At 38.6% G+C, this 127836-nt stretch overlaps 6 protein-coding genes across 13 annotated transcripts; 3 read left to right on the top strand and 3 right to left on the bottom strand.

The window, feature by feature from the left end:
* Positions 1-2253: 2253 nt before the first annotated feature.
* Positions 2254-2788, top strand: LOC123879530. Its single transcript, XM_045927297.1, has one exon. It carries the CDS (start codon positions 2279-2281, stop codon positions 2759-2761), a length of 483 nt encoding a protein of 160 aa, XP_045783253.1. The 5' UTR covers positions 2254-2278; the 3' UTR covers positions 2762-2788.
* Positions 2789-14083: 11295 nt separating this feature from the next.
* LOC123879473 (intersectin-2) lies at positions 14084-47540 on the top strand. Of its 7 annotated transcripts, XM_045927178.1 has the most exons (30): positions 14084-14208; positions 15328-15451; positions 16554-16652; positions 17256-17334; positions 18420-19286; positions 19724-19817; positions 20706-20857; positions 21748-21850; positions 22386-22515; positions 23140-23148; positions 24315-24425; positions 26045-26109; positions 26637-26819; positions 29115-29304; positions 29686-29881; positions 30591-30674; positions 31544-31659; positions 32693-32756; positions 32929-33030; positions 33510-33572; positions 34464-34596; positions 35010-35214; positions 36440-36514; positions 36773-36847; positions 37074-37148; positions 43806-43984; positions 44638-44773; positions 45669-45758; positions 46551-46659; positions 47329-47540. In XM_045927178.1, exons 2-30 carry the CDS (start codon positions 15332-15334, stop codon positions 47388-47390), a joined length of 3966 nt encoding a protein of 1321 aa, XP_045783134.1. In that variant the 5' UTR covers positions 14084-14208; positions 15328-15331; the 3' UTR covers positions 47391-47540. The 7 variants fall into 7 exon arrangements, with proteins under 7 accessions (XP_045783134.1, XP_045783135.1, XP_045783136.1 ...); XM_045927179.1 differs by lacking the exon at positions 23140-23148; XM_045927180.1 differs by lacking the exon at positions 36440-36514.
* A 6514-nt stretch (positions 47541-54054) lies between these two features.
* Positions 54055-57535, bottom strand: LOC123879528 (protein LSM12 homolog). Its single transcript, XM_045927295.1, has 3 exons — positions 57118-57535; positions 55551-55688; positions 54055-54420 (listed from the first exon to the last, which is right to left on the bottom strand). The coding sequence occupies exons 1-3, from the start codon at positions 57415-57417 to the stop codon at positions 54301-54303; spliced, it is 558 nt and encodes a 185-aa protein (XP_045783251.1). The 5' UTR covers positions 57418-57535; the 3' UTR covers positions 54055-54300.
* A 5104-nt stretch (positions 57536-62639) lies between these two features.
* On the bottom strand, positions 62640-106175 carry LOC123879527 (BCL2/adenovirus E1B 19 kDa protein-interacting protein 3). 2 transcript variants are annotated; one of them, XM_045927294.1, is made up of 7 exons: positions 105941-106175; positions 72601-72736; positions 66896-66977; positions 66302-66360; positions 65390-65486; positions 63995-64098; positions 62640-62977 (listed from the first exon to the last, which is right to left on the bottom strand). In XM_045927294.1, exons 1-7 carry the CDS (start codon positions 105978-105980, stop codon positions 62923-62925), a joined length of 573 nt encoding a protein of 190 aa, XP_045783250.1. In that variant the 5' UTR covers positions 105981-106175; the 3' UTR covers positions 62640-62922. The 2 variants fall into 2 exon arrangements, with proteins under 2 accessions (XP_045783250.1, XP_045783249.1); XM_045927293.1 differs by lacking the exon at positions 105941-106175 and adding an exon at positions 78169-78438.
* On the bottom strand, positions 93589-95519 carry LOC123879524. The gene is made up of 2 exons (XM_045927286.1): positions 95024-95519; positions 93589-94461 (listed from the first exon to the last, which is right to left on the bottom strand). The coding sequence occupies exons 1-2, from the start codon at positions 95210-95212 to the stop codon at positions 93997-93999; spliced, it is 654 nt and encodes a 217-aa protein (XP_045783242.1). The 5' UTR covers positions 95213-95519; the 3' UTR covers positions 93589-93996.
* A 1101-nt stretch (positions 106176-107276) lies between the features above and the next one.
* Positions 107277-125364, top strand: LOC123879496 (S-phase kinase-associated protein 2-like). The gene is made up of 13 exons (XM_045927232.1): positions 107277-107459; positions 107617-107686; positions 111827-111907; positions 112619-112784; positions 113591-113755; positions 115367-115541; positions 116361-116490; positions 116841-117015; positions 118545-118635; positions 119826-119950; positions 120888-121047; positions 122793-122912; positions 125233-125364. Exons 1-13 carry the CDS (start codon positions 107392-107394, stop codon positions 125297-125299), a joined length of 1593 nt encoding a protein of 530 aa, XP_045783188.1. The 5' UTR covers positions 107277-107391; the 3' UTR covers positions 125300-125364.
* Positions 125365-127836: the final 2472 nt, after the last annotated feature.

The following is a 127836-nucleotide window of genomic DNA, read 5'->3' as shown; positions in this document are numbered from 1 at the left end:
GACGCTACAGAGCGTGTGAGCGAGAACGCTGTCATTCCTACGTGTTAGAAATGGAAAACATCTGATTCAACATGAAGATCACCCACCGAGACTCTAGCTAGATGACTCTTCATACTACTCATACATACAGTCATACTAATCTTTTCACATTTATTTGAATACTAGCCGATGCCCGCGACTTCGCCCGCGTGGATTTAGGTTTTTCGAAATCCCGTGGAAATTCTTTGATTTTCCGGGATAAAAAGTAGCCTATGTGCTAATCCAGGATATTATCTATCTCCATTCTGAATTTCAGCCAAATCCGTCCGGTGGTTTTTGCGTGAAGGAGTAACAAACACACACACACACACACACACACACACACATACAAACTTTCTCCTTTATAATATTACTAGCCGATGCCCGCGACTTCGCCCGCGTAGATTTAGGTTTTTCGAAATCCCGTGGGAACTCTTTGATTTTCCGGGATAAAAAGTAGCCTATGTGCTAATCCAGGATATTATCTATCTCCATTCCGAATTTCAGCCAAATCTGTCCAGTAGTTTTTGCGTGAAGGAGTAACAAACATACACACACACACACACACACACACATACAAACTTTCGCCTTTATAATATTAGTGTGATAGTGTGAAAATGTCTATCTATTTCTACTTAAATTAATGCAGCAAGCTATTTTAAGTGCGAAAATTCATTTGCTGTGAAAATTCCACCTATAAAATATGAGCGCTGTTAAACTTAATCAAAATTCCTTGTTAAATTAATGTAGGAAACGATTGTTAGTGCGAAAATTGAAAAATCATTTCTCGTGAAAAATATCATCAAATGAAAATGATTTAAAAGTAGCAATAATACTCATTTCTAAGAATCAGGTAGGTCTGATTAGAGTTAAAATATCTTTGGATTTTATGGCATTAACTTGCAAGTTGCTGAGCGATACACAAAATTTTGTTTACGCGGCAAACCAATATTTATGCGTGGTGTTTTGAATGTAAGTAACCTACTTAGTTTGAAAAAGACCACCAAGTACGGGTCAGACTCGCGCACCGATTTTTCCTTACTCGGGTATATATTTTTTTCGACATTTTGCACGATAAATAATAAAATAAATAAAAATCTGCATTAGAATGTACAATAAGTAAAGCCCTTTCATATGAAAAACCACTTGGTATTAGTTATCTTACTTTGAAAATTGAAAATACTAATTATTGGTTCTTGAAAATTAATGTTTAATTCTTTTTTAATGATGTAACCACAAATTCACAGTTTTCGGATTTTTTTCCTTCATTTGTGCTATAATACCTACCTACTTGCCAAATTTCATGATTCTAGGTCAACGGGAAGTACCCTATAGGTTTTCTTGACAGACACGACAGACGGACAGACAGACAGACAACGAATTGTTCCTAAAAGGGTTCCTTTGTCCTTTTGAGGTACGGAACCCTAAAAAAACAGTTATGGCCTTGTGGTTAGATGTCGGTCTATTCGGTCAGGAAGGCGGTAGTTTGATTCTAGGCAAGTTTTTCTAACTTTTACTGATTTATTTGCTAACTAGATGATGCCCGCAGCTTCGCCGGCGTGGATTGGTCAGGTCCCCTGCAGCATCAATTCCAGGAGGAGTTGGAATCCAAATTTTTTATGGAAAAATGTCGCAAAGTTCCTCTATCGATTAAAAAAAAATTACGCAAATCGGTTCAGAAATCTCGGAGATATCAGTGTACATAGGTAGAAAACACAACTCTATTTTTTAAATTCGGTTAAAAAAGTAGCCTATGTTACTCCTTGTTTAATCTTCTATGTGAAAGTCCCGTCAAAATAGGTTCAGCCATTCCGAAGATTAGCCCGTTCAAATAAACAGACATTTCAATTTTATTCATTAGTATAGATTTCGGCCGTAAAAGCCCACATTATTTAAATAGCTTCTCTACTTTTTAGTTAAATCTCTGACTCGGCAGGCGAAACGAGATATTTTTACTGTATATATTTAAATAATAATAATACTAACTGTTGCCCGCGACTTCTTTCCCGTGGATATAGCTTTTTAAAAATGCCGTAGAAACTCATTGATTTTCCGGGATGAAAAGTAGCCTATGTGTTAATCCAGGGTATAATCTATCTCTACTCCAACTTTCAGCCAAATCCGTCCGAGTAGTTCTTGGTTGAAAGAGTAACAAACATCCATCCATACATACATACATACATACAAACTTTCGCGTTTATAATATTACTAGAGGATACTAGACAGACGGGTTCGCATTGAAATTGCTCGCACATCTTTTATGAAGATGAAGAAAGTTCTTTGTGGTCGTCAACTTTCTCTAAAACTCCGTATCAGACTCCTACAATGCTACATTTGGCCCGTAGTTTTATACGGTTGTGAGGCATGGACCCTAGTGGAGGACTTGAGGAAAAAGATCGACGCCTTTGAAATGTGGACGTATCGCAGGATGCTTCACATAAGCTGGACGGCTAAGGTGTCTAACGCTGAGGTTCTTGCCAGGATGCAGAAGAAGACCGAGTTAGTTAAAACCATCAAGCAGCGAAAGATCTCGTACCTGGGCCATATTTTGCGACACGATAGGTACCGCCTGCTGCAGATAATTATGGTGGGAAAAATTGCTGGAAAAAGAGTGGTGGGAAGAAGGAAGAAGTCATGGCTACGTAACATAAGGGAGTGGACTGGCATAAAAACAGTAGGAGAACTATTCCGGCTAGCCATGGACAAGGAGAAGTTTAAAAAACTGACTGCTGACCTTCAGTAATGGAGAGGCACATAAAGAAGAAGAAGAGGATCCCGTGGGAACTGTTTGATTATCCGGGATAAAAAGATGCCTATTTCGATTACAGGGACGCAAGCTACCTCGGTACCAAATTACATACAAATCGGTTAAGTGGATGGGTCTTTAGGAATCCCGTGGGAACTCTTTGATTTTCCGGGATAAAAAGTAGCCTATGTCCGTCCCCGGGATATAAGCCAGCCCTGTACCTTTTGTCAGAATCGGTTACACTGTTGGGCCGTGAAAAGGTAGCAGACAGACAGATAGACAGACAGACAGACAGACACACTTTCGCATTTATAATAATAGTATGGATAATAAGATTAACATAATAAAATTAATAAATAATTATTATTATTGCAAGTTACAATGTCTACAATCCTTTCAATTGTATCTCATACTACCTTATATACTCGCCACTTCATTCGCGTGGACTATACAAATTTTACATCCCTATTTTACTCCCTTGGAGTCTTAGGGGTGGAATTTTCAAAAAACCGGCCAAGTGCGAGTCAGACTCGCGCTCTGGGGGAACAAGGAAGTAAGCCAAAAATTAGTGCACTTGCGCAGTCTTGAATAGTTGAGGATAAAAACTTCCAGAACTTAGAGATAATAGCGGTAGGTGCTCAAATATCATCACATATTATAACTAAGAGCACAGGAGCTTTATTTAGAGCTTTTTCAGTACAAACAATTTTTCATTAGCTATTTTGTTTCGTATACAAAAATACTTTCATAATAATTTCCAAATAGCTTTAGAACTAAAAAAAAGAACTGTATAGCGGTTATTTTTACAGAATTACAGAAATTTTAGAGGCTCTATTCGAGTACAATGAGTGGGGGAACAAAAACACACGTTTTGCACTTCTATCTAACAACTTGGTGAGATAATTTTACATGATGAAAATTAGGATTAACAAATGGATTATGGTAGTCTTTTTCAGTAGATTTGGCAATTAGACTTTGGTAAATATAACAAAAACAATTAGTTTTCCTAGCTAATTATTATTTTCAGTTGGAAGGGAATTCCGAACGAGTGACGACTTCGATTCAACTTCGATTCGATACATTTGACAACTCAAAAGCACTTTTAAAAGTTTATTTCAATATCGATTTTATCTTTTTCTTTAATCTTAAAATAAATTAATCTTTTTTTTTGTCAGCCCTAGCACAGACTACGGTCTATTTGGGCTGCAAATCTTCAAACACCAGTCTCAGTTTTTATCTAGTGCTTTGGTCTACAACAATTGGTGTAAAATGTTCTTTTTTTAATTAAGTCTTTAATTAAATAAATAAAAAAATACAAAGTCATTTCGGGTTCCGTACTCGAGTATTTTTTCCAACATTTTGCACGATAAATCAAAAACTATTATACACAAAAATAAATAAAAATCTGTTTTAGAATGTACAAGTAAAGCTCTTTCATATGATACCCCACTTGATATAGTTATCTTACTTTGAAAATTGAAACACATTTTTTTTATAAATGATGTAACCATAAATTCGCGGTTTCCTGTATCTGTACTATAAGACCTACGGTCTACCTGTCAAATTTCATGATTCTAGGTCAACGGGAAATACCTTATAGGTTTTCTTGACAGACACGACGGACGGACGGACGGACGGACGGTCGGACGGAAAGACGGACAGACAGACAGACAACAAAGTGATCCTATAAGGGTTCCGTTTTTCCTTTTGAGGTACGGAACCCTAAAAATAAATAAAATGGACGTCACATTTGGAACGCTTAGTAATTAAAACAGGAACCAAAAAGCGGCCTTGGTTCAGAAGTTTTTTATTTACATTAAATACTAATAAAATAAATAGAATAAAAACGTAATCAATCACGCTTAATAGGAATGTTTGCACTGCCCAATAATAAACTCTGATGTCTATTTTTATTATTTACTAGCTGAAGCCCGCGACTTCGTTCGCGTGGATATAGGTTTTTTAAAATTCCCGTGGGAACTCTTTGATTTTCCGGGATAAAAAGTAGCGTATGTGCTAATCCAGGATATTATCTATATCTTATTCCAAATTTCAGCCAAATCCGTCCAGTAGTTTTTGCGTGAAGGAGTAACAAACATACACACACAAACATACACAAACTTTTGCCTTTATAATATTACTAGAGGATGCCCGCGGCTTCGCCCGCGTGGAGTTCGGTTTTTTGAAATCCCGTAGGAACTCTTTGATTTTCCGGGATAAAAAGTAGCCTATGTCCTTCCCCGGGATGTATGCCAAGTCTGTACCAAATTTCATTAAAATCGGTTCAGCGGTTGGGCCGTGAAAACGTAGCGGACAGACAGACAGACAGACAGACAGACACACTTTCGCATTTATAATATTAGTATGGATATGGATAGTGTGAATACTAATAAAATAAATAGAATAAAAACATAATCAGTCACGCTTAATAGGAATGTTTGCACAGCCCAATAATAAACTCTGATGTCTATTTTTATTTATTGTATTTTTGTTTAGTAAGTACTAGAGGATGCCCGCGACTTCGTCCGCGTGAATTTAGGTTTTTAAAGATCCCGTGGGAACTGTTTGATTTTGTCAATTACAGGAACGTACCTAAGCTACCTCGGTACCAAATTTCATACAAATCGGTTAAACGGATGGGTTTTTAGGAATCCCGTGGGAACTCTTTGATTTTCCGGGATAAAAAGTAGCCTATGTCCGTCCCCGGGATATAAGCTGACACTTTACCAAATTTCGTCAGAATCGGTTAAACTGTTAGGCCGTTAGACAGACAGACAGACACACTTTCGCATTTATAATATTATAAGTAAAATAAGTAAATAAGTATGGAAGTATGGATAGCAGTTATTAATTTAAATATTTTTTTTTTAATTACTGTACCTACTGTTTTTAGGGTTCCGTACCTCAAAAGGAAAAACGGAACCCTTATAGGATCACTTTGTTGTCTGTCTGTCCGTCCGTCTATCAAGAAAACCTATAGGGTACTTCCCGTAGACCTAGAAACATGAATTTGGCAGGTACGTAGCTTTTATAGCGCAAGTAAAGGAAAAAAATCCGAAAACCGTAAATATTTGGTTACATCACAAAAAACCAAATCACATATGGCGATAGCTTTCGAATCCGACTAGCACTTGGCCGGTTTTTCAATATTTTATTACGTAACCCTTTTTTTTTTCTTGTTGACGCTGGGGAATGCATTTACGCATCCCCTCCGGAAGCTAGCCAGCCAGCCGTGAGGCAGCCAGCCAGCTGAGGGAGGGTATGTGGGACTCGCCGGCCGAGAGGCGACCGGAATACCCACTAAACCCCAGCGGCGCTACTGCGCGTCGCCTGGCGACTGGGTCACGGGAACGCCAAAGCAAACAACCGCGACGCAGCCAGCGACGTCTGCCGAGGCAGACCCTCCACCGGGGACCTGCTCGGTCCCCACCACCGCACCTCCGGGACGCACCAACGAAGTGCGTCCCCCGACCCCGGGACGCACACGTCGCCCGCATCCCATCCTTCGCTTCGTCCACTGTGCCCTCTGCAACCCTAAAAAGAACTAAATTTGAATACAACATACGAGTCTACACACATACAAGCAAACTGGCAAACTAATAATTATGAGTAATAACTCAAAACAATGAATAATAGGAAAATTAATACTAATATCTTAATGAATTATAATATGCTAAGTACATACCCAGAGATAAGGATTATGTCACTTACCATCAAGTCATATTATCATGATCACATTGGAACATGTTTTGCACATTGGAACATGTTTTTCCTATAAGTGTCCGTTCACACAGACCGGCTCGGACAGAATCGGATGGTGCTCTTTTTTTTTTTTTATTAACTATCAAATATAAAATGTTTACAAATTGCTTTTAACACAACAAAAAAACCACTAAGGTTTACTGTTGTTGTGAATCATTCCGTCTCAATCGCTTTAGGGTATAGTGCTTCCATAAATAATATATACATTATATATAGAAGCACTAGGGAACGTTACAAGATAATCATTTGTTAAATTTAATTTTCCAAAAATGGGAATTTTTAAGATTTGTTGTTAAAGTATGTTTTTAACTTGTGTTTAAAGTTTCACATAGACCGGCCGGAAGAACACTGTATACGCAAACGGAGCTGTTCGGCTGCGCGAGAGCGGAAGAGCGCGTCATCAGAAATCATACATAGCCGATCGGCTCCTTTTATTTTTTCACACTAACCGCGTAAGGTTTGCTCTCCGGCATTCTCAATAACAAAAGAGGTGGTATGTAAAAATTAACCTTATTTCAACTATCCAACACTCTATTTTAATCGCTATCATAATCTGCTCTCCGGTCCGAGCCGGTCTGTGTGAACGGACGCTAAAAGCGACATACTAGGTACGAGTTAAACATAGATCTACATATCATCTACAATCTACATACTAATATTTAAATGCGAAAGTGTGTCTGCCTGTCTGTCTGTTACCTATCACGTGTATGGAGCATTATTGTAAATTGAAGAATCGAAAAGAGCAACCGCCGAGTTTCTTGCTGGTTCTTTTCGGTAGGAACGGCATTCCGAACCAGAGGTAAATTATTTTGACGATTCAAAAGCACTTGTAAAAGTCTACTTGAATAAAAATGTATTCTATTCTACTCTACTAGTCAAAGCTTGTAGAAGCAGGCGTTATTTTGCGGAAGTCCATGATATACGAGGAACCAAAAGCTTAATTTCACGGCTTGGCTGGCTTTTCCTGCAAGTTTATCAGTGGAAGGGCGCGCGGTGCATGTCGCATGCTGCATGTTGCATCATACAGATTTCTTTGGTTTGGCGGATCATAGCAAATTAACAGGGCTCTCTCCGTCACTCGCTTCATACAATCGTAGTTCCAATTTCATTTGAATATTAAGCAACCAAAGTCCATGAAATTTTGCAGACATATTCTAGAAACTAATATCTGTGTCTGTGGTGTTTTAGATTTTTCTAAAAATATGTAGTTTTAAAATTACAGGGGCTCAAAGATTTGTATGTAAATTTTTAAGACCGCGTAACTTTGGAACCGAATATTTTAACAGAAATCTGGAAAACCACAGACATAGATATTAATGTTATATTATATTAGTTATTATATTATTATATTATATTAGTAGTTCCTGGGAACAGAAAGAGGTCGGGGAAATCCCTAAGGAAACATAAGCCAAACCAAGAAGAAGAACACTCGAGTGAAGCCGGGTGAATCAGCCACTATACCTACTAATAATAACAAGTGTAAATTAAAAATTTATAACACCCCCGACAAGTGAAGGTTACAGTAACTAGAAAAGAGCTGATAACTTTCAAACGGCTGAACCGATTTTCTTGGATTATAGCTAAGAACACTCTCGATCAAGCCACCTTTCAAATAAAAAAACTAAATTTAAATCGGTTCATTAGTTTAGGCGCTACGGTGCCACAGACAGATACACAGATACACAGACACACGGATACACAGATACACACGTCAAACTTATAACACCCCTCTTTTTGGGTCGGTGGTTAAAAACAAATGAACCTAATGAATCATGATGATCGAGGAAACATTTCTTGTGGAATTTTTTATTTTGGCGTCAAAAGAGCCCTCAGAACGAGTTTTTGATTTATTGCACAGTACAGACGCTAAAATAAAGGTTCATTTACGCCAGAACAATATAGTGCGTCCCAGACCCCAGTTGAAAAAAACACTGCATAAATAAATATAAATATAAATTAGTATTATCAATAGGATAAGTCTTTTTAACTATAATGTTAAATAAATAAGATGTAAAATTAATAATTGTAAAAAAATTTAATAATTGCATGGAAATTCAGTAAATAAAGGCTATAAAAGGCGGTAAATAAGGATGCCCGCGACTTCATTCGCGTGGATGTAGTTTTTTAAAAATCCCGTGGGAACTCTTTGATTTTCCGGGATAAAAAGTAGCCTATGTGCTAATCCAGAGTATAATCTATCTCCATTTTAAATTTCAGCCCAATCCGTCCTGTAGTTTTTGCGTGAAGGAGTAACAAACATTCACACACACACACACACACACACACACACACACACACACACACACACACACATACAAACTTTCGCCTTGATAATATTAGTGTGATATATATAATATAAGCTGAGGTGTTAAATTCCTCTCTCGAGTATCGTGGTCGGTTCAAATAAATACCCCGTCTCGCAATAGACAGGAAAAAAGGTATTTAATATTAAAATTATAAAACCTACGCTACTATTACCTACTACAATTTTTTATATATTATATACTAAAGGATGCCCGCGAATTCGTCCGCGTGGATTTAGGTTTTTAAAGATCCCGTGGGAACTGTTTGATATTCCGGGATAAAAAGTCCTTATGTCAATTACAAGGACGCAAGCTACCTCGGTACCAAATGTCATACAAATCGGTTAAGCGGATGGGTTTTTTTTTAGGAACCCCGTGGGAACTCTTTGATTTTCCGGGATAAAAGTAGCCTATGTCCGTCCCTGGGTTATGAGCTAACCCTGTCCGTGAAAAGGTAGCAGACAGACAGACAAACACACTTTCGCATTTATAATATTAGTATGGAAGCATGGATTTATTGAGGTGTTTTCCTCTCTCGACTATCGTGGTCGGTTCAAATAAAACCCCCGTCGCGCCACACACAGGAAAAAAGGTATTTATGTCCCCATATTAAAATTATAAAACCTATCTGTCTGTCTGCTACCTTTTCACGGCCCAACAGTTAAACCGATTCTGACGAAATTTGGTACAGGGTCAGCTTATATCCCGGGGATGGACATAGGCTACTTTTCATCCCGGAAAATCAAAGAGTTCCCACGGGATTCCTAAAAACCCATCCACTTAACCGATTTGTATGAAATTTGGTAGCTTACGTCCCTGTAATTGACATAGGCAACTTTTTATCCCGGAAAACCAAACAGTTCCCACGGGATCTTTAAAAACCTTAATCCACGCGGACGAAGTCGCGGGTATCCTTTAGTTCATAATATGAGTATGCAGCCATATGGCATACCTCAACCTTAATGCACTGAGATAGATATATATTATTACTAGCCGATGCCCGCGACTTCGCCCGCGTGGATTTAAGTTTTTCGAAATCCTGTGGGAACTCTTTGATTTTCCGGGATAAAAAGTAGCCTATGTGCTAATCCAAGATATTATCTATCTCCATTCCAAATTTCAGCCAAATCCGTCCAGTAGTTTTTGCGTGAAGGAGTAACAAACATACACACACACACACACACATACAAACTTTCGCCTTTATAATATTAGTGTGATTGGTTAAATGCCTTAATGTAGCATTGTCTTGCTTTAGCGTAAAGCAGCCTTAAGAACGCGGGAGGTGTCCAATGATTTATTTTGTTTTTAAAAGATTTAATAATACTGACATTATTACCATAACTAGTTATTATTTCGTCGGTCCTTATATTATGTACTGTCTCCTAAGTGATTTGTATTTTTTGTGACCTTCAGGCCAATCTATAAAAAGGACTATCGTTAAAGTTTGCCAAAAATAATTCAATGCTGGCAAATTGAATTTTAAACTCCAAACACGCAATTTCCCATGTGAAAAACCGGCCAAGTGCGAGTCAGACTCGCGCACTGAGGGTTCCGTACTCGGGTATTTTTTTCCAACATTTTGCACGATAAATCAAAAACTATTGTACATATAAACATAAATGTAAATCTGTTTTAGGATGTACAGGTAAAACCCTTTCATATTATGATACCCCACTTGTTATAGTTATCTTACTTTGAACATTGAAACCCATTTTTTTATTAAATGATGTGACACATCCACAACTTCGCGGTTTTCAGATTTATTCCTATACTTGTGCTTATAAGACTTACCTACCTATCAAATTTCATGATTCTAGGTCAACGGGAATTGTACCCTATAGGTTTCTTGACAGACACGACGGACAGACAGACAGACAGACAAGTTCTTAAAATAATAATTAACCAAGTGATTCTATACGGGGTTTGAACCCTAAAAAGTGTTTTTTATGAACAATCTTGCGCATAGCTCAAAATTTAAAAACCCCGGACACAAAAATCTCTACAAGAAAACTAGAAAAGAGCTGATAACTTTCAAACGGCTGAACCGATTTTCTTCAATTATAGCTAAGAACACTCTCGATCAAGCCACCTTTCTAATAAAAAACTAAATTAAAATCGGTTCATTCGTTTAGGAGCTACAATGCCACAGACAGATACACAGACACACACATGCGCAGATACACACGTTAAACTTATAACACCCCTCTTTTTGGGTCGGGGGTTAAAAAGCTCACTTTGATCTTCAAAATCTCACTCATTTTCGAATGATATTCCAGGAATCAGAAAATGTAATCAGTGGTATATACCTACCTATACTTCCCTACTTTAAATTTAATTAATTCTTAATAAAATTACTGGCTGTACAATATATTATAATATTGCAAATACATAATTTAATTCAAATGTTAACAAAAAATTAAGCGACGTTGTATAAACCTTTTTTGTATTCACAAATTACAATTCAAACATGCGAATCGATAATTTATAATATTGTTTTATTTTTAACAGGGCTCTCTCCGTCACTCGTTTCATACAATCGTAGTTCCAATTTCATTTGAATATTAAGCAACCAAAGTCCATGAAATTTTGCAGACATATTCTAGAAACTAATATCTGTGTCTGTGGTGTTTTAGATTTTTCTAAAAATATGTAGTTTTAAAATTACAGGGGCTCAAAGATTTGTATGTAAATTTTTAAGACCGCGTAACTTTGAAACCGAATATTTTAACAGAAATCTGGAAAACCGAACTGGACTGGAAAAGAAATAGATATTAGTTTCTAGAATATGTCTGCTTTCATGGACTTTGGTTTGATTCAAATGAAATTGGAACTACGTTTGTATGAAGCGAGTGACGGAGAGACCCCTCTTAAACCCGACCACTTGATTTATTACATAGGTGCCTAATAATGGCCGGAGTTTTTTATCTAAACCAGAAAGGGAGAGATCTGCAGAGTGAAAAATTGAATATGTTGTTTTTAGGGTTAAGTACCTCAAAAGGAAAAACGGAACCCTTATAAGATCACTTTGTTGTCTCTCTGTTTGTCTGTCCGTCCGTCGTCGTGTCTGCCAAGAAAACCTATAGGGTACTTCCCGTTGACCTAGAATCATGAAATTTGGCAGGTAGGTAAAAGTCTTATAGCACAAGTAATCACACTTCACACTAATATTATAAAGGTGAAAGTTTGTATGTGTGTATGTGTGTGTGTGTGTGTGTGTATGTTTGTTACTCCTTCACGCGAAAACCACTGGACGGATTTGGCTGAAATTTAGAATAGAGATAGATAATATCCTGGATTAGCACATAGGCTACTTTTTATCCCGGAAAATCAAAGAGTTCCCACGGGATTTCAAAAAACTTAAATCCACGCGGACGAAGTCGCGGGCATCATCTAGTAAAGGAATAAATTCGAAAATCGTAAATTTGTGGTTAAAACATCACGGAAAAAAAATTAGAATGTGTTTATTTTTCAAAGTAAGATAACTATATCCAGTGGGGTATCATATGAAAGGGCTTTACTTGTACATTCTAAAACAGATTTTTATTTATTTTTATGCATGTCTTTGATTTATCGTGCAAAATGACGAAAAAATATCCGAGTAACGAACCCTCAGTGCGCGAGTCTGACTTGCACTTGGCCGGTTTTTTGGTCAATAAATAAATATTCACACTCGCATACGCAAATAATAAGCACTCGATAAGTACGATAGCAAAAAACTTTTTTTTTTAAATTCACTATAGGCAAGCGCTTGACAATCACACCTGATGGAAAGTGATGATGTGGTCTAAGATGGGACGCGTTTACCTAGAAGGTGCCTATGATTGAAGATGATGATGATGATGAAGGTACCTGATTTTTTCGGCCTCCCTGGAGCAGTGGTAAACGCTGTGGTCTTATTGGTGGGAGGTCCCGGGTTCCATTCCCGGCAGGGGTTTGAAATTTTATAATTTCTGGTCTTATCTGGTGGGAGGCTTCGGTCGTGGCTTGTTACCACCCTACCGACAAAGTCGTGCCGCCAAGCGATTTAGCGTTCCGGCACGATGCCGCGTAGAAACCAAAGGAGTATACGTTTAATGAAAACTGCCATACCTCTTCCAGGTTAGCCCGCTTCCATCTTAGACCACCACTTACCACCAGGTGAGATTGCAGTCAAGGGCTAATTTGTACGTATCTGAATAAATAAGAAAATATTAGTACAGAAGTATGAATATGGATTAGTATGGAGTTATGGATTATAATAATAGTTTATGACCTTATGGGCAGTATTTTATGTTTTCTTGTATTTATTTGCAACTGGTTCTTATGCACGTGTATTGGTGCAGACGTAAGCTAATAATTATCTTTTTAATCCCCGACTCAAAAAGAGGGGTGTTATAAGTTTGACGTGTATGTAGCTGTGTACCTGTCTGTGGCATCGTAGCTCCGAAACGAATGAACCGATTTTCAGTTTTTTTTTAGTTTGACAGGTGGCTTGATCGAGAGTGTTCTTAGCTATAATTGAAGAAAATCGGTTCAGCCGTTTGAAAGTTATTAGCTCTTTTCTAGTTTTCTTATAGAGGTTTTTGTGCTGGGGGTTTTTTTAAAATTTAAGTTAACTATATTATTTTATGAACTCAGAATTTTTTCTCTTTCATTTGATATCCTACTAGTGACTTGTGTTAGTGTTTCTGTCTGTCTGTCTGTCCGCCCGTCCGTCCGTCCGTTCGTCCGTCCGTCCTTCCTATTAAAGACATCTGGCTCTCGGCCGCTAGACGAGATCCCCTCATCTTTCAGAAAAAAGGAAAAATTAGAAAGAAACTGTTGAAATGGGTGTCAGAACAGGTAGAGCTGTTCACAGAGGCCAGAGCTTAGTTTATTACTAATCATAATGAAGTCCTTTTAGTCTACTGCATGCATGCAATGCAAGGTGCATTGCATGCATGCAGTGGCATCAGGTGGCAATTTTTCATCTTTGGACTGTGGCGGATTAAAGGCCCTTTCACACCAAGCACGTACACGTGACACGTGCGTAGTGACGCGCGTAAACCCCTAACACACCGGGTTACGCATACGTCCACGCTTAACGCAAGCGGTGTGCCATGTTTAATATGGTTCCATACATTACAACGCAATGGTACGCGCTATCTCTACGCTTACGCAGCCTGTGTGAATGAGCTATAAACATTCTAATCGATTTCTGAACGTGAACGCAACGTGAACGTAAACGTGTTTCCGAACAAAGCTGCTTTCATTGTCAGTTCTGCCATCTGTCAAATCGAGTTTGACATTTCATCGGATCAATAACATCGAAGTTTCCTGTTGTGATTTTTTCTAAAAATCTACATTTATTTGTGTGTTAGACGGGCGTTGGTATCTCTAATTGATAAAGAAACAGTTCATGTAAGTATTTCATCAATACTTCAATTCCTTTTATTGCTTTGAACGTGTTTTAAATATCGATTAAGTGAGCGAAGGTTTTGACCTATAATTCAAATTTTTAACACCCCTTTTTACTACTTTAGGGCTAAAATTTTGGAGAATACTTTAAAACATATTGCATTTTTAGTATTGTAGAGTACTAAAGCTTAATTTCACAATAACCCGAGTTCAAAAAGTCTATGTAAGATGTACTATATAATTTCACGTCTTTTTACTCATCCTACGGTTGCCTTTCGCTATACCTACTGATTTTGTAAGGTGCAAAGCCAGAAGCCGGTAGCTAGTCTTATCACGTAGCAATTAATTAAATTATTTAATTAGAGAGTCAGTTGCATAATACATACATAAAGGTTAAAGATCATCTTAAATTCAAATTCAAAATATTTTTATTCATTTAGACTTTTACAAGTACTTTGGAATCGTCAAAAGCATCTACCACTGGTTCGCAATGCCGTTCCTACCGAGAAGAACCAGCAAGAAACTCGGCGGTTGCTCTTTTCAATTGTTCAATTTACAATTATATTCCATACTATACAAGCATATTAAACGTAAACTTATGGAAAAATCCTATTCCAATAAAGGTGGACTATGGCAAAATCTCTATCATTCTGAGAGGAGACCCATTTTCTAGCAAGGGTCTGTGATGGGTTGTAATAGTGAAGGGTCTATTGCATATCAAGATATCAAAGTAGGGTTCAGTGATCACAAAATTACCCTTTGGGTATGGGACCCTAAAAACAATGTCAATTGCACAATAAATTATTTGTACCTATATAATAATATTAGCGGTATTTTTTTTTTACATTGAACCCCATGTTGTGATCTAGTGTAGCTTATTATAAACTAGCCGATGCCCGCGACTTCGCCCGCGTGGACTTAGGTTTGAAATCCCGTGGAAACTCTTTGATTTTCCGGGATAAAAAGTAACCTATGTGCTAATCCAAGATATTATCTATCTCCATTCCAAATTTCAGCCAAATCCGTCAAGTAGTTTTTGCGTGAAGGAGTAACAAACATACACACCACACACATACAAACTTTCGCCTTTATAATATAAGTGTGATCTTATTTTCACCACAGAAGCATGGGAGACCCGTGGGTAATCCAGCCCCATGAGCATGCAAAGTTCGCGGAGCACTTCCGCAACCTCGGACCCATCAACGGTCACCTCACGGGAGAGCAAGCCAAGAGATTCATGTTACAGGTATCATCATCATAGCAAAAAAAAGACAGAAATAATCATACTTATAATTTATTTATTGCAAATACACATTTTACAATAGGTGGTACAAAAGTATAGTATACTAGAGGATGCCCGCGACTTCGTCCGCGTGGATTTAGGTTTTTATAGATCCCGTGGGAACTGTTTGATTTTCCGGGGTAAAAAGTTGCCTATGTCAATTACAGGTACGCAACCTACCTCGGTGCCAAATTTCATACAAATTGGTTAAGCTGATGGGTTTTTGGAAATCCCGTGGGAACTGTTGGTTTTCCGGGATAAAATGTAGCCTATGTCCTTCCCCGGAATGTATCCTAAGTCTGTACAAATTTTCATTAAAATCGGTTCAGCGGTCGGGCCGTGAAAACGTAGCAGACAGACAGACACACTTTCGCATTTATAATATTATAGTATGGATATAAAGGTGGTACAAAAGTATACCTCAAAATACCTCAAATACCTCATTCCATACCTCAAAACAGAAAAACAAAACCTTAGGGCGCGTTCAAATTTATATATAGCCTCGATAGCTCAATAGTTAAAGGAGCGGACTGAATTCCGAAAGGTTGGCGGTTCAAACCCCACCCGTTGCACTATTGACGTACCCACTCCTAGCACAAGTTTTACGCTTAGTTGGAGGGGAAAGGGGAATATTACTCAGCATAATAAATTTGGCTAATATTCTTTAAAAAAAAAATTGAAGCAAAGTGCCGCCAGAAGGCAGCGCTACACCCACGCTGCAGCCGCGCGTCATTTCATCGAAAAACACTGGGAACTCTTTACTTCTTTGGAATGAACAGTTGCCTATGTCAATTTCTGAGATGCAAGCTACCTCGGTACCAAACATGTGAATCTGTTAAACGGATGAGCCTATAAGAATCCCACGGGAACTCTTTAATTGTCGGGATAAAAAAATAGCCTATGTCCATTCCCGGGATGTAAGCTAACTCTATACCAAATTTCATCAAAATCAGTTAAACTGTTGGGCCGTGAAAAGCTAGCAGACAGACGAACAGACGCCCTATAGTAATATTAGTATGGATACCACTTTGGCCACTTGTAAGATAAATAATTATTATTGTTCCAGTCCCAGCTACCGCCGCCAGTGCTTGGTCAAATCTGGACGCTTGCAGACACCAATGCAGATGGAAAACTCGACTTGAAAGAATTCTCTATTGCTTGCAAGGTAATTGTTAGGGTTCTGTACTTCAAAAGGAAAAACGAAACCCTTAAAGGGTACCTTTGTTGTCTCTCTGTCTGTCCGTCTGTCCGTATCTGTCAAGAAAATCTATGGGTACTTTCCGTTGACCTAGAATCATAAAATTTGGCAAGTAAGTAGGTCTTATAGCACAAGTAAAGGAAAACTAATTCACTAAATCACATCTAGATGGCGCAGACCGTTATTAACTTGCAGAGTTCTAAATAAAGGTGTTAGATATATCTTGTATGGAACCTTCGTGTGCGAGTCTGACTTGCACTTGTCCGGCTTTTAATTATTATCTAAGCTTTAGTTTCTAGTTTCAAACTCAAATATCTCAGGAGGAAGTATATCACTTACCACATTTCATCACTGAATGCTTTTTGATTTTAATCACTTACTCCATAGATTAACACATAGTTTATCTCTGGCAACTGAAATGATGTTTTTTTTTAAATGGCGGACTTGTAGGAAGATATGTCAGGTTCCATACAAACCCTTTTTCAAACCCGTTCCAAAAACAAATATCTATAACGCAACAACTTTATGATTGAACTCATCATTCAGTATTAACAACTTTTTTTTTTACAGATAATAAACCTAAAACTGCATGGTATAGAAATACCTAAAGCATTACCACCATCTCTACTCGCTTCTTTGAGTCCAACAGGTAACTTCACTCTCGTCTCGCTCTTTCTATACCTAGCCACGGAAAGTAGTTAGTATAGCGCTCTCTCTGTTACGTAATCCCATACAAATGATGAATTAAAAATTGAACAAGTGAAGGTTTGCTTGGGACTACGGTTGTATGGAGTAAGGGACGGAGAGAGCCCTGAAAACATCGTAAGGAAACCTGTATGCCTTACAGTTCTCCATAATATTCTCAAAAGTGTGAAGTAGACAAGTGTAAATTAAAAATTTATAACACCCCCAACAAGTAAAAGTTACAGTAACTAGAAAAGCGCTGATAACTTTCAAACGGCTGAACCGATTTTCTTGGATTATAGCTAAGAACACTCTTGAGCAAGCCACCTTTCAAACAAAAAAAAAAAAAAACAAAAAAAAAATCGGTTCATTAGTTTAGGAGCTACGATGCCACAGACAGATACATACGTCAAACTTATAACACCCCTCTTTTTGGGTCGCGGGTTAAAAAAAATTATGTTAACCATTTTGATTCATCAACCAATCAAATCCCGGATACCCTAACTGGGAGGCCGCAGTCGTCTTACTTTAATAAAACAAGTGTAAATTAAAAATTTATAACACCCCCGACGATCCAAAGTATTTGAGTTTTCCAAAACATCATTTTCAAATAAATAATTATGTATTTAGGCAACGTCCATCTTGACAGCTTGACATTTGCCAATTGACATAATATTATGAACCTAACGGTTATCTAACCTTCTTTTCTACAAGAAAACTAGAAAAGAGCTGATAACTCTTAAACGGCTGAACCAATTTTTTTAGATTATAGCTAAGAACACTCTCGATCAAGCCACCTTTCAAACAAAAAAAACTAAATTAAAATCGGTTCATTCGTTTAGGCGCTACGATGCCACAGACAGATACACAGATACACAGATACACAGATACACAGATACACAGATACACAGACACACAGATACACAGACACACAGATACACAGATACACACGTCAAACTTATAACACCCCTCTTTTTGGGTCGGGGGTTAATAAAATAAAATAAATAATCTTTTATTTCAGATTAAGGTTAACACTACTTTTTTTTTCAGGGTCCAAACAACAGTTCCCACCCCCAAAACCCCCAATACCACCAATGCCCAACCTCAACCAACCCCTTATATCCAGTTTACCCCAAACACCCCAACTACCACCCCAAATACCACCCCAACCCACCCAAAACCTATTGGGAGATTTCAACGCTCCCTCTATTCCAGCAAAACCTGTACCAGACTTAATATCTGGTGTAAAACCGGTTATGCCAACCCAACCTATGTTACCAACCAATCAACTGATCAACCAATCAATGCCTCAACCGATAACATCTCAACCATTGATGAATCAACCACTAGTCTCAAACATAAATCAACCAATGATGAATACACCAAACTTAATCAATACATCTATAATGTCTCAAAACCAATCATTAATCAACACATCAACTTTGATCAACACAACTACTCAACCCACGAATCAGTTGATTAACACATCTCAACCGAATCAATTGATAAACTCAACTCAAACATTGATCAACTCAACTCAACCGTTGGTCAACTCATCTCAACCATTGATCAACTCGTCCCAATCGTTGATGAACTCATCCCAACCGTTGAGCAACTCGTCCCAATCGTTGATGAACTCATCCCAACCGCTGATCAACTCATCCCAACCGTTGATCAACTCATCCCAACCGTTGATCAACTCAACTCCATTAGTTGGTCTAAATCAACCACCAGCAAGTGCTCCCTTAGGACCCAACTCTCCCCCACAAATCCCTGCCTTACCATCAGGTACAACTGTAAGTTCAGTGGTTAGTCCTCCAAAACCAGGAGTGACGAGTGTAGCAGGTTCGATTCCAAGTCAACCAATTACTTCAACACCTATTACTGCAGTCAAGAGTGATTCATTTTCAAAACCGGGTAAGTTTTTTTAGTTCTCTCAATTTTCCCTCTTTTAATATGTGTACCTTCAAGTCAAGAGCGAATAGTCATCTTCTAGGCAAGCGTGCTCTATCTTAGGCTGCATGACCACTTGCCAGCAGATCTGATTGCAGCCAAGCACTAGTAAAATATAAATTAAAAAAAGTCTAAATACTAAAATCATGTTTTGAAATATTATTATTGTATAAAGTCACCGTACCTTTAAAAATTATGTTTTATCTATATTTATATTTAGAATTATTCTCATATAAGTGAACATTGTTCTTCTGAGAAATAAACTCTTTAAACCTAAACCTAATCTATATCTGTCTTTACGTTACCTGTACGTTCGCGCATCTTTCATCCGGTTGATTTGAAACTTTGTACAGTTGTTGTCCCCCTATAACACTTATAATGATTTTTTTTTTAATATTTAGGGTCATTAGTAACCAGTCCCACAGATGTGCCAATGGGAGTGGTCAGTCCACCGCCAGCCGTCGAATGGGGTATCCCCCAGCCACAGAAACTCAAGTAAGTTCACTCTAGTCAAGAACAAGATAAAGTTAAACAGCACTAAAACCCGACTACTACCCGCGAACTGCCGATAGATATAGTGAAATTGTTTTCACCTCACTAGCTCAAAAAGGGCGCCTTTGCTATCTAAAACCAGTGAGCAAAAGTCGTTTTTGCTACTCAGTGAGAAAAAGTGTTGTCTCAAGAAAAATTCAACACTTTTTCTCACTGAGTGCAAAGTTTTTGTTTCTTGTGCCTTTGAATCCCTCACTACACTCAGGATTCTAACTAAGGATCGAATTGAATCGAAAGCAATCCTTCCTTCGAGATTCAAACTAGGCAGTCACAAGAAAAATGAACTTTGCTATTTTTTGTTTTTTTTGTTGAACAAATAACTATTTTCTGTAGTGTATTTAACATTGCACTATATTTTATATATTTTATGAACTCAGTTTTTTCCTCTTTCATTTGATATCCCACTCGATACAATAGCAAAAAAAAAACTTTTTTGAGACCTCCACTTTTTTGGATGTAACATCCGTCAGGTTAATTTTTTTCGTATAAAATGTAGCCTATGTCACCCGGACCATAATAACGAATCGATTGACACATCACTCATCAAAATCGGCTCAGTAGTTTAGGCGCTACGGTGGAACACACATAAATACAAACCTACATACATACAAACTTCTCTCTCTGGGCTGGTTTCCGCACTTAAACGTTTCCGTCTGTTGTGCGTATACATACATACATATACTGTTAAAATCATAACCCTTTCTTTGGGCTTTGTAGTCGCGTAAAAAAGTGTATAAGGAACTTGGTCAGTTGCGCCATCTCCCTTCTCATTCTACGAAGATACCCGTACTCAGTAGTGCGCCGGCGATGAGATGATGATGGCTGTTGTAGGTACACTCAGCTGTTCAACGCAACAGACCGCTCGAAGTCTGGCTCAGTGTCAGGAGCTCAGGCACGATCCATCATGCTGCAGTCTCGCTTACCGCAGCAGACTTTGGCCCAAATTTGGGCCCTGGCTGACCTAGACTCGGATGGGAAACTTGGTGAGTTAAACTTATAATAAACCACAATTTAATACTTCTATGCTAAGCTGTGATAGCCTAGTGGTTAGAACGTCCGCCTCTTAATCGGAGGAGGATCCCGGGTACGCACCACTAACTTTTCAGTTATGTGCGTTTTAAGCAATTAAATATCACTTGCTTTAACGGTGAAGGAAAACATCGTGAGGAAACCTGCATGCCTGAGAGTTCTCCATGTTCTCAAAGGTGTGTGAAGTCTGCCAATCCGCATTGGGCCAGCGTGGCGGACTATGGCCTAAACCCTTCTCATTCTGAGAGGAAACCCGTACTCAGTAGTGGGGCGGAAATGGGTTGATCATGATGAATACTTCTATGCTAATAAATCTTCGCATTATTGCCTTTCTAATGAAACCGGTTTGGGGCACATCGGTTGGATATTATGTAAATGACAAAAGAGCGTGGATAAAACCGGCCAAGTGCGAGTCAGACTTGCGCACTAGGGTTCCGTATTCGGGTATTTTTTCCAACATTCTGCACGATAAATCAAAAACTATTATACATAAACATAAATAAAAATCTGTTTTAGGATGTACAGGCAAAGCCCTTTCATATGATACCCCACTTGGTATTATCTTACTTTGAAAATTGAAACGCATTTTTTTTTTTAAATGATGTAATCACAAATTCGCGGTTTTCAGATTTATTCCTGTACGTGTGCTATAAGACCTACCTACCTGCCAAATTTCATGATTCTAGGTCAACGGGAAGTACCCTAAACGTTTTCTTGACGGACACGACGGACAGACGGACAGACAGACAACAAAGTGATCCTATAAGGGTTCCGTTTTTCCTTTTGAGGTACGGAACCCTAAAAAACTTCAAATATCACCCTGTATCATAAACTATATCTACAGGATGCGAGGAATTCGTGCTGGCAATGTATCTATGTGAAAGAGCAACGCAAGGGGAGACCGTGCCTGCGAAACTACCGGTCGAATTGATTCCTCCCACTTTTAGGTGAGTTTGTTATGTTTTTTTTTAAAAAAAAAAGAATATTAGGCATGTTAAATGACTAATATTCCCCTCTTTCCTCTCCAACTAAGCGTCAGGCTTGTGCTAGGAGTAGGTACGACAATAGTGCAACGGGCGGGGTTTGAACCGTCGACCTTTCGGTTTTCAGTCCACTCCTTTACCGGTTGAGCTATTGAGGCTCATTGTTTGTATTATGTACTAGATGATGCCCGCAGCTTCGCCCGCGTGTATTGGTCAGATCCCCTGCAGCATCAGGATTGAGGAGTTGGAATCCAATTTTGTATGGAACAATGTCGCAAAGTTCCCTTAACGATTAAAAAAAAATTACGCAAATCGGTTCAGAAATCTCGGAGATATATGTACATATTGGAAAAATAAAACTCCATTTTTCAAAGTCGGTTAAAAAAGTAGCCCATGTTACTCCTTGGTTAATCCTCTACTTGTCTGTGAAAGTCCCGTCAAAATAGGTTTAGCCATTCCGAAGATGAATTCATGATACTGTTTTTCTATCTCCTTCTAGACGTGATTCAGTATCAAGCATCAGCAGTAACAAGTCATACGAAGAGAGAAGGAGAGAGAATTTGGCGCGCGGACAAGCAGAGTTAGAGAGGAGAAGATCGCAGCTCGCTGACGCACAAATGAAGGAGAAGGTGAGATTTTTAATTATTCTACTGACTCTTTTTGTCTCTTTCGGTTTCTAATCTTCATCTTTTCTCGCTCTCTTAAAGTATCATGCTCAGTTACATACTTGTACTCGATCTTTTTCTCACTCTCTTATATATCTCGGTCTCACTCTGTGTCATTATCTTGTTCTCACTTTCTCGCTCTATGTATCATGCTCTGTCTCCCTCACTTGTATTCGATGTTTTTCTCAGTCATTTAATGTCTCATTCTCACTCTATCACTTTCTTTTACTCGATCATTTCTGCATTCCTTTTCTCTCTATTTCACTCTGTGTTTCTTAAAATCTCACTCTCACTATTTTTACTGACTTTTTCAATTCTATTTAAATATCCTATCTTTCTATCACCTATGTCTTAATATCTCATTCTCATTTTTCCACTCAATTTCTCTATCTCTCTTATTCATTCAGATGGTTGGTTGCTTCAAGCGGCTTACTTAATATTATGTGTTTAATTTTTATATTTTGCAATCGATTTTACGATTGATGTTTTTTTTTGACATTATTGTACATATTATATTTATATTGCATTCAATGTGTTATTATTTTGCAATAATTATCGTTTTTATGTGCTTTAACACGCTATCACCAGGAAGAAGAGGTAAAAATATATATTCCATATTAATAATAAATATATTAATATATTATCACATCACACTAATATTATAAAGGCGAAAGTTTGTATGTGTGTGTGTGTGTGTGTGTGTGTGTGTGTGTATGTTTGTTACTCCTTCACGCAAAAACTACTGGACGGATTTGGCTGAAATTTGGAATGAAGATAGATAATATCCTGGATTAGCACATAGGCTACTTTTTATCCCGGAAAATCAAAGAGTTCCCACGGGATTTCAAAAAACCTAAATCCACGCGGGCGAAGTCGCGGGCATCGGCTAGTATTTAATATATGACTGAACTATCAATGCACAGCTCAAACTACTGGACGGATCGGGCTGAATGCAGATAGCTATTTCGACGAAGACGTCCGCCAAGAAAGGATTTTTTCAATCCCTAAGGGGTAAAATAGGGGTTTGAAGTTTGTGTAATTCACGCGAACGACGTCGCGGGCATAAAATAGTATTATAAATGCGAAAATGTGTCTATCTCACCTTTTCAGTCTTTTAACTTCACCATGGGATTGAGATAGCTTGCATCCTGGCAACGGACATTGGCTACTTTTTATCCTGAACAATCAAAGAGTTCCCACGAGATTTTCAAAAACTTTAATCCATGCGGACGAAGTTGCGATTTAGTGCCTCCTAAGTTTGAATGTTGAATGTATGAAGTTTTTTGGGGTTCCTTACCTCAAAAAGAAAATAGAAATCCTTATGGGATCACTTTGCTGTCGTGTCTGTCAAGAAACCTATAGGGTACTTCCCGTTGACCTAGAATCATGAAATTTGGCAGGTAGGTAGGTCTTATAGCACAAGTAAAAATATAGTCCAAAACCCATGAATTTGTGGTTCTATCACAAAAAAAAATTAATGATTTGTGTTTTCAAAATAATCAGTTTACTTAATTACATCAAGATGGCGGTGTACAGCATTGCTATACTGGTGAGATTTCTTGTACTACTTTGCGGAACCCTACTTGTGTGAATCCGACTCGCACTTGACCGATATTTTTTTCAGTGATGATGTAATAATAGAAAAGTAGAGATTTATTTATATCTAATTATATATTTGAAAGTTTTCGCTATTTAGAAAATTCAACAGTACTAGTTTATCTATAAAAATCTTCTATTGTTTTAAAATGTATTTACTGTCACAGGCGGAAAGAGAAAGAAAAGAAAGAGAAGAAGCAGAGAAAAAAGAGAAGTTGCGCCTCGAAGCTCAGAAGAAGGAGCAAGAAGAGTTGCTTCGGAAGCAGAAAGAAGAACAGGTGAGTTTGTATCATCATCGGTAACCCATCGTCACTACTGAGCACGGATCTCCTTTCAAATTCAAATTCAAAATATTTTTAGACTTTTACAAGTTCTTTTGAATCGTCAAAAGCATCTACCACTGGTTTGGAATGCCTTTCCTACCGAGAATGAAATTATGCTCCTGAGAAAAGCATATTATACAATCGAAGATTATGTAAATGATAAAAGAGCGTGGATTTGACCTGCAGCTCGCCCCAGCAATGCGCGGGAACTCAATTGTTTTCATACATGGCATACTATATTGTATATCAAATCTTTGAAAAGAGCAACCACCGCGTTTCTTGCTGGTTCTTTTCGGTAGGAACGGCATTCCGAACCAGTGGTACATTATTTTGACGATTCAAAAGCACTTGTAAAAAGTTTGTTTGAATAAAAATCGATTCTATTCTAACGACATCAAACGAGTCTACGGGAGTCGCTGAAAGGGATTTGCGGAGCAATGTGCGTTTTAATTCAATTCAAAATGTTTTTATTCAATTAAACTTTTACAAGTGCTTTTGAATCGTCAAAATAATCTACCACTGGTTCGTAATGCCGTTCCTACCGAGAAGAACCAGCAAGAAACTCGGCGGTTGCTCTTTTCAAGTGTTCAATTTACAATATACTACTACTATAACCAAGCTGTACCATATAGGGTTCAGAACCGGGAAATCCCGGTCTCGAAAGTACCGGGAATTCCCGGTTCTTTTGTCGGTAAAAAAGAACCGGGAAATCAATTTGATTTCCCGGTTCTTTCGGTACTTTCGGGAATTTTATCTTAATACTAATTTGTACTAATGTAAGGATTGAAATGGTTTGCTATGCAACAAAATAAGATATCGTTGGAGTGATAAAAGTTTAGATGCGCTTTTGTTTTTAAGGTCCTATTATAGAGAGAGAGCAGAAAGCTCTTAAAAAGCTATACCTACTTGCTATATTGGTTATAAGTTTTAGCCACATTTTATGAATACTTAGAAGGAAATATATTATGGTCATTTATATTTTGTTAAAAATGTTTTATTTTATTTGAAATTGTTTTATTTACAATTGTTTTATTTATTTGAAAATGTTATATTTTATTACTTAATTACTTAACCAGAAGACTGATTTATTTTTGACTGATTTATAATTATTATTAATACTAAGTACGTATTTATGTATGACAATAGAAAATAGAAGCAAAATATGAAAGACTTAGTGATTGATTCTACTTTTATTTTATTTTTAAACTCACACAATATTAGTTCCAAGAAAAAATACTTTTAAAGCGTATTGTGGTTTACTTTTATGAGTTCTAAAGCGTAAAACTTGTTTTATATAAAAAAAACTACGAAGAAACCGAAAATACCGAAAGAACCGGGAAATCCCGGTTCCTTTGGGTAAAAGTACCGAAATTCCCGGTTCTCAAAAAAGGACCGGTTCCGTAAACACTAGTACCATACGAGTATATCACCTTGGGACATATGTTTTAGTTTTTTCAAAATGTGGATTTAACAGTGAAATATGAATTAAACTGTCAAGTTTTTTTAACTGCCAAAAAGTGTTTCTGTTTACATATATTTTTGAACAGTATATTTACAACTTTTTGTTTAAATAGGAGAAACGCGAGGCAGCACGAAAAGAGATGGAGAGACAATGCCAACTAGAGTGGGAGAAGAAGAGGTGGGTAACATTAGTTTGTCAATCAACAGTTTAATTAACCTTCAATTAATTTAATAAACCTAGGTAATGACGAGACGAGAGATAAATCGATATAATATTAAGTTTTGAGCGTATAATCCATACTTAATATTATAAATCCGGAAGTGTGTCTGTCTGTCTGTCTGCTACCTTTTCACGGCCCAACAGCTTAACCGATTCTGACGAAATTTGGTACAGGGTTAGCTTATGTCCCGAGGACGGACATAGGCTATTTTTTATCCCGAAAAATCAAAGAGTTCCCACGAGACTCCTAAAAACCCTTCCGTTTAACCGATTTGTATGAAATTTGGTACCGAGGTAACTTGCGTCCCTGTAATTGACATAGGCAACTTTTATCACGGAAAATCAAACAGTTCCCACGGGATCTCTAAAATCCACGCGGACGAAGTCGCGGGCATCCTCTAGTATCAAACAATGTAGTAATGTCCTACGTTTGTATGAAGAAAGTCAGTGCTTGAAAACTCTTTAAAAAAAATCTACTCATCCAGGACTCGGGAGTTAGAAGCCCTACGTACGGAGGAGCAGACCAAGGTCCTTAGCCTGAAGTCCCGCAGCCAAGCCCTATCAGCAGAACTGAGTTCGGTGACTCTTCGCGCGGGCAACTTGGCCAAACAGATCCGCGACACCAGGACTTCTGTGGCGGCCGCCAAGTGCACCATTGACTCCATGCGGTGAGTAGCTCTTACACTATAAGACCCGGGAGTTAGAAGCCCTACGTACTGAGGAGCAGACCAAGGTCCTAAGCCTGAAGTCCCGCAGCCAAGCCCTATCAGCAGAACTGAGTTCGGTGACTCTTCGCGCGGGCAACTTGGCCAAACAAATTCGTGACACCAGGACTTCTGTGGCGGCCGCCAAGTGCACTATTGACTCCATGCGGTGAGTAGCTCTTACACTATAAGACCCGGGAGTTAGAAGCCCTACGTACTGAGGAGCAGACCAAGGTCCTAAGCCTGAAGTCCCGCAGCCAAGCCCTATGAGCAGAACTGAGTTCGGTGACTCTTCGCGCGGGCAACTTGGCCAAACAGATCCGTGACACCAGGACTTCTGTGGCGGCCGCCAAGTGCACTATTGACTCCATGCGGTGAGTAGCTCTTACACTATAAGACCCGGGAGTTAGAAGCCCTACGTACTGAGGAGCAGACCAAGGTCCTAAGCCTGAAGTCCCGCAGCCAAGCCCTATCAGCAGAACTGAGTTCGGTGACTCTTCGCGCGGGCAACTTGGCCAAACAGATCCGCGACACCAGGACTTCTGTGGCGGCCGCCAAGTGCACCATTGACTCCATGCGGTGAGTAGCTCTTACACTATAAGACCCGGGAGTTAGAAGCCCTACGTACTGAGGAGCAGACCAAGGTCCTAAGCCTGAAGTCCCGCAGCCAAGCCCTATCAGCAGAACTGAGTTCGGTGACTCTTCGCGCGGGCAACTTGGCCAAACAAATTCGTGACACCAGGACTTCTGTGGCGGCCGCCAAGTGCACTATTGACTCCATGCGGTGAGTAGCTCTTACACTATAAGACCCGGGAGTTAGAAGCCCTACGTACTGAGGAGCAGACCAAGGTCCTAAGCCTGAAGTCCCGCAGCCAAGCCCTATCAGCAGAACTGAGTTCGGTGACTCTTCGCGCGGGCAACTTGGCCAAACAGATCCGTGACACCAGGACTTCTGTGGCGGCCGCCAAGTGCACTATTGACTCCATGCGGTGAGTAGCTCTTACACTATAAGACCCGGGAGTTAGAAGCCCTACGTACTGAGGAGCAGACCAAGGTCCTAAGCCTGAAGTCCCGCAGCCAAGCCCTATCAGCAGAACTGAGTTCGGTGACTCTTCGCGCGGGCAACTTGGCCAAACAGATCCGTGACACCAGGACTTCTGTGGCGGCCGCCAAGTGCACTATTGACTCCATGCGGTGAGTAGCTCTTACACTATAAGACCCGGGAGTTAGAAGCCCTACGTACTGAGGAGCAGACCAAGGTCCTAAGCCTGAAGTCCCGCAGCCAAGCCCTATCAGCAGAACTGAGTTCGGTGACTCTTCGCGCGGGCAACTTGGCCAAACAGATCCGCGACACCAGGACTTCTGTGGCGGCCGCCAAGTGCACTATTGACTCCATGCGGTGAGTAGCTCTTACACTATCCGTGCTAACATGCTTTTGGACTATGAGTATTCAAATGTCATCAAAACTTTAATCACTGGCTCTTAGACTATGAATATTTAAATGTCATCAAAATTTTAGTCACTGGCTCTTAAACTATGAGTGTTTAAATGCCACCAAAATGTTGGTCATCGGGCTCTTATACTATGAGAGTTTGAGTGTCGTCAAAATATTGGCTATGGGCTCTAATACTTTGAGTTTTTAAATATTATCAAAATAAAAAAAATTGGCTCCTACACTATGAATGTTTATTGAACGACCATTTTAGTCATCAGTTCCTACACTATAAAGATTAAATGTCATCAAAATTTTAGTCACTGGCTCTCCTTACCATAAGAGGGAAAAAATGAGTGCAGTATTAATATGGATATACTCGTAAATAAAAGAATGAACCGTCTGTCTGTGGTAGTATTTTTAAGTTGAGTTACAGATTTAGAACCTCTTTTTTTTAACCCCCGACCCAAAAAGATGGGTCTTATAAGTTTGACGTGTGTATCTGTGTATCTGTCTGTGGCATCGTAGCTCCAAAACTAATGAACCGATTTTAAATTAGTTTTTTTTTTTTTTTTGAAAGGTGGCTTGATCGAGAGTTATCTAAGCTATAGTCCAAGAAAATCGGTTCAGCCGTTTGAAAGTTATCAGCTCTTTTTTAATTACTGTAACCTTCACTTGTCGGGGGTGTTATAAATTACACTTGTTGATGTAAGCAAACGAAAAAATAAGCGCAATATTAGTATGGATGTAAATAAAAATATGAACCGTTCGTCTGTGGTGGTATTTTTTTTTTCTTGGACTATAAAAAACCCCTTTTTTATTACAAGGTCTGATCGCGATACAAGCATGTCAGAGATGCAACAACTCAAAGCGCGAGTCAAAGAGCTAAACGCGAAGCAAATCGCTCTTAACAAAGAGAAGGCTGAGCTGGATGCCAAGGCCAAGGCGTCAGAGGGCGCGGGCGAAGATGGGAAGCTGAGCATGATGGAGGTCACCCTCAAACAGCTGCGGGACAAGGTGAGTAAACCGGGTCATTGACTACAATATTCACTGGCTCTTGGAGTATTTGTGTCGGAAATTTTGTTTTAGTCATTTACTCATAGACCAGTATTGTTCTCTGACTTGTTGACCAGTATTGGTCTCTGACTGATAGACCAGTTTTGGTCACTGGCTATTAGGTCAGTTTTGGTCACTGACTGATAGACTAGTTTTGGTCACTAGCTCATAGACTAGTTTTGGTCACAGATCCTAGACAAGTTTGGTCACTAGCTGTTAGACCAGTTTTGGTCACTGATTCATACACAAGTTTTGGTCACTAGCTGTTAGGCTAGTTTTGGTTACGGACTATTAGAAGCGGTCGATCTTAACTCCTTCAAGCCGGCAATGTATTTTTTTTAGGTGGACGCAGCCAAAGCGGTAGTAGAAAGCAAGAAGACCGACCTAGAAACCAACAAGTCGCAACTGACTGAGCTCTGCGACACAGTCAGTCAGTTGAGCGAGAAGTGCGAGACAGTGTGGAAACTGTACGAGCAGAGGCGCGACGAGTACGCCAGGAACAGATCCACTGCACCAGCTGACTCCGCCTGGCAAGCTGGTGAGTAGCTCTTGTGTAACTATGCTCGCCTGGTACTTTCCATGCCCCTTAGAGAATGGGTGACGTCAGCCACGAGTCTTCGATGCGTCTGATCCAGCTGACTCGTGCTGCAGGTGACTTCTTTCCATCCTCTTCTCTCCCCCTGTCCACTTTTCCTCTTCCCGTAGTACGTCACACGTAGCAAGGGTTCCGTACATTAATTATGAACATCATATTTTGAGCGTATGAAATAATTATTTCTTTTCCGGACTAGAACATCGCAGTAATCCGTGAAAGAAAAACCCTACTGAACCCTAAAAAGATATATGACGTCATCTGCCATCCTTCTACTCGTTCTGCTAAAGTACACCACTTCTCCTGCAGATGATTTCCCTTTTTCCCTTGAAAAGTATCTTCTGTGTAACTATGCTCGCCTGGTACTTGTCTTTCCCATTATATACCTACGTCATCCGCGTACCTTCGATACGTCTGATACAGCCGACTCGTAGATGATTCCTTTCCCTCCCCCATTTCTCTTTCCCCATAGTACATAACACGTAGTACAAAGAGTATAAATCCGCCCAGCAACCCGGTAAGTTAATCTCCTATGTACTATATACTCGCCTGGTACTTTTCATTCCCGTTATATACTGATGTCATCCGCAAATCTTAGACGCGTCTGATGAAGACGTCTCTTGTTGCACTCGTTTGACTAGTATTTTATTTACAGATGCAGACTGGGGCACGTCTGACGAGGCGTGGTCGGAACCACCCGCCACCGAAGCTGCTTGGGGTGACGCGCCTGCTACCAACGGTAAGAACCACTTACCTAGTTGCCTGGCAGAGATCGCTTCGAAGCGATAAGGCCGCCAAATTGTACTACTCACTATTTTTGTTGTGTAATGTTTTATTATTGTGTTTCTTCGTATGATGGTGTACAATAACGCATATTTCTACTCATGCCAATCAACAAACGAATTGAAAATGGTGAGAAAAATTTAATCATTCCTTCTCACTCATGTAACAAGATATACACAGTATGTCTATTATCGTTACACTTCACTTGTGTAATGGGAGGCTTCGGCCGTGGCTAGTTACCATCCAACCGGCAAGGCTGTGCCGCCAAGCGATTTAGCGTTCCGGTACGATGCCGTGTAGAAACCGATCAGGGGTAACAGTTTTAATGAAACTGTCATAGCCTTCTAAGTTAGCCCGTTTCTATTTTAGGCTGCATTTTAATCTGATGTTAAGTGATTACCGCCGCCCATGAACATTTGCAGCACCAGAGGTACCGCCGATGCGTTGTCGGTCTTTCAGGAATTTGTTGGTCCGCCCCTTGAATAACCCCATGTTGTAATCTAGTGGGAACACCGCCGATGGGAGTTGATTCCACAGTTTGTATGTGTGTGGAAAAAAGAATCTGTAAGAAGACAGAGTATCACACTAATATTATAAAGGTGAAAGTTTGTGTGTGTGTGTGTGTATGTTTGTTACTCCTTCACGCAAAAACTACTGGACGGATTTGGCTGAAATTTGGAATGGAGATAGATAATATCCTGGATTAGCACATAGGCTACTTTTTATCCCGGAAAATCGAAGAGTTCCCACGGGATTTAGAAAAACCTGAATCCACGCGGGCGAAGTCGCGGGCAACGGCTAGTGACTTTATAATTTCCTTTTCAGCCACCGAAGTGGTGTCGGCCACCCCCGCGGCAGCAACTTCCACACCAAAATGGCGTTGCGTGTACGAATTCACCGCCAGAACCGTTGATGAGTTGAGCCTACAACCTGGTGACTTGGTAAGTTGCATCATCATTATAACCCATCGCTGGCGCACTACTGAGCACGAGTCTCCTCTCACACGCTGGCCACTTGGCAGACTTCAAATACCTTTGAGAATATTATAGTGTAATCAGAACGCCTAACAAAAACGGAGACAGGTGATAGTACTGATGATTTCTGATTAGATACCATAAAAAAACTACGCTTTTTTTAAATCCTATATTTTTTAAAGTTTACAATGTATAAGCAAATAAAACATCTGACTGACGCTAGAGGTCAGCGAACGTTCCGTAAATAGGCTACTCGAAGTCAAATGTTTAGAACCGTGGATGAGTTGAGCCTGCAACCTGGTGACTTGGTAAGTTACATCATCGCTAACCGGTCCACTACTGAGCACGGGTCTCTTCACAAAATGAGAAAGGTTTAGTTTACGATGCTGGCCAAGTAAGGGAATATTCCTTTCCAAATTCGAATTGTCCTTCTGAGCTGTTCGTATGTGTTCAAGATCTTTCTGACAGATGTGTTGTCTTGTTCTAACATTAGGGGGTCATTATTTCCTTCTCTATTGTCAAAGTGGAGATCCTGGTGTAGAGTAATGGAAACCTGGTGCTCGATTGCGGTACAATGACAGCTACAATGTCACGATCGCAATCAGCTCTGATTGGTTGACGCTCGCTCGCTATTGGCTATAATGCATTGTTGCAACAAGAATAGCATCAATTCAGCCAATCACAATAATTGCGATTGTAACAACGATTGATGCTGGTTATAGAATCGACTTGCTTTTATCAATAAATTGTCAAATTTCAACATTAAGCTAGGTGCACACGAATGATTTCTAGATCGTTTTCTAGTACATTAAGCCGAGTTTAGATAACGAATTTAGTGGCATGTAATAATTTCATGAGATTAATTTCATAAGCATTTTCGCGTGTAAACGTCTAATTTCGTACGTAATGAAATTAGTTGCGTGACATTAATCTCAACATACACAAAAGTCGTAATGTGAATTCCGCTTTATATACATTACTCGTTTTTGTTTGTGCACAGGTAAGCGAGGCGACCGCACCTCGAGGCGACGCCGAGCCGGGCTGGAAATGGGGCACTGCTAGAGGTATGATGATTTAAAAAACCAGTCAGGTGCGAGTCAGACTCGCGCATTGAGGGTTCCGTACTCGTGTATTTTTTCCAACATTTTGTCTATTGAGGTACGGAACCCTAAAGGAATCATAAAAAATAAATTTTGACTCAGTGATATGTACAGTATTTTATGTTAAAATCGTCAGGTCAGTCAGGCTGGTTCCCGGAGTCGTATGTTGAGGACATCAACGCAATCCAAGCTTACGCCGAGGTCATCGAACCTTTAGAGACCAAGACGCAACTTGAAGGTAAGTGATCATTTACCCGACAGCCCAAGGTAATAGTATGTTGGCAATGGCTGTTTCTGTTATACATTGTCACTAAATAGATAGAGCCTCGATAGCTCAACGGTTGAGGAGCGGACTGAATTCTGAAAGGTCGGCGGTTCAAACCCCACCCGTTGCACTATTGTCGTACCCACTCCTGGCACGAGCTTTACGCTTAATTGGGGGGGAAAGGGGAGTATTAGTTATGATTAGCATGGCTAATATTCTTTATTAAAAAAAAAAAAAACAGATTTATCATAGCAGTCTGTCTATCTATTTGAACGGGCTAATCTTCGGAACCGCTGAACCTATTTTGACGGGACTTGCACAGACAAGTAGAGGATTAACCAAGGAGTAACATATGCTACTTTTTTAACCGACTTTAAAAAAAGGAGTTGTGTTTTTCTATTTCTCTCTCATTGAGCAAATGTTTTTCTAAAACTTTGCTATCTTTTGTATAGGCATAGCTGAGGTACCGGAAGCGGAGATAACTAATGACTTGGGCGGCGCCATGCCTGCTGTTGGTAAGTAATATTTCTGAAAGTACATAGTTTCTTGTTTATAGTCGTACTAGAGGATGCCCGCGACTTCGTCCGCGTGGATTTAGGTTTTTAAAGATCTCGTGGGAACTGTTTGATTTTGCCTATGTCGATTACAGGGACGCAAGCTACCTCGGTACCAAATTTCATACAAATCGGTTAAGCGGATGGGTTTTTGGGAATCCCGTGGGAATGCTTTGATTTTCCGGGATAAAAGTAGCCTATGTCCGTCCCCGAGATATAAGCTAACCCCGTGCAAATTTCGTCAGACAGACAGACACACTTTCGGATTTATAATATTAGTATAGATTCCTCCTTGTTGAGGGTCGTGACTCCTTTCCATTACTCACCTAATGGCCGGAATTCTCTTAAGATAATAATACGATACAAGATATACATAACACTTTTATGTAGAACACTGCAAGTTAATGACGGCCTGCGCCATCTATCTTTCTTTCTTCTCTCTATGCGTTGCGCCTTTTATAACTGATCCGCCTTTTATAAAACAGACAAACAGACAGACAACAAAGTGACCCAATAAGGGTTCCGTTTTTCCTTTTGAGGTACGGAACAATAAAAAAGTGATTTAGCAAATTATTTTTTTCGTGAACACATTTTTTTTTCTGTGATGTAACATTTGTAACCACAAATTCACGGTTTTGGGATTTTTTTCCTTTACTTGTGCTATAAGACCTACCTACCTGCCTTTCATATTTCACGGTCAACGGGTCAACCCTATAGGTTTTCTTGACAGACGGATAGACAGACAGACAACGAAGTGATCCTATAAGGGTTCCTTTTTTCCTTTTGAGGTATGAAACACGGTTTAGTCCACTTATAAAGATATTTGGTCACCCATCTATTTCTTGTCCGCAGAGGGCGGCGATTTCTACATAGCGGCGTACCCCTACGTGTCCTCAGAACCGGGTGACCTGACCTTTGAGGCTGGTGAGAGGATCGAGGTCATGAGACGCGATGGCGACTGGTGGACCGGCAGGATTGGCATACGGTACGTACCACGCCGTACTTCTGTGTGACCTTGACCTGACCTGACTTGACCTTGCGACTAGAACTTGAGGTCATCAGATGTGATGGCGAATGGGTGGCTGGCAGGATTGACATACGATAAGTACCGACGATCACACTGTACCGCGGTCTGGCGACCTGACCTTTAAAGCGTGAGGTCGAGGTCATAAGACTTCATGGCGACTCTTACTATCTCGCCCACTATTCGTGCGTTTAAAACATGGCGCGTAGGCAACAACCAATAGCGGACGGACGCGCGCTATGATTGGCTAAGATATTTTCGTGCCATTCAAAAATAAGATTTCTGCGCAGGTACATCGGTGTAACTTATTAAAGTGGTAGTACTGTAACTAGTTTTATGAACTTAACAAGTTATATGAAATCTTTTTCTTCCAGCACGGGTATATTCCCCTCAAACTACGTAACTAAAGACACCACCACAACAAGCGGCGACGTCATGTCAAGCATACCCGAAGCGCGTGAACCACAAGACGCTGCGTATCCGCAACCGCAACCGCAGGAAGCTGCGTATACGCAGCCGCAACCACAGGAAGCTGCGTACACGCAACCGCAGCCAGAACCACAACTAGAACCTGTGCAGGTGAGCAATTTTGACTTTTACCAGACTTATTCAATTTTCATTTCTAAGCATGAGTAAGTATGATTTAAAATTAAGTAAATTTGCAATAAAACTATGTTTTCTATTGTACGATTTTGAATATTTTACAAATAACCCTAAAAATACTATGTTCCTTTCATTGTTTCACAAAACCGTTCGACCATTTTTATGACGTCATTTTCCGCTATTTCCTGCAATGTGCTTTACGGCTATAGAGCCTCAATAGCTCAACCGGTAAAGGAGTGGACTGAAAACCGAAAGGTCGACGGTTCAAACCCCGCCCGTTGCACTATTGTCGTACCTACTCCTAGCACAAGCCTGACGCTTAGTTGGAGAGGAAAGGAGAATATTAGTCATTTAACATGGCTAATATTCTTTAAAAAAAAATGATTTTGCAATTTTACCAAAGCTACAGGGTGTGACCAGAACGACTAGCAGAAACTCAGCGTTGTTATTATACTACCTTAACACAATCCAATGCCAATAACCGTTTGCCTTATCTTGTAGTTTTAGTGATTTAGTATTTTTCAAACCCGCAATGTATAGCGTGCAAAACTCGGGTCAATGCCCTACCTACGACGCGGCATTGACTTCGAGTAACCTATTTACGGAACATTCCTTGACCTATAGCGTCAGTCAGATGTTTTATTTGCAATATATTCTGAACTTTTTTCTGTAACTGTAATTTTTTCATAGTTTGTTTATGGTATCATGTCAGTACTATCACCTGTCTATGTTTTTGCTCACTTTCTGGTTACACTATGTATAATACTCCATATTATAGACAAAGCTCATACAATTGTATTTGAAAGAGTGAAGATAAATTCATATGCTTGTGTGTGTGATGACATATTCAAATTCAAATTTAAAATATTTTTAATCAATTAGACTTTTACAAGTTCTTTTGAATCGTTAGAAGCATCTACCACTGGTTCGGAATGCCTTTCCTACCGAGAAGAACCAGCAAGAAACTGGGCGGTTGCTCTTTTCTAAGATTTGATATACAATATTATGCCATGTATAAAAGTATCCGTAGGTATAAAGAGGTCCCGCACATTCCTGGGCATATAGTAACACACTACATAGCTCACTAGTGCTGCGCTAGGTATCTCATAAAAACCTTTGCGGGTTATTTGTAAAATGCAGTCATTTAACTTACCTGTGAATAATTGGCACAAATATGACTCATGTAATCATGTATCACAAGATGCAACAAGCCACACCGAGTGTAGCGCCGGAGCAGCCCTGCGTGTCGCCGCCCTACCACGCAGAGCTTGTGCAGGTAAGTCACTCAATTACACAGGTAATATCTGTAATTGTAGTCGTTTACACAGGTAAAATCTGTAAGCATACTCGTTTACACAGGTAAAATCTGTAATTATTCTTATTTACACAGGTAAATTGAGTAATTTTACTCATTTACACAGGTAAATTCTATAACTATACTCATTTACACAGGCAAATTCCACAAGTATACTCATTAAACTTACCTGTGAATAATTGGCACTATGACTCATATAATTCGATTACCTATCACAAGATGCAACAAGACACACCGAGTGTAGCGCCAGAGCAGCCCTGTGCCTCGCCGCCCTACCGCGCAGAGTTTGTGCAGGTAAATCACTCATTTACACAAGTAAAATCCATAATTATACTCATTACACAGGTAAATTCTGTAATTATACTATTTACACAGGTAAATTTCATAATTATACTCATTTACACAGGTAAAATCTATAACTATACTCATTTACACAAGTAAATATTTTCATAAGTACACTCATTTAACTTATCGAATAATTGGCACTATGACTCATGTAACTCGACTTACGTATCACAAGATGCAACAAGAAACACCGAATGTGGCAACGGAGCACCCCTGCGTCTCGCCGCCCTACCACGCAGAGCTTGTGCAGGTAAGTCACCCATTTACACAGGTAAAATCTGTAATTATACTCATTTACACAAGTAAAATCTATGAATTATGATCATTTACACAGGTAAAATAGAAACGTTTTTCCCCCGAAGGGTAAAAAACGTATATTTAGGTTTCAGCCGAAAGGCTTGACCCACTTGAGATAACCCTTTAGAACATCAGCGCCATCTAGTAGTTCGTAACGACACAACCCGAGCATTGATCCGTATCGGCTCGGTGATTTGTGGAGGGGAGTCAGCGCACAGGCAGGTGGTGTCGGCCATTTTAATTTCAGTACCGATTTCAGGAATCGAAGCGAGGTGAAGCCGGTAAGGTATTTAATGGTGGGTCAAGCCTTTCGGCTGAAACCTAAATATACGTTTTTTACCCTTCGGGGGAAAAACGTTTCTATTTAGGTGTTCGAGCCTTTAGGCTTGACCCACTTGAGATGTTTAATATCTGCCGGCGCTGACTTAGCGTACTGTGACTATGTATGGAGTATGATTCACTTAAAGATTATGTTCCATTTAGGAATGAGAAAATCAGATATTATTTTCTTAGTGGTTAATATAATTCTTTCATCGTAATCACTAACATAATGTTAATGTCATAAGTTTTAATTTGTACTCGTTTACACAATCACAGATATAATAATTCTAAATTGTGAAAAAAAAACTATTAATCACACATTGTTAAATTTACAATAACATTTCTTGTTCTAACCTCTACTTCCTTAAATAAGTGTTTCAAGAAAGTTGAGTTTCTACGCCAATTACCTTTGCGTAGTGCCTCATCAATATCAAGGTTCTTGTTGACCCAGTTGTCTGTAGCAACAGCTGACCTAAAACTGCCGAGAGAGGCTTTTTTGTCAGCCTTTAGCATCTTTCAGAATTAGCCTTAACCAGCCTGCTATTACAGATCTAGATGCTGCTTTGACTCTGTTCCGCGTAGTGATGAATACGTTTGTTAAAATTGGGTCTGCTTTCCTCTGTTGTTCTGATTTGTTTATCAGTTTTGGTATCCAATAGCAGAGGTCAAAAATAATCTTATCGCTCCTCGACAGGTACCAATCCGATTGCTGGTAATTCGCATTATCCGTTTTTTGACCCAAAAGAGGGCCAGAATACGATTTGCTCTCTTGTAATTTGACCGTGGGCCGCGTCTATGTGGAGCAAAGTTAAATCATGAATGCGACGACCTGCAGCGAGGAGTAGCAAAGTTGCCACGTGTTGAGAAATTTTAAATAAACTGGAAACCTCGATTTTCCTCTGCCAATCCGATTTACAAGATCCAGTCCAAAATGTAAGGACATCGTATAGGAGAATTCTTTGATAAAATTGCTTTAATGGTTTTCTTCACTAATGGATGGTCACTTAGGGGAGACGTGTTACAAGGCTTTGTGAAGGTAGAGATTTCTGACTTATGGACCAGTACAATTCTTGAGGCTAACTTTTTAGCTTCGTAAAGATGAATTGAGTATCTGGCTGAGTTGCCAGGATTTGGCGTCTTTGGAGATACGTTGTTGTCTAATGTCCATTGTAACCATGCTCTCCAAGAGATCTGTTGGTTCTAAACATGGAGTGTCTCCAGGCTGACTGTAATATAGTGCGTTTCAATTCGCTCCAATTTGTTATCTCATGGGACCAGCCCGTACTTTCCATACCTCCAAAAACAAATTCCGACTTCTGAATGTTCCAAGATTGTAGGTTTGTTTGTAAGTCCAGAAAGTGGTCATTTAGATTTTGAATTCTGTAGGAAGCCTGTGCCCTCTTCTTCACTTCGGTCCCCCAAAAAGCTTACTTCCACTTCGGTATCACTAAGAGGTAGTGTCCCTGGGAATCATTCAGGTATTGCAGCACACGTGGAATTAGCGCTGGTGGTGGGAAGCTCCAAGCCACTTTGTAATTCCATTGCCTGCTGAAAGCATCCGGGTAATTGCTTGTAGCTCCTTGTGGTCTTCGCTCACATACCTCGGGACTACTGCAGAGGATTTGCTCGCAAAGAGGTCGATTTCTGGTGTGTCCATCTTTTGAAAAATTCTCTTCTGTATCGTTAGATGGAGGTGCCATTCTTGATGACCTTTTAGTCGCGATAGGCAGTCAGCTATTCCGTTGTATCTGTCTGGCAGGTATTTCGGAATGATAGTGATTTTGAGTTGCTGTGCTAAAATCAGGATTTTTGGGGCAATCTTAAGGAGTTTTTGTGATTTCGTCCCACCCTGTTTCCTCATGTAGGAGGCCGCTGTTCTGCTGTCTGTTCGAAAGAAGATTGTTCTCCCCGAGACCTTTTCTAAGTTCATTCGGATCACTTCGAATAAGGTTCATAATTTATTTTGCTTGCAATGCCAGTGATTTTGATAGATACTCCAGTGACGGGACTGTTCCATGCCGTTTATTATAGTACTCCATCCGATGTCTGAGGCGTCGGTGGCTATGAAGATTGATGCTGGGGCGACTTGAATATTCGATGCTTCCGTAATACATATTTTGGAGCCACCAGATCTTCCTTTATTTGATCCGGCAACGGGAACCTTTTGTATCTCCGTATGTCCGAGAGTGATTTTGCTGCAATCTGAATGCGTCTGTAATACAGAAAGCCTAGTGGGATTACATTGGCCGCAAAGTTTAATTTGCCTAATAACCGCTTAGCGTCCACCCAACACCATTTGCCTTTGGAGAGAGTATTAAGGATTTCAGAGCGGCCACCCGCATGTCAAACTACCTCTCGCTCTGGTCACCGAGGTAGGTTCCCGGATTTTTATCGACCCTAAAGGTCTCCGGGGGGGCTGATGTGGCGACCGACTACTGTAGGATGGTTAGACCGCGTTAGGTCGTCGCGCAACTGTTTGTTGTTAGACGATGATGATTCACAGCAAGCCAATTCCAAGAATTGCACCTGCAAATAACACCTGCGAATAACACCTGCGAACAACACCTGCGAAGTGCACCTGCGTGCCTATTCTTGGGCGCTTGCCACCGGTATGAACCGGTATTTACTGGGTTTAGCGTAATGGAGTACGATGGATTGGGAAAGGCTATAAAAGGGCTTTTCCCACATCCCCCCGTGTTCGGTTCGTTCTATTCGCCTGCTTGGGCGGTCGTTGCGTCCACCTTTTGGACGACTCGCGATAGTAAATAGGACACTTCTGTTCCGTGTAAATAACATTCTGTAAATACAAACTCTTAGTGTAACTTGTTTTTTTTTTTTTTTTTTTCATTATGTACAAAAAAAAAAAACAAGTTGGATATATAAAAATAGTGTACATAACTTGGGTGTATCTTTTACGATCTAACGGAGTCCACATATACCCATACGGTACCCCACAAGTATTTGCACCAATATTTAGTAGTAGATTTTTCCTTTGTTTATACATGTCCTCTGAGGTTTTGGGTTCATACGATTCGATATTACAGTTAGAAAACCTTCTATTGGGTGGTTTTTTATTAAAGGGTATACAGTAACCTCTTATAACATTTGAGATTGTCTCTGATGCTCCTAAAGATTCCCATAGGTCAAACCTTAAGCCAAGCTGACCAGGTATGAATACCTGCGAATTAGGGCTTTTTTTGTAGTGGTTTGAGGGGTCCTGGCTTTATTAGTGCCGGTCGTGCCACTATCTTGTTTTGAGCGAGAGTCACGAAAATTTCGCTGTTATTTTTGTGGCTTATATTCTTTAAAGTTTTTGGATCCTTTTGAGGCTGTTCTTCTTCCCAGTTTTATTATTGGGACTAGTTTTCTTCGAAAAGATCTTATGTGCCCCCCCCCCCCCTGATCCTTTATCACTTCGGATAATTTTCCTTCAGAAAAGAGATGAGTATCAGAGGGTGGTATGTCATGAAGAGTATTGCTCAGTACTTTGTTCGCTGGCTTACAGGACTCTCTTCAGGCTTGGATTCTTTCGTCTCTTCTGCCAGAAGAGTATTGCAGTAGCCCGTCAGAAATTTTCCTAAAAGAGCTGTATGCGCCAAGCATATTATGATCTTGGATCTGGATCTATTGAACGTGTTAGGATCCATTTTTTGGTGAGCTTTTTGGAAAGCTTTTCTTTGCGGCAGCAACCCATATATGTTTTAGCACCCAGGGTCATATCTGTTTTCTCTAGTTGTGCTGTTAAATTCCAGTTAGGTGTTATTGCTGCCAAATGACTGTTGACAGTAAGTGCCAAAAATACTGGAGTGGCGTGGAATGATTTTTGAACATCGGCGTATCTTATGTTCTTCCAGCCATCTTCATTCAGTCGTTGACACTTCCGATCTTGATCGACGAGGTTTGGATCTGCTTTGGCTAGCTTGGTTTCAGCTTCAGTGGTGCAAGGTGAAAAGTCACACTGCGGAATATTGCCGGTTGCGTTAATAGAGGCCAGTTTTCGCTGAGCCTCGGCGATTTGCGCCACTAATGTAGCTTCTTCGGAATCGGCATTCATTGGGGTACTTAATAATGAGGTGTTTTCCTGAGGCAGAACATTCAGAGAGGGACCTCTAAATTCATCCTTGGGTTCAGTACTGTCTGGTGCTGATTCGAAGGGCTCGTCTAGTTCAGAAATGCCTTGATCACTCTTAGAAGCGAGGATTGAAAACCCAGCTTGCAACGCTTTCGATCGCTTAGGTTTGTTTTGTAAGGCGATCCATCATTTTCACCATGAATGAATCTGTTACGGGAGCCATGTATGGATCTAACGATTCATAGTGTGATGTTTTGCTGTCGCGCAAGCTGATAGGGGATGTGGGACCCCGTTTTCTCAGTGTGCTTTCGCTAGACGAGGTTTCATCCCTTGACATCAGCCGCGGTTTCAGTAGTTTGATTGTCTTAATGAAGTCCTCGTAGGATTTATCATGAATCTTCTCCATAATGCTATGCGGGGAGTATAATAACGCCCTCCCTAGAGGCCATTCTAGCAATTTCCTTTTTATCACCGATATTTCTTTTCCCATAGAGATCATTTGGGTAATATGCTGTAGCCATCTTGGCCGTCGGTATTGCGACTCTTAATTTTGCCTCTATCTTATCCCCAAACAAGTAATTGTTTAGTGAGCTAGAGTCGTGAGTAAGATAGATCTTGGATCTCTCACGACCTCTAGTCGTCGGGGTAGGTATATTCAATAATTTGAACTATTCTGGAGAAGGAACCTTCTTGTTCTAGTGAGACTGGTCTGAGACCTAGTTCTCCCATAGTTGTAGATGCCATGATCTGGGAAGGTAGCGAAAACGTCATATGAGATGAGTTTTGCTAATTACCACTTTTTGGTTAGTTGATGTGGCGACGTATCAATTGATACGACCGGGCGTCTCAATTGAGACGACCGGGCGCCTGGGTCGTTAGATTGAGTCTTATCGATGCGACTGGACGTCTCAATCGATTCGACCCAACGTCTCAGTTGATACGACTGACACTGGAATTCTTTCCAGCCTATCATGGTGCTATTCTGCCATCACCTACGAAAGGTTTTCCGGCAGTTTGTCGTTCATTGTGAGACGACAAGAATTTCATAATAACATTATGAAATAGTTCGTAGCGTAACTACGAAAAGTTATAATATGTGCCGGAGCAACATATTTTAGCACCAGCTTACATGAGTGATTTCCGTATCAAACTACGGACACCGATGTAAGACTATTATTAACGATTTGTTAGTTCTTAATGTAAATGCTTACATTTGAATAATATTTAATTTTAATTCAATGTTTGAAAAATTTGAATTAATTTCAAATTAATTCTGCGGAATTAATTTCTTACTGACGACGCTGAGATTCAAAAGCGTACTGGAATTAAAATGGCCGACACCACCTGCCTGTGCGCTGACTCCCCTCCACAAATCACCGAGCCGATACGGATCAATGCTCGGGTTGTGTCGTTACGAACTACTAGATGGCGCTGATGTTCTAAAGGGTTATCTCAAGTGGGTCAAGCCTAAAGGCTCGAACACCTAAATCTGTAATTATACTCGTTTACACAGGTAAAATCTGTAATTATACTCGTTTACACAGGTAAAATCTGTAATTATACTCATTTACACAAGTAAAATCTATGAATTATGATCATTTACACAGGTAAAATCTGTAATTATACTCGTTTACACAGGTAAAATCTGTAATTATACTCGTTTACACAGGTAAAATCTGTAATTATACTCATTTACACAAGTAAAATCTATGAATTATGATCATTTACACAGGTAAAATCTGTAATTATACTCGTTTACACAGGTAAAATCTGTAATTATACTCATTTACACAAGTAAAATCTATGAATTATGATCATTTACACAGGTAAAATCTATAACTATACACATTTACACAGATAAATTTAACAACTGTAAGTGTTAATTTAAATAACTCAAAATTTAAAAAACCCCCGACACAAAAACCTCTATAAGAAAACTAGAAAAGAGCTGATAACTTTCAAACGGCTGAACCGATTTTCTTGGATTATAGCTAAGAACACTCTCTATCAAGCCACCTTTCAAATAAAAAAACTAGATTGAAATCGGTTCATTCGTTTAGCAGCTACGATGCCACAGACAGATACACAGATACACACGTCAAACTTATAACACCCCTCTTTTTGGGTCGGGGGTTAAAAAAGGTGGTGCTCACTGTCGGATGGTGCGGAACCCTTGACCGATTTTTCGATTACGTCAGCCCCTATCATCTGTTACAGGAGCAAAAGTCTTCAACACCCATATCATCAGAAGTAGCCGCTATAACGGAGTCCGCTAGTGCTCCCGGAGGGCCTCGGCCGGCCTCCTCGGCCCGCAGGGACTCGGGCAGGGACTCCGCCACGTCCTCCCGACGCAAGCATGAGGTGGCGCAGGCGTTGGCTAACTATACAGCTACTAGGTGAGAAAAATTTCGCGCTCACTGCGCTTCTACTTTTATTCAAATTCAAATTATTTTTATTCAATTAAACTTTTACAAGTGCTTTTGAATCGTCAAAATAATCTACCACTGGTTCGGAATGCTGTTCCTACCGAGAAGAACCAGCAAGAAACTCGGCGGTTGCTCTTTTCAAATGTACAATATACAATAATATGCCATACTGTATACAAGAAATGTGACACTGGTTATTAGGGTTCCGTACCTCAAAAGGAAAAACGGAACCCTTATAGGATCGCTTTGTTGTCTGTCTGTCCGTCGTGTCTGTCAAGAAACCTATAGGGTACTTCCCGTTGACCTAGAATCATGAAAGGTAGGTAGGTAGGTCTTATAGCACAGATACAGGAATAAATCTGAAAACCGCGAATTTGTGGTCACATCATTAAAAAAAATTAAAATACGTTTCAATTTTCAAAGTAAGATAACTATACCAAGTGGTGTATCATATGAAAGGGCTTTACCTGTTCATTCTAAAACAGACTTTTATTTATTTTTATGTATAACAGTTTTTGATTTATCGTACAAAATGTTGGAAAAAATACCTGAGTACGGAACCCTCAGTGCGCGAGTCTGACTCGCACTTGGCTGGTTTTTACTTTTTTACCTTTTTTTTTCAGTGCGGAGCAACTGTCGTTAGTGAAAGGGCAGTTGTTGATAGTTAGGAAGAAAGCAGACAGCGGCTGGTGGGAGGGCGAGCTACAAGCTAAGGGTCGGAACAGACAGAGCGGGTGGTTCCCCGCGAGCTATGTTAAGGTGAATGAATTAATTAATATGCTATTAAAAATTAACTAAGCTATGGAGAGGGCTATGTTAGGAGTTTCCCTGAGGGATAAGATCCGAAATGAGGAGATCCGCAGGAGAACCAAGGTCACTGACATAGCCCAAACTGTTAGCAAGCTGAAGTGGCAGTGGGCAGGTAATGCCTGTCGTAGAGGCGATGGCCGTTGGAGCCGGAAAGTCCTTGAGTGGAGACCGCGTTTAAGCAAGCGTAGTGTGGGACGCCCTCCAGCACGATGGAGCGACGATATAAAGCGGCTGGCGGGAAGTGGCTGGACGAGGAAGGCTGAGGCCCGGGTGTGGTGGCGCTCTATAGGGAAGGCCTATGTCCAACAGTGGACATCCACAGGCTGATGATGATGATGATTAGCTTTAAAAATATACAGGATGCGTATAGGGTAACGTAAATCAAGCAACAGTTATCAATACCATGTATTTTGTATAGAATAAGTTGTTTAACTTTTGTAAAATTTTGGTTATAATAAACAATTCTTTTTATTAACTAGATGAGGCGCGTGGCTTTGTCCGCGTGGATTTAGGTTTTTTATAAACACCCTGAGAACTCTTTGATTTTCCGGAATAAAAAGTTGTCTATGCAAATTTCCGGGATGCAAGCTACCTCTGTACCAAATTTTATATAAATCGGTTAAACGGATGGGCCTTTAAGAATCCCGTGGGTACTCTTTGGATTTTCCGGGATAAAAAATAGCCTATGTCCGTTCCCGTGATGTAAGCTAACTCTGCACGCATTAAAATCGATTAAACTGTTAGGCCGTGAAAAGTTAGCAGACAAACAGATAGACACTTTCGCATTTATAATATTAGAATGGATTTATGAATTGAAAAATCATTTCACAATTCAATTTGACAGGTTTTACAGTCCTCTGGTCGTACGTCCGGTCGAACGACCCCCGTCATGTCGAAAATGGACACCGTGCCCACTGAAACTGTCATCGATAAGGTACAGTACAGGATAACATACAGTCTGTTCGCTATGTCTTACAGTCTATGCTATATTTATGCCAAATTCCCCTGCCGTGTACGGTACACGCCGGCAGGGGAATTTGGCATCTACCTACTCATACTTTTCATAAAAATTCTCTTTGCTTCTTAACTTGCGTTTATTAATTGCTAGATGATACCCGCGTCTTCATCCGCGTGGATATAGGTTTTCATCCCGCGGGAACTCTTTGACTTTCCGGGATAAAAAGTAGATGTGCTAATCCAGGATAAAATCTACCTCCATTCCAAATTTCAGACAGATCCGTTCCGTAGTTTTTGCGTGAAAGAGTAACAAACATACACACAAACTTTCGCCTTTATAATATTAGTGTTTTTTAATTCAGATACAAGTTAGCCCTTGACTGCAATCTCACTTGGTGGTAAGTGATGATGCAGTCTAAGATGGAAGCGGGCTAACCTGGAAGGGATATGGCAGTTTTCACTAACCCCTTACCCCTTTGGTTTCTATACGGCATCGTACCGAAACGCTAAATCGCTTGGCGGCACGGCTTTGCCGGTAGGGTGGTAACTAGCCACGGCCGAAGCGCTTACCACTACACCAAGGCGGCTGTCTCTAGAACTACTGAGTACTGAACCGATTTTGAAAATTCTATCACCAGTAGATATACATTATTCCTCAGTAACATAGGCTATATTTTACTATCAAAAAAATTAGAGATCCTCAGGAAAATTGTAATAATGTAAATCCAATGTCGCTAACTAGTAATAATAATGTATGTTTGTCTGTCAGGTGATAGCTCTATACCCCTACACTGCTCAGAACGCGGACGAGCTGAGCTTCGAGAAAGATGACATCATCGCCGTAACCGACCGCTCGCAAGACCCCGCCTGGTGGCAAGGTATGTCTTGTTTTTAGGGATCCGTACCTCAAAAGGAAATACGGAATCCTTATAGGATCACTTTGTTGTTTGTCTGTCTGTCTGTCCGTCCGTCCGCCGTCCGTCTGTCCGTCCTGTTGTGTCTGTCAAGAAAACCTATAGGGTACTTCCCGTTGACCTAGAATCATGAAAAATTGAATCAAATCATAATTAATGATAGAATCATAGGTCTTATAGCACAAATACAGGAATGAATCTGGAAACCATGAATTTGTGGTTACATAATTAAAAAAAAATTAAAATGTGTTTAAGTTTTCAAAGTGAGATAACTATACCAAGTGGGGTATCATATGAAAGGGCTTTACCTACACATTCTAAAACAGATTTTTGTTTATTTTTACCTATGTATAATAGTTTTTGATTTATCGTGCAAAATGTTGAAAAAAAAACACCTGAGTACGGAACCCTCGGTGCCCAAGTCCGGCTCGCACTTGGCCGGTTTTTTTGTTAAAAGTGGTCGGTTTTTGTGTTTTACTGGTTTTTTTGGTGGTGGAACTGACTGGGAAGAGCTCTAAAGGGGCGCCGCGCGTGTGTCGGCGGGCGCCGGCACAGACGGAGTCCTATACTTTTATAGTTTCCCTAACTTGTAAATCACTACAAACTTGACTATAATGTATTTTTTGTTTCCAGGCGAACTTCGAGGGATGACTGGCCTTTTTCCGAGCAACTATGTCACTAAATTAGTTAACTAATTCCTATAATTAGTTTCACTAAATTAGTATTTTAGTGCTTATGAAAACTATGATTATTCTATTGCAAGTAGAATTCACTCATACAAAACCATTGTAGTAGTTAGTAGTTCATGAAATACCAAAAAAATATTTAAAGAATAAATAAATAATTTAAAAAAAAACTGTTTGCCTATGTAACTCATGTTTTGAAAATAATTATAATCTGTCGCAAGAATAAAATAATAATGTATCCTAGAACACATTTTGTTTATGGTAATTTGTCGGCTTAAAATTTAAAAAAAATTATTGTCTATGGCATTGCAAACTATTTTTTTTTGTTTCGTAAAAAAATATGCTTTTTCCCTTTGGATTTCAAATATACAGCCTGTAATAGATTTCTTTGTATTCTTTGGATTAAGAGAAAAACTGACTTTAAAAAAGGTGTGAGGTTTTTAATTGAATGCGTATTTTTTTTATAAGTTCAAATTGTATCATTATTAATTAATCAAAATAGTATTATCGTAATACTCGCTATCATTTTTGGTATTTTATTTCAATATTAGTCTAATTTTTATTAAAACCTTGCTTTAAAAAAAATTTAATAATCGACATTCCATTTTGTTTTAGTAAATATTTATGTAATTTGATAAGAAATTAAAAAGAAAATTGCACCATCTACGCTTTGTAATTTTTACCTACCTATTTTTTTTACCTGGCTTCTTGTTTTGGATATTAGCCATTTTGAGCCTTATTTATTTTATTATACAGTACAAAATGTTGCCAGAATATTTTAGATAGGTACATAATATTGTCAGCTTTATTGTTTTAGGTTTAAAATGTATCGTATTTGATTGTAATACTTAATCGCGTATTATGTAGTTTTAGAAATAAATGTTATCAAATCATTATATTGATTTTTCTTTCGCTGCTTACTCCCTAGTTTCTAAAAATATATTTTTTAACCCCCGACCCAAAAAGAGGGATGCTATAAGTTTGACGTGTGTATCTGTGTGTCTGTGTATCTGTCTGTGGCATCGTAGCTCCTAAACTAATGAACCGATTTTAATTTAGTTTTTTTTTATTTGAAAGGTGGATTGATCGAGAGTGTTCTTAGCTATAATCCAAGAAAATCGGTTCAGCCGTTTAAAGTTATCAGCTCTTTTCTAGTTACTGTAACCTTCACTCGTCGGGGGTGTTATAAATTTTTAATTTACACTTGTATTGCAAGATTCTTGCGTTTGACGACAATCAAAACAACGAGTTTGACTTGAGTTACTCACAAATTAGTCGATACTATGACACTTTCAAGTAAAGAGTTTTATATAAACCTGTGGAGGTTAGACTTATGTTAGGTGCATGAGACGGGCCTGCCCGCGAAATTCAAATTTAATTTGGTTTTTCGCGATTTGTAAACTAATACGACAACGTAGGCTTATGGCATTTTAATTGCGACAATGGCAGTATCATCCTCACAGGTTTATATAAAAATCTTTACTTGAAAAGGTCCAGTTTAAGAAATTAGCTTTACTAGTCTCACAAATAAGTCAATACTAGAATTAATTTCTTAAACTGAACTCTTTCAAGTAAAGATTTTTATATAAACCTGTGAGGATGATACTGCCATTGGCGCAATTAGCATAAGCCTACGTTGTCGTATTAGTTTACAAATTGCGAAAAACCAAATTAAATTTGAATTTCGCGGGCAGGCCCGTCGTATCTACTTTAATAAGAGACAAAGTCTCGTTTTAACGGTGTTTTAAATCCGAGCAAAGTCAAAGTGGGCTCAGTTTATCAAGAAACTAGCTGATGCCCGCGACTTCGTCCGCGTGGATTTAGGTTTTCCGAAATCCCGTGGGAACTCTTTGATTTTCCGGCATAAAAAGTAGTATATGTGCTAATCCAGGATAATACCTACCTCCATTCCAAATTTCAGCCAAATCCGTTTAGCAGTTTTTGCGTGAAGGAGTAACAAACACACACACACACACATATATAATACACTTATACAAAATAAATAAAATATATATAGCTGACGCCCGCGACTTCGTCCGCGTGGATTTAGGTTTTCCGAAATCCCGTGGGAACTCTTTGATTTTCCGAGATAAAAAGTAGTATATGTGCTAATCTAGGATAATACCTACCTCCATTCCAAATTTCAGCCAAATCCGTTTAGTAGTTTTTGCGTGAAGGAGTAACAAACATACACACAAACTTTCGGCTTTATAATATTAGTGTGATGCGCCGTGATTCGGCCGGCGCCACTCCAATCTGCCGGTGTGCTTTGCGCATAGGAAACTTGGGTAGTAAAATAAAACAATAAACTTTGCATTTTTTTTATATTTTCTTCATTAATTTATCCAACATCATATAAATAGGAGGTACTCTGGATTATTGCGATCAAAGTTGCCATCTTAAAAAAATATATAGTACACTTAATTTTAATTTTTTTAACGTAGCAACATCGTATCGCAATAATACGGAGTTGCCAACAACTAAAAACAATTTCAATGAAGACTTTCCAGCGCCAGTTCCTAAAAGCCTCATAGATGGATACACATAATTATAGATGCGAAGTGTTTATTGGTTTGTCATGCAATAACGCCGCAACAGATAGACTTGATTTTTAACCTGGATATAATTGAAGACCTGGAGAGTGACATACACTAAGTAGCCTATGTCACTCTCCAGGTCTTCATATCGAAATATCAAAGGATTTCCAGGGGATTTTTGAAAATCTAGTCACAGGCATCAGCTAATTCTTTATAAACTTTGGTAGGCTTTCAATGAACTGACCCTGGAAAAGTCCTCATACACAAGGATTTCTTTTTATTGATTTAAAATCAAAATTATACATATTCTGGACAAAATGATAATTAAAACAGTTAAAATTGTGAATTAGGGTACGCGTGACTTAAATAGTTCGTTCAGGCTACAGGCCTGGAGTCATCAGTCCAACAGACTAGACTGTTGTACTGATGACTCCACCAGTACAACTTTGATAGCTTATTATAACTCGGAAACATGATACTTTGGAAGATTTTATCTCATACAATACTTGTTTGTATTGACGCCAGCTATTAATTAATACAGGTATTATGTGTGACCGTTATTTTAAAAAAAAAGTTAAATGGCGGGTTACTAGGCAGGCCAAAATCTTCAAAGCCTTTTCAAAATGGCCACCATGTAAATTAAATAAGATAAAGTTGAAAACTAAAACCCGACTGCGATCGTCTTAATAAACGCTGAAATATTATAGTAACATTGTTTTTCTGTCGCTTGGTATATTTTAATGTTGTAGTACATTCATATTTATGAACTCAGAATTTTATCCTTTCATTTGACACCCCACTCTATACAATAGCAAAAAAAAAATGGAGACTCCCACTTTTTTCATGTTATATCCGTTAGGTCAATTTTTTTCGTATAAAATGTAGCCTACTTCACCCGGACCTTTACGACGAATCGATTGACACCTCATTCATCAAAATCAGCCCAGTAGTTTAGGCGCTACGGTGGAACACACAGAATCTGGATACAAACATACACACATACATAGACTGCTAAAATTATAACCCTTCCTTTTGGCTTTGCCGCAGTCGGGTAGAAAAACGAAGCGTCTCTCGATTCCCTAGCTGCAAAATGTATATACCGCCAAAAATGTCTTACATGGTGTTACTTATGTAACTTAAGTGATGATATTACTTTATAGCTCATGTGACCAGCCTAGCGCGTATACGTGACTTAATACCGTGCAATAATATAGGTATTGACGGCGTGACTTAGCGCTCCAGCATAGGACGTGCAATAATACAATTTAGTACGATATAAAATGTACTACTTAAGAGGGGTCTCTCCATCACTTGCTCCATACAAACGTAGTTCGTCTCTCATTTGAATACTAACCAATCATACTCAATGGAATTTTGTAGAAACGTTCCGGGAACTAATATCTATGCCTGTGGTGTTCCAGATTTCCGTTAAAATATTCGGTTTCAAAGTTACACGGTCTTAAAAATTCACATACAAATCTTTGAGCCCCATTAATTTTAAAACTACATATTTTTAGAAAAATCTAAAACACCACAGGCACAGATATTAGTTTCTAGAATATGTCTGCAAAATTTCATGGACTTTGGTTGCTTAATATTCAAATGAAATTGGGACTACGATTGTATGGAGTAAGTGACGGAGAGAGCCCTGTTAAGTCACGCATAAGCGGACTTGTGTCACGTAGTTTTATAAAATTCATTTAATTCTAGGACTACTAATGTCTTTTAGTTTTTATTCGAAATTATAACAAAAATTTTACATGATTGCTTGGTTTAAGTATAATGTATTTGTTTTAAAAGCAATTTTATGATAAAAAAAGAACAAAATTAAGAAGTAAAATTTAACATGCCAACCATGCCAATTAAAACAAGTATCTCTGTGTTTTTGACGTGACAACGTCTTATAATTCGATAGAGCCGGCTGCACGCACGAAAAAACATGACTCATGCGGCGTTACCTCGCTCTGAGGCGTTCCATGAAGTGCAAGCGAGAGCGCGGAACGAGCGACAAAGAAGCACAATCGGCCTTTGTTGTCACGTTCAACTATCGTCAGTAAACCGACTTTACAGACAACCAATTTTTTTATCGAAATCGGTTCAGCAGTTTTATCGTGAAAAAGTATCAAACAGATGGTATATTCTTGTTCATTATAAACACAATATAAAGCAGTTAAAAAATAAAACACTTGGTTTTAAACATTTGTTTAAAACAATGCCAACCCTGACTGGTAATTAATTTGTTTACAATAATACAATTTTGATTTGATTGTGGTTGAAAATTAAAACATTAAGAAAAGACGGCCATGTTTAAACCATGAATGTATATTAAAGGTGGATCAAGCAATCATAATACCTACTCAAAGCATGGTACGTATCGCTATCTCACTTTCGACTAAGGAATTAGAGTGAGAGGTCAGACTTTAGTGTTGTCCAACCTCTCGCTCTCGCTCAGCAGTAGAGGTGAGATAGCGATAAGTAGTCGCTACGCATGCAAAATACGTTATGTGGTTTTTAGGGTTCCGTACCTCAAAAGGAAAAACGGAACCCGTATAGGATCACTTTGTTGTCTGTCTGTTTGTCCGTCTATCAAGAAACCTATAGGGTACTTCCCGTTGACCTAGAATCATAAAATTTAGTATGTAGGTAGGTCTTATAGCACAAGTACAGGAGTAAATCTGAAAACCGCGAATTTGTGGTTACATCATTTAAAAAAAAAATTGTGTTTCAATTTTCAAATTAAGATAATTATACCAAGTGGGGTATCATATGAAAGGGCTTTACCTGTACATTCTAAAACAGATATTTATTTATTTTTATGTATAATAGTTTTTGATTTATCGTGCAAAATGTTGGAAAAAATACCCGAGTACGGAACCCTCAGTGCGCAAGTTTGACTCGCACTTGTCCGGTTTTTCCACATAGCGCAATTTGCATGCGTAGCGACGCGGACGGTATTTGATTTAAATAGCCATTAACAGTGCCGTATCCATAGGTATGTATAGATTCATGGTTTAAACAAATCCTACATGCATTTGACCGTTTTTCAATAACTATCTTCCAAAGCCTAGAATATAATGCGTAAACTTTGAAAACGGACCCGCCATATTTGCCCTGTGTCAGTGTCATGTCAAAAGTACGGTTTACCCTTAGATCAGTCAGAGTGAACTAGAGTGAGGCAGCTCTCGGTTTATATTGAGCCTCGATAGCTCAACGGTTGAGGAGCGGACTGAATTCCGAAAGGTCGACGGTTCAAACCCCACCCGTTGCACTATTGTCGTACCCACAGTGGCACAAGCTTTACGCTTAATTGGAGGGGAAAGGGGAGTATTAGTCATGATTAGCATGGCTAATATTCTTTAAAAAAAATCCTGAATAAATAATATTTTATTTCTGAGTATGCAGGTTAGAATGTTGTTCAGTTTGAGCCTTATTACATTCTACCAATAAATTAATGGTGTATGAATATTTGATATTCATCTAAAATGGAATGGACGATATGTCAAATATTAGGTTATGGGTGATGTGAAATCAAGAAATATAGGCGATTCCTAGGCTACCTAGCGTCAAATATAGGAACATTTGACGCCGGCCAGTGACTTCGAAGTCTCGACGATAGTTTTTTAGGATATATATAGCCCAACTAACGTATGGACTAACAACACCAATAAGTAAATCTTAAACATCCTATTGTTTTAATATTGCTTAGCTAGTTACTTAACCTACGTAATTTTGCATCACCTTTCTTCTAATTCAATATGTAAGCAACCTTCATATTACAGCCTGTGCCGTAAAGTATAAAACCCGTATTTTTGATGCTGGTAACCTTTTTATCAAGAAGTGGCCAGTGGCAACCCTAATTTTACTCTGCTTAGATTAAAAATTAAAATCATACTTTTGACATGACAGTTGATACATCAAGAAAATAATTTGAGCCTTTTTTCAAAATTCATGCATTATAGTCAAGTCATTATGAATGTGCAAACTCAGTCATAAATCATTAGTTTCATAGGGTTGTTCAATTCAAATTTTCAATTCAATTCAATTCAAAAATTCATAAAATTTTCAAAGTAAGATAACTATACCAAGCGGAGTATCATATGAAAGGGCTTTGTCTGTACATTCTAAAACAGATTCTCGTTTATTTTTATGCGTAATAGTTTTTGATTTATCGTGCAAAACGTCGGAAAAAATGCCCGAGTACGGAACCCTCGGTGCGCGAGTCTGACTCGCACTTGGCCGGTTTTTTTGCTGTTACACACAACACCAGAGGATGTTTGAGGAAGTTCGAGTTTCATAAGGCCTGTAAGTGCAAGCGAGAGGTCCGATAAAAATGATTTATGACTCAGTTGGCACTTTCGCAATGTCTCAACTATATAGTGTATTTATTGATGCCTTGAGGAGTTAGCCGCACTGTCTCTGCTGTGGTCTCTCCAATGCCTTTCCACGAATTTCCTTATGTAATTGTAGGGTTTTGACTCCTGCTCGCCTATTACGTTTTCCACCTGAAAACAGAAAAGAAATGGTCAAGCGCGAGTTGGGCCTCGCTCTTTTAGGGTTCTGTACATAATTTTTTTTTCTCTCGTCTGGCTTTACACTGATTAGCCAATGTCAATGTCAAGTTTGTAGTTATTTACAAGTTAGGGAAACTATATGTATGGACTTGGACTTCGTCTGTGTTGGTGTTAGCTGGCAGGCGTGCTCTGCCTTTTTGGAGGGTTTTCTTTTGTTAAAACTGACTGGAAAGCGCTCTAAGGGGGTGCCGTGCGTGTGTCGGCGAGCGCCGGCACAGACGGGGTCCATACTTGTATAGTTTAACTAACTTGTTACAAATAACTACAAACTTGACATTAACTGATCTTTGTAAAGCCAGACGAGAAAGAAAAAGAAAACATTCTCTACATGGCCATAACAATATTACTTGCTTAAACTGTGAAGACTTCATGAGGAAACCTGCATGCTGGAGAGTTCTCCATAATACTCTCAAAGGTGTGTGAAGTCTACCAATATGTACTTGGCCAATGTGGTGGGTTATAGTCTAACTTTTCTCATTCTGAGAGGAGACCCATGCTCTGTAATGAGATGGTGATGGGATGATGATAGATGGATGGATTACCTTGTAGTCCATCCATCCACCTATCCATCTATCCATCCATCCATCCATGTTGTTGATTGTCACATCGTCTATGACGCGAGCAATCGCCAGGAACAGTCTCTCGCCTTCAGGGTCTAAAGTCTATCAGAGTCTATGTACCAGGATCACAGACGATCCAAGCAGATGTCGGTTACCTTGTAGGGAGGAGTAATGGTGACTTCATTGTACACTCGGATGCTCTGCCCGGTCCAGGACACGTCGTCTATGACGCGAGCAATCGCCAGGAACAGTCTCTCGCCTTCAGGGTCTAAAGTCTATCAGAGTCTATGTACCAGGATCACAGACGATCCAAGCAGATGTCGGTTACCTTGTAGGGAGGAGTAATGGTGACTTCATTGTACACTCGGATGCTCTGCCCGGTCCAGGACACGTCGTCTATGACGCGAGCAATCGCCAGGAACAGTCTCTCGCCTTCAGGGTCTAAAGTCTATCAGAGTCTATGTACCAGGATCACAGACGATCCAAGCAGATGTCGGTTACCTTGTAGGGAGGAGTAATGGTGACTTCATTGTACACTCGGATGCTCTGCCCGGTCCAGGACACGTCGTCTATGACGCGGGCAATCGCCAGGAACAGTCTCTGACCTTCAGGGTCTAAGCATGCTGACAGTGCTGATACCTGAAAGTATTAACTAACCTTCAGAGTACGATATGGCTAAATATTTACCTGACGTAACGTGAGCCGGACTAGCACAGTAAGGGTTCTGTACCATTGTACAAGAAATAACACTTTTGGCAGCCATTTTGAAATTTTTATTATTTGTTGTTATAGCAGCAATAGAAATACACATTATGTAAAAATTTCAACTCCTGTACCTATTACAGTTCATGAGATACAGCATGCTAACAGATGGACAGACAGCACAGGCTTAGTAGCAAAGTCCTATTGGCATCCTTTGGGTATGGGACCCTAAAAAGGCATTTTTAACCGACTTCAAAGAGGAGGAGGTTCTCAATTTGTCGGAATCTTTTTTTTAGTTAGTAAACTTAGTATTACTAACCAATCTAAATATCCATATGTGTAAATTAAAAATTTATAACACCCCTGACAAGTGAAGGTTACAGTAACTAGAAAAGAGCTGATAACTTTCAAACGGCTGAACAGATTTTTTTGAATTATAGCTAAGAACACTCTCGATCAAGCCACCTTTCACACAACAAAAAACTAAATTTTAATCGGTTCATTAGTTTAGGAACTACAATGCCAGACAGATACACACGTCAAACTTATAACACCCCTCTTTTTGGGTCGGGGGTTAAAAAGGTTAGATTTTTTTTAAGATCCTTTTTTAAGGACTTGTCATCCCGTCTTGTGGAGTCCATGGGTGACCGGAGGTCTGGCAGTTACCTTGGTCAGCATATTAGTCTGGCCATTCAACGAGGTAACGCAGCCAGTGTTCTGGGCACCCTGCCTCGTTACAGTGATTTGGATGATATTTTTGTTTTATAAATTTTATATTTAAGTATTTTTAACATTTGTAAAAATCTGTATTATTACTTTCTCAATAAAAAATCTGACCTAACTCACCAATTTGATTTTCCGGGATAAAAAGTTACTTACGTCAATTACAGGGACGCAAGCTACTTTGATACCAAATTTCATACAAATCGGGAACTGTTTGTTATTCCGGGATAAATAGTAGCCTATGTCCTTCCCCGGAATGTATCCTAAGTCTGTACAAAGTTTCGTTAAAATCGGTTCAGCGGTTGAGCCGTGAAAGCGTAGCAGACAGACAGACAGACACACTTTTGCATTTATAATATTATTATAAGTATGGATTAAGTTTCTAACCTGTGTATTCAATCTATGAAGATTCAAGGAAGGAGGTTCTGATACCTAGCATATAGTTCTATCACTATAAAGCTATAAAGGTAGGCAAGATAATAGACTTACCTACTTAATTAAATCTACCTAACCTATCAATAGTTATGTTGACCTTACACCTGTGAATAGAATTTTGGATTTTGTGTTTAATCAATGCAGATAAGACATTCAGTAGATGTTTTAGCACGTTTTAAAGACAAACATAAGGCTACTTAGTACTCACCAATCTACGCTTATTTTCTATTGAGTTTCTAACCCGTGTATTCAATCTGTGAAGATTCAACGACGGAGGAGGCTCTGGTACCGTTGTAACCTCTTTCTTTATCTGTACGTCGCTTACGAGCGATAGATTTATTATATTCACATCGTGGCGCTTAGGAATACCGCTGGAAGATGGGCATTTGAGGATCAGCATTTTTGTTTGCGGGTCGAATGCCAGCACTTCGCCTTCGATGTCTTCGTTATAACATGTCCTTGTGGCGACTATACTGCCGATGGAGAAACAGTCCGAGACTGTAGACATCGTTGTTTTGTTATAAATTTATAAAATAATCACGTTTTGGTGGTTAAAAATTCGCCACAGTTGTTTTGTTAGAAAACGGAAAGTGACAAGTCCGCCATGAAATTGTGACAGCGCGAATCGCGATTTTTTTTTCTCTCTCGTCTGGCTTTACAAAGATTAGCCAATGTCAAGTTTGTAGATATTTACAAACAAGTTTGGGATACTAGTTATTTAAGTATGGACTTGTGCCGGCGCTCGCCGACACACGCGCGGCACCCCTTTCCAGCGCTTTCCAGTCAGTTCCTCCACCAAAAACACCAGTAAAACACAAAACCCGGCCACTTTTAACAAAAAAAAAAAAACACTCCAAAAAGGCAGAGCACGCGCGCCAGCAAACACCAACACAGACGAAGTCCCGAATCGCGATTATTATGACCACAGATTATGACCAGACATTGGATGATTGTTTTTTTTTATTAACTGGTTTTACGGCTCTGGGTTCTAACTTTTTAAACCGGGTAGTTTTATAATTACCTATATCATGAATTCAATGCTGCTTCAATGCTGGAATGAATATTTCACTATATTCATTCCATTCAAACCAATTCAATTCAAATAAAAGCACATCAGAAATAAAAGCATATAACGGACGGAAGAATTTTTCATTATTCTAGCTAATAAACTTTGAAGAGTATCAGGAACTGTACCGTCATGAGACGTATCTGCCCGCGAAATTCAAATTTAATTTGGTTTTTCGCAATTTGTAAACTAATACGACAACGTAGGTTTATTTATGGCATTTTAATTGCGACAATGGCAGTATCATCCTCACAGGTTTATATTAAAATCTTTACTTGAAAAGAACTTTACTTGTCCAGTTAAAGAAATTACTATTCTCACAAATTAGTCGATACTAGAGCTAATTTCTTAAACTGGACCCTTTCAAGTAAAGATTTTTATATAAACCTGTGAGGATGATACTGCCATTGTCGCAATTGAAAATGCCATAAGCCTACGTTGTCGTATTAGTTTAAAAAATGCGAAAAACCAAATTAAATTTGAATTTCGCGGGCAGGCCCGTCGCTTCTACCTTAATGTCGTTCTGCAAGTATTCCTTAGAAGGTACAATTAGTGTAAATTAAAAATTTATAACACCCCCGACAAGTGAAGGTTACAGTAACTAGAAAAGAGCTGATAACTTTCAAACGGCTGAACCGATTTTCTTGGATTATAGCTAAGAACACTCTCGATCAAGCCAAGGTGGCTTGATCGAGAGAGATCAAGCAAAAAAAAAACTTAATTAAAATCGGTCCATTAATTTAGAAGCTACGATGCTAGAGACAAGACACAGATACACACGTCAAACACTGTCACTTATAACACCCTTCTTTTTGGGTTGGGGGTTAATAAAACAATTCATTACATGTGTACTCATTTATTCATAAAGCACTTATCACTAAACTAACTGATTATTATGAACATAATATGAACGAACCTTTGAATAGGTACCTAGTTACATAAAAAAAAATAATGACAATATTTTATTAATAAATTAAAGTTAAGGTAGGCGTACACTGCAGACTTACATATTAGCCACTATGTATTAGAATTATTTTTCCAAAATATTACCTATCAGGATTCTTTACTGAAACACTATTTATTCAGTGCTTACCTGCTAGCGATTTTTTTGCCATATGTAAAATCATGTCAAACAAAACTTGATAAAATTGAAAAAAAAAAAAAGTTACTGGGTTATATTAACTGTCAAAATCAGATCACCGACAAAAATACACCGACAAAATTTTTAATCCACAGTGCACGCACTAAATAGCTTTATCTGGCGGAATCGCTTTTAACATATATTTTACATTTTCAATAATTAAAGTAATATATCTATGATGTTATATTACGTAATATAATTATTTATTATACGTATTTTACTTTACACCGCGTTAAGACTGGTTCTTACACAAAGATATGGATTTTATTTCAAACTAGCTATTGCCCGCGATTTCGTCCGTATCCCGCGGGAACTGTTTTTTCACCGAGAATTTTCCAAAAATATTCTTTCATATAAACCTTGTCCTAACAATTACAGACAGCAAAAAAAAAGAAATATCCAATTTGGTCCAGTCGTTCTCAAGTTATGGCGTGACCAAGGGAAATAGGGACTCATTTAAAAGATCAGTTTTCGAAGCATTTCATCCTCCAGTCTGCACGCGGCTTTACAATAAATAAATAAAATTCAATATTATACGATCCATATGATTTTTATACTATATTTTAGATTTTTTTACTCTTAAAGTCTGCTTAAACTTAATAAAGATATATATTATACTATATTACAGTTTTAGAGGAAAACATACAACCAGATTTTTTTGTAGAAAACAGCAAATAATAAGGAATAATAAGAAAAAATAAAAAGGAAATTTTATTTTTATTTTAAAAAGTCAGAAAAATTATAATCTGTAAAAACCATGTTATATATTTTCTTCTAAGACTTTGAAATATTAAAAAACATGAACTTAACTGTATTTTCGAATTACTTAAGACTAGGAGTTTTAAAAAAAACTTAATTCTTTATAATCATTTTTGAAAAAAACCAATATAGAAAAAATATTCATGTGAGCATATGTTTATATTTATTTTAAAAGTTTGACAAGATAAATAAAAATATATTTCCATTTAAATTTTTTGTAAGCATATCGGTTTTGTTAATATTTTTTCAATTGATCAAAAAGCATCAACAAATGAATTAATTAAAAAAATTAAAAATAGCATGAAAGTATTTTTATAGTAAGAAAATACAAAATATCACTAATTAGGTAGGTAGTTAAACATACATATTTTTTTTTTCTATTTTTTCCCTTTACTAATGTTAAAAACTTTACGAAACGTACCAAATAACAGTCTGAATTTCAGAAATAAGGCTTGGAAAGACAACGCGCGACGAAAACTTTTTTTAATCCTAATTTATCTTTTTTTTTTCCTATCTCGTCACTAGCCAGTGTCAAGTTTGTAGTCATTTACAAGTTAGGGAAACTATCAGTGACGGATTAACCCTTAATCAAATTAAGCAATTGCCTAGGGCATCACGTCTGAGGGGGCACTAGAAGCACAAAAAAAATCCATCCCTAGGGCATCACGTCTCACTCTCACGTCACCAAAAAAAGTTTCTAAGACTAATTTGAAAATTCGCGCGTTTTAAGTTGACATAGAGTCCGACCTAGAGTCATAACCCCACTCCCGCTTGCCCACTCGCTGCCCGCTTGTGCATTCGAAATTCGAATGCCTCCGAAAGCCGCAAGGCGCATTTCAATAAATAAATAAATTATGCTTTGGTTTTTATTGTTGTCGCACCTACTCCACTTCTAAAGTTCGTTACATCTCATCATCTTATTTTACAAAAAACTAATGTTTTTAGGTGGTAAAGGTTCAAAGACCGATTCTAGTTGACATACAGATAGGGGGGCCCACAGGCATGGATTGCTTAGGGCATCATGTAGTCTTAATCCGTCACTGGAAACTATATGTATAAGTATGGACTTCGTCTCTGCTGGCGCCCGCCGACATACACGCGCGGCGCCCCTCTAGAGCGCTTCCCAGTCAGTTCCACCACCAATAAACACCAGCAGAACACAAAAACCGGCCACTTCTAACAAAAAAACACTCCAGAAAGGCACAACACGCGCGCCAGCAAACGCCACCACAGACGAAGTCCATCCTAATTTATATAGGTCTTTTGTCAGATGACGGAATTTAGTGCCACCAACTTATCTCCAGCCCACTACTGAGTACGGGTGGTCACAGAATGAAATGGGTTTAGGTCATAGTCCACCATCCACAGTACATGGTTTCATATTTATTCTTTGCATTACAAATCGTACCAACGTTCAGTGTAACGTAATCCCGTCGCGTCTTGTCTAACCAGGCCTTTAAAATTTAATTTCTACCAAAAAATAAATAAACCTACGTCCTTACCATGGGTTTCATATGCGAAGACTATGGTCATCTACATATTTACAAAATAAAGTTGAAAACTAAAACCCGACTGCGATTGTCTTAAAACACTGATATATTAGACTAAAATCGTTTGTCTGTCGTTTGGTGTATTTTAATATTGTTGTACATTTATACCCATTAATTCAGAATTTTTTCCTCTTTCATTTGACACCCCACTCGATACAATAGCAAAAAAAATTTTGGAGACCCCCACTTTTTTCATGTAACATCTTATCAGGTCAATTTTTTTCGTATAAAGTGTAGCCTATGTCACCCGGACTTTTACGACGAATCGATTGACACCTCATTTATCAAAATCGGCCCAGTAGCTTAGGCGCTACGGTGGAACACACAGAATCTGGATACAAACATACATACATAGAGTGCTAAAATCATAACCCTTCCTCTTGGCTTTGACGTAGTTGGTTGAAAAAAAAAAAAACAGAAAAATAATATAAACCATGTGAAATAATATTTGTTGCCTTACTAAATAAACACCTTTGAACATATTGGTCTTCTATGAAACGCATAGTAAGTTTTCATTTATAAATAATTCTACGACAAAACTACCAAATTCTACTAAAATGCCCGTAATACTACAAATTTTTTGGTAGAAATCAAATTTACAATCCTTACCACACTTAATACAAAACTCCGATCGTAAATAAAATATGGCTTAGTGGAATTTTTCTAGTCTGAATCATTTCCAATATTAAAAAAAAACTCAAATTCGAGTTTTAACAAAAAAAAAAACAATATTCATTGTTTTTATTTAAAAAAAATCCCCATACTTTATAAACTCGACTCGATACATACTACATAATCAGTCACCTTTATTTGCCATAGAGTTAGATATCCAATAAGACTTACCATATGAAATATTTATTTTGGCTTCTTTTTCACTTTTTTTCGTAGCTACAATTTATCCCATAATAAAACATTTTTTAGGAATGTTAAAAAAATATTCATTTGATATTATAGCTTATTCGCACAAATCTCCAAACTAAGTTGACAGATCCCAATCTAATGCCATCCTTTTCCCCAAGAAATATGATGAAAGGGACAACAATAGAGAATAAATCTGTCATTTTAGTTTAGTTTAGAGATAGTGTACAAAAAATGTATAGATTTATTTAACATTGTGACAAACAATTTTTTTTAAATTAAAAATAGCGTGCAAACGAGCAGGCGGATCACCTGATGTTAAGTGATTACCGCCGCCCAGGAACATTTGCGGCACCAGAGGTACCGCCGATGCGTTACCGGTCTTTCAGGAGTTTGTTGGTCCGCCCCTTGAATAACCCCATGTTGTAATCTAGTGGGAACACCGCCGATGGGGGTTGATTCCACAGTTTGCAGACTATTGTTGCAATGTTAAATAAATCCTTTAAAAACTGCTGTTAACCGCGACTTCATCCGATATGGATTATTAATATTGAATAATGCCAGTACTAATGCATCGTTGACTCTATGCGCATCATAAAGGTCACCGCCCACTACCCTAGCTCCATATCAGTCTTAACTTTAGTTGAGGATGATGAGTCTGGGCGGAAGCATGCCTTTCTTACTGAGCCATACCCTGGAAAACAAAGAAAAACATTAAAATCAAACATATCCATATAGAATCCATACTAATATACTAATAATACTAATATACTAATATACTAATAATATTATAAATGGGAAAGTGTGTCTGTCTGTCTATCTGTCTGTCTGCTACTTTTTCACGACCCAACAGTTTAACCACCGATTCTGACGTTTGGTACAGGGTTAGCTTATATCCCGGGGACGGACATAGGCGACTTTTTATCCCGGAAAATCAAAGAGTCCCCACGGGATTCCTAAAAACCCATCCGCTTAACCGATTTGTATGAAATTTGGTACCGAGGTAGCTTGCGTTCCTGTAATTGACATAGGCAACTTTTTGTCCCGGAAAATCAAACGATTCCCACGGGATCTTAAAAACCTAATTCCACGCGAACGAAGTCGCGGCCATCCTCTAGTAGAATAGAATAGAATAGATTTTTATTCAAATAAACTTTTAGAAGTGCTTTTGAATCGTCAAAATAATTTGTTTAAAAGTTTAAATAACCACTGGTTCGGAATGCCGTTCCTACCGAGAAAAACCAGCAAGAAACTCGGCAGTTGCTTTTTCGATCGTTCAATTTACAATAATATGCCATACAAACAAGCAATTGCAGCCCCGGGCATTGCTAGAGCGAGTCAAATCCATGCTTTTATTTATCATTTACATAATCTTCGTTGGATTGTTAAGCAACGTTGATTCCAGTCGGTAACTGGATGGGTGACCGACTTTGGGTTCCAAATTTGACGTTTTTGTTTCCTCCGTGCCTTGAAGAGCAAGTTAAGCCTTTCGGTCTTGGTTATTATCACTAACATTTGATAATAACTAAAACCAAAGAATCGAAATCGCGTTAGTTATTGAGTTTGTATGCGGAAGGATTTGGGAACCCAACCCATTGTTATCCCAAGAGAACTCCTGCCGTCATGTAGTTAATGGAAAGGGGTCACGACCTTCATATTTCACTTCTTCAAAAGACCAAGCGAAGCGAGCGCAAAATTTTTCTTAACTCACCCGATGCCAGCTCCGAGCAGCAGGGAAACGATATTGGTGACCAGAACCGCTGCGATGGCGCCCCGACTGAACAGGCACGTGCGACGGACGGACAAACAGTGGCTCTGAAAATATATAAAATACTAGCTGATACCCGCGACTTTGTTCGCGTGGATGTAGGTTTTTAAAATTCCCGTGGGAACTCTGATTTTCCGGGAAAAAAGGAGCCTATGTGCTAATCCAGGGTATAATCTATTACCATTCTAAATTTCAGCCCAATCCGTCCAGTAGTTTTTGCGTGAAGGAGTAACAAACATACACACACACACACACATACAAACTTACTCCTTTATATATAACTAGCTGATACCCGCGACTTCGTTCGCGTGGATGTAGGTTTTTAAAATTCCCGTGGGAACTCTGATTTTCCGGAAAAAAAGGAGCCTATGTGCTAATCCAGGGTATAATCTATTACCATTCTAAATTTCAGCCCAATCCGTCCAGTAGTTTTTGCGTGAAGGAGTAACAAACATACACACACACATACAAACTTTCTCCTTTATAATATTAATGTGAAATGTGCTAAACATCCGTAGGAGAACCAGAGTGACCGACATAGCTCAACGGATTAGCCAGCTGATGTGGCAGTGGGTACGCCACGTCTGCCGCAGAACTGATGGCCGCTGGGGCAGACGTGTTCTGGAGTGGAGACCGCGTACCAGCAAGCACAGTGTGGGACGACCTCCGACCTGGACTGACCTTAAGAGGATAGCGGGAAGTGGGTGAATGAGGAAGGCGGAGGATCGTGTGTGGTGGCGCGCTCTTGGGAAGGCCTATGTCCAGCAGTGGACGCAAACAGGCTGATTGATTGATTACATATACATATTTACACCTTTAGTAGGACCTACCTACCTGCCAAATTTCACGATTCTAGGTCAACGGGAAGTACCCTATAGGTTTTCTTGACAGACACGATGGACGGACGGACAGACAGACAGACAGCAAAGTGATCCTATAAGGTTTCCGTTTTTCCTTTTAAGGTTACCCTAAAAAGGTTGTACTTTTCTGCGCAAACGAATTCTGCCGTTGACTTTGGCTATGATGGTTTTGACGGGCTATGTCAGCCCAAACTATTAGCAAGCTGAAGTGGCAGTGGGCAGGCCATGCCTGTCGTAGAGGCGATGGCCGTTGGAGCCGGAAAGTCCTTGAGTGGAGACCGCGTTTAAGCAAGCGTAGTGTGGGACGCCCTCCAGCACGATGGACCGACGATATAAAGCGGCTGGCGGGAAGTGGCTGGATGAGGAAGGCTGAGGACCGGGTGTGGTGGCGCTCTTTAGGGAAGGCCTATGTCCAACAGTGGACGTCCACAGGCTGATGATGATGATGATGATGATGGTTTTAGCTTGTATGTGTTACCTGCTGCATGGTTGGTGCCAGCTGCTCCAGCACCTCGATGGAGGAGGTGGCTGAAGGAGGTCCTCGAGCGCTCTGCGGATGCTTGAAACGCCAGTCCCTACAAATAATACAGGTCGGTTAACAAGAGGGTAGGTTAACCCATGCTGAGTAATGGGCCAACGAGGCGGTGAAATGATGATGATATCCATACTTAATATTATAAATGCGAAAGTGTGTCTGTCTGTCTGTCTGCTACCTTTTCACGGCCCAATAGTTTAACCGATTCTGACGAAATTTGGTACAGAGTTAGCTTACATCCCGGAGACGGACATAGGCTACTTTTTATCCCGAAAAATCAAACAGTTCCCGCGGGATTCCTAAAGACCCATCCGCTTAACCGATTTGTATGAAAGGTACCGAGGTAGCTTGCGTCCCTGTAATTGACATAGACAACTTTATAGCCCGGAAAATCAAACAGTTCCCACGGGATCGTTAAAACCTAAATCCACGCGGACGAAGTCGCGGGCATCTAGTTAGCTTATAAAATAATGCCTGGAGGACCGCAGAGATGTTAGCTCTCTTTGCGTGTTTTATCGCCTTTACAATGGAGAGTGCTCTGAAGAGTTGTTTAACCTCATTCCACCCTCCTTCTTCTACAACCGCACCGCACGCCACCGCAAGCAATTTCACCCTCACCATCTGGGTGCCTGGGGCACATCGACCGCACATGCAAACTGTGGGATCAACTCCCATCGGCGGTGTTCCCACTAGATTACAACATGGGGTTATTCAAGGGGCGGACCAACAAATTCCTGGAAGGCCGGCAACGCATCGGCGGTGCTTCTGGTGCTGCAAATGTTCATGGGCGGCGGTAATCACTTAACACCTAGTGTGATTTTTTTGTGAAGGTAACTTAACCAAGTTTTAACTTACTTAGGAGGCAGCTGGTCGGGCCGACTACTCCATTCCCACACCCAGTCGTTTGAATCATCCTGGAAACAAACAAATAAGTATTGATACTTGATATAACGATTATCTACTAGATTTACAAAAGTAATTTTTGGCAATAAATTTGTGGCATTATTTGTAAAAGATTTGCAAAATATTAAAGATTTATTTAATAAGTATTATACATATTCCACAATAGCTGATGCCCGCGACTTCGTCCGCGTGGATGTACGTTTTTAAAAATCCCGTGGGAACTTTATAATTTTCCGGGATGAAAAGTATGTGCTAATCCAGGGTATAATCTATCTCCATTCTAAATTTCAGGCAAATCCGTCTAGTAGTTTTTGCGTGAAGGAGTAACAAATATACACATATACACACACACACACACATACACACAAACTTTCGCCTTTATAATATTAGTGTGAAGTGTAAAGTGTGATAGTGTGATAGTGTGAAGTGTGATTAGTGTGAAGTGTGATTAGTGTGAAGTGTGAGTGTGAAGTGTGATTAGTGTGAAGTGAGTGTGAAGTGTGATTAGTTTGAAGTGTGATAGTGTGAAGTGTGATTAGTATTTACCCTCCAGCAGTTGATGTAGACACCCTTTAGCTCATCTTCCGTGGATGGTTCCAAGTTTGGACTGTTTGGAGGTGATTTGGGGCTGGAAAAAAAAGAAAAAGACTGTTTAAATGGCAAAATGTCATGGTATTCTTTATTCTCGTTTTCAGGGTTCCGTACGCGAAGGGGACAAAATTATTTAGCCTCCGCCGTCCGTCTGTCTGTTAACAGGGCTCTCTCCGTCACTCGCTTCATACAATCGTAGTTCCAATTTCATTTGAATATTAAGCAACCAAAGCCCTTGAAATTTTGCAGACATATTCTAGAAACTAATATCTGTGTCTGTGGTGTTTTAGATTTTTCTAAAAATATGTAGTTTTAAAATTACAGGGGCTCAAAGATTTGTACGTGAATTTTTAAGACCGCGTAACTTTGAAACCGAATATTTTAACAGAAATCTGGAAAACCACAGACATAGATATCAGTTTCTAGAATATGTCTGCAAAATTTCATGGACTTTGGTTGCTTAGTATTCAAATGAAATTGGAACTACGTTTGTATGAAGCGAGTGACGGAGAGACCTCTCTTAACGGGTTGTATCTCGTGAACCGTAATAGGTAGAGAGTTTTCACAGAATAAATACACAATACAAATATAAAAATTCATAATAGCCGCCAATAAAAATGAAAACAATTAATAAGTGTCATTTCTCATACGATGATACGGAACCTTCCATGTGAGTCCGGCTCGCACTTGACCAGATTTTTTTAATATGCCGTATGACATCCGTGCGTCCATCCGTCTGTTTGTCTGGCTGTATCATAAAACGTAATAATAACGGAGTTGAAATTTTCACACAATATATGTATAACAACAAAAAATAAAAAAAAATAAAAATTCAAAATGGCCGCCATGAAAATTAAAAAAGTGTTATTTTTTTTAAATATTCAGATACAAGTTAGCCGTTGACTGCAATCTCACCTGGTGGTAAGTGATGATGCAGTCTAAGATGGAAGCGGGCTAACCTGGAAGGGGTATGGCAGTTTTCGTTAAACCCATACTCCTTTGGTTTCTACACATTATCGTACCAGAACGCTAAATCGCTTGGCGGCACGGCTTTACCGGTAGGATGGTAACAGAACCCTTCGCGTGCAAGTCAGACTCACACTTATCCAAATCATTTTAAATGTATTTCAAAGCTGATTTATTAAAAAAAACCGAAGAAGCCACGCTTCGGCTCTGCCGGTGTGCGTTGCGCCTAAGAAAAAACCTGACCATTCTACATTCCTATGTTATCCTAGTACCTCTAACCGGTTGCAACTAGACGAGATATCTAAAATCTAGACATTCTAAGACTTGTTTGTCTTAATTAATAAATAGCTAGGTTGAAGTCTAGGTAAATTGTAAACAGACTAGGCTATTCTGGTATGCAATGACTAATCGAGTTGATTGAAAAATCTAGGCAGGTATGACGGCTGTTGTGTATACCTAGCATAATTAATTGGAGAAAAATTTCACAGTTTTGTCTGTCATTTTTAAAGTGGGATGTATGCATATTATATGTCGCAGTGAAATGGCATAAACAGGGAGTTGGCCATATCCCTTAGGGATATGCCTAACTCCCGCGAGATGTCAAAACGACAACTCAATGCACCGCCCGCCCTCCCACTGATAAACATGCAGGAAAAGCCAGCCACCAAGCAAGCCACACGCACCACCACTCGACGCATGTTTGGGACTTGTGTGGTGCTGCGTGTGACTTGCTTGGTGGCTGGCTTTTCCTGCATGTTTATCAGTGGGAGGGCGGGCGGTGCATGTCGCATGCTGCGTGTTGCACCATACAGATTTCTTTGGTTTGGCGGATTATAGCAAATTAAGCTTTTGGTTCCTTGTATGTCATGGACTTCCGCAAAATAACGCCTGCTTCTATAATACATTTGACCGTTTTTTTAGGGTTCCGTACCTCAAAAGGAAAAACGGAACCCTTATAGGATCACTTTGTTGCCTGTCTGTCTGTTCTGTCCGTCAAGAAACCTATAGGGTACTTCCCGTTGTCCTAGAATCATGAAATTTGGCAGGTGGGTAGGCCTTATAGCACAAGTAAAGGAATAAATTTGAAAACCGCGAATTTGTGGTAACATTCATAAAAAAAAAATTAAAATGTGTTCCAATTTTCGAAGTAAGATAACTATACCAAGTGGGGTATCATATGAAAGGGCTTTACCTGTACATTCTAAAACAGATTTTTATTTATTTTTATGTATAATAGTTTTTGATTTATCGACCAAAATGTTGGAATAATTACCCGAGTGCGGAACCCTCAGTGCGCGAGTCTGACTCGCACTTGGCGGGTTTTTTTATTATTTCGCACGTGTAATAAATTGGCATAGGCACAAGTATGTAATATAAGTTGGTGTTGTACAGACTAAGGTCACTGTGACCAGCAACCTCAAGCCTTGCTTGCTGTATAGAATTACTACTACAATGTATTGGCTCCTTGGACGAATAAATTGGCTCAGAATAAATAAATTTCCGTGATAAGGTTTGTCTACGTGATCAAATCAGAAATGAAGAGATCCGTAGGAGTACCATATATTTTTAGGGTTCCGTACCTCAAAAGGAAAAACGGAACAAATAGGATCACTTTGTTGTCTGTCTGCCTGTCTGTCGTCTCAAGAAACCTATAGGGTACTTCCCGTTGTCCTAGAATCATGAAATTTGGCAGGTAGGTAGGTCTTATAGCAATAGGTACAGGAATAAATCTGCAAACCGCGAATTTGTGGTTACATTATTAAAAAAAAAATTAAAACGTGTTTCAATTTTTAAAGTAAGATATAACTATATCAAGTGGGGTATCATATGAAAGGGCTTTACCTGTATATCCTAAAACAGATTTTGATTTATTTTTATGTAAAACAGTTTTCGATTTATCGTGCAAATACCCGAGTACGAAACCCTCAGTGCGCGAGTCTGACTTGCACTTGGCCAGTTTTTTTTACATAACAGCATTTTTTACTAGAATCAAACCTGTTACTAATAAGGACAAAATTTGATCCAATGCAAAATTTGAGCCAATAGCCTATACCAAACATTTAAATCCGATCAGTAGTTTTCGCGTGATGCGCGTACAGACAGACAGACAGACAAATATTTAAAAAAAATGTTTTGGGTTCTATATCGATAATAATGTTTACTCCGATTAAAATTTTCAAAATATATTAAATGTACAAAAATCGTCCAGTTATAGTTTTATTATAAGTAACTAGAGGATGCCCGCGACTTCATCCGCATGGATTTAGTTTTTTTTAGATCCCGTGGGAACTCTTTGATTTTCTGGGATAAAAAGTAGCCTCTGTCCGTCCCCGGGATATAAGCTAACCCTGTACCAAATTTCGTTAGTATCGGTTACGCTGTTGGGCCGTGAAAAGGTAGCAGACAGACAGACAGACACACTTTCGCATTTATAATATTAGTATGGATAAGCATAGATTGATTTTCGGACTGCGGGGGATTGCTAACCAAATAAAAATCCTTTGTAGGTATAGTATGACGAATACCCTTGACCTTGACTATTATATATTGTTACTTCTCATATAATATCGATTTCACCGGCTTTCATTTATATTTTTTATCGCAATGCTTATCTTATGTATAATGTTAACAAACTAATATACTTAGTAAAACCATGGTAAAACCGTTCGTGTTTGTCGTCATACCAACTTGTATTTACTATGAATAATCCACTTGACTTTGACTTTGACTAAATTGTAGTTACAGTACCTACTACTACTTATATGAGTCGCTACGACGAAATTCATTTGCGCAGAAAAGCACAACCTGAGGCCGACTAAAACCGAATGGACACCAATGAAATACAGACCTTATTGATTTTAAACACCAGAACAACAGAGACTCATGCTATTTCAATCATAGTTCCAAAAAAATAGAACTAAACAAGTGTAAATTAAAAATTTATAACACCCCCGACAAGTGAAGGTTACAGTAATAAGTTTCAAACGGCTGAACCGATTTTCTTGAATTATAGCTAAGAACACTCTCGATCAAGTCACCTTTCAAGCAAAAAAAAAACTAAATTAAAATCGGTTCATTAGTTTAGGAGCTACGATGCCACAGACAGATACACACGTCAAACTTATAACACCCTCTTTTTTGGTCGGGGGTTAAAAAGACTAGAGGATGCCCGCGACTTCGTCCGCGTAGACTTAGGTTTATAAAGATCCCGTGGGAACTGTTTGATTTTCCGGGAAAAAAGTTGCCTATGCCAATAACAGGGACACGGTAATGGTATCTACAGTATTCCAACTTCATAGAAACGGACGAAACGCAAGCTATACCTACGCACCTCGATGTCGGCAGGCGCTCGACATGCAGACAGTCGCGACTGTGCCGCAGTGACGAACGGGCGGTGTTTTGTTTTTCTAACAATAACCGCGCGATTTTTTTCGTTGTATGTGAAACCCGATCAAAGAAGCCACAATTTCAGCTCAGAATGTCGGTATTTAAGGTACCGGGACTACAATAAGATTAATTCGCAAACTTTTTTGATTGTACCCAGCGATGATATTGTGGAATACATACAAAAAATGGAGAAAATGTTCCGAACTTCATTTAAAACCAAATATATAAATTGTAAAGTAGCTGCAGGTGTCTATAACCAAGTAAAAGATATTTATTCCTTTTTCTCTATCTTGCCCATGTTCCCCAAAACAATTTTTGATTAAAAGCTATAGGGATGCGGATTTTTTAAACTTTAAAATTTAATAATTCGTAACATTCGTTTAATTTCCTACGTCTCAGTCGAGGCGCAAATATTTTTCGGTCTCAAATTATAAGACCGATTTGTTATTCAATCACAAACATGGTTTTTTAATTAAATCTACCAATCAAAAAACAACACGCATTTTTATTGAACATTTCCTATGCAATTCACAAAGTATTATTATAGTAGTAGTAGTATTATTTGTTTATATAAAAAAAGTATATTTACAATCACAAAACTAGATGGAAACACAAAGTAGGCAAATGTAATTAAACTGCTGGACGCGGGCAGCCCTACCGCATGTTTACGTACCGCGCATCTGTAGGTATTTATTTCAAAGAAACGGCCGAGTTAGAATACTGTATAGATAATATTACCGTGACAGGGACGCAAGCTACCTCGCAAAAAATTTCAACAAATCGCTAAGCGGATGGGTCTTTCGGAATCCCGTGGGAACTCTTTGATTTTCCGGCATAAAAAGTAGCCTATGTCCGTCCCCGGGATATAAGCTAATCCTGTACCTTTGTCAGAATCGGTCAAACTGTTAGGCCGTGAAAAAGTAGCAGACAGACAGACACACTTTCGCATTTATAATATTAGTATAGATAGTTTTTGATTTATATTTATATTTTATTTGTACCAGAAAGTTGTAACAATATAAATAAAAAGAAAGAAAAAGTGGACAGGGAAGCACTTATCTCTATAAGAGATCTCTACCAGTGACCCTTGCCAGTGCGAGAGGTTAAGGGAGTAGAATAGGTACAGCAAAGATAGACAGTAATTATGAAAAAAAAAAATATTTTAAAAATTTTATCGTGCAAAATGTCGGAAAAATTACGCGAGTAGGTACAGAACCCTCGGTGCGCGAGTCTGACTCGCACTTGGCCGGGTTTTTTTAGCGGATTATAGCAAATTAAGCTTTTGATTCCCAGGATATCTTTCTCACCTGCCCTTGATGCTGGAGGCTCGGGAGTGCCTGACGGAGGAGTCGCGGCTCTCTCGCTGGGCTTCCCTCAGCAATCGGATGTATTCGTTCTCTGCGCCACTGAGCACTCCGCCAGAGTTCAATTCCACCCAGGATTCTGAAAAGATTCAAAAAAAATCATGCTACCTAATATGTTTTTACGAATTTAACATTTTGGGATTCAAAATTTTGGGAATTCAAATTCAACATTTTGCGAATTCAACATTTTGGGATTAAACATTTTGGGAATTGAAATTCAACATTTTGCGAATTCAACATTTTGGGATTAAACATTTTGGGAATTGAAATTCAACATTTTGCGAAATCAACATTTTGGGATTAAACATTTTGGGAATTAAAATTCAACATTTTGCAAAATCAACATTTTGGGATTCAACATTATGCAACTCCACAATTCAACATTTTGTAAATTCAACATCATGAGAATTCAACATTTTGAGTATGAAGGTTCGAAATAAAGATACTCGTAGGTTACCTTACCTATTCAATTCCTCTTTACCAAGGAAAAAGTATAGTTAAAATTATAACATCTATCGAAAAAAAAACCCCTTCCAAGTGCGAGTCAGACTCGCGCACTGAGTATTCCGTACTCGGGTATTTTTTTCGACATTTTGCACGAGAAATAAAAAACTATTAGGTATGTAACAAAAAAAAACTATTTTTGAATGTACAGGTAAAACCCTTTCATATAAATACCCCACTCGGTATAGTTATTATTATTTGTTCATAAACACATTTTAATTTTTTTTTGATGTAATCACAAATTCACGGTTTTTGGATTTATTCCTTAACTTGTGCTAGGTGCAAAACCTACCTACCTGCCAAACAGGATTCTAGGTCAACGGGAAGTACCCTATAAGTTTTCTTGACAGACACGACGGACGGACGGACAGACAGACAGACAGACAATAAAGTGATCCTATAAAGGTTCCGTTTTTCCTTTTGAGGTACGGAACTCTAATTAACAACTCAATAAAAAGTAGGTGGGTGTAAAAATATAGCGTCAACAGTTTCACACGTGCGTAGGTATACATTTCCGGTATGATTTCAATCTCTAATACTTGTATACATGTACAATGTACATATTATAGCTATTTATTATACATAATTGCTGTAACGCCCGCGCCGGCAAACATGGCCGAGAGCGTCCGGTTTATCACACGCGATCGAGATTTCATCGCTCCTAACGTTATTTTCCACGCAAAAATGTCAGTTCTAAGCTTCAAAGTTTGGAAAGTTGCCTGTCTATCCCGATGGCGCCGACCCAAAAAGAGGGGTGTTATAAGTTTGACGTGTGTATCTGTGTATCTGTCTGTGGCATCGTAGCTCCTAAACTAATGAACCGATACTTGCCTTCACACTTGTAAACTTATGTAAGGGCAAGTCCAAAATTGACTGCTGGATTTTGTTATGAAAGATTATACTCATTCCCTCAAATGACTTTTGGACCTTCCGAGGCGGAGCGTAGGAGCACAGAGGTAGATATTATCTACTTGTATGGTAGGAGTCGCAAGCCTATAACGGATCAAATATTCATAGAAAAATTCCAAGCCTTAGCCATGCGTATGAGGAATGATGACGCATCAATCAACGCCACAGCTTGAACTACTGGACGGATCAGGCTATTTGGCATGCAGATAGCTATTATGACTTAGACATCCGCTAAGAAAGGATTTTTGAAAACTCAACCCCTAAGAGAATAAAATAGGGGTTTGAAAATTTAGTCTATCTATACTTTTTTAATAAATAAAACTGAAGTGTCTGTCTGTAATTTCGAAATAACTACCTCATATGAAGCTCATATGGTTATTTGAACGGTACCATAATTGAATCACACGTTTTAAAAAATTTGGTCTGTCTATCTGTCTGTTTGAATAGGCTAATCTTCGGAATGGCTAAACCTATTTTTACGGGACTTTCATAGACAAGTAGAGGATTAACCAAGGAGTAACATAGGCTACTTTTCTAACCGACTTTGAAAAATGGAGGAGTTGTGTTTTTCTACCTATGTACACTGATATCTCCGAGATTGACCGATTTGCGTAATTTTTTTTAAATCGTTAAGGGAACTTTGCGACATTGTTCCATAAAAAATTTGGATTCCAACTCCTCAATCCTGATGCTGCAGGGGATCTGACTAATCCACGCGGACGAAGCTGCGGGCATCAGCTAGCAAGCTAATAAGATTGCTAGAAACTCAAACAAAATAAATAGATATACTTATGTTTATTTATAAAACAGAGTTGTTTTCGCAATTAAATGTTTCTAGTTAGGTATTCGATACCTATTGGATAATGAAGGTAGAGGTCGCCTGACAATTACGAGCGTATTTACCTACCTGTGTGTTTTGACTGCCAGCCACATGATATGATATCTAGGGTTGTCACTTGCCACACATTCCGACATTTTTTTTTAGATAGACAAGCGATCATACCTGCTGGCAAATGATGTTGCAGTCTAAGATGGAGCGCGCTTGCCTAGAAGATGCCTCTTCTTTCTTTACATGAAGGTACTTATGTTAACAAGTGTAAATTAAAACACCCCCGACAAGTGAAGGTTACAGTAACTAGAAAAGAGCTGATAACTTTCAAACAGCTGAACCGATTTTCTTGGATTATAGCAAAGAACACTCTCGGTCAAGCCACCTTTCAAACAAAAAAAAAACTAAATTATAATCGGTTCATTAGTTTAGTAGCTACGATGCCACAGACAGATACACAGATACACACGTCAAACTTATAACACCCCTCTTTTTGGGTCGGGGGTTAAAAATGGAGAAATTAACTGCGTTCCATATTCTAGCCGCTCTAGCAGTTTAAATAAGAATTAGAAACGAGGAAGCAAATCACGAGATACAGCCGGCTGACAGACAGGTACGGAACCCAAAAAAAAGAGGGAGGAACGTCAAAAAAATAGGTCCGACTTTAAGGGCAAAATGTCCGGTAGCATTTTAGAACCTTGCAAGTGGCAACCCTAAGCGTATCATAAATTCAGACATAATAGTATAAAAATCATAATAATTTATGCTTATTACTTTTTACTATGAGTACGTGTCTGTTTTGCCTATTCTCCTAATAAATAATATCCAAATACCAGATAAAGCCCGCGACTTCTTCCGCGTGGACTACATTAACTTTAAACCCCTATTTTTCAAAATTGCGTTCCTTACGGATGTCTACGTTATATTAGCCATTTTGAGTCACCAACCAATCACAAACGAAACTATGTTTTTTGGAAAAAAAACCGGCCAAGTGCGAGTCAGACTCGCGCACCGAGAGTTCCGTACTCGGGTATTTTTCCCGATATTTTGCACGATAAATCAAAAACTATTAGACCTACATAAAAATGAAAACCTGTTTTAGAATGTACAGATAAAGCCCTTTCATATGATACCCCACTTGGTATAGTTATCTTACTTTGAAAATTGAAACACATTTAATTTTTTTTTAATGATGTAACCGCAAATTCAGTTTCCGGACTTATTCATTTACTTGTACTATAAGACCTACCTGCCTTTCATGATTCTAAGTCAACGGGAAGTACCCTATAGGTTTTCTTGACAGACACGACAGTCGCACAGACAGACAGACAACAAAGTGATCCTATAAAGGTTCCCTTTTTCCTTTTGAGGTACGGAACCCTAAAAAAAACAAATTGAATTTCGAATGAGTTTTGAAAACATGATTATGATTGGTTGGCCATTTAAAATAGTAAACGCTCACTGAGTGTCATTTGTATGGGATTTCGTAACAGAGAGAGCCCTATACTAACTTCTCTCCGTGGATAAAATAAAGAAGATAATAATTTTGTCTGTATGTCCAAAAAATATTCCATGTAGCGTGAAGTTCCATTCATTAATTATACATTAGCTCGACCCATTTTGATAAGATCGTAATTAAATAAGTCACGGCCAAGTGCGTCTCGTGCCACGCATAGAGAAGGGTTCCGTAGTCACAATTTGCACTTTGCGAGAGGTTGACTTGGCAATCGGGTGATTCGGGTATTTTTTCGAAATTTTTGCACGATAAATCAAAAACTATTATGCACAAAAATAAATAAAAATCTGTTTTAGAATGTACAGGTAAAACCCTTTCATATGATAGCCCACTTGATATAGTTATCTTACTTTGAAAATACTATACTGGTTCATGGTACACATTTTAATTTTTATTGTGATTTAACTAAAAATTCACGGTTTTCAGATGTTTTTCTTTACTTGTGTTATAAGACCTACCTATCTGCCAAATTTCATGATTCTAGGTCAACGGGAAGTACCCTATAGGTTACCTTGACAGACACGACAGACGAACAGTCGGTCAGACGGACAGACATACAGACAGATGATAAAATGATCCTACAAGGGTTCCATTCTTCCTTTTGAGGTACGGAACCCTAAAAAATAACGCAACTCTTAGTAAAAGAGTCAGACTTTAAGTAGTTTGAAACTACAATAATATTATCTAGAAATACCTACACTATAATTAAACAAACTGGTTTTATTAAATGTCAACTAAGTGTACATCAGCACTTATGTGTAGTGTAGCCAGGCAGTAAGAATTTTATAGGATTAGTCCTAGTTTTCATTTAAAAAAAGATTATAAAAAAGAGAGAAAAAAAAACTGAATTTCTTGTTTTAAATGAAATATTAATTTATTTACACTAAATAAATGTTGACTACTTAGGGTCAACAATATTTTAACCGCCAAATATTTTGAAAGTTTTGAAATCTGTAAAAGATTACATTCATTTGTCAGTTTATTCGGCGAACTAAAAACTAAGCCCTTAAATACATAATACATAACATAAATGTATTAAATAAATAATAATTTTCAACTTTGGATCGATATAATTAATCGATTGTCCAGTATTTTACGCAGCCCTAATAATTCGTAAGAGTCTTAATTAGTCTTATTAAATGTCTAAGTCAAATGACCTATCTCCGTAGTCCATAATAAGGTCCCATTATCTGACCTTTAACAAGTGATGACTCAAAGAAATTCTTAAGCCATAATTGATAACCTCAAAGGCTAAGTTAGACCCGTAAACGTCCTATGAACGGCCCGGGCATGGTAAAAAAATTAATTGTATAAACTAACTAGATGATTTTTTGAGATAAAAAGTAGACATGTCTCCGGGATGCAAGCTGTCTCGTCTAAAATTTCGTCAAAATCGGTTATGCGGTTGGGATTTTAAAAATCCTGTGGAACGTTTGATTTTCCGGGATAGAAAGTGAACTAAATCCGTCTCCGGGATGCAAGCTACATTTGTACCGAATTTCATCGTAATCGGTTAAGCGGATGGACCGTGAAAATGTAACAGACGGATAACCTTTCGCATTTATAATATTAAGGATGGATTATGTAGATTGTACTCATGCTAGACCGTGTTTCATGTGTGCCTGCTCGTATGGAAATCTATTCAGTACAACCCAGGACTATTAATGCAAAGTGCGAATCATCCCTAAGCAGTGTGTGTTTAAAATAAACATAAATCACCACCGTAAACAAAAAATCAAAACAAATCCAGTACCGAGTTCGTCCACCGCCGACGCGTTCAGTGGCTCTATCATGTTTACAATCTCTGGCACTGTTCACGTTTTGCACAACACAAAAACACAACAATGCTCACACCTTTATTTAGTATATAAATAAATTAATTAATCACTTAAAGTTCACTACTGCGTAGAAATCGATTACACGTGAACAAATATTTTTGATCGATTAAAGTTAACGAGCAGAGGCACACGCGTCTGCATGCGCCGAGCGCTCAAACTAGACTGGCGTGACCGGTGTTTATTTTCAAATTTCGAACGTAAACAAAGCGAATGCGTAGGCGCAGATTCCTGACGATATCTGCGTAGATGCTACTCGTTGGTTTACTTTGTAACTACTATGCATTTGCAACGGAATGGTTTTATTGGGATAATCATTTCCTCGGCGTTATTCGTGACCCGTTTTTAGACGTGACTTCAGTCGCGTGCGTTTATAAACCTGACGCGATAGAAATTATATTATAAGTACTAAAGTATAACCGGTATAACTAGAGATGACTAAGTTGCAAATTAATTCAATACGATATTAATAGTGGATAACAAGATTTTCCATTGGAAAGTACTAAACTTTACACAACATTTTCGCCTCTTTGGGACTGCTTTTCAATATTACACTAATAAAGTGCTTTCTATACATACTTATTAATAAAAATCAAGTGCAAGTCGGGCTCGCACACTAAGGGTTCCGTACCATCCATACCATCCGTACCATTTTCATACAAATGTTTGAGCCCCTATAATTTTAAAACTACATATTTTTAGAAAAATCTAAAACACCACAGACACAGATATTAGTTTCTAGAATATGTCTGCAAAATTTCATGGACTTTGGTTGCTTGATATTCAAATGAAATTGGAACTACGATTGTATGAAACGAGTGACGGAGAGAGCCCTGTTAAGAAAAATTATTGAAATAGCAACATTGTCTGTCAGGAAACGTTTTGGTGGTGGTTCAGTGAGAAAATTGGTTTTGAAGCAATTTGGCAAAGATTCGCAAAGATATTTTCGGTGTAAGGTCAAGACTCGAGATGATAACGTTTTCCTGTTTCTGTGTGTATAAGTAATGCCTGTTTCTGTACATGTATTTTACAATACACACTTCCATAATATTAAAAATGCGAAAGTGTGTCTGTCTGTCTGCTAGCTTTTCACGGTCCAACAGTTTAACCGATTTTGATGTAATTTGGTACAGATTTTTTAAAAACCTAAATCAATCCGGTAGAGAGACAAAAAAGTTTTCATCCGACCTGGAGAATTTTTATCCCAGAAAATCAAAAAGGCCTCAGGGAATTCTCAAATAACCTAAATGCCTGCAGAATTTTATAAAAAAAACGTGGGAAATCATTGCTTTTCCGGGATAAAAAGATGCCTATATCAATTTCCGGGATGCAAGCCACCTCTGTACTAATTTCATACAAATCGGTTAAACGGATGGGTCTTTAAAAATCCCGTGGGAACTATTTGGTTTTCCAGGATTAAAAGTATATGTCCTTCCCCGGGATGCAAGCTAACTTTCGTAAGTAGGTACTTCGTAAGTTTCGTTAAAATCGGTTAAACGGATGGACCGTAAAAAGGTAACAGACACACACACTTTGGCGTTTATAATATTACTAGAGGATGCCCGCGACTTTGTCCGCGTGGATGTAGGTTTTTCGAAATCCCGTGGGTACTCTTTGATTTTACGGGATAAAAGTAGCCTATGTGCTAATCCAGGATATTATCTATCTTCATTCCAAATTTCAGCCCAATCCGTCTAGTAGTTTTTGCGTGAAGGAGTAACAAACATACACTCTCAGACACACACACACACACACACATACACACAAGCTTTTGCCTTTATAATATTAGTATGATATATGTATGTATATAAGTATGAATTATTATTCGTTTAAATTAGCAGTTAACACATCCTGTTTCTGGTGGTTTGACCTTTATGGCGAAATGGTTTGCATACAAATTTTTCAAGGTCCCGGATACAAATCCCATCTTAAACGAAAGCTACAAAGGGTCCAATGGCGCTCTGCTAGGTGATTCAAACTCACTGTCTAATACTTCTGATAGCCACCAAGGTTGGTTGGTTCAACATTGCTGCTTCACTGGGTGATATTAAAATATTGTTCCGTAGAAAACCTTCAATGGATTGACAAGATAAAGTTTAACAGCACTAAAACCCGACTACTACCCGCGAACTGCCGAAAGGTAGAGAGCGATAGATCACACTATCACACTAATATTATAAATGCGAAAGTTTGTTTGTATGTGTCTGTATGTTTGTTACTCCTTCACGCAAAAACTAGTGGACGGATTTGGCGGGTAATGGAGATAGATAATATCCTGGATTAGCACATAGGCTACTTTTTATTCCGAAAAATCAAAGAGTTCCGCGGGATTTCGAAAAACCTAAATCCACGCGGGCGAAGTCGCGGCCACCGGCTAGTATAGTATAAAATTGTTTTCCTTACCATCGGTGTATTTTAACATTGTACTTACTATGTTTATATTTATTCGCTTTCATTTGATATCCCACTCTCTACAATAGTAAAAAAATAATTCTGGAGACCCCCACTTTTTTGGATAAAACATCGGCTAGGTCTATTTTTTTCGTATAAAATGTAGCCTATGTCACCCGGACCATAATAACGAATCGATTGACACCTCATTCATCAAAATCGGCTCAGTAGTTTAGGCGCTACCGTGGAACACAGAAATACAAACCTACGTACATACTTACATAGACTGCTAATAATCATAACCTTTCCTTTTGGCTTTGCCGTAGTCGGGTAAAAACTGAGTAATTTCTCCTATAGGCTCCCTAAAGTCTATTAAAATAATATACAAGTGTAAATTAAAAATTTGTAACACCCCTGACAAGTCAAGGTTACAGTAACTAGAAAAGAGCTGATAACTTTCAAACGGCTGAACCGATTTTCTTGGATTATAGCTAAGAACACTCTCGATCAAGCCACCTTTCAAACAAAAAAAACTAAATTAAAATCGGTCCATTAGTTTAGGAGCTACGATGCCACAGACAGATACACAGATACACACGTCAAGCTTATAACACCCCTCTTTATGGGTCGGGGGTTATATAGTGATACTCAGTTTTAACAGTGCCCTTATGCCTCTATGACCTACACGCCACTGCGTACTCAGTAGTGTGCAAGCGCCTGTCCGACGTCACGTAGACGTCACGTTCCTCGGACGTCAACGTCGTATATGCCTCGAGGCACGTTTCAGTTTATGACTAACCCAGCCTTGCGAATTAAGATATAATGGTTTGTTATCGAATTGCGTTCTACCACATGTTATATACGTTGTTTTATTATCTTATCTATGCACTTAGGAGCTTATGACGACTCTACTTCCTTTTTTTCAGATACAAGTTGGCCCTTGACTGCAATCTCACGTGATGATGCGGTCTAAGATGGAAGCGGGCTAACCTGGAAGGGGTATGGTAGTTTTTATTAAATCCTCATACACCCTACACATACTTTACCCAAACCATTTGGTTTCTACACGGCATCGTACCGGAAAGCTAAATCGCTTGGCGGCACGGATTTGCCAGTAGGGTAGTAACTAGCCACGGCCGAAGTTTCTCACCAGAGAAACACAGTTTTTAGAAACACCATTATTTTTATGTCCTTCACGCAAAAACTACTGGACCGATTGGGCTGAAATTTAGAATGGAGATAGATTATACCCTGGATAAGCACATAGGCTACTTTTATCCCGGAAAATCAAAGAGTTCCCACGGGAATTTTAAAAACCTACATCCACGCGAACGAAGTCGCGGGTATCAGCTAGTGTCATAATAATCGAGCCTCTAGACTCTAGAGGCTCATGTGCTCTAGGGATCTCATTGTTAGAACAATGATGAAACCATGGATTGTAACATTATCTAGGGCAACTTTACTGTGTGCTGACAAGTGTAGATTAAAAATTTATAACACCCCCGACAAGTGAAGGTTACAGTAACTAGAAAAGTCCGAAAAGACCTGGTAACTTTCAAACGGCTGAACCGATTTTCTTGGACTATTCCGCGCCTACGATCCAAAGTATCTGAGTTTTCCAAAACATCATTTTCAAATAAATAATTATGTATCTAGGCAACGTCCATTTTGACAGCCTGACATTTGTCAATTGACATAATACTATGAACCTAACGGTTATCTAACCTTCTTTTCTGCAAGAAAACTAGAAAAGAGCTGATAACTCTTAAACGGCTGAACCAATTTTTTTGGATTATAGCTAAGAACACTCTGGATCAAGCCACCTTTCAAACAAAAAAAAGTAAATTAAAATCGGTTCATTCGTTTAGGCGCTACGATGCCACAGATACACAGACACACAGATACACACGTCAAACTTATAACACCCCTCTTTTTGGGTCGGGGGTTAAAAAATGCACCATTCAAACGAAAGGGCAGGTACGAACCAAAGCGGTCTCTGATTCGATTCCCGACTACATATTCTAAGTGAATTATCGGCAATTATTTTTCGGTCGTATGAATCATATCGATGAATGAGTATGATAACAATGATAATCGGTATTCAAACATGAAGTGACCCTGAATATTAAGTACCAGGAACACAGGAGTACACAGATATGATAACATGCTAACAACCAGTAAGTAACCTTTCAAAGTAAACGACTTGCACTTGACTCAGATTATGAAACACTCATTGTTTGCCTCCCCTCCCCTTTTACCCCTCTAAGAGAACGTATGAAGAGTGCACATGTACAGTGAATCATGTATATAATATATGCATAGCTAGAGGATGCCCGCGACTTCGTCCGCGTGGGTTTAGGTTTTTAAAGATCCCGTGGGAACTGTTTGATTTTCCGGGATAAAATGCCTATGTCAATTACAGGGACGCAAGCTACCTCGGTACCAAACATACGAATCCCGTGGGAACTCTTTGAGTTTCTGGGATAAAAAGTAGCCTATGTCTGTCCCCGGAATATAATCTAACCCTGTACCGAATTTCGTCAGAATCGGCTAAGCTGTTGGGCCGTGCAAAGGTAGCAGACAGACAGACAGACAGATAGACACATTTTAGCATTTATCATATTAAGTATGGATATTATACCCTTTGCCTCACGAGCCAGTCTGTCAGCAGGTTTTTATATTCATTATAGGCAAGCGCTTGACCACAATCACACCTGATGGAAAGTGATGATGGGGCCTAAGATGGGACGCGTTTACCTAGAAGATGACTATTCCCTCTTGTTTTAAAGATAAGTACCTGGATTGTAATTGATTGCAGCCAAGCACTGAAAAACCGGTTAGGGATTAAAAACAGATATTTGAATAAGTCGTCAGTTCGAATCCGGTGGAGCTATTGTTTCTTTGTATTCGTTGGTTAGTTGGAGGGGAAAGGGGAGAATATAAATCATATTGAGACATGAAAACAATGTTTGATTGTCAAGTACCAGGACGCTAACAACTAACCAGCAATTAGTCTTCCAAAGTGAACGACTGCACTTGACTCAGATATGAAACACTCGTTGTTTATGGACAGCCCCCCCCCACCCCCCAGTCTTCACCCCTCTGACAAGAGAACAGACAAAGAGTGCGCGCACGCAGTGAATCACGTACGCCCTTCACCTCACGAGTCAAAGAGGTTACAACTTACAGCCATATGTACATTACTCCCATTATTTAAAACTAGCGACCCGCCCCGGCTTCGCACGGGTGGACATTTATTTTTTCTATTTTCCGGGATAAAATATAGCCTATACGAATTCGGAAGAATCCCTCTAAGTAATGGTAAAAGAAATTTTGAAATCGGTCCAGTAGTTTTTGAGCCTATTCAATACAAACATACAAAAATACAAAGGTTTCCTCTTTATAATATTAGTATAGACTATAGAGTATAGATTGGCAAACCAATTTGGCCTGTAAAGCCTAGGCCTGCACAGCGACTTTTATTCGCGCGATTTATTTTCCGCGTACGGAATTTCACCTGGACACATCCTCTCCTCCCGCATCGCATCCCGCGTTCATGAAGCGCAGGTGTGGCTGTAGCTTTAAGATTTTGAACTCGTAATGCCGGTAATCTATACTAATAAATAAAGTGTCTGTCTGTAATTTCGAAATAACTACCACATATTAAGGTCATATGGTTATTTGAACGATACCATAACTGAATCACACGTTTTTAAAATTTTTGTCTGTCTGTCTGTTTGAAAAGGCTAATCTTCTGAACGGCTGAACCGATTTTGACGGGATTTTCACAGACAAGTAGAAGATTGACCAGGGAGTAACATAGGCTACTTTTTTAACCGACTTTCAAAAAGGGAGTTGTGTTTTTCTACCTATGTACACCGAAATCTCCGAGATATCTGAACCGATTTGCGTCATTTCTTTTTTAATCGATAGAGGAACTTTGCGACATTGTTTCATAAAAAATTTGGAGTCCAACTCCTCAATCCTGATGCTGCAGGGGATCTGACCAATCCACGCGGGCGAAGCTGCGGGCATCAGCTAGTACTTACTAAGTATGTACTTGGATGTATCATGTAACCCACTGACTCTTAGAGTGCAAAGAATAACTTTCAACTCATAATAGAACCACACTTTTCGTACTTCGTTACGTACTTCAAAAGGAAAAACGGAACCCTTATAGGATCACTTTGTTGTCTGTCTGTCTGTCTATCCGTCGTGTCTGTCAAGAAACCTATAGGATACTTCCTGTTGACCTAGAATCATGAAGTTTGGTGGTTACGCGAGTCTGACTCGCACTTGACCGGTTTTTTAGAATTTCGTACACGAAATGCCCAATCGTGACTGAAACACATTTTCGGCCATATCGGACCTTAGACCGTCAAGAAAACGCTATAGGAATGGATGACTTAATTTAGGGCATGAGAGGTAGGCTATTTGACGTCAAACAGTAGGTATCTAAATTAACCGATGATGAATCGAAAGTACCGGGATAACACGAGTACTGAAGAGATTTCATGTTTTGGCATCCTCCCAATACAACTCAAAGTATATTGAACCATAAAGCAAATCACTTCTTGAAATGAAGTCTTTTGTTTCCGACTAGCGACCCGCCTCGGCTTCTTGTGACACTATTTACGTAAGGATCTCTAATTTTTTTGAAAATAAAATATAGCCTGTGTCGGTCAGGAATAATGTAGCTTTCTATTGGTGAAAGAATTTTCAAAATCGGTTCAGTAGTTCCAGAGACTTCTTAAAGACAAACTTACAAACTGTACCTCTTTATAATATTAGTACAGATTGAGAAAATTAAAATGGCACTACTTTTTAATGGGATTAATTTCCAGAGCGTTGATAATTAATTTTTAACCCCCAAAAAGAGGGTGTTATAAGTTTGACGCGTGTATCTGTCTGTGGCATCGTAGCTCCTAAACTAATGAACCGATTTTAATTTAGTTTTTTTGTTTGAAAGGTGGCTTGATAGAGAGTGTTCTTAGCTATAATCCAAGAAAATCGGTTCAGCCGTTGGAAAGTTATCAGCTCTTTTCTAGTTACTGTAACCTTCACTTGTCGGGGGTGTTGTAAATTTTTAATTTACACTTGTATTTTATTGTCATAACTCAAAATTTAAAAAACCCCGATACGATAACCTCTAGGTATAAGAAAACTAGGTAAAGAAATCGAGAGTGTTCTTAGCTTTATAGCTACCAAAGCCACCTTTCAAACAAAACGAACTAAATTAAAATCGGTTCATTCGTTTAGGAACAACGATGCCACAGATACATACACAGATATACACGTCAAACTTATAACACCCGCCTTTTTGGGTCGGGGGTTAAAAATCAAAGAGTTCCTACGGGATTTTGAAAAACCTAAATGCACGCAGACGAAGTCGCGGGCATCAGCTAGTTAAACATACTCGTAACACAATGATTAATTTTATTTGTATTCAATTTGTTCTAAATATTACGTTTACCTAACCTTTTTGTAATTATACTAAGTATAACTAATTAGTATATACCTAATATTTCAGCAAATAACATTACAATTGTAATATTTTCCACGTGTTTCCTAGCAAATAATAAGATAATAACCTACTGTTTATTCACCGTCTTGTTATATCAGTCAATAAACACAATATGCATCTGCAACCTACAATACGGCAACGTTTCTCAATGTGTGAACAAAATGACGATGACACAATATTTCAAACACAATGGTATTTATGTATTTATTAATCCTGATGGCAACTACTACCTACTCGGTTAAAGGTGCCCACGCACTCGAACTGAACTGCAGCTGAACTGCGCGTCGCGTCAGCGCCCCGCACGATATTCTCTCCAGCCGCGACGCGCGTACGTCACTGCCGCGCGTCAGTTCAGTTCGAGTGCGTGGGCACCTTAAGAGGGGTCTCTCCGTCTCTCGCTCCATACCAACGTAGTTCGTCTCTCATTGGAATGCTAACCAATCATACCCAATGGAATTTTGGAGAAACGTTCCGGGAATAATGCATATTGTAAAGTCGAAATCTCCTGAGGATGCTCCGGTGTCGGGGCGAAACGTGCGTCGAGAGTAGTGGAAAAGTCTTGTGTGGTGTTGCATGTGAGTGGTGGTGGCAGTGCTTGCTTGGGAACTTGGCTTTATTGCTTGGTTGGGGAGGTAAGCGGTGCTTAGCTTGTAACTGCATGTTTGACCATACAGATTTTTTCTGTTGGCGGATTATAGCAAAATAATTTTTAACTGTTTCTTGCTAATACGGGGTAAATAAAGCTCGCGTATTTTTAACTCCCGACCCAAAAAGAGGGGTGTTATAAGTTTGGCGTGTGTATCTGTGTATCTGTCTGTGGCATTGTAGCTCCTAAACTAATGAACCGATTTTAATTTAGTTTTTTTTGTTTGAAAGGTGGCTTGGTCGAGAGTGTTCTTAGCTATAATCCAAGAAAATCGGTTCAGCCGTTTGAAAGTTATCAGCTCTTTTCTAGTTACTGTAACCCTCACTTGTCGGGGGTGTTATAAATTTTTAATTTACACTTGTTTAACCAATTATCATTAATCAATCAGGTCTCTGACAATAATCACGTCCTCACTCGACCAAGGTCACATAAAGTGTGAGGCACGTACGTTGACCGAGGTGGAGTGAATTCGAATTTCGAATGCGTGTTGCATTTTTTAAATACCGCCAATAATTAACAACGTGAAACCGTTAACAGGGCTGCCAAAATCTCAAACGTCGATGGCTTACTTTGATATAGTCCGTTCAAAATGACTTCTCACACGACATTTTAACTCTATGGGTCAACTTTCATGTCAAACTACGGTTCACCTTTTAAATGAGGGCTAAAATCGTACATTCACTGCAATCTCACCTGGTGGTAAGTGATGATGCACTCTAAGATAGAAGCGGGCTAACCTGGAAGGGGTTTGGGAGTTTTATTAAACCCATACCCCTTTAGTTTCTACACGGCATTACACCAGAACGCTAAATTGCTTGGCGGCAGGGCTTTGCCTATAGGGTGGTAACTAGCCACGGCCGAAGCCTCCCACCAGACCGAAATGCTATCTTATTTCTTTTGAAATATAACAAAATTAACAACCCGCCCTGGCTTCGCACGGGTACATTACAATTTTCGTAGAGATCCCTATTTTTTTTGGAAAATAAAATCTGTTATTGGCCTATGTTACACAGGAATAATGTAGCTTTCAACTGGTGAAAGAATTTTCAAAATCGGTTCACTAGTTCCAGAGATTACCCCCTACAAACAAACAAACTTTACCTCTTTTAGTATTAGTATAGATGTATAGATTAGACTGACTGACTGACACCACATTTAGTATCTGCATCGCATCCGTGCGAAGCCGGCTCGGTCGCTAGTATGGATGTATCATTAGGTCAATAGTCTTGTATCAAAACACATGTCTGTCATCTTTATCACTTCTTATCAGTAACATTGTAGAGTAGCTACGAAATTATAGTTTCATGATGATAAATGCAATCAAATTATTTTATAGTCCACGCAAAACAAATAGTCCATACTGAGCACGAGGCTATGACTACAAAAAGATCTTATTAAAATAAATAAAAAAAAAAAAAAAAAAATATTTTATTTCAGACAGTATAAATTGTCCATAATTTTATACAAATTAAATTAAATTACGTAAATTAAAATTAAAATAAAATAAAATAATGTAAAATTAAAATAATTGAAGTAATTAAAATAATAATATTATAGTCAAAGTTTTGTATATTGTGTATTGTGCCAAAAAAATAAAATAAAATGAAACAAAATAAAATTAATAAAATAAAATAAAAACATCAGACGTGGAAAAATTTTGGTTCATTATGATGATAATACTTCAGAGTTCCTAATATTATGTTTTGACTGTAATTCAGTCGGGATAAGAACCTTGCCCTGGCCTTACGCATTATAGCGTAGAAATCGTCAACCCTGTGCATCGCAAACATACCTGACGCGCTACACCTCCATGGGAGCCCCAGCAGAGCTCGGAATGCATTATTGTATTGCACTCGAAGTGCGTCAAAAGTTGCTTTGGAGTAAGTGTACCAGAGCTGGGAGGTGTAGAGCGCCTGGCAGTAGGCTTTGAACAGGGTGACTTTTACCTGTCGGGAACAGCGGGTGAAACGTCTAGCCAGCATATTGCTTTTTGCCGCCAGAGACCGTCTTTGTCTCTCTAGATCCTCATTGTCTTTCATCGTGTCACTTAATACATGTCCTAGATATTTAAATTTAGTAACATATCGCAGTTCGGAGCCGCATAGTTTTATTGGCAGTACATTTTCTGGGCCTTTCTTGTATTTAAATATCATCACTTCAGTTTTTGCCACATTATATAATAAACCGTGATTTTCTGCATATTTTTCACAGATGTTAATTAGGCTACGCAGGCCGCAGACCGAGGGACTGAGCAGGGCCATGTCGTCGGCGTAGCTAAGATTGTTTACGCTGACGCCTCCAATCTGGCAGCCTACCCTAGCACTGCTCAGTTCCTCGATCAGTTCGTTTACATAGAGGTTGAACAGAATTGGTGACGTCAGACCACCCTGCCTAACACCGCAGTTCAGCCGGTAGGTATCGGAAAAGTCATTTTGCCATTTTACTTGGTTAATTTGGTTTGTATACCAAAACTGTAGCAAATCCACTATCTTACTAGGTACTTTTGTAGCTCGTAGCTTATTCCACAAAATATTGTAATTAATGGTGTCGAATGCTTTGCTCAGATCCAGGAAACATCCATATACGGATGTTTCCCGGGCGAGATAATAGTTTACAGTACTTTTTAAGGCAAAAATAGCTAAGTCTGTTGATAAACCGCTACGAAAGCCAAATTGACCGCAGTGTAATTCGATATTGCAATTTAAGTGAGATATTAACAATCTCTCAAAAATTTTTGAGAATATTGTTGCAAGAGAAATAGGGCGGTAGTTTTTAGGGTCGGAGACGTCACCAGCTCTGTTTTTAACGATCGGTATTACATTTGTTTTCGTCATATTTACAGGAAGATAGCTATGATCGATACATGTATTGTATAATGTAGCCATTATTTGGAAGAGCCTAGGGCCCCCATATAGCACATGCTCCACGCTGAGGTGGTCGTGGCCCGGGGACTTGCCGCGCTGCATGTCGCGCACGCACCGCGCCAGCTCGTCGGCCGACACATGCAGCGCGCGCGAGTCTCCCGCGCTCGCGCCGCCACCGGAGAGTGACTCAGCGCTAGGGCACGCGCCGACTATCGGGCAGTCTACGCGGAATTTATTTACAAATAAGTTTGCTATATCTTTATGGTTGTGTAAACCACCCACCGACACAGGAGTACTGCATTTAGGCTGTAGTTTGTTCGTTTCCTTCCAAAATTTTCCAAAGTCATTATTTCGTCTATAGGTTGCGATTATGTCCATTTTAATTTTGTCCTGATTAGATTGGCACCATTTTAATTTTTGTTTAAAAGTTTTTCTTGAATTAGTCATTTCCTCGTAAATATCGCCATGAGATTTAGGGTTTTATTATTAGGGTTCTGTATCTCAAAAGGTAAAAAGGAACCCTTATATTTAAAAAAAAAAAAAGAATATTAGCCATGTTAAATGACTAATATTCCCCTCTTTCCTCTCCAACTAAGCGTCAGGCTTGTGCTAGGAGTAGGTACGACAATAGTGCAACGGGCGGGGTTTGAACCGTCGACCTTTCGGTTTTCAGTCCACTCCTTTACCGGTTGAGCTATTGAGGCTATATGATCACTTTGTTGTCTGTTTGTCTGTCCGTCTGTCGTGTCTGTCAAGTAAACCTATAGGATACTTCCCGTTAACCTAGAATCATGAAAGGCAGGTAGGTAGGTCTTATAGCACAAGTACAGGAATAAATCTGAAAACCGCGAATTTGTGGTTACATCATAAAAAATCAAAATGTGCTTTCAAAGTAAGACAACTATACCAAGTGGGGTATCGTATGAAAGGGTTTTACGTATACATTCTAAAACAGATTTTTATATTTTTGTGCATAATAAGTAGTTATTGATTTATCGTGCAATAACCTGAAAAATACCCTAGTACCGAACCCACGGTGCGCGAGTCTGACTCGCACTTGACCTTTCTATTATTGTTATTATCACTTCTTATCGGTAACATTATAGCAACGAAATTAAACGTTCTCCTAAATTGGCTCCTGACCCCAGTCTGGCAATCCCAGAAATAGACTGAGAATCATTTTTAACCGACTTCCAAGAAAGGAGGAGGTTCTCAATTCGTCGGAATATTTTTTAATCACATTTTCTTTTTACAAATTCAAACATTTTACAATAGCTAAGTTATAACTCACACCAAACAGTGTTTCCGCAATTTCGTTGAAGGTTAAAATTTTTTGGGTTCCGCACGTTCGAATGAAAAAACCGAACCCTTGTAGGTATCACACTAATATTATAAAGGCGAAAGTTTGTATGTGTGTGTGTGTGTGTATGTTTGTTACTCCTTCACGCAATATTACTGCACGGATTTGGCTGAAATTCGGAATGGAGGTAGATAATATCCTGGATTAGCACATAGGCTACTTTTTATCGCGGAAAACCAAAGAGTTCCCACGGGATTTCGAAAAACCTAAATCCACGCGGACGAAGTCGCGGGCGTCAGCTAGTCACTTATAAGTCTGCCAGTACATTAATCTTGATGACACAAACACGGACGTGTAACGCTAATAAATGAATTTCGAAAAAATAGATTAAAATTGATTGTATTCCCCCCTCCCCCTCCCAAAACTATTGAGCCCAAAAATTCGAATAAAAAAACAGCTTTCTTTTCTTCACTCATGGATTACAACAAAACCTACATAAGTATATAAATATATACGGAACCCTTTCCACGCGATTTCAACCCGCATTTGTCGGATTGTTTATTACTGAACTATCTTTTTTTATTGATTTCAGGAATACATTTAAATACCTTCTTTCCGCAAACCTATTTCAAGGGCATTCCCAACCCGTCAGAATATTCACTTTGTAAAAGTTTATTTCAATAAAAAAAAATCTATTTTACGAAGTAATTTATTAAGAAGTATTTTTATTTATGCTATAATTTTGATCTAAAATCTTACTAGGTCCGTCCGTCCGTCGTGTCTGTCAAGAAACCTATAGGGTACTGCCCGTTGACCTAGAATCATGAAATTCAACAGGTAGGTAGCACAAGTACAGAAATAAATCTGAAAACCGCGAATTTGTGGTTACATCATTAAAAAAAAATTAAAATGTGTTTCAATTTTCAAAGTAAGATAACTATACCAAGTGGGGTATCATATAAAAGGGCTTTACTTGTACATCCTAAAACAGATTTTTATTCATTTTATGTATGTGTAACAGTTTTCGATTTATCGTCAAAAATGTTGGAAAAAATACCCGAGTACGGAACCCTCAGTGCGCGAGTCTGACTCCCACTTGGCCGGGGGTTTTTTTTTAAATTTTAACTATAAAAAAACAACACAAAGAAAGCACCAGGGCAATATAACACACAAACAAGTGTATTGATCGGAGGTTGGTACATAAAACTAAATGTACAACGTGTAGGAAGGTCAAAGGCACCTAGACGTCTCGTCGGGTCAACGGCCTCATAGAGGATAAACTCTTATACTGATATGGGTGCCTAGTACATTGAAATCTTGTGCGATGAGAGTGTTGACTTAACAGGGCTCTCTCCGTCACTTGCTTCCACTTGCTTCATACAATCGTAGTTCCAATTTCATTTGAATATTAAGCAACCAAAGTCCATTAAATGCAGACATATTCTAGAAACTAATATCTGTGTCTGTGGTGTTTTAGATTTTCCAAAAATATGTAGTTTTAAAATTACAGGGGCTCAAAGATTTGTATGTAAATTCTTAAGACCGCGTAACTTTGAAACCGAATATTTTAACAGAAATCTGGAAAACCACAGACATAGATATTAGTTTCTAGAATATGTCTGCAAAATTTCATGGACTTTGGTTGCTTATAATATTCAAATGAAATTGGAACTACGATTGTATGAAGCGAGTAGAAGCGAGTGACGGAGAGAGCCCTCTTAAGGGGCAAGCGACGGGTCTGCCCGCGAAATTTAAATTTAATTTGGTTTTTCGCAATTTGTAAGCTAATAAGACAAAATAGGCTTATGGTATTTTAATTGCGACAATGGCAGTATCATCCTCACAGGTTTATGTAAAAATCTTTACTTGAAAGGGTCCAGTTTAAGAAATTAATTCTAGTATCGACTATTCAATTAGTCGATAATAGAATTAATTTCTTAAACTGGTCGCATACTATAAAGGTTCATTCACAATGTTTCCCCATAAAGTAAGATCATAATATTTTTGCTTAAAATGCACATAGCTCCAAAAAAACTTGATCGAATCGAACCCCCGACCTTCCGCATCATCATCATCATCATCACACTAATATTATAAAGGCGAAAGTTTGTGTGTATGTATGTGTGTGTACGTTTGTTACACCTTCACTCAAAAACTACAAGACAGATTTGGCTGAAATTTGGAATGGAGTTAGATAATACCCTGGATTAGCACATAGGCTACTTTTTATCCCGGAAAATCAAAGAGTTCCTACGGGATTTTAAAAACCGAAATCCACGCGGGCGAAGCCGCGGGCATCTTCTAGTCTAACTACTTTGAAAATTGAAAATACTAAATAATTTGTTCATGAACACATCTTAATTTTTTTTTATGTGATGTAACCACAAATTCACGGTTTTCGGATTTTCCCCGTTACCTGTGCTATAAGACCTACCTACCTGCCAAATTTCATGATTCTAGGTCAACGGGAAGTACCCTATAGGTTTTCTTGACAGACCCGACGGACGGACGGCCGGAGGGACGGACAGACAGACAGACAACAAAGGATCCTGTAAGGGTCCCTTTTTTCCTTTTAAGGTATGCAACCCTAAAAAATAAATAAAACCATATTAAGAAAGTTCAATTTTTATTGGCAAGTAGGAATAATCACAGAATTATTTTACACTATCTTATTCAAGCTTAATCATTATTGTATATCAATCAAATCTTGGAAAAGAGCAACCGCCGAGTTTCTTGCTATTTCTTCTTCAGTAGGAAAGGCATTCCGAACCAGTGGTAGATGCTTTTGACGATTCAAAAGTACTTTTAAAAGTTTAATTGAATAAAAATATTTAGATTTTTTAAATATTAAACTCTTGATTTTGCCAATGCGCCCAAAGAAGTATTCACTTTAATGAGAATCTGACCCAAGTTTCTGAGGGCCTAAAGCATGCTGCAACTCTATTTTGTGCAACTCCCTCTGGTGCTCCAATTTCTCTACTTACATTATCTCTTTGGTTCTATTAATCTCTATTAAACTTCTCAACTTTTCTGCAGCTGAGAATCTGACCCAAGTTTCTGAGGAGGGCCTAAAGCATGCTGCAACTCTATTTTGTGCAACTCCCTCTGGTGCTCCAATTTCTCTACTTCCATCAACTCTTTGGTCCTATTAATCTCTATTAAACTTCTCAACTTTTCTGCAGCTATCTCTTTTTCTATCATCAGAATGGAACGGCGAATGAGGAAGAGTTGTTTCTGTTCCTCTCGTCCTTGTAAAATGTTGCTTTGCCTTGTGGTGATGAGGTCTGTGGCCATGGTTGTTGCTGATAAGGCAGGGTCACAGTCTACTGTATGTGGTACCACCTCATATTCTCCTGGTACGTAATCTTCACTGGGAGGCGGGCTGCCATTGCTAGATGACAGTCCACATTTTATTTCTTGGGATTGGGCCTCCTTTATTGCCCTTTTTAGTTTCTCCCAGCATCTTTTCAATTGTATGATTTCCCTCTGTAGAATCAGACTAATATTATATAGGCGAAAGTCTGTGTGTCTGTGTATATGTTTGTTACACCTTCACTCAAAAACTACAAGACAGATTTGGCTGAAATTTGGAATGGAGATACCCAGGAAATCAAAGAGTTCCCACAGGATTTCGAGAAACCTAAATCCACCCAGATGCAGTCGCAGGCATCAGCTAGTGAGATATTGACATTTGGTACAGAGATAGCCTTGCATCCCAGAAATGGACATGGATACATTTTATCCTGGAAAACCTAAGAATTTATTAAAAAAACGATAATATTATGATAGTATACAAGTGTAAATTAAAATTTATAACACCCCCGACAAGTGAAGGTTACAGTAACTAGAAAAGAGCTGATAACTTTCAAACGGCTGAACCGATTTTCTTGCATTATAGCTAAGAACACTCGATCAGGCCCCTTTCAAACAAAAAAAAACTAAATTAAAATCGGTTCATCAGTTTAGGAGCTACGATGCCACAGACAGATACACACGTCAAACTTATAACACCCTTCTTTTTGGGTCGGGGGTTAAAAATATCGCTTACCTTACTAACAAAATCGTGGCTATTATATTTCTTTTGTATCCTCTCCCAGGCGTCAGCCTTCAATTTATTGGTGACTCTGTTCGTCCGCTTGTCTTCTATAACTTTTTCTCGTTTTACAAGGGAAACTAATAAATCTTTCTCGTCGGCAGAAAAAGTAATTTTTGCCGCCACCGAATCCACCGATGCCATTGTTTTGTTATAAACTTATAAAAAACTTCCAAAAATTAAGAAGGAGGTACTCAATTCGGCATGTTTTTACTAATTAGTATATACCTATTAATATGTTTTTGCATTAATTAATACATATTACTTTAATAGTAATAGTAATGTTTACAAATAGCGTTTCCAACAGTGACACAAAAGCATAAAAAAAGCGACGCGCGCGAAACACAGACAAGAAAGTTTACGTCAAAGTTACGTCAAAGTGTTATTTTTTTATTAACTTTACGGCTCTGGGTTCTAGCCTTTTTGAGTATGGAAGTTTAAGTATTGCAATGTCGTGATTTCATTGAAATATTTTTATACTTACACTAGCTGATGCCCGCAACTTCGTTCGCGTGAATGTAGGGTTTTTAAAAACCCCGTGGGAACTCCTTGATTTTCAGGGATAAAAAGTAGCCTATGTGCTAATCCAAGGTATAATCTATCTCCATTCTAAATTTCAGCCCAATCCGTCCATTAGTTTTTGCGTGAAGGAGTAACAAACATACACACACACAAACTTTCGCCTTTATAATATTATAGTGTGACAGTGTGATATTTCTTATTAGCTTCTCTCAAAGGCTAGATTGTAATCTTAGTAGAGTACTGCTGCCAGCATTCTAGGTACGTTCAAGGAAAAAAAATTGAAATATCTTGCACCATCAGAAATAAAAGTCTTCTGTGCGTTCGTCCATCTGTCTGTAAGCGGACTGTATCTCGTGAACCGTAATTGGTAGAGTTGAAATTTGTACAGAATGTGTATTTCTGTTGCCGCTATAACAACAATTGATAAGAATTTCAAAATGACTGCCATGAAAATTAGCAAAATACGTACATTATTTCTTGTAGAATAGACTCGCACTAGGCCAGTTTTCTTGCACTGCAAGCATGTCTGCGATTGGTTGGCGACTCAAAATGGTTTTTTGTCTCTATCATTTGTACGGGATTACGTAACAGAGAGCGCTATACAAACTTCTTTACGCGGATAGAGTATAGTTGGGGAACAATTCGACGTTTGTAGTTTTTTTTTTAATTCACAGACCAGCGCTTGGTTGCAATTAGACCTGCTAGCAAGTTATGATGCAGCCTAAGATGGTGCGCGCTTGCCTAGAAGTTTTTCAACCCCCGACCCAAAAAGAGGGGTATTATAAGTTTGACGTGTGTATCTGTCTGTGGCATCGTAGCTCCTAAACTAATGAACCGATTTTAATTTAGTTTATTTTTGTTTTAAAGGTGGCTCGATCGAGAGTGATCTTAATTATAATCCAAGAAAATCGGTTCAGCCGTTTGAAAGTTATCAGCTCTTTTCTGGTTACTGTAACCTTCACTTGTCGGGGGTGTTATAAATTTTTAATTTACACTTGTTACAATATGTGTACGACAGATTATATTGGTTTGAAATAGTCATAGCAAATTGCATTGCCCGCTTAGTAACTATAGCCTGTATCTCCCGCGACCCAAACGGGGCAGTCGAATTGATCTCAATTACTAAATTGCGAGCAAAGACCTGCGCTAAATTTAGACTATTGAGTGCCATTTTAGACCCATCAGGGACCAATTTGTTAATATGCCACATCTACATGAAGATTTGTACCTATTTTTCATGCTCTGAATGCATAGTGCTAGTAGTTTAAAAATAAATAAAAATCTGTTTTAGAATGTACAGGTAAAGCCCTTTCATATGATACCCCACTTGGTATAGTTATCTTATTTTGAAAATTGAAACACATTTTAATTTTTTTTAAATGATGTAACCACAAATTCGCGGTTTTCAGATTTTCTCCTGTACATGTGCTATAAGACCTACCTACCTACCTACAAAATTTCATGATTCTAAGTCAACGGGAAGTACCCTATAAGTTTCTTGACAGACAGACAGACAAAAATTCAAATTCTAGCATTTAGTAAGGTGGTGGGACTCATAACAGGGCATAGCCCACTAAACAACCACCTCTTTCCTAGTTACTGTAACCTTCACTTGTCGAGGGTGTTATAAATTTTTAATTTACACTTGTTTTTATTTGAACCATCTAGGCGTAGATTACTACAAAAACTATTCTCTGAGTATTTTTTACGGTAATTTAATTACATTGATACAAAAACAATAGTTCAAGTGTTTTGAGTCAACGAACCATACATATACTCTCATAATAGAAAATGTACCCATCAGAGCATACTCGTTCGGATGGCTTGACATAGGACTGTATTTGGTTACCTTGGTTACCTTTTTTAACCCCCGATCCAAAAAGAGGGGTGTTATAAGTTTGACGTGTGTATCTGTGTATCTGTCTGTGGCATCGTAGCTCCTAAACTAATGAACCGATCTTAATTAAGTTTTTTTTGTTTGAAAGGTGGCTTGATCGAGAGTGTTCTTAGCTATAATCCAAGAAAGTCGGTTCAGCCGTTTTCTAGTTACTGTAACCTTCACTTGTCGGGGGTGTTATAATTTTTAATTTACATTTGTTATTAATTTAATCAACTCTACTTCAAATAAGTTAACTTACAACCCATCAGATCACTACTGAGCACGGTTCCCCTCGAAAAAACCGGCCAAGTGCGAGTCAGACTCGCGCACCGAGAGTTTCGTACTCGGGTATTTTTTCTGACATTCCGCACGATAAATCAAAAACTGTTATACATAAAAATAAATAAAAATCTGCTTTAGAATGTACAGGTAAAGCCCTTTCGGATGATACCCCGATATAAGAAATAGTTATCTTACTTTAAAAATTGAAACATTTTTTTTTTTTTGTGATGTAACCACAAATTCAGAGTTTTCTGATTTTTTCCTTTACTTGTGCTAAAAGACCTAACTACTTGCCAAACATGATTCTAGGTCAACGGGAAGCACCCTATAGGTTTTCTTTTTTTTCTCTCTCTCTCGACTGGCTTTACAAAGATTAGCCAATGTCAAGTTTCTAGTTACTTGTAACAAGTTAGTTAAACTATACAAGTATGGACCCCGTCTGTGCCGGCGCTCGCCGACACACGCACGGCACCCCCTTAGAGCGCTATCCAGTCAGTTTTAACAAAAAAAAAAAAACACTCAAAAAAGGCAGAGCACGCCCGCCAGCCAACACCAACACAGACGAAGTCATAGGTTTTCTTGTCAGAGACGACAACGGACAGACTGACAGACACAAAGGACCCCTAAAAAGCATCCCCACACCATATTATTATCATTTCTGAATTCCGTTGACCTCCCTCGAACAGGGCCCCCAAAAAAACGCGCGATTCTCTAGTCTAAACACGCGATAACGCGTACCTACTATGCTTTGCCAAATACCTACCTGCCAAAATATCTAAAACGTAGAAGATATATATTAGGTACGCGTAATCATTGTTTGTTGAATGTACCTATACGACACAAAAAATAACTAGGTAGGTATTTACCTATGACTTAAAAACTAGCGTCTTGTTTCGCAAATTACATTTTTGTATGGAAAGAGACTGTTTACTTGGTGGTACCTATACGCATAGGTACAAGTGTAAATTAAAAGATTACAGTAACTAGAAAAGAGCTGATAACTTCCAAACGGCTGAACCGATTTTCTTGGACTATAGCTAAGAACACTCTCAAACCACTTTTCAAACAAAAAAAACTAAATTAAAATCGGTTCATTAGTTTAGGAGCTACGATGCCACAGACAGATAAACACGTCAAACTTATAACACCCCTTTTTTTTTGGGTCGGGGGTTAATAAAAGGTAAAGGCGACTGACTGACTGATCTAACAACGCACAGCTCAAACTACTGGACGAATCGAGCTAATTCCGCACCGGGTTAGTGGGTCCCCAACCCGATTGCCATCTCGACCTGTCGTGTACATACTATACCTTTAACATTTTAACCAGTTGCTTTATTATAATGGGTGATAAAAATATAAGTAGGCACAATAAAAGTAGGCGTTACCACCTACACTTTGGGAGCATATGGTTTCGTAAATGTCCGTGATGTCCTTGTCATGCAATCTACTCTCGTAAAGGAGGATTTATACTAGACCGTGCCGGGCCCGAGCCGTGGCAGGTGATCCACGGATTGCAATTTTGTATGAAGAAACGTAGCATGGACAAAACTCGGAAGACTAGGACATGGCATGGTCTGCCCCCGATTGTGTAAGAAAAACGTATATGTCCATCACGTCCTCGTCACGCAATCTACTCTCGTAAGGGATGATTTATGCTAGACCGTGCCGGGCCCGAGCCGTGTCAGATGATCCACGGATTGCAATTTTGTATGAAGAAACGTAACGCAGACAAAACTCGGAAGACTAGGACATGGCATGGTCTGTCATGGTCAATAAAATTTTTGTGATTAATGTGCAAAATGTTGATAAAAATACCCGAGTACGGAACCCTCAGTGCGCGAGTCTGACTCGCACTTAGCCGTTTTTTTTTTCAACACTTACATCTAACCACTAGGCCATCAGTGCTGCAATCAAACTATATACTTGTACGGAAAGAGTACTTCTAAGGCCTAAAGTGTTATCTCTCTAAAGTCTAGGCTTGCATTAAACAGGCTTATAGGATAAAACACGTTTACACTTACACGCCTAGTAAGCATTTTGTTAATACTGTTTGTGGACTTAACTTGTGATACCCACTTGATAATAGTCTATTTTTAACCCCCAACCCAAAAAGAGGGGTGTTATAAGTTTGACATGTGTATCTGTGGCATCGTAGCTCCTAAAGAATGGAGCGATTTTAATTTAGTTTTTTTTTTTTGTTTCATAGGTGGCTTGGCTTGATTGAGAGTGTTCTTAGCTATAATCGAAGAAAATCGGTTCAGCCAATCGAAAGTTATCAGTTCTTTTCTAGTTTTCTTCGTTTTTGTATCAGGGGTTTTTAAATTTTAAGTTATTGTTTTACTGACTATTAAGTTGCAGTTTAATACCAAAAACTAGTCGGACTCGCACATGACCGGTTTTTAGCACCAACTGCATAAACTAAATTAAGTTTTACTTAGTTACTTAGTATTTATAGTACATAATTAGATGCTGTCTAGATTCTAGATAGTAGAATAATGAGTCTATTGTTAATAAGTTATGCTAATCTTGCACGTTTTTGCAGAACTAGGATAAACTTGTTTACAAAAATACGTTTTGGAAATATAAAACCAACCAATTTATAATTTAAATAGCTATGGCCAGTACATATTTGCTGAGAACTATCTTCTTAGTAATTTACACAATTTTTATTGAGCATTCCTATTTAATAATACTCAATTGGTGAGATGGTAAACATAATATACCTACTCACTTAAAAACAACTAAATGCTAGGCAGAACAAATTACATAAACCATAAAGTCTAGTCATAGGCGCTAGTGATGTGGACATTTTTCATGACAAATTAAACAAATTTAAAAAGAGAATAGTTTTAATTGGTGATCATTTTTTTTTTCTCTCTCGTCTGGCTTTTACAATGATTAGCCAATGTCAAGTTTGTAGTTATTTGTAACAAGTTAGTTAAACTATACAAGTATGGACCCCGTCTGTGCCGGCGCTCGCCGACATACGCACGGCACCCCCTTAGAGCGCTTTCCAGTCAGTTTTAACAAAAAAAAAACACTCCAAAAAGTCACAACACGCGCGCCAGCAAACGCCACCACAAACGAAGTCCTTGGTGATCATTGATAGTGGATTTTTTTTTTTTTTAACTGTAAATGTAATGTCCATTGTTTCAAAAATATATACATATAACTATTAAGAATTTATACTTTAGGTTAGTGTTAGATTAGTTTTATTATAAAGTATACACCTGTAATTGACAACCATACTGAAGTTATTTTGTAAATTTTTTTGTCTTATTTGTATGGATGGAAGTTGTTGGTGTAATAATAAATCCCACCAAAAACATTTCATGTAAAAAGTTAGCCAAGACTCACAAGTTCATAATGTTTTCACTGTTAAAAAGTTATGAGATCTCTAGTAGAGCCAAGCCCCTAGCTGAGCTTAGATTTGTGCTGGCCATGGGACCTATCCCAATTCCAAAGTAATATAGCTCTTAAATGTTCTTGACTATATCACATTTATAACAATAAATAACAAATCACTCTACTTACAAGCTCTGATTCTACAAACCCTACATCTTGGTAAAAAAAAAGACGGCTTGGCCGTTTAATAACTTTTAACGTTTAATATGTTATGTCATGTAATAGTTTTACGAACATTAAACGGCCAAGCCGTACTTTTTTTACCAAGATATAGGGTTTGTAGAATCAGAGCTTGTAAGTAGAGTGATTTGTTATTTATTGTTATAAATGTGATATAGTCAAGAACATTTAAGAGCTATATTACTTTGGAATTGGGATAGGTCCCATGGCCAGCACAAATCTAAGCTCAGCTAGGGGCTTGGCTCTACTAGAGATCTCATAACTTTTTAACAGTGAAAACATTATGAACTTGTGAGTCTTGGCTAACTTTTTACATGAAATGTTTTTGGTGGGATTTCATTTCTTTTTGGCAGGTGCCCTAAATTTTTTTTGGATCTATTTCTTGTAGGTACATCATTTTCATGGCCCACTCTCTATCGTTACCTCTTTTTTTAAAAGCTTTTATTCAACTTGCAATGTACTCGTATGTAAGTATGTTTGTTCGGGTGGAATCTTGCAACTCAATTTTGAAGCAGATATACCAAATTTCAGTCTTTTAGGACTTCAGGAAACACAGATACTTGGTACGTTTGATAAATCTGCCACGGACATCTTATCCTGTAAACTTTAGTATTCGAGCAACAGATTTTACAGATATGCATCTCATATACGAGGGGATGAAGGGGGACCCGATTTCTTAATTTATCTGTTGTTCATAATTCTTGAAATTCCTACTTAATGCCAAATTTCAGTCTTCTAGGACTTCGGGAAGTACCCTAGAATTACAGACTAGAAGTTTTGACTGCCAATAAATCTGAAACTATATAAGCTAGACAATTGATACTCAGTGCATTTAATAAATCTGCCAAGGACATCTTATCTTGAAAATATCAGCATTCTAGCAACAGAATTTACAGATTTGCTTTTCCCATAAGAGTCGTGGGGGGGGGGGGGGGGGGGAATTTCCAATTTCTTAATTTTTCTGTAGTTTGTATACAATTTCTAGTCTAATACCAAATTTCAGCCTTCTAGGACTTCGGGAAGTACCCTAGAATTACAGACTGGAAGTTTTGACTGTCAATAAATCTGAAACTATAAAAGCTAGACAATTGATACTCAATGCGTTTAATCAATTTGCCAAGGACATCTTATCCTGAAAATATCAGCATTCTAGCGACAGAATTTACAGATTTGCTTTTCTCATAAGAGGCGTAGAGGGGGGGAAATTCCAATTTCTCAATTTCCCTGTAGTTTGTGTGCAATTTTTAGTCTACATACCAAATTTCAGCCTTATAGGACTTCGGGAAGTACCCTAGAATTACAGACTAGAAGTTTTGACTGTCAATAAATCTGAAACTATAAAAGCTAGACAATTGATACTCAATGCGTTTAATCAATTTGCCAAGGACATCTTATCCTGAAAATATCAGCATTCTAGCGACAGAATTTACAGATTTGCTTTTCTCATAAGAGGCGTAGAGGAGGGGCATTGCCAATTTCTTAATTTTCCTGTAGTTTGTATGCAATTTCTAGTCTACATACCAAATTTCAGCCTTCTAGGACTTCGGGAAGTACCCTAGAATTACAGACTAGAAGTTTTGACTGTCAATAAATCTGAAACTATAAAAGCTAGACAATTGATACTCAATGCGTTTAATCAATTTGCCAAGGACATCTTATCCTGAAAATATCAGCATTCTAGCGACAGAATTTACAGATTTGCTTTTCTCATAAGAGGCGTAGAGGGGGGGCATTGCCAATTTCTTAATTTTCCTGTAGTTTGTATGCTATTTCTAGTCTACATACCAAATTTCAGCCTTCTAGGACTTCGGGAAGTACCCTAGAATTACAGACTAGAAGTTTTGACTGTCAATAAATCTGAAACTATAAAAGCTAGACAATTGATACTCAATGCGTTTAATCAATTTGCCAAGGACATCTTATCCTGAAAATATCAGCATTCTAGCGACAGAATTTACAGATTTGCTTTTCTCATAAGAGGCGTAGAGGGGGGGCATTGCCAATTTCTCAATTTCCCTGTAGTTTGTGTGCAATTTTTAGTCTACATACCAAATTTCAGCCTTCTAGGACTTCGGGAAGTACCCTAGAATTACAGACTAGAAGTTTTGACTGTCAATAAATCTGAAACTATAAAAGCTAGACAATTGATACTCAATGCGTTTAATCAATTTGCCAAGGACATCTTATCCTGAAAATATCAGCATTCTAGCGACAGAATTTACAGATTTGCTTTTCTCATAAGAGGCGTAGAGGGGGGGCATTGCCAATTTCTTAATTTTCCTGTAGTTTGTATGCAATTTCTAGTCTACATACCAAATTTCAGCCTTCTAGGACTTCGGGAAGTACCCTAGAATTACAGACTAAAAGTTTTGACTGTCAATAAATCTGAAACTATAAAAGCTAGATAATTGATACTCAATGCGTTTAATCAATTTGCCAAGGACATCTTATCCTGAAAATATCAGCATTCTACCGACAGAATTTACAGATTTGCTTTTCCTATAAGAGTCGTAGAGGGGGGGCATTGCCAATTTCTTAATTTTCCTGTAGTTTGTATGCAATTCCTAGTCTACCTACCAAATTTCAGCCTTCTAGGACTTCGGGAAGTGCCCTAGAATTACAGACTAGAAGTTTTGACTGTCAATAAATCTGAAACTATAAAAGCTAGACAATTGATACTCAATGCGTTTAATCAATTTGCCAAGGACATCTTATCCTGAAAATATCAGCATTCTAGCGACAGAATTTACAGATTTGCTTTTCTCATAAGAGGCGTAGAGGAGGGGCATTGCCAATTTCTTAATTTTCCTGTAGTTTGTATGCAATTTCTAGTCTACATACCAAATTTCAGCCTTCTAGGACTTCGGGAAGTACCCTAGAATTACAGACTAGAAGTTTTGACTGTCAATAAATCTGAAACTATAAAAGCTAGACAATTGATACTCAATGCGTTTAATCAATTTGCCAAGGACATCTTATCCTGAAAATATCAGCATTCTAGCGACAGAATTTACAGATTTGCTTTTCTCATAAGAGGCGTAGAGGGGGGGCATTGCCAATTTCTTAATTTTCCTGTAGTTTGTGTGCAATTTCTAGTCTACATACCAAATTTCAGTCTTCTAGGACTTCGGGAAGTACCCTAGAATTACAGACTAGAAGTTTTGACTGTCAATAAATCTGAAACTATAAAAGCTAGACAATTGATACTCAATGCGTTTAATCAATTTGCCAAGGACATCTTATCCTGAAAATATCAGCATTCTACCGACAGAATTTACAGATTTGCTTTTCCCATAAGAGTCGTAGAGGGGGGGCATTGCCAATTTCTTAATTTTCCTGTAGTTTGTATGCAATTCCTAGTCTACCTACCAAATTTCAGCCTTCTAGGACTTCGGGAAGTGCCCTAGAATTACAGACTAGAAGTTTTGACTGTCAATAAATCTGAAACTATAAAAGCTAGACAATTGATACTCAATGCGTTTAATCACTTTGCCAAGGACATCTTATCCTGAAAATATCAGCATTCTACCGACAGAATTTACAGATTTGCTTTTCCCATAAGAGTAGTAGAGGGGGGGCATTGCCAATTTCTTAATTTTCCTGTAGTTTGTATGCAATTTCTAGTCTACATACCAAATTTCAGCCTTCTAGGACTTCTGGAAGTACCCTAGAATTACAGACTATGAATTGTGATGATCATCAGTGAGGGACGAAAACGGCCTATTTTAGGTATCAATAAATCTGTAACCATTAAAGCTAGATATTTGATATTTGGTATATTTGGTAAATTTGCTGAGGACACCTTATACTGAAAATTTCAGCTTTCTAGCGTCATCCAGACCGAAGTTATGACGGGTCGAAAATACGGCGAAACACTTCGAGAAAAAGGTACTACGTAGCGCCCCGGCCGCCGTTTGGCTCGTCTTGGCGGGGGCACTGCCGTGCCCCCTGAAAAAAAGTCTGTGCTTTACCTATTTATCATAATTTATAATCTATAGGTTTTGTGCACCTCCTTAATTATTATGGTATGAGATTGAGAGAGTCTTTAGTTGTTTTAGTGAATATTCAGAAATCATGATCTGGAGACAAGCAAACCCTTTGTTTTTTTTAACTACCTCTAGGTAAAAAAAATGGTTTTCCATGGCAGAAATACTAACTGAAAAGTACCAAGAGATAATAATGAGTAGGAGGTGAAATAGAAAACAGCTGTTGTATGACGAAATTAAGATCTCTATTTACAATTTGCTCCAAGTAAACAACTAATTTATTAGAATCGGATTATCATAATTGGGTTTTTAAAGAGGTACACAGTATTCTATTATCGTGTTCTAACTAACCCCAAAGGTTGAACGCATATCAAATAGACTGCTTACGAATAAATACCTAACTTTCCAAGGACACAGCTGTTGCAAAATAATAACTGCGCAATTTAGGAAGGAAATGATACGTACGCGTTGTTTACGTGTTTAAAATAGAAGAGAAATTACAAGAATAACAATTAATCATTCATGTTTCGAAACAAGGAACTTTTGTTTTTGAATCACAGTCGACTGCACTTGTGTTGTGAGCCATTGTTTATTTATGAAAAAGGAATGTTAGCTTACCACTTAAATCTTCAATAGTATTCAGCTTCCGAGCAGCCATTCTCGCTTTTTTTCGTCACAACACTGATGCAAAAAGTTATTACACAGCTTAATAAACTTTTAAAATAATGTTCCAAGGTATTTTTGCGTTGTAATTACAACAAAAACATTCGCGGCGAGCGATTTCGCAAGAAGTTCTTTGTTTTCTGTTTTGATTTGAGGTTGTTGACAGGAAAGGTGCACGTATGGTATGTCGATTATTTCTCAACCAATAGTCTAGCGTGACGCCTTTTGAAGTCTTCTGATTGGTTAAGAATTTGTAAACAAAAAAAAATGTTGCCGTATACAAATATACGGCTATTCATAGATAATGTAGATATATAATATTTATTAATAGTAGAAATTAAGAAATAGTTAGGTTAATTTATGAACGTTCAATATTAATACAGTTCAGAGTTAATGCAGTGCACATCTAATAAAAGAATGGGTTACACAATAATCGACAACTATTTACCTAGTTAATTAAGATTGAAGTTTTGAACCATATTGTTTATATGTATTGCTTGCAGTAATTTGCAACTTACGGACGTAAATAGATAACTTATCGACAAAACTTGTTAAGTTGTTGTCGCTGCTGCAGTTCTGTTTTGTAGAACTTGGTGCTAAAATCCGGTTCCGACTAGTTAGTAGTTAGTAAATAGAACAAAAAGACTAAACCAATAATGACAATGGATTACGTTCCAAAATCAGAATGTTTATCAAAAAAACAGTGCTTTGGTAGTAATATGCAATGCAATATAACTAACTAATCTCTAGAAGTTAGCTTCTCTAGAACTTCAAATTAATAATACCTAGTAAATAACTAATCCCTTTTAAAATAAAGTACATTATTTGCACATTAGATTGTATACATTTAAAATCATAGGTCTTAGCTCATAATTCTGTGCCGCAACTGATGTATGATACAGGCGAGTCATGAATACGAGGCATGCAGGTTGCCATAATCCCCACAGCTTGTTACTGATACCTTTTTAACTAATGCGAAGCTACAACAATAGTTTTAGTATTTTCTAGTCTTAAGTTTAATTAATATTTAAGTTTAATTTTATCTTTATTTTTATTCTTGTTTTTTTGTGATTTTGTAATTGAGCTAAATAAACTTTTATTTATTTATTTTACTCTTCACCACTTAAGAGAATTTGATATGTTTGAAGCCATCTTTACTTCATGCTAGTTCAGGTTATTTTTATTTATTTATTAATAATTGAAACTCCCACAGACTGCTCATAATTTTCACTTGCATTAGTGATATGGCAACATTTGAACATTGACTTTGCTCTACTTTTTAAAGATTGTCTGTTCTGCTCTTTTTCTTTTTTGTGCTTTTTTGATGAATTTTGCCGAGTGTGTGATGACGTTCTGCTGTTAATTTTCAAAGAAACAGTTTAATTTCTTAAATATTAAGGAAGAAAATGGACCCAAACAGCACTGAAGATGACAATCTACCTTCTCCAGTTCTGGATGTGATGGAAAATCCACGGTAATCGTAATATTTTGTATGTAAAATTGTATTTTAGCCGCCTGTAGGCTGTGACAGCTGATTGCTTGGCGCCAAAGTCAAAGGCGGTAAAAGCATGTTAGTTATATTTTTGCCTTTAAACTGTGCTAATAAGTGAAATTATTTGTGTTATATATAGGAAAAGGGTGCGCTTGGAAAATTCGCCGCGTAAAAGTTGGAGTTTAATGGATAGGAGGGCCGATAAAGAGGTATGTAAATGATGACGATTCCCGCTCTTTTGCACCACATTTTTGCTTGTAATTGTCTTAAAAACAATAAAATTACTAATAAATGACTATATTAATGTAGAATGTAAACTCTTATGCTATTATTTGAAGCTAAAATACTCTAATATAGGCTTGAATTACCATCAAAATCGAGTAGTTATGTGTATACCTTCGAGTCACATTTTTATAGGAAAATACCGTATTTGGCTTGTAAAAACTACATTAAAAAGCTTTCTTTAACAATATTTAAGACTATACAATATGATTAACTAGCCTTTGAATCCAAAAAAGTTGGATTTTTTAGGTCAAAACATAACATGGATGTGTCAGTCTGAATACCATATAATTACCGATAGTTATTTGATCAAATGAAGAGTTAAACAAAGCCTAGAATGTTCTAAGCTCCTGTGGCACACTGTGAACTTGCAGATTTAGTTATCAAACTTTAACTGAAGTCTGGAAAACAGTTATAGTTCACTGACCTAACCTGCAAGTTGCTTAGGAGTTTTATAGTTTTTATAACTCACTAGAAGATGCCTGCGACTTCGTCCGCGTGGAGTTAAGTTAAAAATCCCGTGGGAACTGTTTGATTTTCCGGGATAAAAAGTTGCCTATGTCAATTACAGGGACCCAAGCTACCTTAGTACTTTTCATACAAATCGGTTAAGTGGATGGGTTTTTGGGAATCCTGTGGAAACTCTTTGATTTTCCGGGATAAAAATTTAGCCTATGTCTGTCCCCGGGATATAAGCTAACTCTGTACCAAATTTTGTTAAAATCTGTTAAACTCTTGGGCTGTGAAAAGGTAGCAGACAGACACACTTTTGCAGTTATAATATTAGTATGGATTAACTAACAGATGACCATCTATTAATTACTTACTAAAATCTAACAACTACATAACTAATCTTCTAACCAGACTTCATGTCTGTCGATTTAAGGTTTTATAAATCTCAGAGGAGCTCTTTGATTTTCTGGGATAAAATGTAACCTATGTGCTAATTCAGGGTAAAAGCTGTCCATTCCTTGTGGCCAAATTGGTATGCTATATGGATGTAACTATAGGTCATCCATGTGAAATGTTATCCTATTAGTTAATTTATTCCTGCAAGATCTTTTGGATTTCTGAGATAGAATGTAGCCTTGTCTTAATCAAGGGTATAATCTATCTTCAGCCAAAACTGTTTAGTCGTTCTGGTGTAAAGAAGTAACTAACACTCAAACGTTCAATTTCACAAGTAATTCATAAATTCGTCTGTGTGGACTTAGGTTTTTAAAAATCCTGTTGGAGACTTATTTTTGGGGACCAAAAGTAGCCTATGCCCTTTCTGAGAAGCAAGCTTTCTCTGTACTGAATTTCGTCAAAATCGGTTAAGCAGGTGGACCATGAAAGGCTAGAAGACAGATAGACACACTTTCAGATCACACTAATATTATAAAGGCGAAAGTTTGTGTATGTGTGTGTGTATGTTTGTTATTCCTTCATGCAAAAACTACTGGACGGATTGGGCTGAAATTTAGAATGGAGATAGATTATACCCTGGATTAGCACATAGACTACTTTTTATTCTGGAAAATCAAAGAGTTCCCATTCCCTGATCCACGCGAACGAAGTCGCTAGTTTATTTATAATATATTAGGTGATGCCCGCAACTTCGTCCGCGTGGATTTGGGTTTTTTGGGAACTCTTTGAGTTTTTGGAATAAAAAGAAACCAGTGTCCTTCCCCGGAATGTAAGCTTAGCTAACTCTATACCAAGTTTTGTGAAAATCGGTTAAACTGTTGGGCCTTCAAAAGGTAACAGACAGACAGACAGACACAAACTATTTCACATTAATAACATTAATATGGATAGTCTGGATAATTTAGATATTTGAATGCTGTGTAAAATATGTACTTGTATTGTTATTTTATAACAAAACATGTTGTTCAGCATTAAATTTATTGCAGAGGTGTTGCTCCATATTTTATGCTGACCCTCTAAATTATTACATATTTTGTAAATAAATCTAGAACAGTGCATACACTTGGTATAGATATTTCAATCCACGAAGACGCGCCCCACTATTTATCGCGAGGGGAAACCGCGGGGTGCGGGGAGTTCAGTCCGAGCATTAGTCTTGAGTCGACCACGGCTCAGTGTACACGGTTAATTTGGGTTGCTTTGCTGCGTATCGTGATCCATCGGAAAGTTGCTCTACTTTAATTTTTTGTATATATTATTATTTTTTAATGTAATAATATATAGTGTAATTGAAGGATTTTCTTATGTTAGGTTATTTTAAAAAACAGATTTGAATTGTGATAAAAGAGCAACCGCCGAGTTTCTTGCTGGTTCTTCTCGGTAGGAAAGGCATTCCGAACCAGTGGTACATGCTTTTGACGATTCAAAAGAACTTATAAAAGTCTAATTGAATAAAAATATTTTGAATTTTGAATAAAAATAGAAATGATAAAAAATTATGATATGAAATGATAAAACTCTTGGATAACCTCTTCGTGTTTTGTTCCTGTGTTCTTCGCTAGGTTTTGGGAGGATATTCCAATAATTCGTTAAAAATATTTAAATCATTATATTAAATACTTATAGGCGTCACTCAGAAAAAAACAGGTATTGATTTTTCTGAGTGACGCCTATACTTATACATATTATCAATATCACGCTTCACATCACACTAATATTATAAAGGTGAGAGTTTGTATGTGTGTGTGTGTGTGTTATTTAGCTAAAATTTAGAATAGAGATAGATAATATCCAGGATTAGCAGATAGGCTACTTTTTATCCCGGAAAATCAAAGAGTTCCCACGGGATTTCAAAAAACTTAAATCCACGCGGACAAAGTCGCGGGCATCATCTAGTATACAATATTTGTTGTTATTAAAATATTATTACTAACCAATATCGAGTATTATATGTCTATGCCAATAACACAATTAGTTCAATAAATGCAGTACCATCACGTCTTATATATTTTTTTTTAAAATAGGTGAAAATATAAAGTAGAGCATACTTCCAGTTAATTATGAAATTTTTTGCTATTTAACTATGTGTGCGTGTGCCCACATTGCTACTCGCTGCGTAGGAATAGAACTCACATTCTTGCAGTTTACACTGCACACTTGCACTGTAAGCGATTGCGGAAAAGAGTGGGGCGCGTCTTCGTGGATTGAATTATCTATATCAGCTATATTTATAACTAGCTGACGCCCGCGACTTCGTCCGCGTGGATTTAGGTTTTTCAAAATCCCGTGGGAACTCTTTAATTTTCCGGGATGAAAAGTAGCCTATGTGCTAATCCAGGATAATTTCTATCTCCATTCTGAATTTCAGCCAAATCCGTGCAGTGGTTTTTGCGTGAAGGAGTAACAAACATACACACACACACGCACGCACGCACGCACGCACGCACGCACGCACGCACGCACGCACACACGCACACACACACACACACACAAACACATACTTTCTCCTTTATAATATTAGTGTGATGTACTAGAGGATGCCCGCGATTTCGTCCGCGTGGATTAAGGTTTTTAAAGATCCCGTGGGAACTATATGATTTTCCGGGATAAAATGCCTATGTCAATTACATGGACGCGAGCTAACTCGGTACCAAATTTCGTACAAATCGGTTAAGCGGATCGGTTTTTAGGAATCCCGTGGGAGCTCTTTGATTTTCCGGGATAAAAAGTAGCGATCCGTCCCCGGGATATAAGCTAACCCTGTACCCGTCAGAATCGGTTAAACTGTTGGGCCGTGAAGAGGTAGCAGACAGACAGACACACTTTCGCATTTATAATATTAGTTTATGGATGGATGTATTATCATTTTATAATTTAGGGTACTCAAAAAGTGCCAATGGAACCCTATTACTATGACTCCACTGTCTGTCCGTCCGTTTGTCTGTCAGCGGGCTGTATCTCGTAAACTGTAAAAGGTAGAGAGTTGAAATTTTCACAGAATAAGTACGTATTTCTATTGCCCCTACAACATTAAATAATAAGAATTACAAAATGGCCGCCATGAAATTAAAAAATTGAATAGTGTTATATCTTGTACGATGGTATAGAACCCTTCATGTGGAGTCCGACTCACACTTAACCGTTTCTTTTTTCTAAAGGTATTACAAGAAATGGGTGTAAGCCTTTTGGAGCCTGACGATGGAGACCCTAATTGTGACGCGGCTTCTATTAATAACGCAGTAAGTGTCATCATCATATTTTTTTTTAAATATTAGCCATGCTAATCATGACTAATACTCCCCTTTCCCCTCCAATTGAGCGTAAAGCTTGTGCTAGGAGTGGGTACGACAATAGTGCAACAGGTGGGGTTTGAACCGCCGACCTTTCGGAATTCAGTCCGCTCCTCAACCGTTGAGCTATCGAGGCTCTATCATTATCATGTTCAACCCTTCGCCGGTCCACTACTGAGAACAGGTCTCCTCTTAGAATGAGAAGGGTTAGGCTTTAAGCTGGCCCAGAGCGGATTGGTAGACTTCACACACTTTGAGAACATGGAGAACTCTCAGGTATGCAGGTTATCTCACGATGTTTTCCTTCACCGTAGTGCAAGTGGAATAGTGGATAAGTTAGAGGTGTGTGCCCGGGATAGAACCCCCGACCTCCCGAATCGAAGGCCGCTATTTTGGTTTTTTTGGGGTCTGTACCTCAAAAGGAAAAACGGAACCCTTATAGGATCACTCTGTTGTCTGTCTGTCCGTTCGTCCGTCCGTCCTATAGGGTACTTCCCGTTGACCTAGAATCATGAAATTTGGTAGGTAGGTAGGTCTTATAGCACAAGTACAGGAATAAATCTGAAAACCATGAATTTGTGGTTACATCATTAAAATATTTTTGAACCAATGCATACTGTGCATACCACCATTTACTGTAAATATTCAATTTGTTCACAGCATAAACCCAATCTAAAACGCAAGCGTGACTTAGAGAATGTCAACCCCAATATCAACAATATCATAATGTCCCCACGGGGCAAATACAGCCCCAAGTCCCCGCGGGGCAAGTTCAGCACCAGCCCCGGACCTTCGAGGATCAAAAGCCCCAGGAGCTCAGAAAAACGTGAGTTATTTATTCATTCTCCCGTGTAAACTGCCAATCAATAGACCTTTTTAAGGTTATGTACCTTAAAAGAAAAAACGGAATCCTTGTAGGATCACTTTGTTGTCTGTCAGTCTGTCCGTTTATCCTCCTGTCGTGTCTGTCAAACCTATAAGATACTACCCGTTGACCTAGAATCATGAAAAGACTCAATGCTTAGGTGTCAAATTTTATTTTTGAAATAATAAATATTATTGTCTTCTTTTGTTCTCATTTTAAAAAACTGGCCACTTGAGCCTTGAGCGACGTCATTTTTAACCCCCGACCCAAAAATAGAAGTGTTATAAGTTTGACGTGTGTATCTGTGTATCTGTCTGTGGCATCGTAGCTCCTGAACTAATGAACCGATTTTTATTTAGTTTTTTTTGTTTGAAAGGTGGCTTGATCGAGAGTGTTCTTAGCTATAATCCAAGAAAATCGGTTCAGCCGTTTGAAAGTTATCAGCTCTTTTCTAGTTACTGTAACATTCACTTGTCGGGGGTGTTGTAAATTTTTAATTTACACTTGTGTTTGTGACCTGTCATTCCAACTATTCTATATCAATGTATGTAAACCACAGATATGTAAATCTTGCAAGATAGTTATTTAAATAAGTTAGTTATTTAATTATTAATAATAAGCCAGATTGATGACACTAGTTTTAAGCTGTCGCGGGCCGGATTGATGGCACTGGCGGACCGGATTTGGCCCGCGGGCCGTAGTTTGGAGACCCCTGAACTAAGTAATACTACATTGTAGTGTACTTCATTATATTTAACTGTCCCTAGTGAAACCATTGCAACCATCAGATCAGACCCTGGAGACGAGTGTAAGCCACGCTTACCTCGTGGACGAGGAGACCCCTCTGGGTCAGTCAGTGAGCGCTGACTATAAGGGCTTAAACGCCGGCACGAGCAGCGGCAAGAAACGGATAAGCGACAATAGTTTTAATCGTAAGTACTATATCAAAAACCTTAAGAGCCTCGACAGTTCAACGGTTGAGGAGCGGACTGAATTCCGAAAGGTCGGCGGTTCAAAACCCACCCATTGCACTATTGTCGTACCCACTCCTGGCACAAGCTTTACGCTTAATTGGAGGGGAAAGGGGAGTATTAGTCATAATTAGAATGGCTAATATTCTTTATTAAAAAAAACCTGGCCAAGTGCGAGTCAGACTCGCGCACCGAGGGTTCCGTACTCGATTATTTTTTTGACATTTTGCACGATAAATCAAAAACAAAATGCATAAAAATAAATAAAAATCTGTTTCTAACCACCAACCCAAAAAGAGGGGTGTTATAAGTTTGACGTGTGTATCTGTGTATCTGTCTGTGGCATCGTAGCTCCTAAACTATTGAACCGATTTTAATTTAGTTTTTTTTTGTTTGAAAGGTGGCTTTATCGAGAGTGTTCTTAGCTATAATCCAAGAAAATCGGTTCAGCCGTTTGAAAGTTATCAGCTCTTTTCTAGTTACGATAACCTTCACTTGTGGGGGGTGTTATAAATTTTTAATTTACACTTGTAGAATATGTGGATAAAACCCTTTCATATGATACCCCACTTAGTATAGTTATCTTACTTTGAAAATTGAAAATACTAAATTATTATTTGTTCATGAACACATTTTTTGTGATGTATCCAGAAATTCACGGTTTTCGGATTTTTTCCGTTACTTGTGCTACAAGATTTACCTACGCCAAATTTCATGATTCCAAGTCAACGGGAAGTACCCTACAGGTTTTCTTGACAGACGGACAATAAAGTGATCCTATACAGGTTCCGTTTTTCATTTTGAGGTACGGAACCCCAAAAATTAAGTAAGAACTGTTTCCAGGTCATAGCTTAGAAGAGGATCAATTTGCATTTACACTATGAGTAGTAGATAAAGATGTTTATAGAAATAAATAAACACAACTGTTTTAATACTACTTATATATTTACAGAAGCATTACATTGCAAGCAGAAAATAAAACTTGGTTTTTTTCTCTCTCTCTTGTCTGGCTTTACAAAGATTAGCCAATGTCAAGTTTGTAGTTATTTGTAACAAGTTAGATAAACTATACAAGTATGGACCCCGTCTATGCCGGCGCTCGCCGACACACGCACGGCACCCCCTTAGACAATAAAGTGATCCTATACGGGTTCCGTTTTTCATTTTGAGGTACGGAACCCCAAAAATTAAGTAAGAACTGTTTCCAGGTCATAGCTTAGAAGAGGATCAATTTGCATTTACACTATGAGTAGTAGATAAAGATGTTTATAGAAATAAATAAACACAACTGTTTTAATACTACTTATATATTTACAGAAGCATTACATTGCAAGCAGAAAATAAAACTTGGTTTTTTTTCTCTCTCTTGTCTGGCTTTACAAAGATTAGCCAATGTCAAGTTTGTAGTTATTTGTAACAAGTTAGATAAACTATACAAGTATGGACCCCGTCTGTGCCGGCGCTCGCCGACATACGCACGGGACCCCCTTAGACAATAAAGTGATCCTATACGGGTCCCGTTTTTCATTTTGAGGTACGGAACCCCAAAAATTAACTAAGAACTGTTTCCAGGTAATAGCTTAGAAGAGGACCAAAGAGTACAGCTGGCTCAGTCATATAGCAGGCAGGATGACATGACTCAGGAAGACACGGATACATTCTCGTTGCTATCCGACGAGGTCATACTCGGCGTCATGAGCTGGCTGCCGAAGCGCACTCTGGCGCACTGCATGCTTGTATGCAAACGGTAAGACGTACAAGGAACCAAAAGCTTAATTTGCATGCATATAATTGCATGCGACATGTACCGCCCGCCCTCCCACTGATAAACATGCGGGAAAAGCCAGCCACCAAGCAAGCCACACGCACCACCACCACGCAGCACCACACAAATCCCAAAACCACTCGACGCACGTTTCGCCCCGACACGCAGCATCCTCAGGAGATGTAGACCTTACAATGCCTAATTGCAGCAATCAGGCATTGTAAGGTGGTTCTGCGTGGTGGTTGGTGCGTATTGCTTCCTTAGTGGCTGGCTTTTCGTGCATGTTTATCAGTGGGAGGGTGGATGGTGCATGTCGCATGCTGCATGTTGCACCATACAGATTTGTCAGCTTTAGTGGATTGTAGCAAATTGAGCAAGACACGGATACATTATTGTTGCTCTCCAACGAAGTCATACTCGCTGGCTGCCAAAGCGCACTGCATGCTTGTATGCAAACGGTAAGACGTACAGATGGGCATAGCTAAACTTTAATAGCTCATTCACACAGGCTGCGTAAGCGTAGACGTAACGCATAACATTGCGTTGTAATGTATGGTTTTCGGATTTATTCCTTTACTTGAGCTATAAGATCTACCCACCTACCAAATTTCATGATTCTATGTCAACGGGAAGTACCCTATAGGTTTCTTGACAGACACGACGGACGGACGGACAGACAGACAGACAGACAGACAGACAACAAAGTGATCCTATAAGGGTTCCGTTTTTCCTTTTGAGGTACGGGACCCTAATGAAAAACAGGTTTTCTTTCTTATTGGATTTGTTTTGTTTCTCTTACAGTTGGTACAGAATAGCTTGTACGGAATCGCTGTGGCAACGCTTAGATCTCGCTAATAAGGCACTACCCAAAGACTCACTAGGAAGTATACTGGATAGAAAACCTGTCGTAGTCAGATTTGCCAGCGCAGAGGTAAGTAACACATACCATATGTACAGTTGGTACAGATAGATAGATAGACAGATAGATAGATAGATAGATAGGTCTTTATTGCATCCAAAAACATGTAAAGGAAAACAAAACACAGAAGGAAGAAAACAGAAAAAACAATTGTGTGCAAAGGCCGCCTTATTGCTTAGTGCAAATCACACACTACACACTATATAAACAGAATAGCTTGCATGGAAACGCTGTACCAAATTTCATCAAAATTGTTTAAGCTGTTGGGTTGAGAAAAACTAGCAGACAGACAGACAGACACACTTTCGCATTTATAATATTAAGTAAGGATTTAGATTTGATGTGTTGTATTTTAATTTCAGATAGCCGAATGGCACCCAACTTCAATGCCAATACAATCGCGGATACAACTTCTAGACCTGAGCATGTGCACAATAGACCATAAGACACTAGAGCAATTGCTCGTAAGATGCTCAGGAGTGAGAAAACTGAGCCTCGAGAGTGTTAACCTGAGCGAAGCCGCTCAGAAACTCATTGGTAAGTGATTCTTATATACAGGGTGTAACCGGAACGCTAGCAAAAATGAAGACAGGTGATAGTACTGATGATTACTGATAAAGTGACATAAAAAACGCGATTTTTTTTTATTGCAAATTAAACATCTGACTGACGCTAGAGGTCAACGAACGTTAGAATAGAATAGAATAGATTTTTATTCAAATAAACTTTTACAAGTGCTTTTGAATCGTTAAATAATTTACCACTGGTTCGAAATGCCGTTCCTACCGAGAAGAACCAGCAAGAAACTCGGCGGTTGCTCTTTTCAATTGTTCAATTTACAATAATATTCTATACTATACAAGCAATTGCAGACCCGCGCATTGCTGGAGCGAGTCAAATCCATGCTTTTTTATCATTTACATAATCTTCGATTGTGTAATATGCGTGCGTTACGTAAATATGCCACTCGGACTCAATGCCGCGTCGTAGGTGGGGCATTGGCCCACTATACATTGCGGTTTTGAAAAATACAAAATCACTAAAAAAGGAAATTGGTTATTGTCACTGGATTGTGTTAAAGTTGGCGGCACGGTTTTGCCGGTACGTTGGTAACTAGTCACGGCCGAAGCCTCCCGCCAGAAAAGACCAGAAATTTAGAATTTATAAAATTCCAAACCCCTGCCGGGAATCAAACCCGGGACCTCCCACTAATAAGACCACTACGCCAGGGAGGTCGTTTTATGCACATCTATACTTATAATATATATATCTATACTAATAAATAAAATTGGAGTGTCTGTCTGTAATTTCGAAATAACTACCTCATATTAAGCTCATATGGTTATTTGAACGATACCTCAACTGAATCACACGTTTTTAAAATTTTTGTCTGTCTGTCTGTCTGTCTGTTTGAAAAGGCTAATCTTTGGAACGGCTGAACCGATTTTGACGGAACTTTCACAGACAAGTAGAGGATTGACCAGGGTGTAACATAGGCTACTTTTTTAACCGACTTTCAAAAAGGGAGTTGTGTTTTTCTACCTATATACACCGAAATCTCTGAGATTTCTGAACCGATATGCGTCATTTCTTTTTTAATCGATAAAGGAACTTTGCGACATTGTTTCATAAAAAATTTGGAGTCCAACTCCTCAATCCTGATGCTGCAGGGGATCTGACCAATCCACGCGGGCGAAGCTGCGGGCATCAGCTAGTATAATAAATAAAAATGAAGTGTTGTGTCTATTTGAACGGGCTAACCTTCGGAATGGCTAAACCTATTTTGACGGGACTTTCACAGACAAGTAGAGGATTAACTAAGGAGTAACATAGGCTACTTTTTTAACCGACTTTGAAAATGGAGTTTTCTACCTAAGTACACTGATATATCTGAGATTTCTGAACCGATTTGCGTAATTTTTTTTTTTCATCGTTAAGGGAACTTTGCGACATTTTTCTATAAAAATTTGGATTCCAACTCCTCAATCGTGATGCTGCAGGGGATCTGACCAATCCACGCGGGCGAAGCTGCGGGCATCATTTAGTAAATAATATGTTTGTTTTAGGCAAATGCGCTAACATAGAAGTGTTAAACCTAACAATGGCCCAAGGGATAACCGTTGAAGGATTGACCGCCATCTTGGAAGGATGTACTGGGTAAATAAATAGAATTACTATTTTGAGGGTTCCGTACCTCAAAAGGAAAAAAGGAAACCTTATAAGATCACTTCGTTGTCTGTCTGTCCGTCATGTCTGTCAAGAAACCTATAGGGTACTTCCCGTTGACCTAGAATCATGAAATTTGGCAGGTAGGTAGGTCTTATAGCACAAGTAAAGGAATAAATCTGAAAACCTTGAATTTGTGGTTACAACACTTAAAAAATTTTAAATGTGTTTCAATTTTCAAAGTAAGATAACTATACCAAGTGGGGTTTCATATGAAAGGGCTTTACTTGCACTTTGAAAAACATATTTCTATTTATTTTCATAATAATATAATAATAATAAATATTTTATTTACCAGATTGTGGGTACATAACAAGTTTACAATGAATCAGTATAGTCCCTACACAATCGACTGTCACCGACAGTGTGCAAATATTTAAGTTGAAGTTAAAATTAACATTTACAATCAATCGAAAACTTAAGTTACTAATTGTTTATAAGGTCAAACAGTACAATTTCAATTTTAAATTACGCAGTCAAATTATCCAATATTATAGATACATTAAAATAGTGGGGTTATCTAGTTATTTTAGTATGTCATTGTCGTTAATATATTCTTTTATACTATAATAATTTTTCTGATTGAGCATGTCAAAAATTTCTCGCTTGAATTTTAAAAGCGGCAAATTTTTTTTACAGTCTGGAAGTCTGTTATACAAGGCAACAGCCATGCATGGCGAATTGTGTGAAAAGACAGCCAACCTTTGTGGTGGAGCCCAGAGTTTAAATTGTGGATATGGCCTGCCTCTCTTATTAGGATATTTTTCTTTTAATGTGGGAAATAGATTAGGGTTTTTCTTTACAAATAGCAGTGCTTCGTATATATAAAGACATGGTAACGGTAGAATTTTATTCTCCCTAAACAATGGTTTGCAGCTGTCCAAAGTTTCAGCTCGACATATTGATCGAACACAAGCATGCATTATTAGTTTTTGATTTATCGTGCAAAATGTCGGAAAAATACCCGAGTACGGAACCCTCGGTGCGCGAGTTTGACTCGCACTTGGCCGGTTTTTTAATTAGTTTCATTTGTATTAAAGTCTGCTTATAGTCTCCCGACTGATTGCAGATAATGACAGGAAAAAAAGTTGTGGTAAAGTGTATAATTGTTTTTTTTGTAGTGTTCAATCCCTAAACATATCGTGGTGCTACCTAAGCGAAGAGGCGCTACGAATACTAGTCGAAATGCTGCCTCAAAATCTACAGCGACTCAACCTGGGCGGCGCGCGGGCACTCACAGATGACAGTAAGTGGTCACCGCTTCATCATCATGACCGACCCACCGCCGCGCCGGCTCACTACAGAGCTTTTCATTCAAGCATTTCAGCTTTCTAGCCTCATCCAGACCGAACCTATGAGGGTTCGAAAATACGACGAAACGCTTCGAGAAAAGGTACGTAGTGCCACGTTTGGCTCGTCTTGGCGGGGGCACTGCCGTGCCCTCTGATTATAATATATATTTTGCTGTACTCTAACAGGATACATGGGTAATACAAAAATAAAGAAAAGAACATCGATGTATATGGATTAGCCTTTCCCATACAATTCCGTCCGCAAAAATACGCTTGAATCTTACGTCATCGTCATTGACAAAGTCAAGAGACTTTTGCAAATTCTATTGACTTTTTGAGCGCGTTTTTTATCTTCGAAGGGCCCATCCATATCTTCTTCTTTATGTGCCTCTCCATTACTGAAGGTCAGCAGTCAGTTTTTTAAACTTCTCCTTGTCCATGGCTAGCCGGAATAGTTCTCCTACTGTTTTTATGCCAGTCCACTCCCTTATGTTACGTAGCCATGACTTCTTCCTTCTTCCCACCACTCTTTTTCCTGCAATTTTTCCCACCATAATTATCTGCAGCAGGCGGTACCTATCGTGTCGCAAAATATGGCCCAGGTACGAGATCTTTCGCTGCTTGATGGTTTTAACTAACTCGGTCTTCTTCTGCAACCTGGCAAGATCCTCAGCGTTAGACACCTTAGCCGTCCAGCTTATGTGAAGCATCCTGCGATACGTCCACATTTCAAAGGCGTCGATCTTTTCCCTCAAGTCCTCCACTAGGGTCCATGCCTCACAACCATATAAAATTACGGGCCAAATGTAGCATTGTAGGAGTCTGATACGGATACGGATATCCCATCCATATACATCGATGGAAAAGAATAAAGTAATCTTTCTATTTCAGTGGTAACAGCGCTAGTTGCCCGCTGCCCGCTGCTCATAGAACTGGACTTGTCCGACTGCTCGCGGCTGGCAGTTGCATCACTGTCTGCTCTTCTATCGCTGAGTAGACTGGAGCACCTCGCCTTAAGCCGCTGCTACCTTCTGCCCCCACACGCCTTAACGTGAGTCCATCTCCTAGCTAGTTATAATGCTCTGCTAATCATCACACTAATATTATAAAGGAGAAAGTTTGTATGTGTGTGTGTATGTTTGTTACTCCTTCACGCAAAAACTACTGGACGGATTGGGCTGAAATTTAGAATGAAGATAGATTATACCCTGGATTAGCACATAGCCTACTTTTTATCCCGGAAAATCAAATAAATAAATAAATAAATAAATAAAAATCAAAGAGTTCTCATGGGATTTCAAAAAAACCTAAATCCACGCGGGCGAAGTCGCGGGCATCGGCTAGTAAGTAATACTTCCCCTTGAATTGTCAAGAGCATGTACCACTGGTTCGGAATGCCTTTCCTACCGAGAAGAACCAGCAAGAAACTCGGCGGTTGCTCTTTTCAAAGATTTGATATACAATATTATGCCATGTATAAAAGTAATTGTGGTCCCGCGCATTGCTGGAGCGAGCTGCAGGTCAAATCCACGCTCTTTTATCATTTACATAATCTTCGATTGTATATTATGCTTTTCTAAAGAGCATAGTTTTAATAGATTTTTTGAAACTTGTGTAAAGGCAAGTCCAAAATTGATTGCGGAATTTTGTTATAAAAGATTATACCCATTCTCACAAATGACTTTTGGATCTTCCTGAGGCGGAGCGTAGAAGTCGCAAGCCTGTTACTGTGTCTAGTCAGCCTGTTGTGTAGATCGCCAATTTTCTTGTTACTAAGAATATTTTGTCTTACAAAAATTATACTAACGCATTTACGTACCAGTGAGCGTTATACTAACTTCTTTCTATGAATAGAGTATCACACTTACTAATATTATAAAGGCGAAAGTTTCTGTGTGTGTGTGCGTGTGTGTGTTATGTTTGTTACTCCTTCACACAAAAACTACTGGACGGATTTGGCTGAAATTTGGAATGGAGATAGATAATATCCTAGGATTAGCACATAGGCTACTTTTTATCCCGGAAAATCAAAGAGTTCCCACGGGAATTTTAAAAAACCTTCATCCACGCGAACGAAGTCGCGGGTATCAGCTAATAACCAATAAAAAATAAGAATATGAATTGAGATTGAAATGACCACGTGACCCATGACAGTGAGATATTACAGTTGGTAGTTGGTAGAAGAATATTTTGTCTTACAAAAATTATGCTAACGCATTTACGTAACTTGGGAAGGCCTATGTCCAACAGTGGACGTCCACAGGCTGATGATGATGATGATGATTTACGTAACAGAGAGCGTTATACGAACTTCTTTCTATGAATATAGTCAACTAGCTGATGCCCGCAGCTTCGCCCGCGTGGATTGGTCAGATCCCCTGCAGCATCAGGATTGAGGAGTTGGACTCCAATTTTTTTATGAAACAATGTCGCAAAGTTCCTCTATCGATTAAAAAAGAAATGACGCAAATCGGTTCAGAAATCTCGGAGATTTCGGTGTACATAGGTAGAAAAACACAACTCCCTTTTTGAAAGTCGGTTAAAAAAGTAGCCTATGTTACTCCCTGGTCAATTCTCTACTTGTCTGTGAAAATCCCGTCAAAATCGGTTCAGCCGTTCCCAAGATTAGCCTTTTCAAACAGACAGACAGACAGACAAAAATTTTAAAAACGTGTGATTCAGTTATAGTATCGTTCAAATAACCATATGAGCTTAATATGCGGTAGTTATTTCGAAATTACAGACAGACACTCCAATTTTATTTATTAGTATAGATATTTGTATGGTTGTTTGCAGCAAACTGAGCAGTATGGCATCGCTGCAATTTCTGGAAGTATGGGGCATGCTGCACACCGCCTCCACCAACGCGCTGCGCGCCGCCCTGCCCGCCATACAAATCAACCAGTACAAGTTTAGGTAAGGAGAGACATGTGTAAATTAAACATTTATAACACTCCCGACAAGCGAAGGTTAATGAAAGTGTATGAATTTGTAAGTGATTCTCTCAAATTGTTGTAGTTTTAGGTATATACCTAGTTTAATTTTAATTTAGATTGTACCGATGGGGCTGGCATATAGGACACCTATAAAAGCCCTTTAAAAATATTAGAATTAAAAAAAAAAAGCGAAGGTTACAGTACAGTACCCGGCATGAATTATTGCACATCGAACTTTAGAAAGAGATTTCGGCTTCGTAGAGCGTTGTCTCTGTCACTCATACCTATGTGACGTTTCGTCGGTTTCAACGACAAAGACAACGCGCTACGAAATCGTTATCTCTTTCTAAAGTTCGATGTATACCTATATATTACGATATATTACCTGCCGGGTATTGTAACTAGAAAAGAGCTGATAACTTTCAAACTGCTGAACTGATTTTCTTGGATTATAGCTTAGAACACTCTCAATCAAGCCACCTTTCAAACAAAAAAAAAATACTAAATTGAAATCGGTTTATTAGTTTAGGAGCTACGATGCCACAGACAGATACACAGATATACAGATACACACGCCAAACTTATAACACCTCTCTTTTTGGGTCGGGGGTTGAAAACAGTTTTAACACCATTAAAAACAGCATACATCCACAACGTATAAATGCTCACGGGTGCTAAAACATCCTTGAGTTTCCACTGACGAAACGGCATACAGTGCGTCTAAGCTCACGGATGCTAAGGCATCCACTGCGTCTAAATGTTGATTAACATAGATCACTAGATGATGTCCGTGACTTCGTCCGCGTGGTTAGGTTTTTCAAAAATCCCGGGGGAACTTTGATTTTTCGGGGTAAAACGTTGCCTATGTCACTTTCCAGGATGCAAGCTCTCACTACCTCTGTATCAAATTCTTACAAATCGGTTAAACGGATGGGCCTTTAGGAATCCCGTAAGAATCTTCCGGGATGTAAGCTAACTCTGTACCAAATTTCATCAAAATCGGTTAAACTGTTGGGTCGTGAAACGCTAGCAGAAAGACAGACAGACACACTTTCGCATTTTTTTCCCGCTCCTTTCCCCTCCAATCAAGCGTAAAGCTTGTGCCATTAGTGGGTCCGACAATAGTGCAACGGGTGGGGTTTGAACCGCCGACCCGAATAGAATACCCGGCTGAGTTTGTTGTGAGCTCTTCTCAGACTTGGGCGCGTTTGGAACCCTCGTAGCTTTAGTTTTAAGTTACGTAATTAATTATTACCACTATACCGTACAAATTTAACAATTTCGACCATCAAAAGGTGTACCGTACCTACTTTGAATAAATTATTTTGACTTTGACTTTGACTTTTCGGAATTTAGTCCGCTCAACCGTTGAGCTATCGAGGCTTCAAATCTATACTAATAAATAAAATTGGAGTGTCTGTCTGTAATTTCGAAATAATTACCTCATATTAAGCTCATATGGTTATTTGAAAGATACCAACACTGAATCACACGTTTTTAAAATTTTTGTTAGCTTTTTCAAAAAAACTATTTAAAATTTAAAATAATAAAACAGATATTTGACTCATTCGACGTCACACGATCGCTTCCGAGCAGCCATCTTGAATCGATTTGTATAAATACGGCTGCTTGACGGTTTTTAAGCCAGTCTCGCTCCGACTCGAGACTCAACGACTATTAAATACTTTTGTGTTTAGGTCGCCAATTTGATTGAGTGGTTGCAATAGCAATTGCGCCCCGGTCAAATTAATATTGCAGTTAGGTTATTTAAAGATTAAAACTCTTGATAAGCCTCTACGCGTTGTGGCTTATGTCCTCGCGCAAGCTTAATATGAAGGAACATTTAATAACTTATAAAAATAGTTAAATTATAACGCCCCTTTTGGTCTAAGCTTACATTTTTGTCTGTCTGTCTGTCTGTCTGTTTGAAAAGGCTAATCTTCAGAACGGCTGAACCGATTTTGACGGGATTTTCACTGACAAGTAGAGGATTGGCCAGGGTGTAACATAGGCTACTTTTTTAACCGACTTTCAAAAAAGGAGTTGTGTTTTTCTTCCTATGTACACCGAAATCTCCGAGATTTCTGAACCGATTTGCGTAATTTTTTTTTTGATCGATAGAGGAACTTTGTGACATTGTTTCATAAAAAAATTGGATTCAACCTACTCAATCCTGATGCTGCAATCAAAAGTTCCCACGGGATTTCAGACCCTAAATCCACGCGGTCGAAGCTGCGGGCATCAGCTAGTTTATAATATTAGTATGGATTTTATACATGTGTCATACTATTTTGTTCCAGCGCAATAGCTCGCCCAACGGTGGGCACGCGACGGACATCCATTTGGGGCGTGAGGACTAGAGACTGAACATATATATATTAGAGTACATATTTATTGTTAGCATTAGATAAACAAATCAAATGATATTTATATAACTCTGAGTTTTATTACTAGCTAATGTTATGCATTCATTCTAGTTACAGTGGACCCCCGGTAATCCGGCCCCTGTCTAATCCGACACCCCCTGTAATCCGACATATCTATTATTATTGAATTTACTAAATTTGACATACATAGTGAAGTATGATTTGTACTTCAGAGTATTATGACATATAGAACGTTATCATTGGATTTGTAATTTGTCGGATTACAAGGTACTCTCTTGTAAAAAATTCCGGATTATAGGGGGTCTTAGGCGGTACTCCATAATCCGACAAATTCAATAGTCCGACAATGTCCTGCAAAACGTTTGTCGGATTACCGGGGGTCCACTATATTATCACTGACATCTGATAATAACTGTAAATTAACCAAAGAGTCGAAATTTCGTTCTCTAAGGCGAGTTATTTTTTTTTAATAAAGAATATTAGCCATGCTAATCATGGCTATTACTCCCCTTTCCCCCTCCAATTAACAGGGCTCTCTCAGACATAGATATTAGTTTCTAGAATATGTCTGCAAAATTTCATGGACTTTGGTTGCTTAATATTCAAATGAAATTGGAACTACGATTGTATGAAACGAGTGACGGACAGAGCCCTCTTAAGCGTAAAGCTTGTGCCAGGAGTGGGTACGACAATAGTGCAACGGGTGGGGTTCGAACCGCCGACCTTTCGGAATTCAGTCCGCTCCTCAACCGTTGAGCTATCGAGGCTCTGAGTTGTATGCCGAAAGATCTGGGAATCCACCGCATTATTATCTCAAGAGAACTCCTACCATTATAGGATTAATGGGAAGGAGTTACGACCCTCAGGAATGAGGAAATACGACTATAGAGAGAGAATGTCTGGTATGCCTTGCAATGTGACTCGCGCCACCGTTGGTGGTATAATGGAAGCCTTCACGCAAGTGCTAACAGCAACTGTACCAAGTTTCAAGTCAATCGCGTGCACGCGCATGCGTATGTGTGGATGACTAATATCACAAAACACATATTTCAACTCAATTCAAATACCTGCTAGAGTGAACTGTAGTCTATTTTGTTTAATCCCACCAGAGGTCAAAATGACAACTAGAAAATATGAAGAACTTAAAAATAATGATACCAATGTAACTACCAGCTTAACAATAATATAAACCTTTACAAGTGTAAATTAAAAATTTATAAAACCCCCGACAAGTGAAGGTTACAGTAACTAGAAAAGAGCTGATAACTTTCAAACGGCTGAACCGGTTTTCTTGGATTATAGCTAAGAACACACTCGATCAAGCCACCTTTCAAACAAAAAAAAACTAAATTAAAATCGGTTCATTCGTTTAGGCGCTACGATGCCACAGACAGATACACAGATACACACGTCAAACTTATAATACCCCTCTTTTTGGGTCGGGGGTTAAAAATAGTGTCGTCCTCATGGTTCCGGTTCAGATAAAAATCGTCAAGGTGCATGACACGGGTCTGCCCGCGAAATTCAAATTTTAATTTGGTTTTTCGCAATTTGTAAACTAATATGACAACATAGGCTTATAGCACTTTAATTGCGGCAATGGCAGTGTCGTCCTCACAAGTTTATATAAAAATCTTTACTTGAAAGGGTCCACTTTAAGAAATTAGCTCTAGTATCGACTAATTTGTGAGTAACTCATGTTAAACTCATTATTTTGAGTAATTTCTTAAACTTGAAAGTAAAGATTTTTATGTAATCCTGTGAAGATGATACTGCCATTGTCGGAATAAGAATGCCATAGGCCTACTTTGTCCTATTAATTTACAAATTGCGAAAAACCAAATTAAAGAATTTTGCGAGCAGACCCGTCTCATGCACCTTAAGGAACTATATCAAAACACTACATTTTAGATCCTTCAGTTAAAATTTGGCGCGTTAGGAACAGCCGGCGCTAAAACGCGTAAATCTGAAAGTTAGAGGTGCGTGCCCGGAATCGAACCCCCTGAATATAGGAGTTCGACATCCTATCCCAGCGTCGCACGCCTTGCACTTCATCATTTTCATCATCATCATCATCAGCCTGTGGACGTCCACTGTTGGACATAGGCTTTCCCTATAGAGCGCCACCACACCCGGTCCTCAGCCTTCCTCGTCCAGCCACTTCCCGCCAGCCGCTTTATATCGTCGCTCCATCGTGCTGGAGGGCGTCCCACACTACGTTTGCTTAAACGCGGTCTCCACTCAAGGACTTTCCGGCTCCAACGGCCATCGCCTCTACGACAGGCATGGCCTGCCCACTGCCACTTCAGCTTGCTAACAGTTTGGGCTATGTCAGTGACCTTGGTTCTCCTGCGGATCTCCTCATTTCGGATCTTATCCCTCAGGGAAACTCCTAACATAGCCCTCTCCATAGCTCGCTGAGCAACTTTGAATTTGTGAACAAGGCCGCTTGTCATCATCAACAAGGCTCATCATTTTGCCAGGATCAAAATGAAACAACAATTTATCAAATCACAT

Source organism: Maniola jurtina, chromosome 28 (genome assembly GCF_905333055.1).
Source record: "Maniola jurtina chromosome 28, ilManJurt1.1, whole genome shotgun sequence".
In the NCBI taxonomy this organism is placed as follows: domain Eukaryota; kingdom Metazoa; phylum Arthropoda; class Insecta; order Lepidoptera; family Nymphalidae; genus Maniola; species Maniola jurtina.
This window is presented reverse-complemented; position numbering and strand designations above follow the sequence as displayed.

Excerpts from the sequence above, each read along its gene's own strand:
- LOC123879530 (XM_045927297.1), top strand. The coding sequence starts at position 2,279 with ATGAAGATGAAGAAAGTTCTTTGTGGTCGTCAACTTTCTCTAAAACTC.
- LOC123879473 (XM_045927178.1), top strand. The coding sequence starts at position 15,332 with ATGGGAGACCCGTGGGTAATCCAGCCCCATGAGCATGCAAAGTTCGCG. Across the intron at positions 33,573-34,463 it reads CGGCGCCATGCCTGCTGTTG|AGGGCGGCGATTTCTACATA; the intron begins GTAAGTAATATT and ends TCTTGTCCGCAG. Across the intron at positions 44,774-45,668 it reads TCCCCGCGAGCTATGTTAAG|GTTTTACAGTCCTCTGGTCG; the intron begins GTGAATGAATTA and ends TCAATTTGACAG.
- LOC123879528 (XM_045927295.1), bottom strand. The coding sequence starts at position 57,417 with ATGTCTACAGTCTCGGACTGTTTCTCCATCGGCAGTATAGTCGCCACA. Across the intron at positions 55,689-57,117 it reads TAGAAAATAAGCGTAGATTG|GTATCAGCACTGTCAGCATG; the intron begins GTGAGTACTAAG and ends TAATACTTTCAG. Across the intron at positions 54,421-55,550 it reads CCATTACTCCTCCCTACAAG|GTGGAAAACGTAATAGGCGA; the intron begins GTAACCGACATC and ends TTCTGTTTTCAG.
- LOC123879524 (XM_045927286.1), bottom strand. The coding sequence starts at position 95,212 with ATGGCATCGGTGGATTCGGTGGCGGCAAAAATTACTTTTTCTGCCGAC. Across the intron at positions 94,462-95,023 it reads GCCACGATTTTGTTAGTAAG|AGGGAAATCATACAATTGAA; the intron begins GTAAGCGATATT and ends CTGATTCTACAG.
- LOC123879527 (XM_045927294.1), bottom strand. The coding sequence starts at position 105,980 with ATGGCTGCTCGGAAGCTGAATACTATTGAAGATTTAAGTG. Across the intron at positions 66,361-66,895 it reads TCTACATCAACTGCTGGAGG|GATGATTCAAACGACTGGGT; the intron begins GTAAATACTAAT and ends GTTTGTTTCCAG. Across the intron at positions 65,487-66,301 it reads CCCGACCAGCTGCCTCCTAA|GGACTGGCGTTTCAAGCATC; the intron begins GTAAGTTAAAAC and ends TATTATTTGTAG.
- LOC123879496 (XM_045927232.1), top strand. The coding sequence starts at position 107,392 with ATGGACCCAAACAGCACTGAAGATGACAATCTACCTTCTCCAGTTCTG. Across the intron at positions 111,908-112,618 it reads CGGCTTCTATTAATAACGCA|CATAAACCCAATCTAAAACG; the intron begins GTAAGTGTCATC and ends ATTTGTTCACAG. Across the intron at positions 116,491-116,840 it reads TCAGATTTGCCAGCGCAGAG|ATAGCCGAATGGCACCCAAC; the intron begins GTAAGTAACACA and ends TTTTAATTTCAG.